This window comes from Mastigoproctus giganteus, chromosome 2 (assembly GCF_048544385.1).
Source record: "Mastigoproctus giganteus isolate SK-2022 chromosome 2, ASM4854438v1, whole genome shotgun sequence".
In the NCBI taxonomy this organism is placed as follows: Eukaryota; Metazoa; Arthropoda; class Arachnida; order Uropygi; family Thelyphonidae; genus Mastigoproctus; species Mastigoproctus giganteus.
The window spans coordinates 185,046,575-185,190,753 of NC_143576.1; the positions used below are offsets into that span (position 1 = coordinate 185,046,575).

At 36.4% G+C, this 144,179-nt stretch overlaps 2 protein-coding genes across 2 annotated transcripts; one reads left to right on the plus strand and one right to left on the minus strand.

Moving 5' to 3' along the window:
• Positions 1-803: 803 nt before the first annotated feature.
• Positions 804-72,392, plus strand: LOC150089834 (uncharacterized). Its single transcript, XM_090368845.1, has 7 exons — positions 804-1,019; positions 5,094-5,168; positions 34,008-34,119; positions 39,350-39,407; positions 55,056-55,127; positions 63,220-63,433; positions 72,284-72,392. Exons 1-7 carry the CDS (start codon positions 904-906, stop codon positions 72,333-72,335), a joined length of 699 nt encoding a protein of 232 aa, XP_090224971.1. The 5' UTR covers positions 804-903; the 3' UTR covers positions 72,336-72,392.
• A 39,967-nt stretch (positions 72,393-112,359) lies between these two features.
• Positions 112,360-125,796, minus strand: LOC150089835 (uncharacterized). Its single transcript, XM_090389671.1, has 4 exons — positions 125,676-125,796; positions 123,802-123,949; positions 119,495-119,907; positions 112,360-113,584 (listed from the first exon to the last, which is right to left on the minus strand). The coding sequence occupies exons 2-4, from the start codon at positions 123,866-123,868 to the stop codon at positions 113,114-113,116; spliced, it is 951 nt and encodes a 316-aa protein (XP_090245797.1). The 5' UTR covers positions 123,869-123,949; positions 125,676-125,796; the 3' UTR covers positions 112,360-113,113.
• Positions 125,797-144,179: the final 18,383 nt, after the last annotated feature.

The window sequence follows — 144,179 nt, forward strand, 5'->3', positions numbered from 1 at the left end:
GCTTACATCCAGAATCGCTGCTGAGACTCAATCTACTCTCATCAGTAAAGAGTACCTCAAGTAAAGAATTTGTGGTTGTAACCTTAGAAATAGTGTTGTTCCTTAAGTTTTGCACACCAGTGTAATACACGTGGACTTAACACTATATTACACTTACCAAGTGTATTACACTGGTGTGCAAAACTTAAGGACTTAAACTTACTTGGGCGGCCCTAATATGAATTTATTATTTTATTTTTTTTGTTAATGTGTTCTGAGGAAAGAAATATGAATTGGTGAATGCACCATGAGAAACCTTGCTCTAGACTCTAGACCAAAGTTTCTCAACCTTTGTGATACTCCGACCCTCTAAAATGCTGAATGAATTTGTGTCACCATTCCTGAACAGTGAATGCTGACAGCTGACTGATTGTAATATGATGAATAGTTTAAAGCTGCATATATTAAATATTTGAATATGAGACGGACAAATTTACCTATAGGCCAAAATCCTTTATTTATATTAACTACTGTACTTTAAACAAATTGTAGTTGAATTTAGCATGTTTTCTCTTACTCTATCAGAATTGTGGATTTTAAGAGGTTCCTTTTTCTGTCAACAGCTGGCATCACGAGACACATTGTCCATTGTTTTGATGGTCGGGAAATGTCAGCTGATTCACGCGTTCTATTACTCTTTCGCTTCTGGAAATTTAAAATGTTAATATGAATGTATAGTCAACGTTGTAATGAATATTTTATGTGTATAGACTCTAGTATTCCTAAAAAAAGTAGTTCATTTGCTGTGTATAATATCCCAGGAAGTCTGTATATGCTTTACGTAACGTTATTGGGATTGATGAAGTGGCCTATGGTTTGAATTATTAGGTGGACATTCTTAATACTCGTGTATCATTTTCAGGAATGGGAGATAGTATTACTTCAACTAGTAGTAAGGAGAATGATACTTTTGTAGTTAATCGAACATCTGAATTGAGGAGCTGCAATAGCCAGTCCGATGATCAGAAGTTTGATATAAGGTAAGTGTTTTGATGCCGGATTATTATTGTAGTGTTTCAATGTGATATGATAATATACAAGGCCAAATCGCGGGTGTGAGAGAAGTACCGCACTCGACCCCGGTTCTTGGGCCACCTAGCTCTCTTCTCCGTACCCAGGTGGGCAGGAGTAGCAGTGCGTAGCACACGCTTCTTGATTAGACCGGGGTTCGAGCCCGTGACCATCAAATACGGAGGATGCGGAAAGGTCAGGGAATGACCACGGCATATTCCCCGTTCTGACAGCCAATTACAAGGGGGCACCGTATATTGGAGTATGGCCAATATTTTATGTGTATAGACTCTAGCATTCCTAAAAAAGTAGTCCATTTGCTGTGTGTAATATCCCAGGAAGTCTGTATATGCTTGACGTATACAGACTTCCTGGGATATTATAACGAAAAATAACAACAACAACAACCTAGCTCTCTTAATTAAAACACAAATCGCGTGAGTTAAAGTTTTTTGGTTGGCACTTGAAAACATGAGAACCTTGTACTTGAAGTGTTTCGCATCGGATGTAATTGTACCAGGTATTCTTATTTCTAGAGTAATGCATGTTCCTGTGTATATACTGATATGTATTTTATGTTTTTAAATTTTGATATTGAAGTTTATAATCGTACTCAGCATTCTTGTTCCGTAATAGTATTAAATATTTTATTATTTAGGCATTTATTATATATTGCCTGGAAAGTTATGGCTTTACTTTTTTGCATGTTCTTAAATGAAAATCATTACACTGCAAAGATAAACAGAATGCCATTCCAAAGTATTACCCTTTCCATATATCAAGAATAAACTATTATTATAGTAGATTACCACAGTGTTATAAATAAATATAGTATTTTAATATGTTAAGATAACAGCATTGTTTTTAACTTAATCTGGTGAAATCAGTATTGTTCATGAGTTGGAAAATGAACTCTTTGCAATTAAAAAAAAGAATCAATATCATATTTTGAAGAAAGTTACCATAAGCTGTCACAGCAGTATTTAAAATAACTGAATTGCAAGATCAAGCCAGCACTGCTCGCTAAAGGGAAACATGTTGCTATTTACTTGTAATATATGCCATTATATTAGCATTAGCTTTAGTAGAGGCATATGATGCAAGAAAGCAAGCTTATGCAGCATCAGCCAAAAAAAAAAAAAAAAAAAACCACTCCCATTTCACCCCTCCGTTCGTTCCAAATACCTGTCCAGTTCAGCTTTAAATTTATTTAGGCTATCACTTTCACAACAAAAGATGGAAGTCTATTCCACCAACCAACTATCTGCTGCTGGCTAAAGGCAAACTTCCGCACATCTATCCTACAACTGTCTTTCCTCATTTTGAATTTATGCCCTCTCAGGTGATTATTCTGAGCAAGAGGAAGAATCCCATCAGCATTGAGCATTCTCAAACCATTCAAGGCTTTATACACCTCAATCAGATAACCTTGCAGGTGCCTAGTCTCCAGACACTGTAATCTGCAAAACTTAAGCCTTTCTTCGTCAGAGCAACTCTTCGTTCCATTCACTAATCTTGTTGCCCTTCTTTGTACTCGTTCCAACAGCTCTACATCCTTCTTAAAATGAGGCCTCCAGACCTGTATACAGTACTCAAGGTGTGACCTGACCATTGCCTTATACAAGGGGATAATCACCTCCTTATCCCTGCTAGAAAAATTCCTGTATATCATTGACAAGACACCATGAGCTACTCTTGCAGCCCGTCTGCACTGCTTAGAAAACTTCATATCTGCCTGCACAATTACCCCCAGGTCCTTTTCATTCTCTACCACTGTCAGTGTAGTACCACAGAGTTAGGGTGCCTCCGTAGCCAGGTGGGCAGGAGCAGCAGCAGAGGGCATAGCACACCCTTCTTGATTAGACCTCGTTTCGAGCCCGCACCCACCAAATACGGAGGAAGTGGAAAGGTTAGGGGATGATCACCGCATATCTCCGGAGCAATATGGCCTTAGTTGCTAATGCTCCTAAAAAACCAAACAACAAACAAACACAACAGGCCGACCGGGCTAGCCAGATGGGTAAAGTGCCTGCCTGGCAACCCAAAGGTTGCGGGTTCGAATCCCGCCTCGGGCTTGGATCAAAGTACTGCAAAAACGTTGGGAGGTGCATTATGGCCACAGAAGCCGATGCGCCAACAACTACCGAAAAAAACAAAAAAAAACAAACAAACACTACCACAGAGTTGATACATTACTCTGGGGGTTACTGCTTCCAATATGTAGTACTTTACGTTTATCAGTGTTAAATATACATATAAATATATAAATACAAATATACATATAAATAGCAACATTCTTCTTAGGGAGCAGTGTCATTTGACTGAGACGGCTTGTGGTGACTTGCTTTACAATATTAGATCACATTTTATAGCTTATATGTAGTTTACTATAAATATCATGGTTTTCTATAAATGTAATCTCTTACACTTTTTTTGTTATTTTTCATATGCTTTGTTTACATAAGGTTACCTCATTTGGCTGAAATTTAGAATATAGTACCCCTCATGCTATGCTACAAGATGAACAGAAGGTTGTGTGAAGGATGTGAACTGAGAAAAATAGTTGTAATTAGAAGGAAAAAAAAAAACAATTATAAGAGTGTTCATGTTTTTAATTGACTTTCATTTTTGTTTAGCAAAAAAAAAAGGTTAGTATGTTACGTGACTTCTGGAGGGATTGAAGCAAAAACCAGTCATTGGCCACGGGGTACCGTGTTCTTAATTTTTAATAATTATTTATATATTGTTTCTTATGGTAGATGGGTTGATTTAGATCATTGGATTTATAACACTATACCAAAGTTATTTGGATATCATTTTACAACAGTGTTATACATCAGCTTGATATTATCTGTGCCTACTTGCTATAATATCAGGATCTATCTTATGTTTGGGCAGTATCCTCCCAGTTAGTTCAAGTATAGTTGTTAAGTGATTCTCTTTAACTTGCTTTTAACTGTCTGATTCTTATCTGCATGGAATCTATTAGAGTACCTGAGGGGAAAAGCAGAAAAAGAATTGCAGTAGCAAGATACTATTACTATCTTTTTTTCTACCTTATTTAGCATTTGTTCTTTCCTACTTTTTCCATTTTGTTTAGTCCGTAGATGGCTCTTAAGGTTATGTATACAATGCTTTCCCAGTTATAGTGCTCTTTGGGACTAGCATATAAAGCGCTGTAACTGGGAAAGCATTTAAGCAGAATTACCTTTTGAGCAATTTCTGATATTTCTTCAGTATTTTGATAGTTAATGCTGATTTATCAGTTTTTTTATTAGATTATTCATGAAGCAATGATTAAATTTTAAATATGTAAGCTGAAACCTGAACAGAAGCAATTTAAAGTGGAGCACTATAGATACTAAAAATGTATGGTACTTTATAGATTTGACAATGGGACCAGAATGAGACCAGAAGAAGAAAAAGTGGGAGAGCCACTATAAGCAGGAGCATTATAATGGCAGTTGTCTGTTTGGCTAGGTGTTTGTTTTGTTTTTTTTTCTGATAAGCTGTTAAATTATATGGTAAAATATGCTTTTGTATGATGAGGTAGTATACACTTGTGGCTCCGTTGTGTTAATTTTATCAGTTTGATATTATAAGAATGTCAAGAGTGTTTAGAGGACCTCCTTTGGCTGGAGACCCAGTACACTGCACAGGTTTGCTACATATATTCTCTAGCTCTTCTTTCATATTTTATAATCTGTGGCTCCATATTTTCTGTATAATTTATATTTTATAATCAGTGTAGCCAATATCGTGGTCTGCAAAATACAATCAGAAATGGATGTCTTTGCCAATTCAATTTATTGAAAAGTGCACTAGTACTGTTCAATAAATGTATACAGTGAAATGCAACATGCTTTTCATTGCTATTAACAGTTCTTTTGGTGTTGTATTCAAGTGAGACTTTTGCCCCTCATGTGCATTAATATTTTATTACTTTGTATGCCTTTCCTCTATATTTACTTGATTTATGAAATCATTTAAGCTGTAAATTAAAATACACAGATATAAAGGTTATGTTTTAATATATTTTACAGGAATAGTGATGTTGGATGCTTTGCAGAGCTAGAAAAAAATAAAGAATGCAATGCTAATATATCATCCACAGAGAGGTATGCATATATTTTTGTATTTCAGTCTTAAGTTTCTTTGTTGAAATAGTTTATATATATTTATTTCCTTGAGAAGCAGTTATTAAGTAAGTATATATTTTTTTAATTAATAACAATTTAGAATTATTACCTTTGTATTTAAAGGACAGTTAATTGGCTTTCATTTAGTTTTAACCCAGAAGTGGTGGCATAGGGTGTAATAGACCAACCTGAAAAATATATATTGCACATTGTCTCTTCATATCTTTGCATTTAGACAGAAGAAAAGCCAAACAGAGTTTTACTTTAGTAGTTTTGGAAGTGATATGTGTTGTTTATATGGAGTTGTTATGTGAAACATCCTAATAGGTGTGGTGTCTCCGTTTGTGTTGCTCCTTTTTGCCTTTTGTTTCATGCTACTATTTTTGGTTTCAGTAAACCAGTATGTTTCTCTTTGGATGGTTGCTGCTACTGCTGCAAAAGTCAGGTACTCTTTGTTTTATGTTTAATTATTATATATAATGGTTTCTTGTATCGATTGTTATTTATTTTCATATAAAATTAGTTTCTTGTCTCGATTGTTATTATCATTTATCTGTTAAATTGATAAAACATTACTCCTAGTGCATGTATTAATTTGAATTTTTGCATCTGTGACAGTTTTTATAAAGTTGTAAATGGAAGTGACTAATAGTTTCATGTTTATATTTTATGTTTATAAGGGTTTTTTATTTCTAAATAAAGTTTTGTTATGTTGAAAATAACAAGTATAAAAAACACAACATTTTTAAAATTTGAATTTTCATAAAAAAATTAAAAAATGCATTTAACCCTTTTATAATTGAGTTGCCTTGAATGTGTGTTAAACCTTTAATCAGTTTCTGATGAGGGGATGAGCTTTGTGGAGTGAGTTTATTTATGAAAATTTATGAAAACTAAAAATTTGTAAATAAATACTTTTAAATATTTATGCTTTAAAATTATTTTCAATAATCAAATCAGAATTTAAAAAATAAATCAAAAATGTTGAAAAAAATAGTTATAATTATTATTATTTTTTTAAAGCAGTGATATCATCTACATCTATTTGAATCACTTAATTTGATTCCTTCAAAATATTTAGTACATGGGTTGAAAATGGAAGTGACTAATAGTTGAGAAGATGAAAGAAGGTATTTGTCGACATTAGATTTGAATTTCTGTAGATAGTAATTTTTAGGAAATACATATGAAGGGAGGTTGTTGCAGAAAATGGAAGTTGAAGGAATAAATAAGCAAGAAGATGAAGGAAAGTTGGTTCTGTGAGTTTGAAGTTGGACAGTAAAAGGATGCTGACTGGTTGCTGCATGTGTTCAGACCGTTTTGGAAGAGTGAGCAGGAATTATAGAAGCCAATTCAAAAGAACAGTGACCATGGTAGTATCTATAGAAAAGGCATGTAGCAGAAACAGAATGTCTACGAGGCAGAGAATAGAGAGACTTTATTATAGATTAGTCATTATTTAACCTAACTGCCCTCTTTTGAATGGAATCTAGAAGCTTAGAGAGGTTTTGTGGGCACCACCCCAGATGTGAGAACAGCTATTCCATGGTAGGGCGGGTTTGTGATTTGTACAAAGTGAAGAAAAGTAATGCCAAGAGTGAAAGAGAAAACTCAGTTTTACAGATGCAGAGGAAGCAGTATTTGTGATGTGCTCATGTCAAGAGAGATTACAAGTCAGGGTAATCCCCAATAGAGATATGTGATCTTGTCTCAAGAAATAACAATGGAATTACCTTTATTCTGGCTATAGGACTTCTTCTTATCCAACTCCTAAAATGCTGATAAATTATGAATGATAATTTAAAATAATTTAAAACTCAAAATGCGTTCCTCACCATCAGCCCACGAGTAATTCAACACCAAGTGCAACTGCAATCGAGGATTGCAGTTGCGGACCCCAGAAATATCAAACCTCATATAACCTTTAGTGATGGAAGACATTATGTCAGAAAAAATGCGGGTTAAAAATACGAGTTAGAATATGATTAAAGTATAATGAAAAATAAAATATTAAAATCCACTAAAATTTGATAAGATATAGTATTAAAAACTATGTTACTCTGTACACTTAATCCCATTACTTAATCCTACTTAATCCCATTATATCTTTAATCCCATTATATAAGGCTATTGCACTAAATGGCTAATAATAATCATCATCATCCAACTGCACCAGGGAAAATTAGTTGGCTGAAACTACCAGCTGCTGACTGGTAAAGAGATCGAAGCTATGACAGAAGGAGAGACCTACAAATACCTAGGGATGATGCAGGCAGAGCAGTTGGAACACAAGGAAATCAAGAAGTGCCTGACCGAAAAATATCATCAGAGACTCAGAAGCCTGCTGAAAGCAAAATTGAGTGGAAGGAACACAGTTAAAGCCATAAACACCTATGCAGCTCCAGTAATAACATACACATTCGGGGTTATAGATTGGACTACCACCGAGCTAGAATTATACCTCTTTCTGAGATATAATGCGAAAGATAAGGACAGTGATGACCAAGAGTCACCAACACCACCGAAACAGCAGTGGAGAGAATAACAGTACCTCGGAAAGAGGGAGGAAGGGGCCTGATAGACCTGATAGAACAACAGAAAACAGCGATAGTTAACCTGAAGGATTACTTTGAGAACAACACAGCTCCACTCCACCAGGCCATAAGGAAGATAGATAAGTGGTATACCCCACTCTACCTAAGCGAGGAAACCCCTCCCACCGAAAAGGTACAAGAAATGAAGATAGAAAGATGGCAAAGAAGACATTCCATGGCAGACACTACAATGACCTCCATCAAGATCACATCGATAACATTAGTACTAGTAATGGCCGCATGGTGCAAGAAAGCCTATGGCTTATGCTGCACCAGCCAAAAAAAAAAAAAAAAACAAAACCAAATAAAAACAATGATAAAAAAAATAAATAAAATAGAATAATTAATAAAAGAAAAGGAAATTGAACCTATCATCCTATATGCTTCCCTGACCCGAAGGTACTATCCAGATGACCTTTGAATTTCTCCAAATTGTCAGCCTCTACCACCCATGTAGGCAACTTATTCCAGTAATTTATAACTCACTGGCTAAAATAAAACTTCCTGCAGTCCAATCTAAACATTTCCCCCCATAACTTGAATTTATGTCCCCTAGTTCTAGCATCATATATAATCTTGAAAATTTCGTCCTCATTCATTTTACTGATGCCTCTCAGAGGCATAAACACCTCAATCAAATCTCCTCTAAGGCGTCTAGTTTCCAAACTCTGCAACCCACATATTCGAAGTCTTTCTTCATAAGGACACCCTTTTGCCGATCTCACCAGGTGAGTTACCAGTCTTTGCACCCTTTCAAGAAGCTCGATGTCTTTCTTTAGGTGCAGTCTCCATACTTGAACACAGTATTTCAAGTGTGGTCTAGCAAAAGCCTTATATAATGGGATTATCACGTCCCTATCTCTACTTGCAAAAGTTTGATAGATCATCGATAGGACACCACGCACCTTCCTTGCAACCTGTTTACAATGCTCAGCGAATTTCATGTCTGACCGTATCATAATACCCAAGTCCCTTTCCTCCAGTACTGGGTTTAGTTGAACTCCACCAAGTGAATAAGTTATTTTGGGATTACTGTTTCCCAGGTGTAATACCTTACACTTTGTTGGATTAAAGCATAGCTGCCATTTTTCTGACCATTCCTGAAGTCTATCTAGGTTTCTCTGAAGAAGCTCAGCTTGACAGTGATCATTAACTACTCTACCAATTTTAATATCATCTGCAAATTTAGACAGCACGCCCTCTATCCCTTTATCGATGTCGTATGAAAATTAAAAATAACAGTGGTCCTAATACTGATCCTTGGGGAACACCACTTCTTACATCAACCCAATCGGAGGAATAGCCATTTATCACAACCCTCTGCCTTCTGCCCCGAAGCCATCCTGCTATCCATCTAAGGAATTTCCCAGTGATTCCAACCTGTTCCAGCTTATAAAGCAACCGCTCATGTGGGACTGAGTCAAAAGCTTTGCTGAAATCTAAATAAACAATGTCGAAATTATTCCCTAAATCCAGCTCGTGAGTGACCCTTTCAAATTATCAAACCAGATTTGTTAAACATGATTTTCCCTTCACGAAACCATGCTGAGTATCCTTGAGAATTTCAATTCGATCCAAATGATCCTGAATTCCACCCTTGATCATTGCCTCCATGATTTTCCCTACCACTGAAGTCAAACTGACAAGTTGATAATTTCCCACTTCACTCTTAGAGCCACCCTTATGTATGGGAGATACATTGGCACTTTTCCAATCCAAGGGAATCTCCCCAGAGTCTAGTGATGCTCCATAATTAGCCTCAATGGTTCAATGCACTCACTTGCCACCTCCCTTAAGATTATAGGGTATATTCCATCAACTCCAGGAGCCTTATTGGCCTGTAGGCTCGAAAGTTTTTTCATAAATAATCTTGCGAAATTTCAATATCATTAATTACATATTTTTCAACTTCGCTCCCACAATTATCCATTGCCACAAAAGGTTTTTCATTTGTAAATATCGATGCAAAATAACTGTTGAGTTCATCTGCAATGGCCGCTGGTGTATTTACTGCTATCCCCTTTTCCTTACGTAAAAGTCCGATCTGGTTTGTCCTGCTCTTCTTGGCATTTATATATGTGAAGAATTCCTTATCCCCCCCCTCTTTTCTCTGTTTGCTAGCGATTTTTCATAAACTGCCTTTGCCTGTCGAACCTTTTCTGTGGCTCTATTACAGATCATCTTGTAGCTGTTATAGGCTTCAGTACTTTTTATTGCTCTTTAACTTTTCCATGCCACCTTTTTCTTCTCAATTAATGTGGCAATTTCACTATTCATCCAACTTGGAACCCTCCTCGTGGAGTATTTTTTTAATGGTAAATACGCATTCAAGGCATCTGTGATTAATGTTTTAAAAGCATACCACAGTTCAAACTTCTGTGTGCGATATATACCCAGTTAATAGAGGCCATGTAGTACCTTAAGGCATTGTAATTTCCTTTTCTGAAATTAAAACCCATTCCTTTGCCTTTTACTGCTGCTACCTCTCTCTCATCGTCATTCACCGTAGAACTCCGTGATCGCTTCCTACTACTGTTTTCTCTACTGTCAGCCCTGTTATGTCATCTGATTTATGGGTGATGATGAGGTCTAGGATATTCTTTTCTCTAGTACTTTCCCTGACATGTTGATACAAATAACAGTCATCTAGTTGATTTAAAAATTTTGTTCCCCATGTCGAGTTTCCTTCCCATTTACTCCAATCAGTTAGAGGCAAATTGAAATCACCCATAATAAGACATTGACACTTACTTGCCCATTCCATTTGCATGTAGAGGCTTTCGTCATAATCTTCACAATCACCTGGTCTGTAGATTACTCCTACTCGCATTATACCTTTGTTTCCAACTATCTCACACCATATAGATTGGTGTCTCCATAGCCAGGTGGGCAGGAGCAGCAGTGTGTAGCATACGCTTCTTGATTAGACTGCGGTTTGAGCCCGTGATCACCAAATACGGAGGATGCAGAAAGGTCAGGGAATGACCACTGCATATCCCCGGAGCAATATGGCCTTAGTTGCCAATGCTCCTAAAAATCAAATAACAACAACAACAACAACCATACAGATTCTATACTAGCACGTGAAACGTCTGAATCCGGGAAAGCTATCGTTGCACTCAGGCTGCTTCCTAAATACATTATACAAGCCGTACTGAAACTCATCATCCCCAATATTCGGGTGGCATCACGTTTCTGTAATCCCTATTATGTCCTCGTTACTTGTTTTAACCAGCAGTTCGAATTCGCTCATTTTATTGATGACACTTATAACATTACTATATAAACAATTAAGACTTACTGTTCTTGTATATTTAACAATCCTAACACAGCGCTTGAAGTTTTTTAGGGTCTCTTCCCTGGCATTAGCTATCCGCTCACTTGAAACGTTTCTGCCCCCAGAACATCTAGATAATATGTCCAGTTGGTGTAACAGATAAGAACTCTTGAGGTATGTGCAAGAGTTACTTTGACCAATATTATCAGATGAACGCGTGTCAGTATTACCCACATCCCCCTAACTAGCAGTTTCCCTGAACCTTTAAGGTATCCTCAATAATACTGGCAAAAACGTTTGCACCACCTTTGTTTAAGTGAATCCCATCTCTACAAAACAAATTCCTTCTACCTACAAGTGTGGGCTATTCTGATAGAAATTTCCCCCCTAAAGCCTTGCAGAGTCCTTCAAGTCTTGAGTTAATCCACAAGGCTTTTAACATATAATCCCTCCTATCGTGTCTGGGCAGAATTGCAGACACATAGACATTGTGGCCTAGCTCGCGGCATCTCTTCAGCATGGTCCTGTATTTTTCCAACAAATCGTCAGATCGTGTACATTTAATGTCATTAGTCCCCACATGAATAATAATATTCTCTTTACTCCCCTTAAAATCTGACAATCTCTTGGTGACATCATTAATAGTTGCTCCCGGCAGACATACCCTGGTTCTACTCCACCTATCCTTATTACAAAAAATATTCCCCGTTTCCCTGACAATGGAGTCTCCTAATAAAACAATGTCCTTTTTGACCAGAGTAGTTTGCACTTGGTTTTTCTGTTTTGAGGCCCGAATCGGGTGTGCATCACTTGGTAGATTGCTGGAGTCTTGAGTTCCTGATAAGCTCCCAGGTGCATTATTCTAGAGGGCAAGCACCCGTTTTTTCAAGGACTCAAATTGTACCATCAGTGCACCAAATTGTAATTTAAGATCGGTGCACTCCTTACATCGATCACAAAGAAAAGAATCCCCAGGTGAGTTATGATTAGTCACCAGGTCGACCTTGGAAAACATTCCACAGGTTCCACAACGGATTAAATCATGACTCACCCGTAAATCGCCATCGGCTAATTCCGTGTGAGTCACGATACCCTGTGACGTGTTTAAGGCAGATCTCGTAATTACCATTATAAAATTAGCTAAATATCAATGAAAATTAACTTTAAAAAATTATATCTATAATATTATTAAAATCAAACTGTTACAGGAAAACCTATAACAAAATAATCCAACAATATCTAAATAAATCAAATATTTAAAAGCACTAATCAACAGTAATCCAATCCACTTAACCGAGGAGCCCTGACGAAGCACATCCGCTGACCTCGAATGCCAACGCTCCACTATGCTTCCAATACATGGCTCGCAAGCAGGACGCTCTTCCCCAAGACTGAAGGATTCATGCTGGCCATTGAAGACCAGGTAATCAACATCAGAAACTATAGAAAATACATCGCAAAGGAGCCTGGAATGTCAGATGACACATGTCGACGATGCCACCTGGTCTCAGAAATGATCCAACACATCACCACGGGGTGCAAGGTTATCACCCAGAGTGAGTACACTCATAGACACGACCAGGTAGCCAGGATAATACATCAGAAGCTAGTGAGGAAATACCAGCTGACCATAGAAAGTGTACCATACTACAAGTACGAACTCCAGGCAGTACTAGAGACCCGAACCCACAAGCTGTACTGGGACCGCACCATAATAATGGATAAGACCATCCCACACAACATACCAGACATAACCCTTGTGGACAAGATGAAAAAGGCTACCTACCTGATTGACATAGCGGTGCCGAACACTAGCAATGTCCAGAATACCCATGAGAAAAAAAGTTAGGAAGTACACAAACCTGAGACATGAGATCAAGGCAATGTGGCATATGCAAGAAGTAACGACCATCCCGATCATCGTGTCAACAACTGGTATGGTACCAAAGACTCTACATAGCAGCCTAGCAGCAATAGGTCTCCCAGAGAACACCTACAAGGAACTCCAAAAAGTTGCAATCCTGAACACCTGTAGGATAGTCAGAGATTTCCTCAACCGACAGTAACACCAGACATTACAACCACCCTATGTACTTGGTAGCAGTACCCGTCACAGAGTTGGAATCCCCCAATCAGGGAGAAATAATATAAGAGCAACAATAATAATAATAATAAAACCACTGGACATAAGCCGAAGCTAAAGCAAGTCCACCTCCATAGATGGATGATGTCGCAGATAAATATTATTCATACTGCATCGAGTGTGGTGCAGGATAAAGTCACACGCATTCAGGCCTTAGGCAGAGGGGTCGGTTCGAAAAGTTGGAGACAGTCTCCCGAGGAAGGCAGTGGAGCAAGTGGCACTGTCCCCCGTAAGGCTACCACAAGAAAAGGGCAAGTCCATCCAGCCCACCAACTGTGCTTCTTGCGCAACTGCGCTAGTGACCACCCATGAAGGAAGAAAACAGCAACGCATGATGTGGAGCATTTAAATGAATACATACATCATGTGAGCATACTATGAAATAACCAGGCTAGAGACCGATATGACAATGTACAGATCGCGACTACATACCAAGTGGTTGGAAAGATACCCAAATATATTCAGGTCACCGAACAGCGATTAGCAGATCAAAGAAGGACCATCATCACGAAGAACCTAATAGTTCCTGCCATCTTGGAAGAAATCAAGCAGGATGTCAGCGATCTGCTACAAAGCACAGAGAATATGGTCAATATGGAACCAGAGGAGGAACAGCATACCATGGAACCAGAGGAGGAACAGCAGAAAGAAATACAACCCAGAGTAGCTGAAGTGGAAAGAGACGAATTCATGCTATCCAGAATAGAAGACGAGTGGAAGGCCCTAATAGAATTCGAAGGAATGGACCCCCACAAGAACCCACCTGGTACCGAAGCAGAGGCCAAATAAAATCCTGTGGAGAGTAACAGACCACCTCAATTGGCAAATAATGCCACATTACCTTGACAACAATGGTGCAATTCTGGAGGCTATCCACGCAGCCGTATACTGTGCTGCCATAGCATCCACTAGGATTAATGGAAAAGAAACGAGAGACCAGCAGCAGAAGAACCAAAAACCGAAGGAACCGCCAGCTTGGGAAAGAAGACTTCAGCAGAAGATAGAAGAATTAAGAGTCAAGATAGGTCAGTTGACCCAGTACCAACAGGGTAATAGAAGTAAGAAATTGATTGGAAAGGTGAAGAGCATCCTCAATAGAGACAGCGTCCAGTGCCTGACCGAAAAATATCATCAGAGGCTCAGAAGCCTGCAGAATGCAAAATTGAATGGAGGGAACACAGTTAAAGCCATAGACACCTATGCAGCTCCAGTACTAACATACACATTCGGGGTCATAGATTGGACTAACACCGAGCTAGAATTATACCTCTTTCTGAGATATAATGCGAAAGATAAGGACAGTGATGACCAAGAGTTACCAACACCACCGAAACAGCAGTGGAGAGAATAACAGTATCTCGGAAAGAGGGAGGATGGGGCCTGATAGACCTGATAGAACAACAGAAAATAGCGATAATTAACCTGAAGGATTACTTTGAGAACAACACAGCAGCACTCCACCAGGCCATAAGGAAGATAGATAAGTGGTATACCCCATTCAATCTGAGCGAGGAAACCCTCCCGCCCAGATGGTACAAGATACGAAGTTAGAAAGATGGGCAAAGAAGACACTCCATGGCAGACACTACAATGACCTCCATCAAGATCACATCGACACCATTGCTTCCAATGCACGGCTCACAAGCGGGACGCTCTTCCCCGAGACTGAAGGATTCATGCTGGCCATCCAAGACCAGGTAATCAACACCAGAAACTATAGAAAATACATGGCAAAGGAGCCCGGAATGTCAGATGATGCATGTCGACGATACCACCTGGCCTCAGAAACGATCCATCGAACACATCACTGCGGGGTGCAAGGTGATCACCCAGTCTGAGTACACTCATAAGGATAATACATCAGAAGCTAGCGAAGAAATACCAGTTGACCAAAGAAAGTGTACCATACTACAAGTATGAACTCCAGGCAGTACTAGAGACCCCAACCCACAAGCTGTACTGGGACTGCACCATAATAACGGATAAGACCATCCCGCACAACAGACCAGACATAACCCGTGTGGACAAGATGAAAAAGGCTACCTACCTGATTGACATAGCGGTGACGAACAGTAGCAATGTCCAGAAAAAACACGAGGAAAAAATTAGGAAGTATACGAACCTGAGACACGAGATCAAGGAAATGTGGCATATGCAAGAAGTAACGACCATCCCGATCATCGTGTCAACCACCGGTATGGTGTGAAAAACTACATAGCAGCCTAGCAGCAATAGGTCTCCCAAAGAACGCCTAGAAGAAACTCCAGAAAGCCACAATCCTGAATACCTGTAGGATAGTCAGAGAGTTTCTCGACCAGCAGTAACACCAGACATTACAACCACCCTGTGTACTTGGTAGCAGTACCCATCACGGAGTGGAATCCCCCAATGAGGGAGAAATAATATAAGAGCAACAATAATAATAATAAACACACAAAGTTAGAAAGATGAGCAGAGAAGACACTTCATGGCAGACACTACAATGATTTCTATCAAGATCACATAGATCAGAATGCAAGGAGCAACTAACCATAGATGCTGCAGTTATGGAGCAAGCCTACAAGAAGCGCTGCAATATGTAAACAGCCTACATTGATTACCACAAGGCCTTCGACTCTGTGCCTCATAGCTGGCTAATAGAGGCTTCAACGTATACAAAGTCAATCCGATAGTGACAAACTTCCTAGGAGAAACATTGTCAATATGGAGTACCACCATTAAGGTCGAAACCATCACAATAAGGACAATCCCCATCAGGAAAGGAATCTTTCAGGGAGATGCCCTGAGCCCATTGTGGTTCTGTCTAGCACTTAACCTGCTGTCTATCATGCATAACAGTAGCAAGTACAGATATAAACTCAAAGAAGAAAGGAAGAACCTGTACACCCTCACCCACCTGATGTACATGGATGACATCAAACTCTACGTGGGAACCGAGAAGCACCTCCAACAACTACTCCAGATCACCAAAGAATTCAGTAATGATATTAGGATGGAATTTGGTCTAGACAAATCCAAGACCTATGGATTGCACCAGGGAAAATTAATCAACCGAAACTACCAGCTGCAGACTGGTAAAGAGATAGAAGGCATGGCCAAGGGAGAGGCCTACAAATACTTGGGGAGTATGCGGGCTCAGCAGTTACAGCACAAGGAAGTTAAGGCCTGCCTCACCGAAAAATACCATCAGAGACTCAGAAACCAGCTGAAAGCAAAGCTGAATGGAGGGAACACAGTTAAAGCCATAAACACCTATGCAGTCCCAATGCTAACATACTCCTTCTGGGTCAGAGATTGGACTAACACCGAGCTGGAGGATATCATGAGAAAGACAAGGACAATGATGACCAAGAGCTGCCAACACCACCTGAAATCTGCCGTAGAGAGACTGACAATTGCCTGGAAAGAAGGAGGAAGGGGCCTGATAGACCTCATTGAGCAACAGAAGACAGTGATAGTTAACCTGAAGGATTACTTCCAGAAACACACAGAAGCACTACACCAGGCCATAAGGAAGATAGACAAGCGGTATACCTCAACCTAATCGAAGAGTCGCCCCCCCCAACCAGGAGGCACAAATGAAGCTAGAAAGATGGGCAGAGAAGACACTCCATGGCCGACACTACAATGATCGCCATCAAGATCACATAGATAAAATTGATTGCTTCCAATGTATGGCTCACAAGTGGGACGCTCTTCTCCAAGACTGAAGGATTCGTGCTTGCCATCCAAGACCAGGTAATCAACACCAGAAACTATAGAAAATACATCGCCAAGGAGCCCGGAGTATCTGATACCACCTGGCCTCAGAAACAATCCAACACATCACTGTGGTGTGCAAGATGATCACCCAGATTGAGTACACTCATAGACACGACCAGGTAGCCAGGATAGCACATCAGAAGCTAGCAAGGAAATACCAGTTGATCGAAAAAAGTGTACCATACTACAGTACGAACCCGAGATGGTACTACAGACCCCAACCCACAAGCTGTACTGAGACCGCACCATAATAACGGATAGGACAATCCCGCACAGCAGACCGGACATAACTCTTGTGGAGAAGAAGGAAAAGGCTACCTGTCTGATTGACATAGCCGTACTCAACACTGGCAACCTGTAGAAAACCAAAGGGGAAAAAATCAAGAAGTACACGAACCTAAGACAGGAGATCAAAGAGATGTGTCATATGCAACAAGTAATGACCATCCCGATCATCGTGTCAACCACAGGTATGGTGCCAAAGACCGTGCATAACAGCCTAGCAGCAATAGGTCTCTCAGCGAACACCTACAAAGAACTCCAGAAAGTCGCAATCCTGAACACCTGTAGGATAGAGTTCCTCGACCAACAGTAACACCAGACATAACAACAACCACCCTGTGTACTTGGTAACAATACTTGTCACGAGGTGGAACCCCCAATCAGGGAGAAATAATATAAGAGCAATAATAATATTGTTAGACCAAACTTGGAATACTGTGTTCAAGTATGGAGATTGCACCTGAAGAAAGACATTGTGCATCTTGAAAGGGTCCAAAGATGGGTAACTCGTCTGGTGAGATCGGCAAAAGGGTGTCCATATGAGGAAAGACTTTGAATATGTGGGTTTCAGAGCTTGGAAACTAGGCACCTTAGAGGAGACTTGATTGAGGTGTTTAAGGCTCTGAGAGGCATAAGAAAGATGAATAAGGACGAAATTTTCACGGTTATAAATGATTCTTGAACAATAGGTCATAATTTCAAGTTACTGTTTAGACTGGATTGCAGGAAGTTTTATTTTATCCAGTGAGTTATAAATTACTGGAATAAGTTGAGCGGGTACAGAGAAGGGCAACAAGATTGGTGAGGGGAATGAAGGGATCCTCTTACCAAGAGAGGCTTAAGTTCTGCAAATTGCAGTGGCTCGAGACTAGGCACCTGCGCGGTGATCTGATTGAGGTATATAAGGCCTTGAATGGATTGAGCACGCTGAATTCTGATGGGATCCTTCCACTTGTTCAGATTACGAACCTAAGGGGGCATAAATTCAAATTAAGAAAAGACAAATGTAGAATAGATGTGCGGAAATTTGCCTTTAGCCAGCGGGTGGTTAATTGCTGGAACAAACTTCCATCTGTTGTTGTGGAAGTTGATAGGTTGAATAAATTTAAGGAGGAACTGGACAGGCATTTGGAGGGAATGGTGTGATTTTTTTTTTTTTTTTTTGGCTGATGCTGCATAAGCTCATACATTTGCTTTCTTGCATCACATGCCACTACTACTACTACTACTACTACATGGGTGGTAGAGGCTGACAGTTTGTGGAAATTTAAAGGTCAGCTGGATAATTACCTGTGGGAGGAGGGAAACACATAGGTTGTCTATTTCCTTTTCTCTTATTATTATTTTATTTTTATTCTTATTGTTTTATTTTATTTGTTTTTTGTCATTTTATTTTATTTTGTTTTTTTTATTTTATTATTATTTTTTTTGGCTGGTACAGCATAAACCATAGGCTTCCTTGTACCATGTGGTCATTTCTAATGCTAATATACTAATTTAAAAGACCGGAGAATTGGGGAAGAAATAAAACTGTTTTCACTAGATGTAACCTCACTGTACACTAATTAATGTATTATATGTGCTTCCGTAGCCGAGTGGTCAGGAGCGGGAGTGCAGTAGCACATGCTCTTTGAGTAGACCGGGGTTCAAGCCCCTGACTGCTGAATACGGTCGATCTGCCAACCCACACTGGACCAGCATGGCAGATTATGGTCCATTTCCCTCAGCATGAATTGTTGAGGAGGCTTCCATCCTGCAGTGGGTTGATCATGGCTACACTTTACCTTTTTTTTATGTGCTGGATATAATCTGGGATTTATTGAACAACAATACTATCAGCATTAATAGTACCAGGTTGTTTTGTGCTTAAAAATGATATTTTTGAGTTAATTAAATTATTGATTGAAGCAAATTATATTTTATTTCAGGGTAAGATTTATAGACAGATTTTTGGTTAGCTTTATTTGTTTTTTGTCATTTTATTTATTTTGTTTTTTTATTTTATTTTATTTTATTATTATTTTTTTTGGCTGAACAATAGGCCTAACTAAGTGGCTTAATTGCGAAGATTTACTTAGATAGAATAGAAAACATATTTAACACTGATTTTACTGAAAATTACATTTTATGGTAGATACCTCTACAATATTCTCATTATTATGGATTGCAATACTACGAACGAGGTTTTGCAAAACTTTAATAATGTTCGCACTAGGTCAAAATTTACATTAGAGATCAAACAGGAAGAAACTAGGACCATTAATTTCTTAAAACTTCACACTTAAAAGGGAGGGCAAAAACATAAGTTGTAGTATTTATCGTAAACCCACAGTTACGGGGATGTTTCTTCACCACAGTAGTTATCACCTGTATTCATATAAAAGGTCCATCATGTTGAACCAGTTCTTAAATGCATATAAATATTCAACTAATTCAACTACACAACTTTCCATACAGACAGAAATAGATGAATTGACTAAAAGGTTTCTAAATAGAGAGACCTTCTTGCCTCTATTAATAGTATTGAATTGGGGTCTTAAGATAAAATAATTAACAATAGACATAATGACTGGATCAATAAAAAATATTTTATTACAATTCCATATGTTGAACACTGGTAAAGACAACTTAACAACGTTTTTAGAGGTACTGAAATGAAAATAGTAAACCGATGCATAAATTACATTTGATATTAAAGAATCACTCGGTATTATCTTCTTCTGAATACTCATATACCTCGTTTAAAACATTTCTTGTAAGGATTGTGACTCTGCTTACGTTGGATCAACCAGATGCGTTTTAAATCTTAGGGTTAAGCAGCATGAAGCATTTGTTCGTGCATTGCCTGCCAATGCTTCAGAACTAGCATTTCATGCGATAAATGAAAATCACTCGTTTCTTTGTAATGAAGCTAAATTTTTGAATATTCAGCATAATTTTACTAAGTTATTAATTGCCAAAATTTTAGAGATGAGACTGCAAAGTAATTCAATTAACATCCGTCGACCATTTCTCATATCTGATTTGTGGTTGTTCGAACTATTGCATGCTAAAATGAATTGCCCTATTTATAAGATAATACACATACACAATATTTGCTAGTTTTATTCCAACCTCTGAGCATGACACATGTCAAAGTTTTGGTCCACTTCAGAGAGGAAATTTTAGCGGAATTTAATATTTTAGTTTTCATTGTATTTTAATCGTATTCTAACTTATATTTTTAACCCGCGTTTTTTCTGACATAATGTCTTCCATTACTAAAGGTTACATGGGGTTTGATATTTCTGCAATCGCATTGGGGTCCACAACTGCGATCCTGGGGTATTGAATTACTCGTGGGCTAATGGTGAGGAACACATTTTGAGTTTTAAATTATCATTCGTAATTTATTGCCATTTTAGGAGAGTTGGATAAGAAGTCCTATAGACATAATAAAGGTAATTCCTTTGTTTATTCTTGTAATGTTAATATAACGTAGAATAAATTGAGCCTATGGAAGCTCTTACTTACTTAATGATCTTGTCTAGAAATCAGTGTCATCAAAGATAAGCATAGAAGCAGAAGAATCTTTTTTGCGAGATATAAGACAGGACTGAGTTTTATAAGGATTGAAATAAACTAAGTTATCTTTGCCACACTATAGATCAGTATTTAAGGAATTGGCAGTGGATATTCAAGAAATTGAAGCTATTTGTGCAGGGCAAATTGGAAGGTGGAATGGAATATGCTATAATCAGCAAAACAATGGATAGGATTTCTGTTTAATGGAAGAAAATCATTAATATACAAGAGATAAAGAATGGAAGAAAGAACTGAATCTTGGGGACCACCAGCATTAGTGGAGACGTTAGAAGACAGACAGCCATCTGCCATCACCTGCATTTTAGCAGTCAGAGAGAAAACTGGATACTCAATTACAGAAAACAGTACACAAACCATAAGATGGAAGCTAATTTAGAAGTCCTTTTTGCCAAACACAAACAAAATCCTTTGAAATGACAAGAGCAGCTGCTTTAGTTTCACCAAACTTTTCCATTGTATTTGTCCATTAATGGGTAACATAAGCAAGTATATCACCAGTGTATCAACACTGACAGAATCTGTAGTGGCAATCATTGATCAGATGGAAGGTTTCTAGATAGTCTAAGGGTTGGAGGTTAATAGATTTCCCCATTAGTTTAGAAAGAGTAGAAGTAAGTGCAATAGGATGATAATTGAATGGAGGGATTTGTCACCCTTCTTAGGAATTGGCTGAATATGAGCAATGGAATAAGCGGTAAGCTCAGGAGCACAGATTTTGAGAACAAGTGGAGAAATACTATCAGGATGTGACATCTTTACTTAAAGTGGCAATAGAACCATCATGTTTTGACAGAGGTGGGAATAGAGATGGGCAGAAGTTGCGATCAATAGCTTTGGCATGAGACTAGAATGCTCGACTACCATATGGATAAGATGCAAGTATTCTACTCTTAGCCTGTTCAAAATCTAGTTTGGACCTATTGATAACTGCTTTACAGTTGTGAGCTTTGTTGTAGGCATAAAATTAACCTGGAGATCTGGATGCAAGCCAATTTCAATATACAACTTTCTTATCTTGAACAGTCTTAGCACATTTATTGTACTACCAAAGTTTAGATGAAGGACGAGATTTTAAGGCGGAGTGTATAATAAAGGATTTCATCCCTGAAAGAATAATTTCACTGGTATGATCTGAGCAGATGTTGACGTGAGAAGAGTTAAAATAGCAATCCAACCAATTAAAAGAACAAAAGAAACCTTGTAGATCATCCCATTTTGCATTCTTATAATGCCAAACAACAAAGATTCAGAATGGCAATGAGAGAAATGCTACATTGGAGGAGGCCATCACCAAGTTGTGATCTGAGATGCCTAGAGGACCACTTACCATGACAATGTAATTGGAAGGGTTGTTTGTGAGAAAAAGATCATGTGTTGGCTTTATGGTTAGGATTGTATGATCTTCTGGTAAGGAAATGAACAATTTGTGCAAGGTCATTAAAATTGTAAAAACCTAAGCATCTCGACCAGCTGAGTCCATGTGACTAGAAAACGGAAGCCAGTTGGAATTGTGAACATCAAAATCACCAAGGAAAATTACCTCACTGTTAAGAAAATTGGACTGGAGAAAGTCAAGTTTCAAAGAGAGGAAGTTGGCTTCCAAGTGATTAGTGGCATTGGGAGAATGATAAGAGGTAACAGATGAATTTCACAGAATTGGGTAGAGAGATTTTAAGCTAGAATAGATCGAAAATAGGAGATTCCAAATTAATGAGTTACTGACAGAATATCAGAGCCGACATATGCACAAGTACCACTCTTTAAGTGAAAGGAATCATATAGCAAATAATTAAAACAACTAAGATGAGCAGTGGTTGAATCATGTGATAATTGGGATTCTGTCAGAAAAAGTATGTGGGGTTTGGCAGACTGTAAGTGGAAATGTGAATTGGAATATCATCGGTTTGGCTGAAACAAGAAGAAGAAATTAATCACTTATAAGTTTATCAAGTGGACATCTGCTGTACACCAATGGAAACAATGAAAGGAGTGAAGGTGGAGTTGGGTTTCTGGTCCATAAAGATTTTAAAAACAACATTTTGGAATTCAAAAGTACATCACCAAGGGTGTCAAGACTAATACTCAAGATTTCTAAGCGGTACAAGTTAAGATTATAATGATTTATGCATCAACATCAAGCCATGATGAAGAGGTTGAAGAAATGTACACCGAAATTGAGAGTCTTCTAGATGAGCAGAAAACCCACTACACTATTATTATGGGAGACTTCAATGCTAAGGTTGGAAAAAGACAAAACAGCGCAGAAAGGGGAACTATAGGAAATTTTGGAATTGGTGAAAGAAATGAAAGAGGTGAAAGACTTGTGGAATTTGCAGAATCTCAAGGACTGTCAGTAATGAACACTTTTTTCAAGAAAAGGGTGAACAGAAAGTGGACATGGAAGAGTCCAAATGGATTAACAACTGATGAAATCGACTTCATCCTCACTAACAGAAGATATATTGTGAATGATGTTACCGTCCTGAATAAAGTAAATGTTGGAAGTGATCACAGAATGGTAAGATGTACACTTGATATAGATGTAGGAAAGGAAAGGAAAAAACTGACTCGAGTAAATAATACAAAGGTCTTTGAGATAACAGAGGAGGAGAAAAAGCAGTATGTACTGGAAATTAAGAACAAGTTTGAGCTTCTGCAGACTGCTCAGGACCAAGATATCGAAGAGGAATATTACAACTTTCTGAAAGTGATAAAGCCCAAGAAACCTATAGGGAAAAAGAAATCCAAAGAAGAAAAAAATTAGTCAAGAAACACTTGTCATGATGAACCGAAGATGACAAATGAAGAGCAAGAAAAACACTGACAGGGAGAAAATTGAGCATACTGAGTTATGCAAAGCCATTAGAAAGAGACTCAGGGAGGACATAAGAAGATTTAACACAAGAAAAGTAGAACAAGCATTAAGGGAAAACAAACGATTTAAATCAGCAGCCATGAGCAGTAATACAGAAAGACAAATGATACTGAAACTGAAGAATAGCGATGGTGTACTTATAAACAGCAGAGAAGGCATAATTCAAATAGCAGAAGACTACTATAGAGAATTATACAAGGAGCGAGGGAATGATGCCAGCAGTGGGGAAGATGGATTGCAAAGTAGCAACACATATGACATACCCGATATTCTTCCTGATGAGGTAGAACAAGCATTGAAGAATCGGAAAGCCACGGGGGAAGATGAAGTTACCGTAGAGTTGTTAAAATTGGGAGGAAGAGACATAACACAAAAACTGGCAAGGCTCTTCACAAAGTGCATTAGAAAAGGTGTGATGCCTAAGCAGTGGAATAATGCAATCATAGTTTTGCTGCATAAGAAAGGAGATAAATCAGAAATTGGAAATTATAGACCAATTAGCTTGTTATCCCACATTTACAAGTTGTTCACAAGGGTCATTACTAACAGATTAGAAAGAATACTTGATGAGAATCAACCGAAAGAGCAAGCTGGCTTTAGGACAGGATTCTCAACTATGGATCACCTTCACGTAATATCACAGCTAATGGAGAAAGCAAATGAATATAAAACACCATTATGCCTGGCATTTGTGGATTATGAAAAGGCATTTGACTCCATACAGCATAAGGCAATGTTTCGGGCACTGGAAAGACAAGGCATAGATACCCCATATATTATGATTTTGAAGAAAATATATGAGAGTGCTACCTCCTTTATTAGACTAGACAAAGACAGTAGGAAATTTAAAATCGAGAAAGGAGTTCGACAAGGAGACACAATATCTCCAAAGCTGTTTACTGCTGCCCTTGAGGAAGCTTTCAGAAGATTAGACTGGTTGCAGAATGGAGTCAATGTGAACGGAGAGTACCTAAACCATTTACGATTTGGAGATGACATTGTGGTCATAAGCCACGATCCCAAAGAATTAGAGGAAAATCTTAATCAGTTATGCACAGTTAATAAGGATTTTGGACTAAAGATGAATATGGCTAAAACAAAAGTAATGATGAATAAGTATACCACGGAAAGGGAAATAATGATTGAAGGAGCAGTAATTGAAAAGGTGGAGTCATATACTTATCTGGAACAAGTTATTAGCTGTAATAATGATAAATGGTTGGAAGTCAAGAGAAGAATAAATTTTGGATGGATAGCATTCAGGAAATATAGTCATATACTGAAGAGCAATATTCAGGAAATATAGTCATATACTGAAGAGCAATATCCCAGTTTGTCTGAAACGTAAAATAATGAATCAATGTATACTCCCCACCATGACTTATGGAAGTGAAACTTGGGCACTCACCAAAAGAATGGAAGAGAAGCTGAGAACTACACAGCGAAGAATGGAACGAATTATACTTGGAATCAGACTGTTAGATAAGAAGAGAAACACATGGATTAGGCAGCAAACTCAAGTAAAGGACATTCTTATCAAAACTAAAGAACTAAAATGGTCTTGGGCAGGACACATAGCTCGAAGACATGATGACAGATGGACTAAGAAAATAACAGAATGGTACCCAAGGGGAGCTAGAAGAAAACCTGGAAGACAAAGGCGGAGATGGATAGATGAAATTCATGAGTTTTTGGGTAGTAAATGGATGGCCAGTGCTCAAAACAGAAGGAACTGGAAAGTTGCTGGAGAGGCTTTCATCCTGCAGTGAATTGAAAATGGCTGATGATGATGATGATGAAGTGGAAATGGACATCATTGAGATTAGAACTCAGACCACATATATTTGTGAATTGAACAAAGGAATGTTTGGGAGGGTTATATCTTTTTGCAGATAAGTTTGTTCTGTTAGTTTAACTATTCATGATGTATTCAGTAGTAAGAAAAAGTGGGGAGGACATGTTATATGAAGCAATGAAGAGTTTTGGATATGGCATACACAGCGAGAATATGCCCAGCTCCTTGACATAATGTGGCCTTGATGGTGCCCTCCGCATACACACTACTCGGACTCTCTCCATCACTATCTGGCAGACTAGAGGCAGTGAGATTATACACTATCTGATCTGAAAGTCTAGAAAGTTATTGTATTTTTTCAGGTGTTCGTGTAATTCTAAACTTGTGATATTCAAATTGACCATTTAGTGGGTTTATTTGCTTTATAATGCCATATCAGATAAATTAGGCAGCAGATAAATTTGCATTAGTCATGTTTTCAATGGTAAAAAATTTGTACCTTAATTTCCTATATAGAATTTCTTTTTTAGACTCTTCATTTGTTACTTGTTGATTTTGAGTGAAATTTTTTCATTTGAATTTTGGCACCTCCCTTTCCTAAACTTCTGCACCCTGGCCCAATGTAATATTGGTTTATCTTTAAGCCAAGCGTGGCTAACCGAAATCATTTTGCGGGCCACCTTGACAAACTACAATTTTCTGCGGGCCACCTCCTGAATAATCACCTCTTGCCTTGCTTCCAAAATTCCTGTATATCATTAATAAAACCCCATGACTTACTCTGGCAGCCTGTCTGCACTGCTCAGAAATCTTCATATCTGACTGCACAATTACCCCCAGGTCTCTTTCATTCTCCACCACCCTGAGTTTAACACCACCCAGTTGGTATGTTACTCTGTGGTTACTGCCACCCAGGCATCTCCATAGCCAGGTGGGCAGGAACTGTGGTTCGAGCCCGTGATCACCAAATACAGAGGATGTGGAAAGGTCGGGGAATGACCACCGCATATCCCTGGAGCAATATGGCCTTAGTTGCTAATGCTCCCAAAAACTAAAATAATAACAATAATAATAATAATAATACTGCTACCCATATGCAGTACTTTGCATTTGCCAATGTTAAATTTCAGTTGCCACTTCTCAGCCCATCTGCCCAACTTTTCCAGATCCTGTTGCTGCAGCATACTGTTATTACTGTTATTAACAACCCTGCCAACCTTTGCATCATCTGCAAACTTTGACATTAAGCTTGATATCCCTTCATCAATATCATTGATAAATATACAAAACAACAATGGGCCCAACACTGAACTCTGGGGGACACCACTAATAACATTAGTCCACAAAGAGCTGTGTTCATTGATTACCATTCTCTGTCTTCTCCTACTCTACCATCCTTTTATCCAATCTAGCAACTTTCTCTTAATGCCATACTACTCCAATTTGTACAGTAGTCTATCATGTGCAACAGTATCAAAACCTTTCCTGAAATCCAAGTATATGATACCAAAATTATTTTTTGCATCCAGTTCCTTTCTTGGGGGAAACCACATCATAATATCCAATCAAATTGGTCAGACAAGACTTCTCCTTAACAAACCCATGCTGTGTCTAAATTATTACTAGTCTTGCAGTAATAATTTCGACTCCATTATTTTTCCTGGAACTGAAGTCAAACTAACAAGTCTGTAATTACTCGTGTTACGCTTTGATTCACCTTTGTGAATTTGAGATACATTTGCACATCTCCAGTCTGTGGGGACTTCCCCTGAGTCCAAAGATGCTCTCATAATTATGGCTAAGGGTTTGCTTACTTCCTTTGCCACCTCCTTTAACATAACTGGATAGATCCCATCCACCCCAGTTGCCTTTCTTATGTTTAACTTCAACAACTTTTCTTCCACTTTGCTCTCAGTTATTACAAACCATTTAACTCCCTGTTAGAGTTTGATAAGCATCTAGCCTTCTTTTCATTGAATGTAGATGCAAAATGCTCATTTAATTTAGCAGCTATCTGAGAATGATCATCTACAGTCAAACCGTTGATATCAAGTGGACCAATCTGATTCATCCATTCCTTTTATAGTTTATTTAAGTAAAGAAATCTTTGCATCCTTTGCCAAAGATTTCTCATAATGTGCCTTCGCTTGCCTAACCTCCTTTGTGACTAGATTATAGACCAGCTTATATCTACCATAGGCTTCTGAGTCACCTGATAATTTATATGCATCCCATGCATTTTTCTTCTCTGCCACGAGTCTCATTACTTCATCTGACCTCCATTTGGGCCTAAACTTAGAACGGCATTTTTTAGTTGGAACAAAAAGCCTAGTAGCTTTTAAGATTACTTCCTTGAATGATTCCCATTTAGAATTTTCTGTTGGTAACGTCATCGGTTGATCCCACTATAGAATTGAAAAAATCTCTGAGACCATTGTAGTCACCTTTATGAAAGAAAAAACCCTTCCCTTTACCCCTGATGGTAGTTACATCTTTAAGTAAATCCCACATCTGTACACTGTGATCACTGCCATCTAGTGGTTCCTTTATCTGTAAATTCCTAATGTATGAATAATCACTGCTGATGATCAGATCAAGAGTATTACTCCCTCTGATTGCCTGTCTAACATGCTGCTGTAGAAAACAATCATCCAATAAATCCACAAAAGCCTTGCTAATGTGTGAGTGACCAACCCACAAGTTCCAGTCAATATCTGGGAAGTTAAAATCCCCCATTATAAGACACTGATTTACTGGCCCACTCTATTTCTCTGTATAATTGTACATTGTACTCATCAGAGTCATTAGGCCTATAACAAATTTCTACCCTCATTTTTGCTTTCCCAGTGCTTATGTCACTCCAAACTGACTGAACATTGCACTGTCCATTTATGTCAACTGGATGCACTTCCTTAGCTTTTGTGTTTCTTAACTAACAGCATAACCCTTCCTCCCTTCCTATCCTGTCTACCCTTTCTGTACACATTGTACTCCCCAAATTCCAATTCTGCATTCCTAATATCTGTGACACCATGTCTCTGATATACCAACAATATCTGCCTTTGATGTCTTGACCAGCACTTCAAATTTATTTACTATACAGGCGGGCCTCAATTAACGCGATTAATTTGTCCCGCGAGCGCATTGCGCAAAACAGAAACGCGTTAATCGAATATAATAACCAATAGGAAAAATTATAATTGGTCCTTGACCTTCTGGAATGTCCATAAAGAATTTTAAAAATACCCTTTAAATAACTTTTTAACTGTATATAATGTAAAAGATTATGAAAATAATTATGGAATTAAATGTTTATTGCATAAAACAGCGGTTCTTAAACTGTGCGCCACGGAATATTTTAAATTTTCGAGGGAAACACAGCGATACTCGACATCTGTTGGACACCGCGCAAACTACTAGCTCGAGGTAGTTCAGGTTCAGCATTTCTTATTAAGTTGTTTGGACCTAACTACTAAACGAAACTGTTAGGTATTTCTTTTGGTCTGGCCGCGCCTTGAAAAAATTATTGAGACATTAAAGGCACCGTGAACCGAGAAACTTTGGGAACCTCTGACATAAAATACACAATGAAGAAATTACTGTTGCGGAAATATTTGAACAGTGTTGACTTTCTCTTTTCATCAATCAATTTCCGATAGCTGACAACAATCTTCTCTGAGCCCTGGCAAAATAAATATCGCAGCAAACATCAAACCTTTTGTTTGAGGTTCTATGCGATACGAAAGATTTCATCTAATTCTTTTACTGTTATCTCCTTCGCGGTAACATTTGCATCTGGCTCATTTAAAAATTTGAATTTTTAAATGGAAGTCTGCATTGACTTTATTAGCAGGAGACAAACACATCTTCTTCCGATGGTTGATGGAACACACCGAGGCGGGCAGCAGGCAAACGTTTGTTTATTGACCGTACGACTCACAGTAAGCTTAACGTGCAATTCAAATCTTTTTCAACTATTGCATAAAAAAAAAAAAAAAATTGCATTAACTGGAAATTGGCATTGTGTAAAGTGAAAAGTGGTATCATTTTTCAAATAGCGTTAACTGAATATCGTGTTAATTGAACTCACATTATGCGAGGCCTAGCTGTACTCCTAGCATTGTCTTAAATGCAAGTATACATGCACCTGTTCTTATTCTTAGTTACCAGACCATTTATTTACTTGTTTCACGACCCCCAGCAGTTCTTGAAATCTCCAGTAACTTCCCACATTCTGGCTACTGCTCATTCCAATAGAAGCATTGCAAGAATCATTTTCACTAATCTATTAGTCTGTGAATCCCCCCAAGCTAGCAGTTTTCGAACCCACCTAACATTGCCTTGATAGCATCAGAAAATATTCTTGCACCCTTTCTATTTAAGTGTATCCCATCCCTGCAGCAATCCCTCTTGTTAACAAGCACAGACCATGCTGAAAAAAATTCTACCCCATGAGCTTTGTACAACCTCTCCAGGGCCGAATTGAATGACAAGGCTCTCATCATATACTCTCTCCTATCGTGTCTGGGCAGGATTGTAGACACTTTATGTCTGCAGTGCAGAACCACCTTGTTATGTTACAGTTGCAGCATTTGTTAAGGGGCAGTGTTTTCTAACCAGTCTGATAAATTACTATGATGCAGGGACCAAGGAACTGGATGCAAAAATAATTTTGATATCATATACTTGGATTTCAGGAAGGCTTTTTGATACTGTTGCACATAAAAACTGGATAAACTGGAGCAATGTGCCACTGTATAAACTGGAGCAATGTGCCATTAAGGCAAGTTACTGCTCTGGATGAAGGGATGGCTGAGTGGGAGAAGACAAAGAGTGATTATTAATGGACATTGCTCTTCATGGACTAATGTTATTGGTGGAGTCCCTCAGGATTCAGTGTTGGGCCTATTGTTGTTTTCTGCATTTATTATATTGATGAAGTTATATCAGGCTTATTGTCTCAGTTTTCAGATGATACAATGATGGGAAGGATGGTTAATGACATAATCAGCCTACGTCACTGCAACTAGATCTAAAAAAATTAGGCAAATGAGCTGAGAAATGGCAGTTGAAGTTTAACATTGAGAAATGCAAAGTACTGCATATGTGTAGTAGCAATCCCAGATTAACATGCCAACTGTGTGGTATTACATTTACAGTAGGGGAAAATGAAAAAGATCTGGTTGTGTGGGGGGGGGGGATAATTGTGCAGTCAGATATGAAGTGCCCTGAGCATTGCAGACAAGCTGCCAGGACAGCTCATGGGGTTTTGTCAATGATATACAGCAGTGGTTGATATAACATTGTTAGGGATCCATTCGAGCTCAGGGGTCGATTGGGGGTCGATAGAAAAATATAAGACATCATTGTACGGGTAATATTTAACAAACAAAATGAGGCCTATGTGTCTTCTTTATGAAAAAACTTTTAGTAACGATGCAATGAAACCAGCAAAAATGAAAGATCATCTTCAAAGACTCCATCCTGATAAGAAAGATAAAGATCTTGACTTTTTTAAAGAACTGAAAGAGAAATACACACATTGACCAACTATAAAATCATTTATGAAAGCACCTGCCGAAGCTGACAATGAACAAGGATTAACAGCCTCCTACAATATTTCTTTTAATATAGCAAAAAAAAAAAGGGAAACCATATACAATTGCAGAGGACATTGTTATACCCGCAATCAAAGAAGTAATTGAAACCATAATGAAAAAAGATTCTGGCACTGTTTTAAAATGCTTACCATTGAGTGTGAATACCGTGAAAAGGCGTATTGGTGAAATGGCTGAAGATGTAGAAAAAACTGTAGTATCAGAACTCAAAAATAGTAAGTTCTCCATCTAAGTTGATGAATCTACATTCAATAGTTCTTCTATTCTTATGGCTTATGTAAGATATTATAGTAAAATCAAACATTAAATTATTGACGAATTTTTATTTGCAAAATATCTTGAAAGTGATGGAAGGGTGACAATTTTTCAGCGATTGGAGGAATATTTAAATAAGCATGATATTCCATTTACTAATATAACAGCAGTGGCCACAGATGGTGCACCTGCAATGGTGGGCCATTATTGAGGTTTCGCTGCCTTTTTGAAAGAAAAAGTTCATAGTGTACGTACTATTCACTGTGTGTTGCACCGAAACCATTTGGTGGCAAAAACTCTCAGTGACGAACTGCATGATACTCTAAGAGTGTGTATTTAATCTATTAATCAAATTAGAGCTCATCCTCTTAAATCGCGATTGTTTGCCAAACTTTGTGAAAACAATGATGAAGTATCAAACCAATTATTCTTGCATACTGAAGTGAGGTTGTCTAGAGGTGCAAGTCTACAAAGATTTGTTGAGTTGTTCGACTCAACCGTAGAGTGTCTTACAGATGTTAATTTGTTTTTGAGTGATGAACTGAAGAGAAATAAGAATCATGTTTTCTACTTGGCGGACTTATTTTCAAAATTTAATGATGTACAGACCCATCTACAAGGTAAAGATGTCACGATCAGTCAAGCTCCGATGATTCTTTTAGGCTTCCAAGCTAAATTAGCCTTATTTAAATCATCATTGTTACGAAAAGATTTTCAGTACTTTTCGAATCTATGGCAATTAGAAGTAAAAGATGAAGACTTAAAGATATACACAAAACATCTTCAAAATTTGAGCAATGATTTTAAATTTCACTTTGCAGATTTTGAAAACATGCACATTCCAGATTGGATTATCACGCCATTTTTTGCAGATATTGAAAAATATCGAATGTAACTTACAAGATGAACTTATTGAATTGTCAGTTGATCTTGAAGCTAAGACGCTTTTTAAAAATAGGACTTTAAGTTACTTTTGAACGAATATAAATGTTGTAGAAAAATATCCAAAACTTTCTGAAGTGGTACTCCCTTTTTGCTTGCATTTCCAAGCTTGTACTTCAGCCATGTTAATTCCATTTTAACAAAACAAAGAAATAAACTAGATATAGAATTCTGTGGCGATTTAAGGCTGAAACTTACTAATTTTGAACTCAATATTGCTAATCTTGTCAAGAGTCACGAAGCACACCCTTCACATTGACAACGTTAGTCGATTGTATACTAAGTTAACAAAAATCTTATTTTCATATATATAAGGAAGATTATATTATTGTTATTTTTTTATCTAAATTAAATTTTATATTTTATATATTATTTATCCCTCCTATCAAATATGTAATGTTAAGGACTTCAAAAACAAAAACGTATCCCTTTGATGTTAAGCCAATATAATAATATATACTATATTATACATACAATAAACACTGTAACTATAAAATAAACAAACAATCTAAAAACTCACATAAGCGTCTTTTTTGCTTGTCCTATTATAATTACGTAATAGTAAAATAGAGGGGGTCGATAAAAAGTCAAGAAACTCTTGAATGGGTCGACGGTCAAAGAAGTTTGGCGACCCCCGATATACAGGAACTTTGTTAGCAGGGATAAGGAGGTGATTATCCCATTGTACAAGGCATTGGTTAGGTTGTATATTGAGTACTGTATACAAGTCTGGAATCCCGATTTTAGGACGAATGTAGATCTGCTGGAATGGGTGGAGAGAGAGAGAGAGAGAGGACAACGAGATTGGTGAAGAGAATGAAAGGATGGTCTTACCATAAAAGACTTCAGTTCTGTAATTTTCAGAACCGAAGACTCTGAACATCTGGAGACTAGGCACCTGCGAGGTGGTCTGATTAAGGTTTTTAACGCTTTGAATGGATTGAGCAAGGTCAGTGCTGATAGCGTTCTTCCTCTTGCTCAGACTACACACGAGGGTGCATAAATTCAAATTGAGGAAGGATGGTTTCAGAATAGATGTGAGGTACTTTGCTTTTAGCAAGTGGGTGGTTGATTGTTGGAACAAACTTCCAATTATTATTATTATTATTAGCCATATGATGCAAGGAAGTCTGAGGCTTATGCTGCACCAGTCAAAAAAAATTCCCGATTTACCCTGAGAGAGAGAGAGAGAGAGAGAGAGAGAGAGTCATAAGTAGAAAGGAATCACCAAGAAAGAGAAGAATGATAATATCCAGCTCAGGACCCTGGGTATGCCAAGCCCATACTCACCAGATGTGAGCCCTTGTTGTTGTGGATGTCAGTAGTTTGAATAAATTCAAGGAAGAACTAGACAAATTATTGGGAGGGCAGGGGGGGGGAGATGGAGAGGTGGTGTGGGAGTTTTTTTTTTTTTTTTGCTGATACTGTATCATCTTTATTGTTTTCTTACATCATATGCCAACACTAATAATAATAATAATAACTATATTTAATAGATGCTACTGTTTGGAAATCATATAAATAATATAAGCAGTTCCATTATAGAAATAACTATTAGACAGTTGATATCAAAGTCAGCAAGCATTAAACTTTCATTATAGATTTAAAAGGGCTTAATTAGTGTATGAAATTATCTTTTTTTGTTAAAAATAACATTTCACATTTTATGCTTCTTTTTTTCTCCCATCAGTTTGCTGCTCAAGTCGGATCAGAAAATAGATACTGAAAACAGACAAAAAGAATTGGAAAATATAGAAGATGAGGAAGACCCATTAAAAGCACCCATTGAAGTTTTGGCTGAAGTAAGCATATATATGTGTGCGATATATTTTGTTAATCATTTTTCATGAATATAGCTTCATAACCTGTTTACATTCTTTTAAGTACTTTGATAGGCATTTAGTAAAATGTCTTACTCCTGTCACATTTAGTTGCAACCTTTGATCGAACGGTAATGTTACTGCCAACATATTCTGTAGCACAGGGTCCTGGCAGGCCCACCCAACTCTTTATTTCTGAACAAAGTTTTAGGTTTTTAAAATTCTGTTTTCTATATTCAAATACTTGATCTTTTCTTAAAAAATTGCAATACTTATTAAATGTAATTTTTTTTTAATGAAAATTTAAAAATGTCTTTTTACCTTTTTTAATTTTCAACATAGGAAAATTTATTAATTCTGTTTTGTCAAAAAAAAAAAAAAAAAAAAACCACTATAAACAAAATTTAAAGATGAAACTGTTAAATATATGAAAATTCAAATTAATGCATGTGCACATATTACTGTATTTTGTCAGTTTCACTTATAACTTTACAACACATATATTACTTTTGAAATTACTGAAGACTCTGTGTGTATTTAGGAAGCGAGACAGAGGAAGAGCCATTAATCTTATACTGGCAGATGACACACAGCAGATATTGGTCCTATAAAGTTCTGTTCAACTGCTGCTAAGTTAAAGAAGCCATTAATATGAAAACATGTAAACCAGAGCATGATATTTATTTTGTGGAATGTAAATTAGTAGTAATTCTGTAGATAATTCTGTTTTTAATGAGTGAACATTTAATAAGCTTACTGATATTGTGGATATTTTGCTTCTAAAACTTCATTACTTTCCTCCATTCAGAGCCTTGTTAAGGTGGAAGCCTGGAACTGTATCAAGTACTGGCTCTCAGGGCTAGGAATCTTTTAATGCAGTAGGTAGGGGTGACATAGAAAGCTGTTAGCATTATTGATTATTATGTCACTCCCTATAAAAATTAATAGGGCATTACTGGGACCTTTTCATGTGGTCATCTGGTATATCTTTGAGGTTAGACTGGCATTAACTCTGACCCACCATGCAGAAAAAGATCTTTATTTAAACAAGGATAGTAAATTCAAAGAATACTTTTACTTCTTATGAAGTACTCGAGGCTGTCACAGACATTCTCTGGTATGACAAGCTGGGCTTGCTACCTAAAAGTGGGGTGGCTAAAATGCTGAAATTCATCAGTGGAGTTTACAATAAATTATCATTACAAATGTTAATTGTATTTAGCGGTCACAGGCCGCTCAAAGATCATGTGCTACTGCACTTTCACTCATGACCACTTGGCTGTGTCAGTTGACAAGTACTTGATTTAAGTGGACCAAATTGCAGTCCAGTTGTTCTGTGACAATCCTCTGCTTGCACCTTCACGATGGTGGGACTGTTTGTAACCCTGAATGTAATCATGGGGGTTACATTCAGAGTGCAGGTCCTGAAATATGGCACCTAGTATATTGGAGGTGACCACCCAGGTGTGAACCAATGTAAGCAGGGGTTGAGGTGTGGTGGTATCTACACTATATGGAGGAATTCTGTCCCCTCTCTGTTACTAGGCAATACTAGGTCATAGATGACTTCCATCAACTGGTGCAATACCACCACTTTGCTTATTGGAGGCTTGAAGTGGTGAAAGTTAGTCTCTAGAGTAAGGCTCCAGCAACACTCCCATCTCTTCCATCATGTAGTATGATTGGTGTCTTTTATGGTTATGATGGACATCATGACAAGATTTAATCTTCCTTACATTTTGAGGATACAGCTCAAAAATGGTGTTTGCAGGCTGATTGCTAGATAGTTTACTGGACCAAACTTGTCGGTAACTCTCTAGGAGGCTTCCAGATCAGCTAGTGTATAATCTTGCTGCCTCTACTCTTCCAGATGGTGACTGGAGAGAGTCCGAGTTGTGTGTATGAAAGGGCATTATCTAAGCTAGAGCTTCCCAGCCGGTGTGCTGCAAAAAGATTACTGGCGTGCTGCTAGAGATTAAATTTTATAAAATTTTCATAGTTATAAAAAATCAAATTAATTTGTACAACCATTCTAAATTTTATTATACTAAAAGATATATGAGTTTAATAAGAATGAATTGTGACATCGCTAACCGATTACAGCTGAATGCAATTTCCACCTGTCACTGATTTTAGTTTATAAGCACTTCAGTTTGACCTTTGTTGGAAGTATAAAAATCATGTTTTCTTTCTTTTTTTTCCATTTCCTCTGTTTTTTTTTAACTTAAATTTGAAAAATATCTTTAATGCAGGGTAAAAAACAATTTAAATAATTTCATATGTAAAAAATTTCTTTAATATAAAAATAATCAGAAAATCTTTAAGTAATATGGTAATATTTTTTCTCTTATCTCTAATAAAAATGCTTCTTTTTTATACGAAAATCAGGTTTGACATCTACTTAAATGCAAAAAAATTAGATTTTACTTACCTTAATCACGATTTGTTTTTCGAATTATTTTGCACCAGCTTTCACATTTTTGTACTGAAAAGATATACGTATAATAAGTTATTGCTTACTTTTCTTTTAGAAATAAAAATCAATGTTTATATCTAAAAACAAATAATTATTCAAAATATATTTATTAAATTACTTCATTAAGTACTTTATATTTAACCAAATTTAATTTTTGTAGATTTCATAATTCATTTATTTTCCACCCATAATGGAAAACATTTTTGAAGAGAGTTATAAAATCATCAGATTCAAGTGGCAGACCAAGTAGACCAAAAAAAAAAAAAAAAAAAAAAAGAAGATAAAGCTGGTATTTAGGCAAGATAATGAGGAATATATCAAATATGGGTTTGTATACTCCAATAATTCTTCTCTTCCTTGACCCATATGTCTTATTTGCCTAGAAGAGTTATCGGATGAAGCAATGGTACCAAGTAAATTACGTCAGCACCTTACCACAAAACATCCATCATGTGCAGAAAAAGATTTGAATTGTTTTAAGTGTCTTCAAATGCAAAATAGGAAGCAAAGTTCTTTTATGAATTCCATTACAACAGTATCAAATCGAGCTTAAGAGGTAGTTATAAGGTCGTCCAATTGGTAGCCAAATCCAAAATGCCTCGCACAATTGCAGAATCGCTTATTTTACGAGCCTGCACTGAAATTGTTAACACTATGCTTGGTGCAAAAGAAGAAAAGTGCCACTTTTGAATAACACTATTAGTAGAGACATTGAAGAGACATTAATAACATTACTAGTAGAGACATTATTTCTCATCTTATCAGATGAGACAAAAACAAAATTAATTCAGAGAATTATCGAATCTAAAAAATTTTCATTGCAAATTGATGAATCTACATGTTAGTAACTGTGCTCAATTAATATTACTAGTTAGAATCATTGAAGAGAAATGCTTGGTGGAACATTGTTTGTTCTGCAAAGAACTGTCAAATCACAGTACTGGGGATGAAATATTATTATTTCATTTTCATCCCCAGTAGTGTGATTATTATTAATATTATTTCATTCCCAGTAGTAAATGAAATATTATTATTTTATCCCCAAATAATTTATGGTATCAGTCCAAATCTGTTGGCTTTCTGTATACCTGTGCACTTTGCTTATCATTCTCCTTATTCACTGGGCGGTCCAAGAAAGGTAAGCTATTATCGGTCTTAATCTCAAGCATAAACATGAGAGTGATGAATTTTGTTTAGATATTCCTTGATTTTAAGTAATTCTTCCTGCCCATGTTCCTAAGTTCTGTACACATCACGCACAAGGTGAACCCATACAGGAAGGCCTTAAAGTGGCCTGTTCAGATGGTTGTCCCTTCAAAGCCCTTCAATTCTGTTTTTACTCTGACCATAAATCAGAGAAGTTTACACCTCTTTTTTAATTAACAAGAATATCATCATGAACCATATTTATTGGTTGCATAAGAAACATGCATACTACTGCCCCCCCCCCCCACTTTGGCCACTTGGCTACATCATGTCTACTTTGTAATTGTTTTAATTTACTAGCTGTTACAACACTTCTTTTAGCATTTCCTTTAGAGGTTTCCAGAAACTGCTGAGCTACCCATAGCATGTACATTATAATGTTTATTTGATCTGATTGAGGTGTATAAGGCTTTGAATGGTTGAGCAAGTCCAATGCTGACAAGATTCTTTCTCTTGCTCAGATTATGCACTTGAGTTGGGCATAAATTGAAATTGAGGAAAGAGTTTCAGAATAGATGAGCGGAAATTTACCTTTAGCCAGCAAGTGGTTGATTTGCTGGAACAAACTTCCATCTGTCTTGGTGGAAGTTGATAACTTAAATAAATTTAAGGAAGAACTGGGCAAACTTTTGGAGTGAATGGACAGGTGAAATGGGAAGGTTTTTTTTTTTTTTTTTTTTTTTGGCTGATGCTATATAAGTTTGCTTTCTTGCATCATATACCACTACTAATGCTAATAAGCCTTGCACAGTCTCTCCAGGGCCAAATTGAATGACAAGGCTCTCATCAAAAACTCTCTCCTGTTGTGTTTTGGAAGAATTCCAGACACTCAAATTGAATTCAGACTGAACTTGTTACTTTTTCTCTTATTTTACATAAGAGAAAAACAAAACAATGCTAAACTTCAGTTGCCATCTCTCAGCCCATCTGTCCAACTTTTCTAGATTCTGTTGTAGTAGCATAATGCCGCTTCAGAAACTACTGTAGTAAGAGTTTGACTATATTTTGAAAGGTAGAAAAAATATCAGAATTTTAATCGTTGATTAACAGTTAGCATTGGAAACTTTATTTTCACAGGGCACCTGTGAGGTGCTCCCACCACAACCACCATGGTTAAATTCCTCTGTTTCTGTTTGATCACAGACTGGGTGTGATTGTTCTATGTAAGGCAAGGCATAGCACAATCACACCAGCCTGCAGGAATGACCACCGCATATCCCGGAGCAATATGGCCTTAGTTGCTAATGCTCCAAATAACAAACAAACAACAAACAAACAACAACACCAGCCTGGAATAAAACTTAAGAATCACAATATTGTCACAAACTTTCTTACCAAATAAAGTTATTGTCACAAAATAAATGAAAGGTTATTATTGCTGTTATAATATATATCTAAGAAAATATATCACATGTAAAAGAAAAATATTTTGTATCAATCTTAATTGCTATTCCATATTTTAGTATCAATCTTAATTGCTATTCCATATTTTAGTATCAATCTTAATTAACGATAATCTTTAATTATCAGTTCTTATCAGCTGTCATGGGAAGAGATTATGCAAGTGCCTTGAATTACTGCAAAATTAGTAAGTGTTCCCTTCCTGTTTGTATTTACATTTAGTGATATTATTTTCTGTTTAAGTATTTAGGTGGAATATTTTGATTAGTTCAGGAATTTGTTTCTACAGGGTGTCGAATATAATTTTCACACACGGCTATTACTTTTTTTTAAATATAAGTAAAAGTTAATATGGTATTTTTGTGTTTAAAATTAGTAAAAATATGTTTGTGGCCAAAACATTGAGAGAACGAGTGTGTGGTATTCTAAAATGATACTATCTCTGTAATTTAGATACGAAGAGTAATTTTGAACAACTTTATTGTGAAGAAATTGTCCATCTAGGATACTGTTAATTTTAGAAATAGTGCTGACATTTAACCCAAATAAATAACAAAATGGTGGCCTAGAGGTGTACACTGTGCCAAAAATGGAAAATGTAGATTACTTAGTAATTTATTTGAGATGAAAATGCAACAGAATTAGAATTACTTTCCTTCTTTCTTTGGATGTGTAACAACAACTGAATGTAGAAGCTACCTGTAGCAGAAACCCGAGTCTCATAATAATGATCACATTTCACTAAATTGATGACCACTTATCCTATATGGCAGAAAGCATTGGTCCCACAGGAAGCAGCTGTTTTCCTTGACTCTGTTATTAGGGAAATGGGAAATATATTTTGTAAAAACGATAGGTATTTTATTAATAGTGGCAGATGATGCAAGGAAGGAAACTTATACATCTGCCAAAAAAAAAAAAAAAAACCTATTCACCTAATTTGTCCATCATCTCTAATAATTTGTCTAATCCTTTAAATTTGTTCAAACTACCCACCACCACAACAATTATTCTCTGACTGAAAGCAAATTTTCACACTATCCTGAAACCATCTTTTTTTCAATTTAAATTTAGGTCCCCTTACATGTTGTTGTTTGAGAAAGAGTAAGGATTCTATCAGTATTTATTTTACTCATTCCATTTGAAGCTTTAAATAGTACAGTTTGGTCTGCTTACATGTTCCTGATTTCCAAATTCTGAAATGCAGAACTGAAGAAAGGGCATTCCTATCATGAAGTCCTTTATGGTAGGAATGCCCTTTAGTGTTATTGACTAATCTTGTTGCTCTTTTCTGCACCCGCTCCAATAGTTGTACATCACTTTTTAAAGTGAGGCTTCTAGACTCGTGTGCAGTACTCAAAATGTGGCCTTACTGTGGCTTACAATGGGATAATCAGTCCATGGTTAGGGACACACCATGAATACTGCTTACAGGTCTGGAAATTAGCATTAGCATTAGTAGAGGCATATGATGCAAGAAAGCCAGCTTATTCAGCATCAGCCAAAAAAAAAAAAAAAACCCTCTCCCATTTCACCCCTCCGTTCGTTCGAAATACCTGTCCAGTTGAGCTTTAAATTTGTTTAGGCTATCAACTTCAACAACAAGTGATGGAAGTCGGTTCCACCAACCAACCACCCGCTGGCCAAAGGCAAATTTCCGCACATCTATCCGACATCCGTCCTTCCTCAATTTGAATTTATGCCCTCTGAGGTGATTATTCTGAGAAAGATGAAGAATCCCATTGGCATTGAGCATGCTCAAACCATTCAAAGCCTTATACACCTCTATCAGATCACCTCGCCGGTGCCTAGTCTCCAGACTCTGTAATTTGCAAAACTTAAGCCTTTTTTCGTAAGAGCAACCCTTTGTTCCATTTACTAATCTTGTTGCCCTTCTCTGTACCCGTTCCAGCAGCTCTACATCCTTCTTGAAATGAGGCCTCCAGACCTGTATACAGTACTCAAGATGTGGCCTAACCATTGCCTTATACAAGGGAATAATCACCTCCTTATCCCTGCTAGAAAAATTCCTGTATATCATTGACAAGACACCATGAGCTACTCTTGCAGCTCGTCTGCACTGCTCAGAGAACTTCATATCTGCCTGCACAATTACCCCCAGGTCCTTTTCATTCTCCACCACTGTCAGTGTAGTACCGCAGAGTTGATACATTGCTCTGGGGTTACTGTTACCCATATGTAGTACTTTACATTTGTCAATGTTAAACTTCATTTGCTACCTCTCAACCCATCTGTTCAACCTTTCCAGATCCTGTTGCAGCAGCATAGCGTCAGTAGTGTCCTTAACGACCCTGCCAACCTTTGTATCATCTGCAAACTTAGACATAAACTTGATATCCCATCATCAATATCATTCATAAACACCGAAAACAACAATGGACCCAACACTGAACCTTGAGGAACTCCACTAATAACATTAGTCCACGTTGAGCAGTGTCCATTGATTACCACTCTCTGTCTTCTGCCACTCAACCATCCCCTTATCCATAGCAGCAATTTGCCTCCAATGCCACACTGCTCCAATTTGTGCAGCAGTCTTCCATGTGCAACAGTATCAAAAGCCTTTCTAAGATCCAAATATATAATATCAAAGTTATTCCCTGCATCCAGTTCTTTTGTGACTACATCATAGTATCCAATCAAATTGGTCAGGCAAGACCTGCCCTTAACAAAACCATGCTGCGTCTGAGCTATAACTGAATTCTTGTCTAGATGATCCTGCAGTGCTTCTTTAACCAGTGCCTCCATTAATTTACCTGGAACAGAAGTTAAACTAACAGGTCTATAATTACTTGTGTCAGCCTTTGATCCTCCTTTGTGAATTGGGGTTATATTTGCACATCTCCAGTCTATGGGTACCTCCCCTGAGTCCAAAGAAGCTCTCATAATTATGGCTAGGGGTTTGCATACTTCCTTTGCTGCCTCCTTTAATATAACTGGATAGATCCCATCCACCCCAGGTGCCTTTTTTATGTTTATCCTCAACAATCTCTCCTCCACTTTCCTCTCAGTTATTACAAAATCATCCAGCTCACTGCCAATGTTTACTTTACCTACATCATTCTCCTTCCTGAATAACTCCTCATGCGTGAATGTAGATGCAAAATACTCGTTTAGATTGTTAGCCACCTGAGCAGGATCCTCAACTGTTGAACCATCAATATCCAGTGGACCAATCTGATTCATCCCTTTCCTTCTCGAGTTCAAGTATGTAAAGAACTCCTTTCTGTTTTTCTTTGCATCCTTTGCCAAGGATTTTTCGTAGTCTGCCTTTGCCTGCCTAATCTCCTTTGTGACTTGGTTACAGACCAACTTATATCTATCATAGGCTTCCATGTCACCCATTAATTTGTATGTATCCCATGCATTTTTCTTCTCTGCCACATGTCTCATTAGTCCATCTGACAACCATTTAGCCTAAACCTTGAACAATATTTCTTAGTTGGTATGTAAAGCCTGGTAGCCACCAAGATTAGTTCCTTGAATGCTTCCCATTTTGAGTTTGCTGTTGGTAACATCATCAGTTGGTCCCACTGTATAGAATTTAAATACTGTCTCAGACCATCATAGTCGCCTTTACGAAAACAAAAACCCTTCCCTTTACCTCTGATGGTAGTTACCTCCTTGAGTAAATCCCACTTCAACACACTGTGATCACTGCCACCTAGTGGTTCATTTATCTGCAGGTTCTTAATGCATGAAGAATCACTACTGATAATCAGATCAAGAGTATTGCTCCCTCTTGTTGCCTCACGAACATGCTGATGTAGAAAACAATCATCCAATAAATCCACAAAAGCCTTGCTAGTGTGCGAGTGACCAACCCACAAATTCCAGTCAGTATCTGGGAAATTAAAATCCCCCATTATAAGACTCTCTGATTTACTGGCCCACTCTATTTCCCTGTACAATATATTATTATACTCATCAGAGTCATTAGGCCTATAGCACACTCCTACTCTCAATTTTGATTTCCCTATGCTTATGTCACACCAAACTGACTCGACACTGCCCTGTCCATCGATGTCAACTGGCTTCACTTCCTTTGACTTTATGTGTTTCTTAATTAATAGCATAACCCCTCCTCCCCTCCTGTCCTGTCTATCCTTTCTATATACATTGTATTCCCCAAATTCCAGTTCCGCATTACTTATATCTGTGTGACACCATGTCTCTGATATCCCAACAATATCTGCCTTTGATGTTTTGAGCAATACCTCAAATTCATCAAATTTATTTACCAAACTCCTAGCATTGGTGTACACGCAGGTATACATGCACCTGTTTCTATTCTTAGCTACCCTAACACAACCCATGTGTTTACTTGTAACGCAATGACTACCAGCAGTCTCTGAAATATCCTGCATCTTGTTTTTCAGACTTCTGCTCATTTGAATAGAAGCAGTGCAGGAATCACTTCCACCTCTGCCAGTGGCTAGTGTTAATCTATTAGTCCTTGTATCCTCCCCAACTAGCAGTTTTCCGACCCACCTAACACTGCCTCGACAGCATCAGCAAAAATTCTTGCACCCTTTCTATTTAAGTGTATCCCATCCCTGTAGAAGCAATCTCTCCTGTTAACAAGTACAGTCCAGGCTGAAAAAAATTCTACCCCTTGAGCCTTGCACAATCCCTCCAGGGCCGAATTGATCGACAAGGCTCTCATCATATACTCCCTCCTATCGTGTCTGGGCAGAATTGCAGACACTTTCAAGTTCAACCCTAATTCACGGCAAGATGGGCGTAGAACCGTTGAGCAGATGTAGAGAAGTGTAGCAACATTAGTCAGGGACACAAAATAGTATTCCTCCATGAAATACTTTAGTTCTGCAAAAAGTGATTGGAAACAAGGAACCTGTGAATAGACCTGATTGAAGTGTTTAAATTTTTAAATGGATTGAGTAAATGAAATGCTGATAGCATCTTTACTCTTTCTCGAACAACACACATAAGGGTACCTGAAAATTGAAAAAGGATGGTCGCAGGATAGATGTGCAAAAATTTGTTTTCAGCTAGAGAGTAATTGATTGTTGGAACAGACTTCTGTTTGGTGTTGTGGAGGTGGGTAGTCTGAATAAGTTTTAAGGAAGGATCAGACAAATTATTTGTGATGCACAGATGAGGTGGGTAGGTTTTTTTTTTTTGGTTCATGCTATATAAGCTTGCTTCCTTGCATCATTTTATACTATACTAATACTAGAAGGCTCTGATGACTGTGTAAAGAGCATTTTGAATAGTGTTGAGATGTAAAACACTTTTTCTAGATGAAGCATATAGAGGGGATCCATAGGTTAGGCTCAATCTAATTAGGCTTTATACAGAGGTAGTAGCAAATATGTCTGCACCCCATGATATGGGGGTGCAAACAGATACCAAGTCCAAAAATAATCTGATGATACTTTTAACTGGAATGGAATTTAATTATTCTTTAATTGCAGTTCAAGGTCAGGTTATTTGCATAATTGAATAATGAATAATTGAATAATTGAATTTAAAGCTTATATGTTGAGGCAAATGAATCTCCATTATTCCTTATAAACAAATGTGTGCATCTAATTTGCCAATATCAGGTCTGATTTTGAAAGAAAAGGCAAATTATCTAGCTCAAAAACATGGAATTAGCAACTTCAAATGCAGCAGTAACTTTGCTCCAAAGATTTAAAAACAGGAGTAACTTGATTTCACAAAATGTTTGCGGCGAGTCTGGATTAGTTGACAAAGGAAAGGCTACAGACTGGTTGTGTAAATAAAGACTGACTGTTCTGTTATGCTACAATTCAGATGGCAGTACAAAACTATGCCCACTTGTGATTGGTAAGTTTTCCAAGCCAAGATGCTTTAAAGAAGTTAACCAACTTCCCTGTGGTTATGAGGCCAATAGAAGTGTTTGACTTACAGTCAAAATTTTTCAGTCTTGGTTATCAAAAGTGAACAGAAAAATGGCTTCAGAAAAAAGGAATGTGTTGATGATTCTAGATTGTTGTACAGCACATTCTGCTGAGACACTTATACAGCTGTATATGACAAATATACAGCTGTTGTTTTTACCTCCCAATACCTCCAGTTTTATGCAGACACTGGATCAAGGCATTATTTATAACCTCGAGAGCATATAGAGCACACCTGATAAGGTCCTTGATTCGCAACATAGAAAGAAGGAACAATTAAAAAACGAAATTTGCAGCCAAATTGGAATGTCTTGGATGCTATCCATAATCTTGTTATTGCTTGGGACAGTATTGCATCAAAAATGTAATAATCAACTGCTTCAGAAAGAGTGGTTTTGGAGACAATATCATCAAAAAACATTATCCAATAGACGAGTATGATAGCAACATTGAGGAATGGAAGAATTTGAAGAAGCATATGGATTTTATTGGTGAATTCAAAGAGTTTGAGAAGGTTGATGATGAAGTTGCTACCACAGCAATGCCAACACCAGAAGAGCTGCTGTGCAGCACTCAAAATGATGTTTTGTTACCAGTGACAGTGAAAGTGAAGCAGCACATGTGCTGCCATCTTAAAAAAGTGTCATAGAGAAAGTGTTGGTCTATAGTAATGTTGATAAAGAAACAACTATTGCATTTGATAATGTCTGTGCTATAGTTAAAAATGTACATAGGGCAAACAACGTTGGATTCTTTCTTTAAATTAGATTAATTTATTAAAAAGTTAATTGTTTGTATGTCTCCTTTTATGTTAAGATTGTAATTCTTTTTACTGTGATACTAAAATATTAGTAATCCATTTATTCCTCGTTGGAAGTCCTCCTCATTGCACTTCATATTAAATACAGCTAGCTAATAGTTAAACATATTTTAATTGAATATCCATGCTGCTCAAATGTCAAGTCTTGCACTTTTCAGACTTCCTCAAATTTACAGAATTCTCCAACATGGGAACATGTATTGTAACAGGTAACATAGCAAACCTTAATGAGCTATTTCTCTTCATTTGATGAATAAAATTATATGAAGGGTCTTTCACCATTTAACTCTAAGGATGCATATAAATATTCTAATGTAACACCCTGTTCAACAAGACTCTTCATCACCATATTTTTGATTGCTCAGGCTTTAATAGTTTTATGCTTTTTTTTTTTCATAATTTTAAAAGTAGTTTTTCAAAAATTAAGGTTAAATGTTACATTAATGTTCAAAGCTACTTTGAATGCCACTTTGGTAACTTGAAAATCAAAACTGTCTTTTTTCTATTTTGATAATGTTGTCATGGAATGATATCATAACTTCAAATTGACATAAACTGTGAATTTCTATCTGAGTTAATTCTATATGAGTTAATTTTGTGTCCAAAATTTCTTGGATATGTTATTTGTTACAGTTAGGCTCTTTTTCAATTAGCTAAGAGTCCTTTTCAAATTGATTATTATTTCTTAAAATGCATATTATCATTAAGTACAAATAAAACATGTAACTTCAAATTGGCTGTTAGAGTTATTGCAACTGGCCATACAGCCTAATGATTTTGGTTATACCAACTGTAAACTTCCAACAGGTGTGCTGTCACATTGTGTTTCACATTCAGTCTGTTTTGGAAAAGACAAGAAATAGTTTAAATAATGCTCTTTATAATTATGTTCTTTATTCTGAGACTATGTTGGATAATAAAAAAGATAAATACTTTTGGTAACAACAGTCACCAAAATTCTACAGGAAGCTACAAGAGTAGGCATATGTAACATATGTAACATTTTGTACACTAGCATAGAGGTATCTGTTTTTTTAGCTATACTTTTCCAATAAAAAAATAATTAGTGATGCATTTATTTTCAGCCATACCATATTTGCCACAGATCATTTCACATTGTACACATTTTCTTTTGGCATAGCATATGGGAAGCGGTCTCCCCTCATACCTGAAGTTTCTTAGAATAATATTTCCCAAATTGCTAGAAGGCATGCCATTAGATAATTAGGAATTCACTTGATTCATACACAATGGATCTGCAGTGCATATTATCCTCGATGATGGATAGGGCAAGGTGTTTCCTTTTTCATTGCCGCTTTTCTCACCAGACTCAACTGACTTTTATTTGTGTGCCAGTTTTTAAGGGTGATATTCTTATGACAAATGTAAATTGTTAACAGAACTTATGGGAGAAAGTAAAGGCACCTATGGAGTCCCCCAGGGTTCAGTGTTAGGTCCGTTGTTGTTTTCTGTATTTATTTATGATATAATTGCTAGAAGGCATGCCATTAGATAATTAGGAATTCACTTGATTCATACACAATGGATCTGCAGTGCATATTATCCTCGATGATGGATAGGGCAAGGTGTTTCCTTTTTCATTGCCGCTTTTCTCACCAGACTCAACTGACTTTTATTTGTGTGCCAGTTTTTAAGGGTGATATTCTTATGACAAATGTAAATTGTTAACAGAACTTATGGGAGAAAGTAAAGGCACCTATGGAGTCCCCCAGGGTTCAGTGTTAGGTCCGTTGTTGTTTTCTGTATTTATTTATGATATTGATGATGGTATATCAGTCTTAATGTATAAGTTTCCAGATGATACGAAGGTTGGCAATGTTGTTAATGACACTAATGACAGTACTCTGGCGCCTCCGTAGCCAGGTGGGAAGGAGCAACAGTGCGTAGCACATGCTTCTTGATTAGACCGGGGTTCGAGCCCGTGACCACCAAATACAGAGGATGCGGAAAGGTCAGGGAATGACCACCGCATATCCCGGAGCAATATGGCCTTAGTTGCTAATGCTCCTAAAAACCAAATAACAAACAAACAAGACAGTACTCTACTGCAACAGGATCTAGAAAAGTTGAGCGGATGGGCTGAGCGGTGGCAACTGAAGTTTAACATTGACAAATGTGAAGACTGCATATTGGAAGCAGTAACCCCAGAGTAACGTATAAACTGTGTGGTACTACACTGATGGTGGTAGAGAACGAAAAGGACCTGGGAGTAAATGTGCAGTCAGATATGAAGTTTTCTGAGCAGTGCAGACAGTCTGCAAGAGTAGTTCATGGTGTCTTGTCAGTGATATACAGGAATTTTTCTAGCAGGGATAAGGAGGTGATTATTCCCTTGCATAAGGCAATGGTCAGGCCACACCTTGAGTGCTGTATACAGGTCTTTAGGCCTCATTTTAAGAAGGATGTAGAGCTGCTGGAATGAGTACAGAGAAGGGCAACAAGATTAGTGAATGGAACAAAGGGTTGCTTTTACGAAGAAAGGCTTAAGTTTTGCAAATTACAGTGTCTGGAGACCAGGCACCTGTGAGGTAGTCTGATTGAGGTGTATAAGGCCTTGAATGGTTTGAGCATGCTCAATGCTGATGGGATTCTTCCTCTTGCTCAGAATAATCGCCTGAGAGGGCATAAATTCAAATTGAGGAAAGACAGTTGTAGGATAGATGTGTGGAAGTTTGCCTTTAGCTAGCAGGTAGTTGATTGCTGGAACAAACTTCCATCTGTTGTTGTAGAAGTTGATAGCTTAAATAGATTCAAGGCAGAACTAGACAAACATTTGGAGCAAATGGATGGGTGAAATGAGAATTTTTTTTTTTTTTTTTTTGGCTGGAGCTCTATAAGCTTGCTTTCTTGCATCATATGCCTTTACTAATGCTAATGCTGTCTCTGCAGTTTCTGGTATTTTCAAGTGAATTCAGCAACTGTACTGTTCTATGTATTTATTTAAGATGGGAGATGTTTTGAAACATGTAATATGAAAGATAGATAAATAAACATTCTACTGGTTCTTGGATAAATTCATCAAATCAATAAATTGAAGGTTATATTTAAGACCTTCAATTTATTGATTTGATGAAAACTGCATTCTAAGGCAGTTACTTTTGACTCTACTGACTGATAGTACAGATTAAATGTAAACATATTTAAGTCACAAAAGGTGTAAGGATTCATTGTTCATGTGACCATTTTTTTTAGTTTTTTACTATTTTTGATTGAAGCAAATAGACTCTTAATTGTGTCACAAAATTATGCAACACCTGTATACGAGGTGTCATCAAAAAGTTTAGGAAATGAAGCTTAACAGCTATTCAGATATTAACTGACATTGTGTGCACAAATTCCAATGATTTTCGCAACTTGATTCCTGGTAAGCTTATTTTGGAATTGCTGATAGTTTGTGTTGTGGTTTAGATAATTTCCTCAGTTGTTGAAAGTCTTAGTCTTTCAAGGGGAGTTTAAATTTGTGTGGAAAAAAAAAATCAGAGGTAGCTAAATTTGATGAGTATGGTGAATGGGAGAAGAGTGATGGAGTGCTTTGCAAGGAGTTCTTGAATGGAGAATGCTGAGTCTGTAGGTGCATTGCTATGATGCCATAGCAATGCACGTACACATTGGATGGGTTTTGGGGAATTGGTGAAGTCACCAATTCCCCAAAACCCATTTTTCCAGCTGTTGTCTCCAAAACAGCATTGCACAGTTACTGTGGAGCTGTTTATATATTATTCATAGTATTCCTGGTTCACTGTTTTACCATGCAGGACAAATTCAAACCAAAAAATGCCTTATGAGTAAAAAAAGCACGATCTTCACATTTGATTGTGAATTTCTTGCTTTTTAGGGCCTTGGAGAAAGCCAGATCTTCCACTGACTGAACCTCATTTCCAAGTCATAGTCATACACCCATGATTCATCACCAGTGATGATGGAAGAAACAGTGCGAGTCAGCAGTAGCAGCAGCATATTGACAAAGATCCAGACAAGAGGTATTTCTGCTGTCTGCATCATCAGTCAGGATGCTAGACACAAACTTGGCAGAAATGTGTTACATTTCAAAATCTTGTGTTAAAATTGATTGAAATGTCCCATAAGAAATATAAATTTTACCAGAAACTACATGAGTAGTTAAACATCACTATTGATCAGATCATGAACACAAGTAATTGAATCATTGATTTTTGAATTGAAGGGTGACCAGAGGGTCATCTTTGATGGACATGACCCTCTTTAAACTTTGCAAACTACTGAAAAGTGCTTTGTGTTTGAATGACACAGCATCTTCTCCGAAACATTTGATGAGTTTTTGTTTTCAGATCTAATAAAATTTGATGAAAATTCACTATTCAGTGAAATACTGATTTTAAAATGTGATGAAACATATACTGTCCAATGAGTGTTCATTCAAACTGGCTTCAGGTAAATAGGTGATATGTACATTATTATGTCTGGATGAGTTATGACTTGGTATTATTATTATTGCTCATAATATTTCTCCCTGATTGGGGGTTCCACCTCGTGACAGGTATTGCTACCAAGTACACAGGGTGATTGTTGTTATGTCTGGTGTTACTGTTGGTCGAGGAACTCTCTGACTATCCTACAGGTGTTCAGGATTGTGACTTTCTGAAGATCCTTGTAGGTGTTTGCTGGGAGACTTATTGCTGCTAGGCTGTTATGTAGGGTCTTTGGCGCCATACCTGTGGTTGACACGATGATCGGGATGATTGTTAATTGTTGCATGGTTCGTGTACTTCCCGATTTTTTCCCCAGAGGTTCTCTGCAGGTTGCCAGTGTTGGGTACGGCTATGTCAATCAGATAGGTAGTTTTTTCCTTCTTGTCCACAAGCATTATGTCCGGTCTGTTGTGCGGGATTGTCCTATCCGTTATTATGGCGCAGTCCAAGTACAGCTTGTGGGTTGGGGTGTATAGTACTGCCTGGGGTTCATACTTGTAGTACAGTACACTTTCTTCGATCAACTGGTATTTCCTTGCTAGCTTCTGATGTATTATCCTGGCTACCTGGTTGTGTCTATGAGTGTACTCAGTCTGGATGATCACCTTGCACCCTGTGGTGATGTGTTGGATTGTTTCTGAGGCCAGGTGGCATTGTCGACATGTGTCATCGGACACTCTGAGCTCCTTGGCAATGTATTTTCTATAGTTTCTGGTGTTGATTACCTGGTCTTGGATGGCGAGCATGAATCCTTCAGTCTCGAGGAAGAGCATCCTGCTCGTGAGCCATGCATTGGAAGCAATTTTATCTATGTGATCTTGATGAAGATCATTGTAGTGTCTGCCATGGAGTGTCTTCTCTGCCCATCTTTCTAGCTTAGTTTGTGCCTCCTGGTTGGGGGGGGCTCATCGCTTAGGTTGAGTGGGGTATACCGCTTGTCCATCTTCCGTATGGCCTTCTGGAGTGCTGCTGTGTGTTTCTGAAAGTAATCCTTCAGGTTAATTATCGCTGTCTTCTGTTGCTCAATGAGGTCTATCGGGCCCCTTCCTCCTCCTTTCCGGGCAATTGTCAATCTCCCCACGGCAGATTTCAGATGGTGTTGGCGGCTCTTGGTCATCATTGTCCTTGTCTTTCTCATGATATCCGCCAGCTCGGTGTTAGTCCAATCTCTGACCCAGAAGGAGTATGTTAGCACTGGGACTGCATAGGTGTTTATGGCTTTAACTGAGTTCCCTCCATTCAGCTTTGCTTTCAACAGGCTTCTGAGTCTCTGATGGTATTTTTTGGTGAAGCAGGCCTTAATTTCCTTGTGCTGTAACTGCTGAGCCTGCATACTCCCCAAGTATTTGTAGGCCTCTCCCTCTGCCATAGCTTCAATCTCTTTACCAGTCTGCAGTTGGTAGTTTCGGTTGACTAATTTTCCCTGGTGCAATCCGTGGGTCTTACATTTGTCTAGACCAAATTCCATCCTGATATCATTACTGAATTCTTTGGTGAACTAGAGTAGTTGCTGGAGGTGCTTCTCGGTTCCCGCATAGAGCTTGATGTCATTCATGTACATCAGGTGGGTGAGGGTGTACAGATTCTTCCTTCCTTCTTTGAGTTTATATCCGTACTTGCTACTGTTGAGCATGGTGGATAGCGGGTTAAGTGCTAGACAGAACCACAATGGGCTCAGGGCATCTCCCTGAAAGATTCCTTTCCTGATGGGGATTGGCCTGGTTGTGATGTTTTCGACCTGAATGGTGGTCCTCCATTTTGCCATTGTTTCTCCTAGGAAGTTTGTCACTATTGGATTGACTTTGTAGATGTTCAACGCCTCTATTAGCCAGCTATGAGGCACGGAGCCGAAGGCCTTGTGGTAATCAATGTAGGCTGTGTACATGTTGTGGCACTTCTTGTAGGCTTGCTCCATAACCGAGGCATCTATGGTTAATTGCTCCTTGCATCCTTTGCTCAGCCACTTGCATCCTTTCTGCTGTTCAGCCATTATGTTCTGGCTCTCCAAGTGGTCTGATATCTTCTTGGTTATGCAGCCGGTCAGGATCTTGTACATCATTGGGAGGCAGGTGATTGGCTTGTATTTCACCGGGTTTCTTGTATCTTCGTCTTTAGGCTTCAGATATGTGATTCCTTGAGTGAGAAACTTCAGGATTGTCTCTGGATGCCTTATCATTCGGGTGACTGCTCTGCCGGTTGCTTTGTGTGTGCAAGTGAGCTTCTTATACCAGTAGTTGTGGACGTTATCTATTCCTGGAGTTCACCAGTTGTGAGCGTTCTTGATCGTCTGTTTTACTTCTTCCCGAATCTCCCACCCTCTCATTTCTTGTACGTCCTTGATTTTCTTGCGTTCTAGTTCTATCCAGGGGACTTGGCTGTTATGCCTTACTTCCCTGCTCATTATGTTTCCCCCGAACTCCTCAATAATCTTCTTTTTGGGTGGTTCATTCTCTTCATTCCCGTCTTCTCCGAGACTCTTATAGAAGCCTCTTTGGTCCTCATTGAAGATTCGGTTGTTTATTTTCCTCTGGGAGCTCTCTTTGTATCGGCATAGTCTCTTGCTGAGTGCAAGGAGGTTCTGCTTCAATGTGTCCAAGTACTCTGCTATTCGCTGATTTTTTGTCCCATTGTCTGCTGTGGATGCTGTGTCTCTTGAGGATGCTCTTCACTTTTCCAATTAATTTCTTACTCCTATTGCCCCTTTGGTACTGGGTCAATTGGCCTATCTTGACTCTTAATTCTTCTACCTTCTGCTGAAGTCTTTCCCAAGCTGGCGGTTCCTTCTGTTTTTGGTTCTTCTGCTTGCTGGTCTCTTGTAATGAAGAGTCACAGACCACCACCAATTGTGGTGGTCTGTGACTCTTCACAAGGTCCTATTTGGCCTCTGCTTTGGTATCATGTGAGTCTTTGTGGGGTCCATCCCTTCAAATTCTGTTAGGGCCTTCTTCCACTCGTCCTCTATTCTGGATATCATGACCTTGTCTCTTTCCACTTCAGCTGCTGTGGGTTGTATTTCTTCTTGCTCTTCCTCCTCTTGTTCGGTGGTGGTATGTTCTTCCTCCTCTGGTTTCATATTCTTTATCCTTTCATGTCCTGCTTAATTTTATCCGCTCATGTCCTGCTTAATTTTATACAAGATTACAGGAGCTATCAGGTTATTCATGATGATGGTCCTTCTGGTCCGCTATTCGCTGTTCGGTGAACTGAATATCCGAGAATCATTCCAACCACTTGGTATGTAGTCTCTCCCTGTAAGTTTTCATATCAGTCTCCAGCTTCGGTATTTCGTAAAATGCTTGCATGATGTATGTATTCATTTCGATGCTCCACTTCATGTGTTGGCATTTTCTGCCTTCCTGGGTGGTTACTAGCGCAGTTGCGCAGGTAGCACTTCCAGTTGTTGGGGCTGGATGGTCTTGCCCTTCTCTTGTGGTTGCCATATGGGGGACAGTGCCACTTTCTCCACTATCTTTCTCAGGAGACCATCTCTGATTTTTCTTATTATTAATATTATTATTATCAATTTATTTCTCTGTTGAGGAAACACCCCTGGGACAGCCATTGGCTAGAAGAGTGTGTTACATTCAAAGGTGTGAAGCAGACACCCATGAGCACGAGGACATGCACAAAGTTGGTCACTGACTTTTTTATCATTTCTCATACATTGATATAAAGTACAAGGTTTGGTCCCTAATTAATGCCTCTAGTGACAAAATTTTTTATAACTGAGTTGGCATGATGAGGTTTTATATATTGCTAGTAGAGATATTAAGAGATAAACATGCTAAAATAAAAGTTTGTATCTATTACAGATCTGAAGTAATGAACAGTTACATTGATGTTTTTTTCTGCTAACAGAGATAGGTTCCTTTTTAAGTCTAGAGAAATCTCAGTTGTCTGGATTGAGAAAAAAAAATTGAGGAAAGTATTATACCTTCAAGACAGTATTGATATATTTTGAGACTTATGTTGATTTTTTTAGAGAAAGATCATACTATAAATAAGAAACGATATTGCCAAACACTTGATAAGCTTAATAGGGCTATAAAATAAAAAAGGAATGCTCTATCAGGACACCAAATTACATTACACCATGATAATGCCAAGCAACACGCTGTCCATATGACTCAAATGAAAATTGGTCAGATGAAAATGCTCTGTTTGGTATGGAGAGTTTTTCCTCATTCTTTGTACAGACTGGACTTAGCTCTGTCTTATTTGGACATATGAAGGGATGTTTTTGTGGAAAATACTTTTTGATTGGTAGGGGTTGAAAAAGACAGTGACAGGCTGGCTTCAAAATCCTTTTACAACAGTGTATTTGTGAGTTGGAAGGAATGATGGAAAAAATGTATTGACAGACAAGGTAGATATAAAGAATAATGTGTACATGCTTCCCAGTATTTGCTTAATAAATGGTGTAAATTTCAACTTTGTATCTCTTGTCTTTATACTTTTATGGCCAAAGAGGCATTACTTATGGGACCAACTCTTGTATACACAGTATTTTACTCCCACCATGTTACATGAACAATTGTGAAGAAGACCACCAGTATTTTCTCAGCAGCACAGCAAACTTATGTAGAGTTCATTTCACATGGTAATGTTTTTAATCAATATTGTGATGATTATTACAGTTCTTCAGTATGAGCCAGACAACAAGACAGCTCAGGAGTTTTATCCTCTCATTCAAGAAAAACTAAGACTAGGTAAGATTTTTAAGATTTAAATAAATAGGCTGTTGCAATATAATAGTAGCTAACTTTGTAATATGCAAGATGAAAGTATATTTAAATACATTTTGTGCTAAAATGTTTATCAGTTTTGCTGACTCTTTATGTTAAGATGATCTTAGTTTAATAAGGATGATAGTAATTGACAGATACATTAAAATACAATATTCTTGAATAATCAGAGAGGACCAGTTAAATAATTGTCAGGTCATTTAATTTACAAGGGATGATCATTTAATTTGTGGACTGGTGCAAGATTCTATGTTTACCATGCAAACTTTCCATAACTGCCGCTGTAGGCACTTTCCCTGATCACTACTGAGCAGACGCTGTGTACATGCCTGTACTTGTTGAGCTAGGTGTTGCATGAAGAGAGTTTTTTTTAGCTGCATGTCACTGACAATCGTTTTGAAGCAAGTATCATGCCAGACATACAGATTGAACAGTGATTCGTTATTGTGTCAGACAGGGCTTAAATGCATTGGAAACAATTAAAGAGATGAATGAAGCATATGGTAATGAGTGTCTTGATGGATGGCCATATTTAAATGGCACAAGTAATTCAGTGAAGGCCATGAGTGTGTTGCAGTTGACTCAAGGCCTGTTCAGCCTTCCTCCTCAACAACTCCTAAGTAAATTGCAAAAAGCTCAGGAAATCTTGGATGAAGGCAGGCAAATTACACTTTGTGAATTATCTGTTAGAATGTCCATTTTATACAGTAGTGTTCACAATATTGTGAAAGATCACCCACCTGAAAGTGTTGCAAATCTATGCCCACCAGATTCCACACAATTTGACTCCAGAACAAAAACAGCAAAGAGTAGATGTGCAATGAAATGAGTGATTGTTTTGAAACAAAGGTCAAAACGTCTTTAAATTGAAAAGTGACTTGGGATGTAACTTGGATTTTTCACTGTGATCCAGAGACAAAACAACAGTTGAGTGATTTAGAGATGACACGGCTAATATTGTGTGACCAGTGATCACTACTATAGGTGCTGAGGTTCTACCACATTCTACTTATTCACTGGACTTAGCTCTGTGTGATTTCTTCCTGTTTCCACGTCTGAAGAAAGTTCTGAAGGCAAGCGTTTTGTGTCCGACAACGATGCTCACAGAGCCACAATTGAATCATTGATTTTTGAATTGAAGGGTTGGTCACCTTTGATGGACATGGCCCATTTTAAACTTTGTGAATTACTGAAAAGTATTTGAATAACATAGCATCTTCTCTGAACCATTTCATGAGTTTCTGTTCTCAGATGTCCGAAATTTTGTGAAAATTCACTATTCAGTGAAATACTGTTTTAAAATGTGATGAAACACATAAAACATATACTGTTCAATAAGTCTTCATTCAAACTGGCTGCAGGTAAATGGGTATGGAACCACTTCACAGTCTTTTGAAAAAGGGCTTGTAAGAAGCATTTAATGTGTGGCTACAACGGTGGCAAAAGTGTGTAAATTTCAAGGGAGAGTATTTTGAGAAAGAGAAATCCACAGATGATTCAGGTGATGACAATTAAGATAAGATCTTGGACCAGTCTGCGAATTGAATGATCACCCCTCGTAGAGGATTTTAAACGGTAAGTAACCACCATTATGTACTGAGCAAACTAAAAAGGGGTAATTAGTGCAAAAAAAAAAAGAAAAAGTAAATAAACATATTAAAGGGAACAAAAACTGTAAAGTTTCCTTAGATATAGTAGTAGTAGTGGCATGTGATGCAAGAAAGCAAATGTATGAGCTTATGCAGCATCAGCCAAAAGAAAAAAAAAAAAAAAAAAATCACACCATTCCCTCCAAATGCCTGTCCAGTTCCTCCTTAAATTTATTCAACCTATCAACTTCCACAACGACAGATGGAAGTTTGTTCCAGCAATTAACCACCCGCTGGCTAAAGGCAAATTTCCGCACATCTATTCTACATCTGTCTTTTCTTAATTTGAATTTATGCCCCCTTAGATTCGTAATCTGAACAAGTGGAAGGATCCCATCAGAATTCAGCGTGCTCAACCCATTCAAGGCCTTATATACCTCAATCAGATCACCGTGCAGGTGCCTAGTCTCCAGCCACTGCAATTTGCAGAACTTAAGCCTCTCTTGGTAAGAGGATCCCTTCATTCCCCTCACCAATCTTGTTGCCCTTCTCTGTACACGCTCAAGTAAATCTACATCCTTCCTAAAATGAGGCCTCCAGATCTGTACGCAGTACTCAAGCCGTGGCCTGACCATTGCCTTATACAGAGGGATAATCACCTCCTTTTCCCTGCTAGCAAAATTCCTATATATCATTGACAAAACCCCATGACCTGCCCCTGGCAGCCTGTCTGCATTGCTCAGAAAACTTCATATCTGCCTGCACAATTACTCCTAGGTCTTTTTCATTTTCTACCACCTCAAGTGTAGTACCACACAGTTGGTACGTTTCTCTGGGGTTACTTCTACCCATATGTAGTACTTTGCATTTGTCAAGGTTAAACTTCAGTTGCCACTTCTTAGCCCATCTGCCCAAATTATCTAGATCCTGTTGCAGTAGCACACTGCCATTACTGTCATTAACAACCCTGCCAACCTTTGTATCATCTGCAAACTTCGACATTAAGCCTGATATACCTTCATCAATATCATTGATAAATATACAAAACAGCAGTGGACCTAACACCGAACCCTGTGGGACTCCACTAATAACATTAGTCCAAGAAGAGCAGCACCCATTGATTACCACCCTCTGTCTTCTAGCACTTAACCATCCTTTTATCCATTGTAGCAACTTACCCTTAATACCATTCTGCTCCAATTTGTACAATAGTCTTCCATGCGCAACAGTGTCAAAAGCTTTCCTGAAATCCAAATATATGATATCAAAATTATTTTTTGCATCCAGTTCCTTTGTAACCACATCATAATATCCTATCAAATTTGTCAGACAAGACTTTCCCTTAACAAACCCATGCTGTGTCTGAATTATTGCTGCAGTCTTGTCTAGATGATCCTGCAATGCATCCTTAACCAGCGACTCCATTATTTTACCCGGAACAGAAGTTAAACTAACTGGTCTGTAATTACTCGTGTCACCCTTCGATCCCCCTTTGAGAATTGGGGATACATTTGCACATCTCCAGTCCGTGGGAACCTCCCCTGAGTCCAAGGATGCTCTCATAATTATGGCTAAGGGTTTGCTTAGTTGCTTTGCCGTCTCCTTTAATATAACTGGATAGATCCCATCCACCCCAGGTGCTTTTCTTACGTTTAACTTCAACAATTTCTCTTCCACTTTGCTCTCGGTTATTACAAAATCATTAAGTATCTTGCTACAATTTGATAACCTTCTGCCATTTTCAAACCTTAATAATTCCTCACGTGTGAATGTAGATGCAAAATACTCATTCAGTTTGTTTGCTATCTGAGCAGGATCATCAACAGTTGAACCATCGATGTCAAGTGGACCAATCAGATTCATCCCCTTCCTTTTAGAGTTTATATAAGTAAAGAAATCCTTGCTGTTTTTCTTAGCATCTTTTGCCAAGGATTTCTCGTAATCTGCCTTCGCCTGCCGAACCTCCTTTGTGACCTGATTACAGATTAACTTATATCTGTCATAGGCTTCTATGTCGCCTGATAATTTATATGCATCCAATGCATTTTTCTTCTCTGTTACGAGTCTCATTAGTTCATTTGACAACCATTTAGGCCGCCTAAACCTTGAACAATATTTCTTAATAGGTATGAACCTTTTAGTAGCTTCCACGATTAATTCCTTGAATGCTTCCCACTTAGAATTTACTGTTGGTAACATCGTCAGTTGATCCCACTGTACAGAATTTAAAAACTGTCGGAGACCACTGTACTCGCCTTTACGGAAGCAAAAACCCTTTCCTTTACCCCTGATAGTAGTTAAATCTTTAAGTAAATCCCATGTCAGTACACTGTGATCACTGCCACCTAGTGGTTCTTTTATCTGCAAATTCCTAATACATAAATGATCACTGCTGATAACCAGATCAAGAGTATTACTTTCTCTGGTTGCCTCTCGAACATGCTGCTGCAGAAAACAATCATCCAATAAATCCACAAAAGTCTGACTAGTGTGTGAGTGCCCAACCCACAAGTTCCAGTCAATATCTGGGAAGTTAAAATCCCCCATTATAAGACATTCCGATTTACTAGCCCACTCTATTTCTCTGTACAATTGTTCATTGTACTCATTCAAGTCATTAGGCCTATAACATACTCCTACTCTTATTTTTGCTTTCGCAGTGCTTATGTCACACCAAACTAACTCAACAGTGCACTGTTCATCTATATCAACTGGATGCACTTCTTTTGATTTTATGTTTTTCTTTATTAACAGCATAACACCTCCTCCCTTCCTATCCTGTCTATCCTTTCTGTACACATTGTACTACCCAAATTCCAGTTCGGCATTCCTTATATCTGTGTGACACCACGTCTCTGATATCCCAATAATATCCGCCTTTGATGTCTTGACCAACACTTCAAATTCATCAAATTTATTTACTATACTTCTAGCATTGGTATACATGCAAGTATACATGCACCTATTCTTATTCTTAATTACTCTAACACATCCCATATACCCACCTATTTCACGATGACTGCCATCCGTCCCTGAAACCCCCAACACCCCTCGCTCCAGGTCGCTACTTATTCTAATAGAAGTTGTGCAAGAATCACCTTCACCTCTGCCTACGGCTACTGTTAAACTATTAGTCCTTGTATCCCCTCAAGCTATCAGTTTTCCGACCCACCTAACACTGCCTCGATAGCATCAGCAAATATTCTTGCACCCTTTCTATTTAAGTGTATCCCATCCCTGTAGAAGCAGTTTCTCCTGTTCAGTAAGAATGACAAAAATTTAAGATCACTTTAGTGAAAGTTGCAAAAGAGGCACATAGGTCTTTAAGATGGGAAATTCAGAATATCATGATAGCCTAAGAAGTTAAAGGGGCAGTTAGAGAAAAGCAAAAATACTATAACAAGGTTTTAGCAAATAAAACTAATAAATCCTTATTGAAAATATAAAGACCAGTACAAGAGGACCTGTTGTGTGAAGGAAGCTAAAGAAAAATCTTGGAAAGATTTTGGGAAAGTTATGGAAAACAACAGATATCAGGAAGGTGGAATTTTTTGGTTTTTAATTAAAAATCTGAGGACTAGGGAAGGGGGGGCTACAACTAAGATAAAAAAAATAATAAGGGCAAGCAGAAGAGAAGGATGTATTTTTTAGAGGTATAGATTGAATACTTTGATTGAATTGTGAAATGAAGGAATTGAAAGAACGTTGAAGACTGTGAAAATTGATGCTTACGACCTATCCCACCATTGAGGGAACAGTACCAAAACGGTGCCATCTGGGTTGGTGGCACTCAAATGAGAATAAATAACAATATCTCTCTCTCTCTCTCTCTCTCTCTCTCTCTCTCTCTCTCTCTCTCTCTCTCTCTCTCTCTCTCTCTCTGAAGTGTTATCTCTTCAAGGTAGTAGTAAGATGATTCACAGAAGAGTTTAGAGTTGGAAATGTATTGAAATGATGTCCTTATGCTAACTTAAGTTTGCTGCACACTTTTTAGCAATATATAGAAATTACGCTAATGCATTAACTTGTATGTTTCAGAAGACATTTTGTATATATAAAGTTGGATGTGGAAAATACAGAAAAATGCCACTTTTTTTAGTTTACCAGGTCAAATCTGTGCAAATATTTTAGAGAAGAGGGGTTAGAAATACCATTGGATGGGACTTTGGAGAAGGACAGTTATGTGTTAGAGAAAACAGGGAATACCAAGATCAAATATTTGTGCTAAGACAAATAATATAAGAGTGTTGGAAACATAACAAGAACCTATAGTTAGAATGTGTTGATATTGAAAAAAAGCATATTACAAACTGACTGCCATTCTGTTTTTCAGTTTAGAAAAGTATGATATCAAGAATAATACTTTAAGGGGAATAAAAAGTTTGTATAAAAATGGCACAATGTAGAGAAAGGTAAATGTAACAATGCAGTGAGGATTGAGGAAGCATTGAAATGTGGTTCAAGATTAAACTTGAAGTGCGGCAGGGCTTCACCTTATTCAGAACAATAGTATAAGATGTAGAATTCATGGTTCCACACACTGTGATCAGTGGACCTAGTCCATACCATAAGAAACACCCTCAGAGTGACATTCCTCTGTGTGTTTATTTTCTTCTCTTAATTTCACAAATGGGACAACACACTTGGTAGTTAGTGTTCTCCAAGCATTCTCCGTAACCCTCTCTAATCCAAGCACAGTACTAAGTACTATAGGTTCTAATACCTCTTGTGTTTGGGGTTTTCATAAAAAAAATAAATAAATCAAAAAATAAACATGGCCATTACACTGAAAGAGTATGTGATTTTCATTAATCCACAGTCCAGATTTGGTGTGCCATACACCATGCTAATCGATATACGCATTTGTTTTTATTTTCATAGACTTGTGAATTGCTACTCTTCCGTGGCATGCAGCTCACTACCTATCAGGAAACACTTACAGGTTTGCCCATGGATGTTTGTAGCTACAGGCTCAGATTAATATCAGAATTGACAAAATTATGTAAGGAACTAAGGAAGATTGCTTATATAGCAACCACAAAAAAAAAAAAAAAAAAGAAAAAAAGTGGCCAATAGTACTCTTCAGTTATGGGGTTACCTTTACTCTTTTAGGTTTGAAATATCAAATATTTTATAATCGTGAGAAACACTGTCTTTGAATATTTATATTCTTTTAATGCATTTTCTGTTTTATTTTTTCATGACTTTGAGTACTTTTCTGGTCAGACTATGTTGGCTTTGGTTTTGTAGTGTCAGGGAACAAACACTACAGCTGCTCAACTCAGACTTTTGTGGGTTGAGAGGTTATCGAAACACTATGATTTTCCTTTGCCTGTTGGAGTGCTTTGTAGTTTTCCTTGAAAAGGTGCGGCATTGGTGGCCAAATTCCCTTCTGTTTTTTTTCAGGTATTTTCATTTATTTTTCCTTAGGTTATCATTTTATTCAGTTTACTCTCTCAAAATTTTATTTTATTTTTGATAAAGCTTTTGTCAGTCAAGGAGACATATTGTCTCACTGGTATGCTGTCTCACTGGAATTACAAATAAATATGTAATTCTAAGCTTTTTAGTGTTAATGTAATGGTCTTTATGTTCATGGCAGAAAGTATTTTGCCTTCATAGTGAGTTGCTTTGGTATTGCACTATTTTTATGTGGCACCAGAGTGGTTCTGGTGCACAATAACTTTGGGAAAACAGTAAAAATAAACCATTTTAAAAATCTTCTCCAAATCAACAAGATTTGAGGAAGAAGCAATCTTAATATGCAATTTTAGGTTTTCTGGAAGGAATATTTCTCCTTACTGAAAAAGAAATAATAGCAATAAACAACATTATGATTAGATAAAGCAGCAGAATTTATATACATTATAATGTAAATGATTTTAGATTTTCATTTTTAATTATAATAAGTGGCTGATAACAATAAACAGTGATAACATTAACCAGCGTTCACTGTATAATGGTTCCATCTGTACTGGCTTAGTGTGCCTGAATGTCCACAGATAGGCAGGCATTTGTGCAACTATCTCATGAGACAGGTTACTGATTTGGTAAGTAATAACACAAAGACATGCATTACTTCAAACTGAATACAAGCGGTATTCAGTTTGCTACTGGTATAAGAATGTCTTATCACATGGTCTAGTATTGTCTCTCCGATGTTCATTTTCAAGTAGCTTAACTGAAGATTGTGAGCCTCATCTGCTCACTCATGACTCTCAGGCTACAAGAGTCTAAGTGAACTGCACAATAAATGTAATCTATGCATCTTTTCACTGCTACCATTTATCCAATTCTTAGATGTTATGTTGATGTTACATAACATTTTTGTGTATAAAATAATAACAAAATATATTCAACAGAGTTTAATACTCTTAATAAATATAGCAGATTAAGTAAGATGACTTAATAGTTTGCATACTTGTGCTGTATTTATTCTGTACTTATTTGCAATTCTATTATCGAAGAAGAATTACAGGAGGAGGAGGAGGAAGAAGTAGAAGAAGAAGAAGAAGAAGAAGAAGAAGATTATTTATGTGAAGAGGAGGAGGAAGCTGATGAAGAAGAAGAAAGTGTGGGAGGAGGTGACAGTTATGGAGAAGAGACAGAAAGCTCAAGTGATCATTTTTCAAGTGCAGATGAAGGCAAAAGCGATACATCTGTCTGTTATTATTCCAGCAGGTATGGACAGTAATGGTTCCATTTATTAATATCTAGCATATGAAAAATTTTGTAGAAGATTTTATCCCTCTAAACGTAATTTTCAGTTAAATTATTTTCAGCCAGCAAACTTTACTATGTATATACAGTGAGTCATGATTTTTATTAATTACCACTTACCTAATACCATGTTGGGCCACTGTTCACATAGATAACATCTGCTATTTGCCTAGGCATCGACTCCACTAAATGTGTGAAGACATCTTTAGGGATCTGTCTGCAATGCTTTCCAGTATCGAAATAGATGACAGTTTTGTGTCCATACGCCTCACTTCCTGTTCCAAAACATCCCATAGGTGTTCAATTGGTATGAGGTCAGGTGAATTTGGAGGCCAATCAAGATGGGTTATATCTTCACTTTGTTTCTCAAACCACTTGTGCACAGTGTGGGCCCAATGACACAGTGCATTATTGTCTTGGAAGATCCTGTTTCTGTACAAGAAATATATGCAACATGGCAGGGTGCATATGGTTTCCTAAGAGCTGCCAGTAGACCTTACCAGTGAAATGTTGGTCCACACCCACCAAGGGTCCTAGTTATTGCCATCAAAACATGCTGCATATTAAGCAAACACTGCCACCTGCCTGGATATTGGGCACTATGTATGTTGGGTCCATGGACTCATCGTTGCTTGAGTGCCACACATGAAGGCATCTGCTGGCATATTGCACTAGGTATTTGGACTCATCTGACCAGCATACTTATTTCCAGTTCTCCAGTGTCCAACTAGTGTGCTGCACCCTTGTTGACACCAAAGCATTTGCCATCGATGATGATTGGCAGTGAGGACAGGGTGTCTCTTGGGTTGTCTGCTGTGGAATCCTATACATCATTATTTGAGATATTGTTTTTGCATTCCCCATATTATATTTGATCCCATACAATGCACTGCACCCTTTGCTCACCACGAACATCCACCTAATCCTTTACAGTTCTGTCAGCCAGAGGTGGCTTGACCTGTTTGACACCATTCTTTGTACACTTTAAACACAGTGGGCAGTGGCCAACCAACAAAATGTGCTGTTTCCAATACGGAAGCATTCGACGCATGAGTTCCCACAGTCATGCTCTTTTGAAACTCTGTGATATCTTCACTATGTCCTATAACTGCAACTTTATCACTTTGACTTGCATGACCAGATGCAAGCTATATATAGTCCATTACGGATAGGGTGGTCATAATTCTGTGATCACTGAGTATATATATTCAATATATAATATCGGAGTAAAAACACCATAGAAAACTCTTAAAAGAAAACTACGATAGTAGTGTAAAAGGCAACATTTCAACTGTATCTCATATTGTGCTCCTCCTTCACAACAAGTTACCATGTATTGCACTACTACCTTGAATAAGTAACGTTTCACTAATAGCGAAGACTATTGTTACTTATTCTTAATGGGCAATACCACCCAGATGGCACTGTTTCAAGGCTTGTTGGTCTTTTATCCGTGGGTGGGCAGACACCCTGGTATTGCAAACATGACAACCCAGTTGTGAAGGAGGAGCGCAATGCGAGCTACAGTTGAAATTATGCCATTTACTCTACTACCGTAGCTTTTCTTTTAAGAGTTTTCTATGGTGTTTTTACTGCCGATATTATATAGATAATTATAACTCTTAAAAATATTATGCCCAGTTGCATTTAATCTTATGTAAATATCATCACGTACACCTTTTGGCATCTCTCATATTATGGGATTATCTTCACAACTGGGTTGTCATGTTTGCAATACCAGGGTGCCTGCCCACCCACCGATGAAAGGCCAACAAGCCTTGAAATGGTGGTGTATTGGTGGTGGTGCCCACTGAGAATAAGTAACAATAGTCTTCTCCTTCTCTATTAGTGAAGCATTACTTATTGAATAAGTAATTACCTTGAATAAGTAACGCTTCACTAATAGAGAAGATTATTGTTACTTATTCTCAGTGGGCACCACCACCCAGACGGCACTGTTTCAAGGCTTTGTTGGCTTTTCATCAGAGGGTGGGCAGGCAGGCACCCTGGTATTGCAATACATGGTAACTTGTTGTGAAGGAGGAGCACAATATGAGATACAGTTGAATTGTTGCCTTTTACACAACTATCGTAGTTTTTCTTTTAAGAGTTTTCTATGGTGTATTTACACTGATATTATATAGATAATTATAACTCTTAAAAATATTATTCCCAGTTGCATTTAATCTTACTTAAATATATTCAGTATATATACTCCACCCAATATTAAAAATAGTTTTGTAATTTTTCCCCTTATAATTTCTGTGATATGAAAGCATGAAACACTACAGGATGACAAAATAACAAGAATAGTATATTAATTGATTTCGGTTAATTACCAGATCCAGGCCAAAGATAGCTACTGGACTGGTGGGATGAAGCTTACATAAATATCAGACATTTTGAAGGATTTCCATTAGTCTGATTTTAGTAAAGACACTTTACCATGTGAGGTGTTTAATTAGCTTATTGGAATAAGAGGACAATTATTACAGTAGATTTAAACAGTTCAAACAACCAAATAAATTGGGTATGTTTTGGATTTTAACAAAATCCACAACATAGTCAGTTTATTTTTAAAGAATCTTTATTAAATCTACTTAGTGGTAATTCGACGTAATGCCCTTCTCAAGTTTAAGCATACTTACTGTGTTGTTTTTCTACCTTACAATCTTAGGTATAGAGTTAGTCTTAGAGTGAGAATTTCTTATTACAAGCTAATATATTGCTTATTGCAATTAAGTTAAACAAGTTAGTTAACATATGCGGTGCATTACATTGCAGGCATGTTAGCAAATAGTAATAATTCATGATTTGTAACAAAAAAAAAAAAAAAAAAGCAAAAATCTTGCAAACCAAGAAAATATCATTTCTGTGGATTCACCACATTTCCCATTAACCAATCCATGGCAACAGACATAATTTCCAGTGCTTCAGCTTCAATTCATGGTATCTGGATAGCCTATGAGATATGTATGAAAAAAATTAAATAATAATTGCTAGCTTTCTTATTGGTCTTGAGTTTATTGAAATTTAGGAAAGTTTGACAAATTGTTCTAAAAGGCCCAAATATAAAATTTTATGAAAATTCATCAAGTGAGAGTCAAATTATTACATGCAGGTAGATAGATAGACAAAGAAATAATAATTTCTGAATTTCCATTAGTCTAATTTTAGTAAAATTTGGGAATGGTCGACAGAACTTTCTAAAAGACCCAAATATAAAATTTCATGAGGACAAAACAAAAAAAAAAAAAAAAAAAAAGAAATAGCAATTGTTAGATTTCTTTTATTCCAATTTTAATGAAATGTGGAACGGTTTGACAAATCTTTTTAAAAAATCTAAATATAAAATTTCTCTGGTACATTACTCTGGTTACTGCTACCAAAATGCTGTACTTTGCATTTGTCAATATTAAACTTCAGCATTTCTCAGCCTATTTGCTTAACTTTTCTAGATCCTGTTGTCATTAGCCACCTTGCCAATCTTTGTGTAACCTGTAAACTTGGGCATTAAGCCTGATATTCCTTCATCAATATCGTTTATAAATATAGAAAACAATGATGGGCCCAACACCGAACCCTAGGGGACTCCACTAATGACATTGGTCCATGAAGAGCAGTGTTAATTAATTACCCCTCTGTGTCTTTTCCCACTCAATCATCTCTTTATCCATAGCAGTAACCTGCTCTTAATGCCACACTGCTTCGATTTATACAGCAGTCTTTTATATGCAACACTATCAAAAGCTTTCTTGAAATCCAAGTATATGATATCAGAATTATTTTTTTGCATTCAGTTCTTTGTGACCACATTGTAGTATCCACTCGAATTGGTCAGAAAAGATTTCCCCTTAAGAAACCTATGCTGTGTCCGAAGTATAATTGCAGCCTTGTCTGGATGATCCTTCATTACTTTAACCAGTGACAACATTATTTTCCTTGGAATGGAAGTTGAACTAACAGGTCTGTAATTACTCATGTCACCCTTTGTGAATTGGGAATACAATCTCACATCTCCAGTCTATAGGGACCTACCCTGAATCCAAGGATGCTCTCATAATTATGGCTAAGGGTTTGCTTGCTTCCATTGCTGTCTCTCAAAATATAATTGGATAGATCCCAATGCCTTTCTTATTGTTAACTTCAACAATTTCTCTTCCACTTTTCTCTCAGTTATTATAAAATCATTTAGCTCTCTGTTAGAGTTTGATAAACTTGTTCTATTCCCTTTTCTAAAGTGTTCATGTGTGAATATAGATGCAAAATACTTATTCAGTTTGTCAGTAACTTGAGCAAGATCATCAATAGTCATACTATTGATATCAAGTGAACCAATTTGATTCCTTCTAGAATTTAGTAAGTAAAGAAGTCTTTGCATCTTTTGCCAAAGATTTCTCGTAATCAGCCTTTGCTTGCTAACCTCCTTTGTGACTTGATTACAGACTAGCTTATCTATCATTTGCTTCTGTGTCTCCTTGTAATTTATATGCATTCCATGCGTATTTCTTCTCTGCAACAAGTCTCATTTCATTAGTTCATCTGACATTCATAGAAGAACAAGACATAACAACAAGACAAAACAAGACAACTAGGCCTAAATCTTGAACAGTATTTCTTAGTTGGTATGAAAAGCCTAGTAGCTTCCTTGCATGCTTCACATTTAGAATATGCTGTTGGTAACATCATTAGTTGATTCCACAGTATAGAATATAAAAACTGTCTGAGACCACCATAGTCACCTTTACGAAAGCAAAAACTCTTCCATTTACCCCTGATGGTAGTTACATCTTTATGTAAATCCTACATCAGTACACTGTGATTACTGCCACCTAGCTCTTTTATCTGCAGATTTCTTAATGCATGAATAATCACTGTTGATAATTGGATCAAGAGTATTACTCCCTCTTGTTGCCTCTCTAATATGCTGCTGTATAAAACAGTCATTCAATAAATCCACATGTCATGCTAGTGTTTGAGTGACCAATCCACACAGTTCCAGTCATTATCTGGAAAAATTGAAATCTCCCATTATAAGTCATTCTAATTTATTGGCCCACTTTATTTCTCTGTACAGTTGTTTGTTGTACTCATCACAGTCGTGTGAGGCCTATGCAGCACCTAGACTTCTGTCGGCCCCGGGCGGAATATTCATCTTGGGCCCCCTAGCAAAAATTAAAGGTGGAATTCATAAAATTTTAAAATAAAGGAAACACCCAAAAATTATTCAAATCATAATTATTTATTTAAACTTTAATGACTAATACATTATTTATATAAATTTAAAAGTTTTCACATCATTACCTTACGATATTTACTTGATATAAATTTGTCTATAACGTCTGATATTTTTTTATATATTTTCGTACATCTTGTTCTAGTGACATGATGGCCAATCCATTAATTCTTTCTTGGTCAATTGTTGCTCTTGAATATGTTTTAATCATTTTGAGTCTTGAAAAACTCCTCTCTCCTGGTGCAACTGTAATTGGCAATGTTAATAATATCCGAAGAGAAATGGTGATGTTGGGATATAATTCAGCTAAGTTTTTTTCTTGGATAAATGTCAATAATTCTGAGCAACCAAAATTGTTTCCTTTTAAAATATGCTGCAAAGATTGGATTTCTTGACATGAAATCTTTCTTGTAATCTAATGATAGCTACATCGATTGTTATATTAAAAAATTCTGTTTCAAACCATTTGGTTGGATCAATAGAGCGTTCATCTGATGAAGTTTCATAGATAAATTCACACTTCTGGTAATACTAATGGTACTTCCTACTCAGTTGCAATGTCTATAGCTTTATCCATATACTGTACAATTTAAATCTTGATATTCTAAATTTGTGTAGTTGACTCAGAGCACCTTCTATCAATATAATTGCAGTGTTCATATCAATTGTGCACTTTTCATGGCTTTGCTTACTTTATATATAATACTCAATATTTCATACCACACAACTAGACGATATGACATTCAAACCAAAGCGAACAGTTTTAAATGTGAATCTGCATTATTGTGGGGTTTTTTTCCGTTAAAACTAGGTTTAAATATTAAAAATAGGCAAAAATTAATTTCTGTTAACTTCTGATTATAAAACAAATAAATTTATTGTACTACAAATAAGCCAAGATTGATTTTTTATATGAATAAAGTATTATGTATTAAGATACAACCTTTTTTTTATATATATAAAAATTAAAATATCATGGGAATGCGGGCCCCCTATATTCCAGGGCCCCAGGTGGCCGCCCAGTCCACCCATATCTGGGTACGGCACTGGGCCTATGACACACTCCTGCTCTCATTTTTGCTTTCCCAGTGCTTATGTCGCACCAACTGACTCATCATTGCACTGGTCACCCATGTCAACTGGATGCGCTGTCTTAGATTTTGTGCTTCTTAACTAAGAGGATAACTCCCCCCCTCCCCTCCCCCCAGCTATCCTATCTACCCTCTCTGTACACATTGTACTCCCCATATTCAATTCTTTTGTCCTTTGTATAACCCCGGGGGCTAACATGTGGTGAGTATGGGCTTGGCACACCCAAGGTCCTGCGCTGGATGTCATCATTCTTCTCTTTTTTGGTGATTCCTTTCTACTTCTGATTCTCTCTCTCTCTCTCTCAGGGTAACTCGGGAATTATAGTGCAAGGAAGCCTGAGGCTTCCTTGCACTATATGGCTAATAATAATAATAATAATAATATGTGAGTGACACCATGTCTCTGATAACCCAACAATGTTCACATTTGATGTCTTGACTAGCACTTTAGATTTATCAAATTTATTTACTGTGCTTCTAGCATTGGTGCACATGCAGATATACATGCACCTGTTCTTACTCTCAGTATGTTTACACATGTTTAATTCAAGTCATAACCATTCTTGAGTTGTGTGCATCTGATAAGTGGTTTGTTCTTCTTGTTTCTGGCAGAGAAACAAAGTGTTTTACCATATATTCTGTATTCACCATACCTGTTCTCACCAGACTTTTTCATTCCCACATCTGAAATGACTGATGAAATGGCAAGAATAGACTGTTGCATTGGTACGATAGAGCTCAGTATTTTCTAGAAAACAGAGACCTTCAGCAATGCTGGCAATGGTGCATAAATGGAGAGGATTACCTTGAAAGGAACAAATGGCAATACAGTCTAACTTGGTTATAACGATCATGGAAATAACGAGATTATGGCTGTAATGAGCAAAAGCCATAATGATTTTAATTTTCAGGTATTCCCATACAATTGCTCACTGTTATTACAAGTGTACTACACAGATATACCGCAGAAATTTTGGTAACTATGCAAACATTCTTAATTGCCCTGGTAGTCGAAAAAACCCAATTCTTGGAATAAGACAAAAATGAAAGGGGCAACTTAGCTTTTATGACCACCTGCATTGGATTAGGGGCCGGTTTATGACCTAACCTTGTCCTTTCGGGGATGGGGCTATACAATAGGCATTGTGTTTGTAATTTCTATGGTAGCATTACCCTATTTACAGATTGTCTTGTATTCACTGAACCATAAATTTATTTCGGGACTTCTAAGAATTTTGGAAACAATAATTATTTGTATGCACATCACTTTACTGTCATTTTAAAGTAAAATCAGTTAGAAACTAACCCTTCCTTTGGAAACATGTCTACTAACAAAAAGAAAGTGTCTCTCGATCGCGAAAAAGTCAAAATTATTTGTGAGTTAGAACGTGGTGCAAAAAATGTTGAAGTGTGTAAAAAGTTTTCTTTGTCCTCTTCAACAGTATCGACATTGTGGAAAAATAAACATGGTGACATATTGGCACTGGAAAAGAACGTAACTGAACAAAAAAAAAATTTAAAAAGTAGTAGTAGTGGCATGTTATGCAAGAAAGCAAGTGCGAAGTTACAAATGTCGATGAAGCATTGCTTCAATGGTTCACTACACAAGTGCTGGATTTACAATAGACAGTCCAATCTTGAAGGCTCAAGTGGAAAAATTTGCTAAACAATTTGGATGTGACGATTTTGTATGTAACAACAGTTGCTGGAGCAATTTAAAAACCGACATAACATCATTTATGCAAAAATTAGTGAATAATCTCGATCTGCAGATACAGTAATGGCAAATGAATGGATTGACTGTGTTTTTGCAGAAATCAGGAAAGATTTCAATGATGAAGACATTTACAACACCGACGAAACAGGAAATCTTGTTTATTATTAATTAGTATTCTTAATTACAGAGAAATAAATTGTTTAGTATTAAGTGTATAGTTTTAAAATTACAGAGAAATAAATTGTTTAGTATTAAGTGTATGGTTTTAAAATTACAGACAAATTGTGTTTAATATTAAGTGTATTGTAGCTTATACAAGCATATTAATAATATGTAATAATTATATTAATAATAAAAATAATATGTAGGCATATACTAATATTATTTTTCTCTCTCTAATAATTCTTTTGTTTTTGAATTATCTTTTTATCAAGTTATTGAGAATTTAAAAAAAACAGGAGGTTGATTTAACTCATCACTGATACAGTGAGTAATAGTTATAATGAGCAAATTTTGTCGGTCCCTTGATGCTCATTATAACCAAGTTCGATTGTAGTTTATAACATAGCTTTTATTTCTTATTTTTTTATGTAATCAGTTCTGGAACTTTTTATGCAGTTTATTTACTTTTTCATACTGGTTGCCTTAATATAAGAGACCTCATTATGGTTTCTTATATCAAGGCAACTGTTTATAACATTTGCACATTTTATTATTCCATTATTATGCTATTGCAAATTTAAATAATTCTATTTATGTATTTTTAGCGATGAAGAGGATGGATCACAGTCACAGCAGCACACTCTGGCTTCACATTAAATGGTTTTGCTTAAAAAGCAACTAACGTGCCAAATATTATTGCTTGCAAAAGTGGTGTGCTTATTTCAGTTTTCATTTGAAGCAAACAGTTTTCGTATGTGTAATGTGATAAAATTTTTATTCAGATAATTCTTTTATCTTTTTTCTATGTTATTTGTATAGTTATTTATGAATTGTATAATCATATTGCACATTTCTGTGTTTTTCTTACTGTTGTTATTTATGTATGTTGTCAACCACTACGTATACTTTTCCTCCTTGTAATATAATTTCTATGTAATTATCTGTAAAAATATTAAATCTATTAGAGTGACAAATTTTACTGTGCTAATAACAGGAGCTACATTTTCTGTGCCACTTAAAAATGAAAAAACATAATATCAATTTATATTTTGAATTAGAAAAAGATCTTTATTGTTGGTGTTCAGTGATGTTGCATCCTTTAGCATGAAATTACTCATGCTTGTGATATTTTAACTTGCTTCATAAGAACTATACTTTTATTTTTTCTGTAATTGGCTTTGTATATGGCACTGTAATATGATGAAATTTTTATTCCAGTAATGTCATTATCTACTAAAAAAAAGCCATTTCTTTTATTGTGAATAGATGTAAAACCCATGCTATATTTAGACATTTCACTGCAGAATATCATATTTATAATACAGTACATATCAAGAAATATTTTATTAAGCTTTATTAAATTTATTTATTATACAGTATTAAAATATACAAGTTAAAATATACATATTCATTTACTTTACATTCATTAAAAAAATTATCATTATGCTAGTCATTTTCGTATAACTGAATATATTCTAACTTAAATTTATCTATATATTGATTTTTATATGCAAGATAAAACATTTGCATTTTTTGTAATTTAATTAGCTAAATTTAAGCTGTTGAACACTTATAATTATGTGGATTTGTTTTCTCCCTGTGGGCTCCTTAATTTAGAAAGGATCTAGTCATTACCTGTTTCTCTATGCTTAATTTTATTAACTTTTTGTTATTTTTATTTTATATTAATTATTTTATTGTGAACATTTTTGAGTGTCAGGTATATCTTTTGTGGTATATTTTTTGTATGGAATAGCACATAGTATTAATGTTTCTTTGAATGAGATTTTCTTTTTTTCTGAATATTTTTAGCAAAAAGAAAATCATTCACCAAATATTTAAATTAAAAAAGAAGTAAATTATCACTGTGTTATTATAGAACTAGATATTCAACATAACGTGATCTCCTTACACTCACATATTCTTATTCCTCACATTTTTAAATATAATTTCCAATTAATACGTGTGATCATGTTTAGATTTATCAGTGCATGAACGAGTCAAACTGTGTAAATTGAAAGTTAAAATTTCTGACTCTTATTATAACAATTACAATTCTGTCGCGAATTCATTTTTATCCTGAGCTTAATGTATTCACTTTCATTTGAAAAATGCAAAGTATTTAAACACGTGACATATTTAAATATATAAACATATGATATATTTAATTTATATTATAATTTCCTTTGTATGTTTTTTTTTTTGTTTGATGTAGTATTATTTCAGTATATGCTTATTTCAGTTTTCATTTGAAGCAAACAGTTTTCGTATGTGTAATGTGATAAAATTTTTATTCAGATAATTCAACAAGTGATTGATTTGAATTCATCTTTGCTATTAAATGTTTAGGAAGTAAAGTTGAATTTGATAAGTTTGAATTAGGTATTATTTTCATCACTTGAGTTTTATTGTGGGCTATTTTTCAAGGTAGATGAAAAAGTTCTCAATCAGTATTACTAGTCTTACACTCATGTTTTATCAGAGAAATATTATTGCACAGAATCCTTGAGATTTCATATATTACCTGGATTCTACTTACTCTAAATTTTCGTGCTCTTAATTTATGTAATAAATCAGGCTGCTTGTAGTCCTGGGATAATGTATGTGGATACAGATATCTAACATTATGCAAAATATACAGTTTATATGATCAAGCTTGTATGCTGCTACAAAAAATGCATGACTAATTGTTAACTGTTGCACTGGTATACATTGGCACCAAGACTATTGTGTAGAAAATAATATTAATTATACCCTGAAACTAATGTAGAAAATTAATACAACAATTGGGGATATATATGTCAAGGTACAATTCTGCTATCTAAGTACCAAGCTACTCTAACAATCAAATTAAAATAAAAGAGGAACTAAAGTGACATTCATCCTCAGCAGTGTAAATGTATAATGCCCCATAGGGCATTATGCATTTACTGTGCTACCTGAATACAGAATGAGTAGTAATGAACAAACTAAACTGAAAAAAAAAGTAAAATAATTATTTATTTAGCATTATTAGTCATGGCTATTATTTACTTACGTTAATTCTGTATATTATGATTTGATTTTTAAGGTTAAGACCTGTTCAGGTTTTAAGATTAAGAAAAGTCAATCTCTGTTGATTGGCAGAGGCAATGTGTAACTTTGCATTTTGTTTAATGACTGTTTAGTTTGTTAGTTTAATTTTGTTTAGTGATTTTACAAGGGTTATAAGTAATGCCTCTTAAGTGAAAAAAAATTTTGTTGATATATATATATATTGCTAGTATAAATGTTAAGACAAATATGCTAAAATAAAAGTTTCTGTCTATTACAGATCTGAAATCACGAATAGACAATGAGATGTATATTTCTACCAATGGTCAGAGATAGATTTTCTTTTCATTTTAGGGGAAAACTTGGCTGTTCAGATTCATGAAAAATTGAGGAAATACACCATCAAGACACTATTGATATAAGCAGTGTTCACAGATGACTTGTGCATTTTAAAGGAGGAGGTGGAGGAGGAATCATGGGCATTTGTGACCAGCCAAAGTCTGTGTACATTGAAGAAAACACTAAGATTATGGATGAAGTTATTCAAAAAGGTAGGTCAGTAACCACATGTGCAGTGGTGAAGACTAAGGTGTTCAAGGAGAAGTGTGTTACCCATTTTAGACACATAAAAATATAGGAAGATAAATGGGTACCCAAGCTGTTAAGAAGAGAAATGAAATTGTCCAGAGAGAAGATCTGTCAAGGCCTGTTGCAGGAGTGCAATAACTTTCAAGGAGGTTGCAAAAGTGATTTTCAACCTCCTTGAAAGGCCTGATAACAGATGATGAGACTTGAATCTTCCATCATGACCCTTATTCTAAACTCTATGGAATAAACACAATCATCATCTCCAGTGAAGAAAACACCTTGAATCATCAGATCATCACAAAAAATTATGGTGATAGTGTTTTGGGACAAAGAAGGCCCAGTTTTGTTCGAATTAATAGGGCTATGAAAAAAAAAAGAATGAAAACTCTTAACAGGACATCAAATCACATTACACCATGATAATTGCCAGATTGCACATTGTCCATGTGACTCAAATGAAAACTGCAGAACTAAGTTGGAGAGTTTTGGCTTGCATATAGTTGAACTTGGCTCCATCTGATTTTTGTTTATTTGAACATATGAAGAGATATCTTTGTGGAAACACTTTTTTAGTGATGAGGAGCTAAAAAAGACAGTGATGGACAGGTTTCAACAGCAGGGTCTATCAATTTACCAGTGTATGTGAGTTGGGAAGAATGATAACAGAAATATGTTATTATTTATTATTTTTGTTTCCCATAAGGTGGATACATTGAATAATGTATACATATTTCCAAAACCTTGAGATGCATAAGATAACGGATATGGCCAAAGGAGTATATGTATGAACTGACCTTTGTATTTTAATTTAATTGTTAAGGTGTCACACCTTGCCAAATATAACTCTAATGTTGCATTCATTTTCAGCATTAGTTTTGTGGTATAATTAGTGTTAATTTTTCCACAGTAGTCTCATGGTTACAGCAAAGTTGTAAACTCCTCTGGCCACACTGTACCAAGTGTAAATTGAATTTATAAATGTAAAACGATACAAGTTTTTTTTTTTTTTTGACATAGAACATAAATGTAAGGATCACATTCACTATGTTCATTTTACATTAATATGATTTCTAAAAACAAATGAAGATATGCAAAATAAACTTTCCAAACTTGATGAAAGACTGTAGTTACTCTGCAGTTCTGCATACGTGTATTGATGTTGTGCAAAATTTTTAGGTAAATGTGTGGATAAAATCCTTAGCTAAATTTGAGAATATGTGCTTTCTTTTAACGTTGCTTGAAAATGCAATGAAAATGTGAAGAATGGGCTATAGTTTAGTAAAATTTGTATTTTGCATACATTATTGTTTTTTAGAAGCTATAGTTTAACAAATTTGTATTTTGCATACATTATTGTTTTTTAGAAGTTAATACATTGGTCATCGTTTATACATGTTCTAAGGTTAATGCAATGTAGTGTTGCATTAACCTTAGGTTAGTGTATGATGGGATAGGAAAATGTAGAATATGCAGCAACCTCAGAATTTTCCATATATATATATTATATGAAACCTAGAGAGGCAAAACTAGTAATCACAGATTTGAGATTTTTCATCAGTGCTGCAAAAATAAAAAATATATTCTCTTTATATATGAAATAGTGATAACATATGTTGAGTAAATGAAATAAAAATTTTGTGATATTAGAGAGAGAGAGAGAGAGAGAGAGAGAGAGAGAGAGAGAGATATTGCGGATGCAAAATAATAGTTGAAACAATTCAAATTTGAATCCATTTTCATATACCACTTTACTGGTAATTGCATTATCAATATACTTAGGATTCAGATAAGCCTTGTGTCTAAAAAGTAGTTTTTTATTGCACTTTTTATATACTGGTTTCTTCAGAGGATCTTCTCTTTATATGCTACTACATACAAAGATTTGCAGGTGGCAACCAAGTTTTTCAAATAGGAAATATTAACAAAAAAATGAATGAATAATATTTCATAACTTCCACAAATGACGTTTATGGCTAGCCTGTGGTTTCTTTGATTATTTCAGATTTTCAGAACTAATTTTAAGACTAGCATTTATTATTATAAAAATATTCTTTGTTCAGTGTGAAAGGAATGCAAGAAATTTTGGTAAGAAAAGTTTTCCTATTTTATGTTTACTAATGATGTGGAGCTTATATATATATAAATATGAGTAGCATACAATAGATAACAGAAATAAGATTTAAACTATTAATGTTCATAATCTTTTCATTTTACATGCTTGATTGATAAATGAAAATTAAAGAGCAAAGCTTGTCATTTTGTACAACACAAATGTTACCATCCACGTATTTTGTCTTTTATATGCTCTACCATAGTTTCTATGCCATTCATCATTGTATATCCCAAAGCTTATATACAATATTATAATGCATTTTAAAAGAATAATTTCTTTGCTGATGTCGATTGCTATCACTTAAAATAAGTGATTTATTCACATTGCAGTGCCTCATATAAATTACTTATTGCATCTTGTGAAGTGAATTAATTCTGTATTAAATTTCAATCTACTGATTTAAATTATAATGTATTATCATATCTAGAAATAATTATTCTTTTAATGTTGTTTTTGCCATCTGTTTTTCTTTCTTACTATATACTACCCATAATTTGGCTTACAGATTACATGTATGCTTCTTACACATTGAAAATATGCATTTTATGAAAATCATCTTAATGTTATTAAAAACAAATCACAATTTGTAGGTGTATTTGGTAATGCAGAACTTACAAAAACACTCCTCATTCTTATGCATCTCTCTATATCTATATATATATATATATATATATATATATATAATAAAAACATAAGAGCAAAAAAGTTAAAATGATCCTCTCTAGTTCAAGATGTAAAGAAAAGACAAGTGACAATATCTAAAGTATAATAATAAAATTGTGTAACGTGGATTTAAGGTATAATGTATTGAATGGTGGTAGTCCTTGATAATGTACAATTCAGTGTATCCTTATACTGATAATCGGCAATAATTTTAATTTTATTAACTTTTCTCTCTCTAGGTTTCCTCTTCGGTTTTAGCTTATGGTACCTTTACTATTTCTTTCTTTCCTTTTAGAGCTTTAATATTTGGTAGACTCAAGCATCTACAATACACATTGCCTTACATAATCATAAAATATGATTCTCTGTACATTATTATATATATATAACTATTCTGATTTTTAATGTTAATTCTGACATATTGTATAACCAGTTTAAATCTGTATCAACAATATCTGCCTTTAAACAATTAAACATTGCTTTATCGCCATATATAATTAATATTATATATATAAAAAAAAAATTAAAAATGTTCTTGTCTATACTCCAGCATGACCACCAGGTCAGTTGAGTTTACAATAAATCATCAATAGAAACATTAATCATGTTTAGCAGTCACGGTCAAAGAGCGTGTGTTACTGTACTCTCACTCCTGACCACTCGGCTATGTCAGGCATACTGTTATGAACCAATATATACCTGTATTTCAGCACCACCACAGCCAAATACCATAACATTTGTTAGCATATACATATTAAATCCAAATAGGAAAAATGCTAAAATAAAAACAAAATTGTGAAATATGGAAGAAGTAAGAATATTAGCATTAGCATTAGTTGAGGTATATGATGCAAGAAAGCAAGCTTATAGAGCATCAGCCAAAAAAAAAAAAAAAAAAACACCCTTCCCATTTCACCCATCTGGTCACTCCAAATGTTAGTCTAGTTCAGCCTTAAATTTCTTTAAGCTATCAACTTCCACAACAACAGATGATGGAAGTCTGTTCCAGTAATCAGCTACCCGCTGGCTAAAGGAAACCTTCCACACATCCATTCTACAACTGTCTTTCCTCAATTTGAATCTATGCCCTCTCAGGTTCTTAATCTGAGCAAGTGGAAGTAACCTGTTAGCATTCAGCCTGCTCAAACCATTCAAGGCCTTATACAATTCAGTCAGATCACCTTTCAGGTGCCTAATCTCTAGCTTACAGAATTTAAGCCTCTCCTGGTAAGAGAACCCCTTTGTTCCTCTCACCAGTCTTGTTGTCCTTCTCTGTACTCATTCTAGCAACTCTACATCCTTCCTAAAATGAGGCTTCCAGACCTTACAGAAAACTTAATATCTGACTGCACAATTACCCCCAGGTCTCTTTCATTCTCCATTACCCTGAGTTTAACACCACCCAGTTGGTATGTTACTCTGGGGTTACTGCTACCCATACGCAGTACTTTGAATTTGTCAATGTTAAACTTCAGTTGCCACTTCTCAGCCCATCTACCCAATATGAAGTATAACAGGAGTTTGTATCTGTCTCAAGTGTTTCTGTTTCAGAGTTTGTATCTGTCTGCTTAATGGGGAGGTGTATGTATGTATATAATTGTATAGTTGGCTGTGTCATTAGCCTCTACATATGTCTTACAATTAATAAGAATCTGTACCTATATTACTAATGGCATATTCCCCCCCAATTTTTTTAATAAATCCTTACATTCCATAGTGTATAATTGTAAGTGGTGTTTTGCTATGTTATTTTATTTATTTTTTATTTTTATTTCAGCTCTCATTCTTAACATCTACTAATTAATATATTCTTAAATGTCTACTAATTAATATATTACTAACTCCAGTGTGTGCATATTTTCACTTCAAGTAGGGGACGCTTTAAGATTTCATAGCGGCAACTTTGTAAGTTAAGCCTTGTTTTTTTTGATTTTTTTTATGCTGTTGTACCATAAGAATCATGCCACTTATGTTGTCTAATTATTTCTCTTTGTTACTCTGTATTGTAACTGTGTCGCTGTCAGACCACGGTCCCTTTATACCAGCGAACAGCTAAATTTAATACCTATATTTAAATTAAAATAAAATATTATATATTTATATGTAATTAACTTATTTTTTATATAATACCCATTGTATTTTGATATATTGTTCTACTGGTATAAGGTCACAGAAATGGATAGCACATTGCTAATTACTTTTACTGGTGCATCAGTGGGTGTTGGTCCCTGATTCAATCAGTCTTTCTCTGGTGGAAAGCAAATTTTCATACATCTATTCTGCAAGTATCCTTTATTTTATGTCCCCATATGGGCGTGTTGCCCGAGAAAGGAGAAAGGATGCCATCAGCATTTAGTTTACTCAATCCATTTAAAGCCTTAAACACTTCAGTTTAGGTCTCCTTACAGGTTCCTAGTTTTAAAGTGCTGCAATTTACAGTTACAGGATTAGTGTATAGTATTTCGTATCTAGGATTATGCAAGGCATGATCAAAAAAGTTCCAGGACTTTTAAAATATCGGAACACAAAATAAGTATTTTTATGTTCAGATATATTTTTTTGTTTTTAACTAGAATGTCTAGAATTTTTCACGATAGGTGGTGCTTTGTCTACAAATGTGCATGAGTTCATTTTTATCTGTTAGGTTAGGTTGCAATTTTTTTATTGCAGTTTTTTATTTTTTTTATAATTTTACTTTTTGAACAAATATCTATAAATTTCTGCATTTTATTTAAAATATCAGCCCCTCAGAGGATGTAGAAATGATTTTTGAAGTAAATGATGAAAAACCTTTATTGAGAGGTAAAATATTTAATGGTACAAGTGCTTCTGAGATGGATGTGATATTATTGAGGATAATGTAAGGCATTGGCAATTCTGCATGTTAATAAATTGACATGCAGAATTAGATAAAAAAAAAAACTTGTCTCTTGTGTTAGAAGCATTATTTGGCTGATTGTCAAATAAAAATTGAAGACACATCCTCTCAAGTTAGAATATTTTATGGTAGTGCCTTCATATCTGATGTATTAAACTTGAAAAGATTATGCAACTTCTTTGTTTCCAAGTTTTTAACAAAACCAGATTGAAAAAAAAAAAAAGAGTAATAATTTCTGAGTATCTAAACATTCTGCAGCTGGCTTACAAATGCTCTTCTTATTTACTTGACCTTGCCCCATGAGATTCTTATAAAAATACTTACTTAAACTTATTAAAGCAAAAAGTATTTCCCAGTGAAGTAGAAGCCAGAAGCTATGACAGATAAAATTAATTAATAATTAATAAAAAATAATCACATTTTTTACAAAATATGACAGGTATTTCACATAGTCCTTTTCAGTAATTTTTGGTCATCATCATCAGCCATTTTCAATCCACTGTAGGATGAAGGCCTCTCCAGCAACTTTCCAGTTGCTTCTGTTTTGAGCACTGGACATCCATTTACTACCCACAAACTCATGAATTTCATCTATCCATCTCCGCCTTTGTCTTCCAGGTTTTCTTCTAGCTCCTCTTGGATACCATTCTGTTATTTTCTTAGTCCATCTGTCATCATGTCTTCGAGCTATGTGTCCTGCCCAAGACCATTTTAGTTCTTTAGTTTTGATAAGAATGTCCTTTACTTGAGTTTGTTGCCTAATCCATGTGTTTCTCTTCTTATCTAACAGTCTTATTCCCAATATGATTCGTTCCATTCTTCGCTGTGTGGTTCTCAGCTTCTCTTCCATTCTTTTGGTGAGTGCCCAAGTTTCACTTCCATAAGTCATGGTGGGGAGTATACATTGGTCCATTATTTTACGTTTCAGACAAACTGGGATATTGCTCTTCAGTATGTGACTATATTTCCTGAATGCTATCCATCCAAAATTTATTCTTCTCTTGACTTCCAGCCATTTATCATTATTACAGCTAATAACTTGTCCCAGATAAGTATATGACTCCACCTTTTCAATTACTGCTCCTTCAATCATTATTTCCCTTTCTGTGGCATACTTGTTCATCATTACTTTTGTTTTAGCCATATTCATCTTTAGTCCAAAATCCTTACTAGCTGTGCATAACTGATTAAGATTTTACTCTAATTCTTTGGGATCATGGCTTATGACCACAATGTCATCTGCAAATCGCAAATGGTTTAGGTACTCTCCGTTCACATTGACTCCTTTCTGCGACCAGTCTAATCTTCTGAAAGCTTCCTCAAGGGCAGCAGTAAACAGCTTCGGAGATATTGTGTCTCCTTGTCGAACTCCTTTCTCAATTTTAAATTTCCTACTGTCTTTGTCTAGTCTAATAAAGGAGGTAGCACTCTCGTATATTTTCTTCAAAATCATAATATATGGGGTATCAATGCCTTGTCTTTCCAGTGCCCGAAACATTGCCTTATGCTGTATGGAGTCAAATGCCTTTTCATAATCCACAAATGCCAGGCATAATGGTGTTTTATATTCATTTGCTTTCTCCATTAGCTGTGATATTACATGAAGGTGATCCATAGTTGAGAATCGTGTCCTAAAGCCAGCTTGCTCTTTCGGTTGATTCTCATCCAGTATTCTTTCTAATCTGTTAGTAATGACCCTTGTGAACAACTTGTAGATGTGGGATAACAAGCTAATTGGTCTATAATTTCCAATTTCTGATTTATCTCCTTTCTTATGCAGCAAAACTATGATTGCATTATTCCACTGCTTAGGCGTCACACCTTTTTTAATGCACTTTGTGAAGAGCCTTGCCAGTTTTTGTGTTATGTCTCTTCCTCCCAATTTTAACAACTCTACAGTAACTTCATCTTCCCCCGGGGCTTTCTGATTCTTCATTTTCTTCAATGCATGTTCTACCTCATCAGGAAGAATATTGGGTATGTCGTATGTGTTGCTACTTTGCAATCCATCTTCCCCACTGCTGGCATCATTCCCCTGCTCCTTGTATAATTCTCTATAGTAGTCTTCTGCTATTTGAATTATGCCTTCTCTGCTGTTTATAAGTACACCATCGCTATTCTTCAGTTTCAGTATCATTTTTTAGGCGCCTCCGTAGCCAGGTGGGAAGGAGCAGCAGTGCGTAGCACACGCTTCTTGATTAGACCGGGGTTCGAGCCCGTCACCACCAAATACGGAGGATGCGGAAAGGTCAAGGAATGACCACCGCATATCCCGGAGCAATATGGCCTTAGTTGCTAATGCTCCTAAAAACCAAATAACAACAACAACAACAGTATCATTTGTCTTTCTGTATTACTGCTCATGGCTGCTGATTTAAATCCTTTGTTTTCCCTTAATGCTTGTTCTACTTTTCTTGTGTTAAATCTTCTTATGTCCTCTCTGAGTCTCTTTCTAATGGCTTTGCATAACTCAGTATACTCAATTTTCTCCCTGTCAGTGTTTTTCTTGCTTTTCATTTGTCGTCTTCGGTTCATCATGACAAGAGTTTCTTGACTAATTTTTTCTTCTTTGGATTTCTTTTTCCCTATAGGTTTCTTGGGCTTTATCACTTTCAAAAAGTTGTAATATTCCTCGTCGATATCTTGGTCCTCAGCAGTCTGCAGAAGCTCAAACTTGTTCTTAAGTTCCAGTACATACTGCTTTTTCTCCTCTTCTGTTATCTCAAAGACCTTTGTATTATTTACTCGAGTCAGTTTTTTCCTTTCCTTTCCTACATCTATATCAAGTGTACATCTTACCATTCTGTGATCACTTCCAACATTTACTTTATTCAGGACGGTGACATCATTCACAATATATCTTCTATTAGTGAGGATGAAGTCGATTTCATTAGTAGTTAATCCATTTGGACTCTTCCATGTCCACTTTCTGTTCACCCTTTTCTTGAAAAAAGTGTTCATTACTGACAGTCCTTGAGATTCTGCAAATTCCACAAGTCTTTCACCTCTTTCATTTCTTTCACCAATTCCAAAATTTCCTATAGTTCCCCTTTCTGTGCTGTTTTGTCTTTTTCCAACCTTAGCATTGAAGTCTCCCATAATAATAGTGTAGTGGGTTTTCTGCTCATCTAGAAGACTCTCATTTTTGGTACTGGATTTAAAATAACACATTTTCTTTGTTGAACATTTCCTTAATTGTCTCCCTCTCTCACAATTATTTTGATTTTTCATTTATTTTTACCTTTTAGCTTTACAAGCTCTCAACAAATTTAGGACAATGGCCTTGTGCTACCAGAGTTATAAAATATTGTACACATAGGAGTATAGCCTCAGGTTTTATGTATCATTAGGCAAACAGAGTTTTCTGCTAAATGCATCTAGTTGCATATTGCTCTAAAGGAAGGAAAATTGTTTTGCAGTTTTTTCGTTAAATTATTTTAATTAATTTTCTTATTTTTAATTGATTTTTAATTATTTGTTACTCTAATGTAAGTTTTTCGTTTTAATTTCTGGAGAGTATCATATGGAAGTGTTAAATGTACTATGTTGAGGTAAACTTCTCTTATTATTTTACAAATATTGATATCAACATAGAATGTATTGAGCATTATAGCTCTGGTTCATACTATGTAAAATTTAATGTACAAAATTAAGGTTGCAAATTTTTAAGTGAGTCATATCATGTGATTTGTGGACAGGAAATAATAATAATTCATGTTCATTTTCTGGAATACATGAAAAGGTTTATTTCAGCCTTTTAACTGTAAATAATGCAATAAATTATATAAAGAATAAAGTTTGTTCCTTTATGCTCGGTTGGTGCAACCAAACTTGGTATTATTTCCTCTTTTGCCTTTGTGGCCTAGCACAGTAGTTGCAATTGCTATTCTTCTACACCATTTAGAAGACACTAAATGTGATCACTGAGTTCGAATCCCATTGAGATAAGCGGAATTTTTTATTCTATTTTTTTTTTTTTTTTTGATACCATAGCTGAGTTAGTTGGTCTTTGGTGAGGAGTGAATCATATTTTCTCCTAGAAATTCAGGTTTTTCATCGAACAAAACAGGCAGACAGGCCATAGAATACATGCAATTTACAAACATTATAAACAGATGCATTGTGGCCTTAGCTGCCTTGTTGCTGTATCTAATGTAAATAACCTCCTTTTTCAATAAGGATGATGTTGAGGACTATATTTGTAATGCAACCCCCCCCCCCATCTTAAGTGCTGGATCACTTGGCAAGTAGTGATTCAGTATTTTTTTTTGATTATGTCTCCTCTTTCATCCAGATCATTCAGAGGAAGGTAAAAGAGCTACCAAGGTATCATATTAAATAATGAATTTTTCCTATACAAGTGCTAGTTACTTTGGCCAGTAACTAAACTTTTTAGGCAATTTGAATGGTACTAACAATCACAACTGTCTCATTATGGGCAACTTCAGCCTACTTATATGACTGGAATACGTGGATCAGAAGTACTAGCATGGGGCAAGTTTTAAGGTAACAGGTTTTTAAACAAATGGGATGATTGCTGCTTTTTCGAGCATTTCCAAGAGAGTACAAAGCATTCTAATATCCTAGATGTAGTTCTCACTAAAAGCCCAACTGTATCAAAAACTTGACAGTGGAGGAACCAATAGTAGGCAGTGACCACAATACCATAAAATGGATTGTATATAAAGGAATCTGTGTGGTCAAAGGTAAAGGCAAGAAATTCAATTTCAAGAGAGAGGACCATAATTCTTCTGATATGTGTTGGATACAAATATGCTATGGGAAACATTCAAGGGATTTATCCTTGAAGCCACAATGTGTTCATACCAGTGGTCAAATTCCATAAACATGAGATGCAATAATGGATGATAGATGAGGTTAAGAGTTCGATTGACCAAAAGAATAAGTATTGGATGCTACAGACAATCACATTATTCCAATTTGCACGAGCACATTATAAGATAATATATATCAAATTTGATGGGATAAGACAGCTGATTGTGAGAAAGCACTAGTGATGAGAGTCAGAGGTTAATGGTATATATTCAGTTGTTATAATTAAAAATGCTACATATGAATGTATTAAACTGTTGAAAATGTTAGAGCATCACTGAATTCCAAGAAGATTCCCTTGGACTGGAGAAGGGCTAATGTTTCTCCAATCCATATAGCTGTGTTAAATACGAGTTAGGTAACTATAGGTCATTGAGCTTGACTTCTCTGGTATGGACAGTTATGGATGTGAGTCAGGACCATCTAGACAAGATTGGTATTATGAATAGATCCCAACATGTGTTCATTAACCATCTAGACAAGATTGGTATTATGAATAGATCCCAACATGAGTTAATTAACCTGGAACTGGTACTCCACAAGAATTGCTACTACTCTAGGTGTTTGAATAATTGCTACTCCTCTAGGTGCAAGATAACTTCATAAGCATGATTTCGAAAAATGCCAAGAAACAGTTCAAAGTTGTTTACTTTTTTTTTAATGCCTCTTTATTTTCAAAATTTTCTGAATACAACTGTGAAAAGTTCATTTTTTTATATTAAAACAAATATTTTAAATTATTTTTTAAAATAAAACACCTTTGCAGTGCATTAGGCATGTTTATTATTCTCCCTCTTATTTGAGTATTACTGAAATGAGCAAAATATCATTCAAAAAGCCTGTGTGTTTCAACATTTGGACATGAACCAAACTCTTTTGTGACACAAAGCCAGAAAGAGTATAATGACTGGATCCACTGCCTTAAAGCAATAGAGCATGTGCTTCAGTGATTGCACGTGAGAGATGAGTGATAATTTTAAATTCATGTTTTTCATCATGTGCATATAATTATCAGTCTAGGCTTAAATTGATCCTGAATTTTTACTTTTTATATGATGACTAACAAACTTTTTGACAGATATAGGGAGTTTTAGCTGTGGACCAAGTAGACAAAGAGCAAAATGTTGCTGAAATTTGTGTGGGATTTAAAAGGCCCCATGCAACCGGTTACAGGTTAAGGGGAAGTCATGTCTGACAAATTTGGTAAATTGCTATAATGTATCCATTAAACAGTTGCATGCAGTTAACAATTTTTACATTATAATTAGATTTTATTAAATTTTTGATACTGTTCCGGACCTGTTTTAGACACATCTGGGGTCTGATAAGATCCTATGTTTGATTGTAGTGTAGTAGCCTGGCTAAAAGATAGGAGACAGAGAGTTATCTTAAATGGTCAGTTTTGAGGATGGACCAGCATAACAGGTGAAGGCCCTCAGGGCTTGATTTGGGTCCCCTCCCATTCTAATTTTTATAAATGATATTGATGAGAGTATCCAAGTTAATCTGTCAAATTTTGTTGATAATTTGAAGGTGGGAGGGTGGTTAACAATTCAAGCCAGGCCATGTTACTTCAAACAGACTTGGATCAGTTGCATATATAGTTCGAAAAATGGCAGCTGAAGTTTAATGCTTCTAAATGTAAGGTTATGCTTTTGGAACCAAAAATTCTGGATTCACATGTAAGCTAGGGGGAGAGCTAGGGGGTTTGAGCTAAAAGTGGCTCAAGATGAAAAAGACTTAAGCTTATAATTCAGTCTTACATTAAATTTTCCATACATCATAAACAGGTGACTAGGAAAGCACATGGTGTCCTGTCTGTGATTTATAGGTCTTTTGCTAGTAGGAAGAAGGATGTAAGGATGTTATTATTCCTATTTTCAAGGTGGGTTAGAACAATTTTGGAATATTGTGTTCAGTTTCTGAAGATTCCCCCCCCCCAAAAAAAAAAAAAAAAACATGGAACTTCTGGAGAGGGTTCAGGGAAGGACAGCTAGTTTGGTGACCAGTGCAAAGTGATGCAAATATGAAGAATGGCTTAGAAGGTGGACTGCAAAGTTTTACAGCTAGACATCTAAGGGCAGATGTGATTTAGGTATATAAGGCATGGAAGTGATTAATAAAATGAATGAGGAAGATCTGTTCCCTCTCATAGGTGAGACATGAACCAAGGGACACAAATACAAAATCTCAGGGAATAACAGAATATTGGATCTCGTGAAGTTCTGCAGGCAGCAGGTTGTCAAACAGTAAAATAAATTGCTTCTCAACATGGTGGAGGTAAAAAGTCTGGCTAAGTTTGAAGTAGAATTGGGTGATTATCTTGTGGGAATAAGAATCGTATGAATATTCTGTTTTATTTTAATTTTTATTATAAATATTATTTTATTTATTTATTTTTGGTTGATGCCAAAAAATTTCACTGACTTGTATCATTTGGTCTTATTACTACTAATAATTAATCATTGCGATTTTAAAAGGCTACATATTTTATTTTATACAGATACAACCTAATTAATTCCCAATTTTGAATGAGTTTTTCAAAATTTATTTTGTACATTGTTCTGAATCTAGACAAAACAAAAGTTTTTGCCAGCTCAATCAGAATTTATATCCAAATCAATTATGAATGGTATTCAATATCAATTATGAATACCACCAGTTATGAATAATATTCATAAAAAAATTTAGAATATCGGTTACATTCTAAAATTAAGTTATTTTAGAATATAGCCAATTGTTAATGGAATTTTTGTAGATTTTTTTTAAACAGTTTGAACATTTTTTTGTGGTTGTTGTTGTAATGGGGTTTTTTGGTGCAAGGGATACTGTGGCCATATTGTGCTTGAACAGTTTTAAAAGGAAGAACTAGACAAACTGTTGGAGGGGATGGATCAGGTGATATGGGAAGGTGTTTTTTTTTTTTTTTTTTTTTTTTTTTTTGGCTAATGCTGTATAAGCTTGCTTTCTTGCATCATTTTCCACTACTAATACTAAAAGTGTTTTAAATTTTTTAAAATGCACATTCTACAGATATACAAACACTTACAGATGATACTAATTTAAGAAATTGAATATTGCCATAATTTAATATCATATGCTCTATTACTAAAATTGCCCAAAGTCAGTTAGTCCTAGGCTATGGTCATTAGGTTTTTCTTCCTAGACTGCTTCAGATTTTTTCTTTACAAACAGAAAACTTACTGTTGCACACTCACATGAGATAGCATTAGGGTTATATGTATAGATTGTATATAGGAGATAACATACCCATACAATTAATGAAGGTTTTTTTATCAAAGAATAACTGCCTTTTATTTTTGAGGCAGTTAATCTTTTCCTAAAGATTAACTGCCTCAAAAATATGATCACGTCATAGCTAAGTGGGGTCAGTATGGAAGTGCAGTAGTACACGCATTTTCAGTTCAACCATAGTTCAAGTTCATAGGACATAAATATGGTTAATGATAATATTCTTATCAAAATGGCATAACTTTAAACTCCTTTGACTTATGGTCATACTGAAGTATAAACAAAACATTTTTTAAATTTAATTTCCCATTTTAGTTCAAGTAAAATTGTAAAAAGTTGGCAGATAAAAAGCTCTTTTTTGCATAGATTTTCCCTTAAAACTATAAAGAATAAATATACATTATTCTCTAGGATTGAAAGTCCTCTATTCTAGGAGAAATTGTATTCTGATAAAAATATCATGTGCCAAAAAATTAAGGTTAGTATTTTATTTAATGAGATGGTCACAGCTACTTCCATGGCTTTGGAAGTAACTGTGACTGTAAAATGTTGGCAATGTTATTTGATTGTATTAAAGAAACAGAAGTTTCTGTGAAGCCAGATGGTGTAGAGGATGTATTTTTGTGTTGGGGAAAACTTGAAAAAAAGTAAATTTTCAAGAGAGAGAGAGATCATTTCCAACAACTGGTGGATAGCTGCCTTTTTCAAGGTATTCTGAAACTGGCTTGTAAAATAAAAACAGAAAAGGGGGGGGGGAAGAAATATGACTTTTTTTTTACATTCATACAATTAAATCAATAGTCTATACTTATTTTACAGTATACAAATTTGATTTGTTCTGGGTCAAAGTACTTTTCAACATTGTACTATTTTCTGTTTAAAAGGGGAGCCAGGATTCTTTTCTGATCTGAATCTCTCTCTGACAACTTTTTGCATATGATTGGTGAGGTGTGGCCAATTGATATGGCAGTCTCTCTCTCTCGAATTAATGGCTTGATTTGTAACTGTCATAACAACAAAAGGTAGCTACACTGAATATTAAATAATATCTATTTTTTATGGTTTGATTTTCAACTTTTATAGTAGTGAAAGGTAGCTACACCAAATATTAATGTCTGTTTTTTTATTATAAAAGAAATAATATGTTATTATTAGTGTCTGTATTTTGCAAAATGTCTGTTCAATTTTAATATCACATGTTACTTTTATTTATTTATATTTTTTCTGTAAGCCCAGATGGAGATCAACAACTACATCAGATAAGTGAAAATAATTTAGAATATATATATATATATATATATATATATATATATATATATGTGTGTGTATGTGTTTCTTTCAGTACCTATTCTAGTTCATTATTGTTTTTGCATATTGTATTAGAATATAATATGATACTACTGCTATTGTAAAGACTTAAGCCAGGAATCCTCAATCTTTTAAGAGTGAAGTGTACTATTCAAATACATTATATCTGTAAACCAGCACTTTTCTTTTTATTTGTTAATAGAGAATGGTGATTGGTGTGAAATGCCACTTCAAGCAAATTCATAATGTGCTGTATATTTTACAGAAACACAACACATAATTTCACAGATACATATAAAAAAAAAAAAAAGAGTTATATGTTTCACAAATTAGATGAGACTATTAAACAAAACCTGAACAGTATTAATGTGTTGCAATAATATGAGAATCATTTTAACTCTCCCTTTTTTGATTGCTGAAAATTCTTCAAAAAATTAATATTTTTGTGTGGCTAAAATTAGTAAGACAAATTGAACTAATAACTTGTAAACAATCACAAATATTATAGATCCATTTGACTGTGTTGATAATTCACTAAAATACTAGGGTGAAGAAATCTTGATCGCTTTTCCCCCCCTCTAACTATTCCTAGCCCTGTTAATTTCTCTCTCTCTCTCTCTCTCTCTCCCTTATTTGGTACTCAGGAGCAAAAAATGAAATGAAAAGTTACAATTTTTAAAATGAACTAAAATTTATGGTTTAATTAAATTAAAAAAAATAGAATAAAACTTCTGTACTTTTGAACAATTTAGATTTTTGGACATCACATTTCATTACAGTAATCAAATTTAAAAATATAAAAATTATAGCTGTAATTGAATTTATTTTAATATTGTTAAAAAAATATATTACAGTAAAAATAACATTTTACACTGCAATAATATAAATTTATCTAAATAAAAAATAAAAATAAAATTATCATATAGTATTAATATTAGTTAGTTTTGGCAAATGATGCAAGGAAGCATGCTTATACAACACCAGCCAAAAAAAAAAAAAAACCCTGCCCACCTTATCTCTCCACCCCACTAATAAATTTTCTAATTCTTCTTAAATTTATTCAGAGTAGTCAACCACTCTGACTGAAAGAAGGTTTTCAATTTTTATACATCTATCTGGCAGCCATCATTTTTCATTTATGTCCACTTGTGTGTGTGTGTGTGTGTGTGTGTGTGTGTGTGTGTGTGTGTGTGTGTGTGTGTGTGTGTGTGTGTGTGTGTGTGTGTGTGTGTTCACCAAGAAAGAGTAAGGATGACATCAGCATATAGTTTCTCAGTCCATTTATAGGTTTAAACTCTTCAGTCAGGTCTCCTTGCAGTACCTAATTCCAGGCAGGCACTGGAATTTACAGAACTCAAGTTTTGTTCGGTAGGCATACCCTCTTGTGTCCCTGACTAATCTTGTTACTCTTCTTTGCACTCATTCCAACAGATCCAGAACCTTCCTAAAGTGAGGCTTCCAGACTTCTGTGCAGAACTGAAGATGAGCCTAACTGTTATGTTATATTATGGGATAATCAGCTCCTTGTTGTTGCTGGCAAAATTCTTGTATATCATTGACAGAACCCCATGAGATGTCCTATCAGCCTGTCAGTACTGCTCAGAGAACTTCATGTTGGACTGTACAATTTACCCCTAAGTCTTTTTTGTTCTCACTTGTCTTGAGTGTAGTACCACCCAATCAGAGGGACTCCTAGGATTTTCTAAAAGGAGTGGCTAAATCAGTGTTCTGAGGAACTGTTAACTTTAATCATCATGTAGCAATAAAAAATCCAAGTTATTTTGATCATGGGGGGGTGCTATAGCTCCTTCAGTCTCCTATCTGGGACCATGCTGCACCCAGTTGGTATGTTATTCTAGGATTACTGCTGCTCATATGCAGTATCTTACATTTATCAATATCAAATTTCAATTGCCATTTCTCAGTCTATCTGCCAAATTTTTCTACATCTTGTTGCAGTAGCATATTCTGATTCCTGTCATTAACCACCAGTCTTTGTATCATCAAAAAAATTAAACATTAAACTTGATATGCTTTCATCATTATCATTAATTATTATTTTATTATTAGTAGTGGCATATAATGCAAGGAAACAAAGCTTATAAAGCATCGGCCAAAAAAAAAAAACCACCCTGTTTATCCCTTCTAACAGTTTGTCCAGTTCTTCTCTGAATTTATTCAAACTACCCACTTCCACAACAACAGATGGAAGCTTGTTCCAACAATCAACTACCTACTAGCTGAAGGCAAATGTCTAGCCTGCAATCTCATGTCTCCACATATCTAGTCTGCAATCTCATGTCTCCACATATCTAGTCTGCAACCATCCTTCCTCTGTTGGAATTTATGCCAACCCTCGTGTGTGTGTAGTCTAAGTGACAGGAAGGATGCTATCAGCATTGAGCTTGCTCAATCCATTCAAAGCCTTAAAAATGTCAATCAGATTACCATGCACATGCCTGGTATCCAGATGCTGTAATTTGCAGAACTGAAGCTTGTTTTTAGGAAGACCAAGAAAGGCGTCAGTTCTACAATTTTCTTCTCTTCACTAATCTTGTTGTCCTCCTTTGCATCTATTCCGGCAGATCTACATTCTTTCTAGAATGAAGTATCCAGACCTGTATGCAGTACTAAGATGCAAATTAACCATTGCTTTGTACAATGGGATAATCACCTCTTATCCCTACTAGCAAAGTTTCTGTATATCATTGACAAAATCACATGAACTGTCCTGGCAGCCTGTCTGCATTGCTTAGAGAACTTCATATCTGACTGTACAATTACTTCCAGGTCTTTTTCATTTGTCACCACCCTGAATGTAGTATGACACAGTACATTAATCTGGGATTGCTGCTACTCTTATGCAGTACCTTGCATTTATTATTATTATTATTAGCCATATGGTACAAGGAAGCCTGAGGCTTTTGCTGCACCAGCCAAAAAAAAAAAAAAATCTGAGTTACCCTGAAAGAGAGAATCAGACATAGAAGGGAATCACCAAGAAAGAAGAATGATTATATCCAGCTCAGGACCCTGGGTGTGCCAAGCCCATACTCACCAGATGTGAGCCCCTTCAATGTTAAACTTGAACTGCCATTTCTCAGCCCATTTGCTTAATGTTTTTTAGATATTTTGCAGTAGCTTACCCTGATTACTGTTGTTAACCACCCTGCCAACCTTTGTAAAACCTGCAAACTTAGACATTAAGCTTGGTATACAGTCATCAGTATCATTAAGTATTAAAAAAAAAAAAAAAAAAAAAAAAAAAAAACAGTGGGCACAGTGCTGAAGCCTGGGGAAATCCACTAGTAACATTAGTCCATGAAGAGCAGTGTCCATTAATAATTTCTGTTTTCTCTCACTTAACATCCCTTTATCCAGAGCAGCAACTTGCCCTTAATACTACATTGCTCCAATTTGTAAAGCAGTCTTTTATATGCATCAATATCAAAAGCTTTCCTGAAAGCCAATGGTTGTATTTCTGTCTAGATGGTCCTGCATTTCTTCTTTAGCCAGGGATTCTATTGTTTTTCTTAGAAGAGACGTTAAGCTAACGTGTGTAATTACTCATGTCACCTTTTTTTTTATCTCCCTTTGTCAATTGGGGATACATTTGCACATCTCCAATCCATAGGAACCTCCCATGAATCCAAAGAAGCTCTCACAATTATGGCTAAGAGTTTGCTTATCTCCTTTGCTATATAATTGGATAGATCCCATCCACCCATTTTATGTTAAGCTTAATTTCTCTTCTGCTTTCTTCTCAGTTATCACAAAATCATTTAGCTCTCTGTTAGATTTTGTACTTCTGGCATTCCCCTCTCTAAAGCACTCCTCATGTATGAATGTAGATATAAAATATCTATTTAGTTTGTTAGCAACCTGAGGAGGATCATCAATGGTTAAACCATCTTGGTCAAGTGGACCAGTATGATTCAGCCCCTTTCTTCTACTGTTAATATAAGTAAAGAAGTCTTTATAAAGCTATCTTTGCCAGTTACTGATTGTAATCTGCCTAGGGTGACCTTTGTTACTTAATTACAGACTAGTTCATATCTACCACAAGCTTCTGTGTTACCTGATAATTTATATGCATTCCATGCATTTTCCTTTTCTGCCAGAAGTCTCATCAGTTCTTCTGACATCCATTTAGGTGTAACCCTGGAACAGTAATTCTTAGTTGGTATGAAAAGTCTAGTTGCTTCTATGATTACTTCCTTGAATGATTTCCATTTAGAATTTGATGTTGGTAACATCATCAGATCCCCAGATGGTAACATCACCAAAATTGTCTGAGACCACTGTAGTCATCCTTACCAAAGTAAAAGCACCTTCCTTTACCCTATACAGTAGTTATGTCTTTAAGTAAATCCCACATCAGAACACTGTAATCACTGGCAGCTGAAGATTTTTTACTTACAGATATTTAATGCATGAAGAATCGCTGCTGATAATTAGATCAAAAGTACTGTAGAAAACAGTCAACCAATAAATCCACAAAAGTCTTGCTAGTATGTGCGTGACCAATGCACAAGTTCTAGTTCCAATATCTGGGAAGTTAAAATCCTCCTTTATAAAACATTCTGATTTACTGGCTTACTCTATTTCTGTGTATAGCTCTTTGTTATACTCATCACAGTCATTAGGTTTATAACACACTCCTACTCTCATTTTTGTTTCCCAGTGCTTATGTCACACCAAACTGACTCAACATTGCACTTGGTCACCCATGTCAACTGGAGGCACTGTATTAAATTAAATATGCTTCTTAACTACGAGCACAATCCTACTCCTCCCATTCTGTCTGCCCTTCATGCCAGGCCACAACACAGCAACAGAACATGAAACTTCACTTCACCACCAAGACTTTCATTGACACCTCACATGACTGGCTTGCCTTAAGGCTGCAGCACAGAGAATACAGTGGCTATGGGGAGAACACTGGGTCCTACATACAATTTACACATACATATATGTCCTTTCTGTATGCATTTTACTCTCCATATTCAAATTTTGCATCTCTTATGTCTGAGTAACACTATATCTCCAATATCCACAGAATGTCTGCATTTGATGACTTAATCAGTACTTCAAATTCATCAGATTTATTTACTATGCTCCTAGAATTAGTGCATATACAAGTGTATTAATGCATAATTGATAACGGTAGGGTGGGGCCAATGCTGAACTGTGAGGTCCGCCACTAGTAATATTAGTCCACGAAGAGCAGTGGTCATTCATAGCCAATCTCTCTCCTGCAACTCATTTCTCCCCTTTATCCATAGAAGTAATCTGCCCCTAATGCAATACTGCTCAAATTTCTACAGCAGTTAATTTATGTTTGTGTGGAACAGTATTAGTATTAGTAACGGCCGCATGGTGCAAGAAACCCTATGGCTTATGCTGCACCAGCCAAAAAAAAAAAAAAAAAAATCCGAACAAAACAATGATAAAAACAACAAAAAAAAAATAAATAAATAAATAACTAAATAATAATAACTAATAAAAAAAAAAAAAAAAAAAAAGGAAATTAAACCTATCATCCTATGCACTTCCCTTACCCGAAAGATGACCTTTGAATTTCCCCAAACTGTCGGCCTCTGCCACCCATGAAGGCAACTTATTCCAGTAATTTATAACTTGCTGGCTAAAATAAAACTTTCTGCAGTCCAATCTAAACATTTCCCCCCGTAACTTGAATTTATGTCCCCTAGTTCTAGCATCATTTATAATCTTGAAAATTTTGTCCTCATTCATTTTACTGATGCCTCTCAGAGCCTTAAACACCTCAATCAAATCTCCTCTAAGGTGTCTAGTTTCCAAACTCTGCAACCCACATAATCGAAGTCTTTCTTCATAAGGACGCCCTTTTGCTGATCTCACCAGACGAGTTACTCTTCTTTGCACCCTTTCAAGAAGCTCGATGTCTTTCTTTAGGTGCGGTCTCCATACTTGAACACAGTATTCCAAGTGTGGTCTAACATAAGCCTTATATAATGGGATTATCACGTCCCTATCTCTACTTGCAAAAGTTTGATAGATCATCGATAGGACACCATGGGCCTTCCTTGCAACCTGTTTACAATGCTCAGAGAATTTCATGTCTGACCGTATCGTAACACCCAAGTCCCTTTCCTCCAGTACTGGGTTTGGTTGAACTCCACCAAGTGAATAAGTTTTTTTGGGATTACTGTTTCCCAGGTGTAATACCTTACACTTTGTTGGATTAAAGCACAGTTGCCATTTTTCTGACCATTCCTGAAGTCTATCTAGGTCTCTCTGAAGAAGCTCAGCTTGACAGTGATCATTAACTACTCTACCAATTTTAACATCATCTGCAAATTTAGACATCACGCCCTCTATCCCTTCATCAATGTCGTTTATGAAAATTAAAAACAACAGTGGTCCTAATACTGATCCTTGGGGAACCCCACTTCTTACATCAACCCAATCTGAGGAATAGCCATTTATCACAACCCTCTGCTTCCTGCCCTGAAGCCATCCTTCTATCCATCTAAGGATTTTCCCAGTGATTCCAACCTGTTCCAGCTTATAAAGCAACCGCTCATGTGGGACTGAGTCAAAAGCTTTGCTGAAATCTAAATAAACAATGTATCTGAAACAATGTGTAAACAATGCTTTGCTGAAATCTAAATAAACAATGTATCTGAAACAATGTATAAACAATGCTTTGCTGAAATCTAAATAAACAATGTATCTGAAACAATGTATAAACAATGCTTTGCTGAAATCTAAATAAACAAAGTATTAGTAGTGGCACTGTTGAAAGAAAGCAAGCCTATCAAGCAAGCAGTATCAGCAAAATGCAAAAAAAAAAAAAGCAATTTCCCATATCACCTGTTCATTCTCTCTCACAATTTCTCTAATTATTTTTTGAATTTATTCAAACTACCCACTTTTACAACAGCAGATGGAAGTATTCTGTGATTGCTGCATAACTATATTCTTTTAAAAATGACCCAGTGTTGTTTCTATAACCACTGATACCCTTATTTTCCCTGGAACAGAAAGCTTACTGGTCTAATTAATCATTTCACCTAGTTTGATCTCCATTGTGAATAGGAGGGATATTTTTTACATATCTATAATCTGTATAAACCTACCCCTGAATCCAAGAATGTGCTCTCATAAAAATGGCAGACTGTTAGGTAAGAAAACCTCTATTCTCTTATAAAGGTTTTCTTACCTCCCCAGTCTACTTCGACAAATTCCAATAGATTCTGTTAGACCCATTTATTTACTTTTAACTTCAACAGTTTTGACTTCCTCTTACCTCCCAGTTGTGCATTATTTAAGTTATCACAAAATAATTTTGTTCCCAGTTAGAATTCTTCATGCATTAAGGATTTACAGATAAAAGAGCCACTAGGTGGCAGTGATCACAATGTATTGATGTGTGGTTCACTTAAAGATGTAACTACCATCAAGAGTAAAGGGAAGGATTTTTGCTTTCATAAAGGAGACTACAGTGGTCTCAGACAGTTTTTAAATTCTATATAGTGGGCCAACTAATGTTACTAACAACTAAAAACTAGATTATTAAAAACAAATGTTACTAACAACAAATTCTAAATGGGAAATGTTCTGAGAAATAATCATAGAAGCTACTAGGCTTTTCATACCAACTAAGAAATACTCTTCAAGGCTTAGGCTTAAATTGATGTCAGATGAACTATTGAGATATGTGATAGAGAAGAAAATGCATGGAATGCATATAAATTATCAGGTGATGCAGAAGCCTCTGATAGCATTAACTAGTCTGCAGTCAAGTCACAAAGGAGGTTAGGCAAGCCAAGGCAGATTATGAGAAGTCTCTGGCAAAGAATGCCAAGAAAAGCAGCAAACACTTCTTTACTTATATTAAGGAAGGGATTGAATCAAATTGGTCAATTTGATGTTGATGGTTTAACTGTTGCTGACAGGCTGAATAGGTATTTTGCATCTACATTCATATATGAGGAATTCTTTAGGGAGGGGAATGCCAGAGAAAACTTGAAACTAAACATAAAAAAAAAGGCACCTGAGGTGATGGGATCTATCCAATTATATTAAAGGAGCAGCAAAGGAGGTAAGCAAATCCTTAGCCATAATTATGACAGCATCTTTAGATTTACTGCCTGTCAGCTGGAGATGTGTGAATATCAGGGGCTCACATCTGGTGAGTATGGGCTTGGCACACCCAGGGTCCTCAGCTGGATATCATCATTCTTCTCTTTCTTGGTGATTCCCTTCTACCTCTCTCTCTCTCTCTCTCTCAGGGTAACTCGGGATTTTTTTTTTTTTGGCTGGTGCAGCATAAGTCTCAGGCTTCCTTGCACCATGTAGCTAATACTACTACTATATCCCAATTCACAAAGGGTGACATGAGTAATTACATACCTGTTAGCTTAACTTCTGTTTCAGAGAAAATAATGGAGTTACAAGTTAAAGAAGGATAATACAGTTAAAGGCTCATGCAGGACCATCTAGATAGGAGGGCAGTTATACTTCAGTCACAGCATGGGTTTGTTATGGGGAGATCTTATCAGACTAATTTGATTGGATACTATGCAGTGACAAAGGAACAGGATGCAAAAAATAATTTCGATATCATATAGCTTTTGATACTGTTGCACATAAAAGACTGCTTTACAAATTGGAGAAGTGTGGCATTAAAGGAAAGTTACTGCTTTTCATGGACTAGTGTTATTGGAGTCCCACAGGCTTCACTGCTGGGCCAAATATTGTTTTCTGTATTAATGATATTGATGAGGGTATATCAGACTTAATGCCTAAGTTTGCAGATGATACGAAGGTTGGTAGGGTGGTTAATGACAGTAATGAATGTATGATGCCACAACAAGATCTAGAAAAATTAGGCAGACGGACTGAGAAATGGCAGTTGAAATTTAAGATTGACAAATGCAACATGTGGTAGCAGTAATCCCAGAGTAACATATCAACTGTGTGGTGCTACACTTGGGGTAGTGGAAAATGAAAAGGACCTGTAGGTAATTTTGCAGTCTGTAATGATGAAGTTCTCTGAGTATTGCAGACACTGCCAGGAGAGCTCTTGGGGTTTTGTCACTGATATACAGTAGTTTTGGTAGCATGGATATAGGAGGTGATTATCCCATTGTATAAGGCAATGGTCAGGCCACGTTTTGAATACTGCATACAGGTCTGGAGGCCCCATGGATGCAGATAAGGAAGAAGAAAGGATGTAGAGCTGCTGGAATGGGTACAGAGAAGGGCTACAAGATTGGTATGGGGAACAAAGGGTGGCTTTACCAAGAAATGCTTCAGTTCTGTAGTGTCTGGAGACTAGCCACCTACGAGGTGATCTGACTGAGATGTTTAAAGTATTTGAATGACTTGAGCAAACTCAATGCTGATGGAATTCTTCCTCTTGCTCAGACTATGCACATCAGGGGTGTAAGTTCAAATTGAGGTACGATGGTTGCAGAATAGATGTAGAAGTTTGCCTTCAGCTAACTGGTGGTTGATTGCTGAAACAAGCTAGCATCTGTTGTTGTGGAAGTGGATAGTTTTAATAAATTCAAGGAAAATGCTTGGATTATGCCCAAAGCTTCATATATATATATATATATATATATATATATTTTTTTTTTTTTTTTTTTACATAGAAAACATTAGGTCCTGATTTATATAAAAGAAACTGCTCTCCATTTTTAAATTTTAGCATAAAATTATGAAAAATAATCTGTACAGAGTAAAAAAAAAGCTTCACTGGAGTTTTGCTTTGTTTTTAAATTTGTAATTTTTTTTATTACTATTTGTAAAAGAAAATGCATATGTGTGTAGTAGCTTGAGTGAGATCGATAAGTGCATTACACAATATACACATCAGTGTAATGCACCTTCCAAGTCATCAGCATGAATATGTTTACTCAATTAACAGTCATCTACTGTAATTATTCAAGTTTTATATTTTGTTTTTTCCAAACTAATCATTCTTCTAATATATGGTGTCTGATATTCTTTATCTTATATCTGTTTTTTTGAAAAAGAGATAACTACCTGGTTTATTAACTTTGCTATTAGCTTAACTTTGGTTTATTATATAAAATATATGCTTAAGAAGGGCTATTTGAGTGATATATGCTGGAATTCTAATTGTGTGTATTTGCTGTAGTGCATTGAATTAAAAAGAAATTTTGTGAATCGCCTGCCATCTTGCATCCTTTACAGCTGGCAGTTTCAAATTTAGAAAAATAAAATATAACAGAATTTTATGATTTGATTTAAATTTTTGAATTCTGTTATTGATATTTTTATTTTCATTATTATAATGACAAATGTTGCAAGGAAGAATTTTTTCTACATTTGACAAAAAAACCCCAAAAATAATTCTTATCACACTCACGCATGCCCTCCTTGCTGCCAAAAAGTGGCTATCCAATTTCACTTTGAATTTTATCAAAGTCTGTGCTTTGACCATCATGGCATGCACTTTATTTTAATGATCTGCAACACATTGGCTGATGATAAACTTCATTAAATACAGCTTTCTGTTACTCCCAAAAATTTTATATTTGTGACCTCTAGTTCTTGCCTCTCCTACCAGTGAAAATATACCTACCTGATTCATTTTTACTCATTCCCTTCAATGTCTTGTATACCTCAATCAGTTCCTCCCCCAAGACTTCCTAGTACCCAAGTTTTGCAGTCTGGCCCTTCTAAGCATTCTTCATATGGATGTCAGTTGGCACCTCTTTCATCAATCTGGTTGCCTTCTTTGAACCCATTTTAGAATCTCTGTGTGTTTCTTCAAGCGTGACTTCCACACCTGAACATAATATTTTAAATGTGATCTTACCATCTTATATAAAGAGACAATTATATCCTTTTTCCCTACTTTACAAAGACCGTATATTTCATAGATAGGACATATGCCTTCCAATCTATTTGTTTACACTGCATGGTAAATTTCATATCTCATTATGCATAACTTGGCGAGTCTTTTTTTTGTCATTGACCAGTTTTAACTCTTCTCCCCTGGCTTATAAGTAACTTCTAGATTTCTGTTCCGCAGGTGTAAAACCTTACAGTTCGAAGCATTAAATGTTAGTGTGGCCATTTTTCAGACCAATTTGCAACTGATCTAAGTACGTTTGAAATGAAATGGCACGTTTCTAATCTCTTCCTACCTTTATGTCATTAGCAAACTTTGACAGTCTCCTGCACTCCCTCGTGAATATCATTAAGGAATATTACAAACAGGAGTACTGATTCTTAAAGGACTCCACTTGCTACATCAATCTTAAGCTGAAATGTCCATTTATGACTACTCTGTCCCTCTCTCTTTTTGCCAGCCTCCGATCGATTGAACAATCTTGCCTGTACTGTTTATCCCACTTTTTTTTTCCAACCAGACAGTTGTGTGCACCCAAAATTGTAGCAAACAAACAGACACAACTGCTGTACTTGACAGGCGTACAAATTTCTTTTTTTTCTAGAAGACTTTTGGGTTTTTTTCAATTCTGCTGGGAGATTATCAATATTTCATCTTTTCTGAATGGATTGCAATAATTGTTGTATGTAGCTTTGTTTTTAATAAAAATAATTGAAAAAATTTGAAAGGACTGTTAAGCATCTAAAATTTCAAATGCATGTATGTGCATATTTTCTGCTTTATTATGTGTACAAATACTTATATAAACATTTCAAAAAAAAAAAATATATATATATATATTTTGCAGATAATTACAACCAAAATTAAAACTGAATTAATTTAAAATTAATCAACCATTAAATTTTATTTGTCTTATTACATTAGGACATCCAAAACTAAACGTGAGTACATAGTAAACAAAACTGTTATTGAGACTACAGAAATGGGTATGCATGAGACATTCATTTAGTATGGCTGTCTGCTCAAAGCCCATGAGGAAGTAGCAGAGAGAGATGGCCATGTGAAGGAATGTTACCTTCCTTCCTAATTCTTCCTAGTTATTTTCCTAATCTTTCTAGACTTATTCTTTAATAATTCCCTATTCTACACTATTCTTTATTCCCTTTCTCCTCTAACTTTAAACCTCTACTCTTTTCAGTTTCATCATAAATTTTACATTTATATATCTCTTAACTTGATTTCATGTTATTGACATAGAATAATAGGCAAACCAACAACTGATAGAACAACTATGGCTAGCCAGTTAGGCCTTAATTACCAGTAATGCCTCCCACCCAAATTTTACACTACCACTCACAAAAGTCAATTGGAACTTTGAACTTTGACCTTATATATATATATAAGATATCATTTTTCACTTGCATTTTCAAAATTTGATACACTTCACAGCATTCTAAATTTGAAAGTTACATACATTGTACCTGCAGAATCTACCTCAAGATGTCTACTTCCTGTAGTCTTGAATGTCACATTTCATATTCCCATTTTTATTTATGGAAGCAATACATATCTTTCAAAAACAGCTGGCATGAGACTAGATGTTTATAACTAGTGGGAATGCAAAAGCAAGTAACCTTGAACTATAAAAAAACACATAATTTGAAACTTTATAGCAATGCCGGTGCTTTGCCACTCTTCACACAAATAGTTGTAAAGTAGCACTGCACCAGACAGGTGCGTGCATTCAGTTAATCTGCTAAAGCCATAAATACTGTTCCTCTCCAGATGGTCCTGTATTGTATCCTTAACTACAGACTTGTGATCTCTCTCTCTGACCACTGAAGTTAAACTCACTGGTCTGTAGTTGACCATTACGGCTTTCCCACCTCCTTTGACTGAGAACATTAATAGAGCCTGAGAAATACTTCAATGCACTGTAGTTTCCTCACTTGAAACCAAGGTCCTCAACTTTTTCTTTGACCACAGAAATTACTTTGGATACTACCCATTTTATGTCATTGTGGTTACTATTTGCTAGTAGTGCCTGCACTGTGAAATTTTGGATACAGTTTGAATCCTTGATAAGAACAGTCAAGAATATTCTAATATCCTTGATATTAATGATAATTTCTGATAAACTCTTTTGTGCACTTTGTATTCAGTGAACTGTAAATGTGAAGGGCCTTTCAAGAAAAGGTTTTCTTTGATTTTTGTATTAAAAGTTGAAGAGCTTACACTCTTGTATAGATTTCAAATTACCCTGTACACATGTGAATGTGTGTAGTTTCCAAAGGGAAATTTGAATTTTTTTGAAATTTGCCAGTTTAACTATTAGGCTTAATATGCACCATGGCAACTCAAATTTACTCTTCAGATTTCTGAATTTTGTATACCTCATTTTGGAGAATATTTAACTTTACCAATACTGTGAAGTATTGAATGACCTGAATGTAAGAGATACCCAAATGCAGCTGGTCCAACAAATAACTCATCTGTTTTTTTGTTATATTGCAGAACTTACTTGGGGACAATGCTCAAGTTGTAAGATATTAACAACCATTGTTTCTATGATATCTGGATACTACATTGTAGTTGACAGTGATCATCTTAACATTTCAGAAAACTTTTTTCTGTTTTTTTGGGAAATCAACAGGAACAGCATTTTGGTGCGGGTTCTGCTCAATATTTGCTTAGTTTTGTGACATTCCAGTAGAGGATTCTACAAGATTAACTTTGCAGGCTGCATAATGACTTAGAAAACTGAATGCTTTCAGTTTTTTTTTTTTTGATCATGTGTATATATGTTGTAGTATATTCAGTATTTCTTGATTGCTATATTTAAATTATATAAATATGCATTTTTTAGGATTTTTCTGCCACTTAATAATTCACAACTTATAGTTTAGAACACTATATCACATGGCTTCAAAGGTTATGATCTGTTAGTTTATTCTTTGCTATTAAAGTGCATCAGGGACACATTGATGATTATCTCATTTTATAAGTCAATGAGTAAGGCCTCATGTTAGTACTACATACAGATATTGGAAGCCTCATTTTAGGAAGGACGTAGGTCAATTGGAATGGGTGCAGAAAACAGGGATAGAATCCGTCAGGGACACAAAAAGATACTTTTATTAAGAAAGACTTAACTGATGGCATCTTTACTCTTTCTCATGACATCCACACAAGGGGTTATAAATTGGAAAAAGGGTGATCACAAGATTGATGTATCAAAATTTACTTTCAGCCAGTGAATAATGGACTGTTGGAACACTCTTCCATCTGGTGTTATGGAAGTGGATAGTTTGAACTAAAGAGGAATTTTTTTAAATTATTATTTTGGTCAATGCTGTATAAACATGATAAAGTATTAGTTACATTTTGCTAATATTTTAACACGAAAACCTGTTAAAGTATTAGTAGAATATTAACTTGTTTAACATGCATATTTTGTATAGGTATGAAAGAGAGATATTACTAAACTGGAATTGTACCTTGTTTATGTCCTCAGGCCCATTATCTCCACTAAAAATGTTTGCATTTTTCATTTACAAATTTAAAAGAATGGTTGCTTCAGTAAATATATAAAAATTTGATTATATGTACAGAATTTCGGGATTTCTTATTAAGGTTGCAAGATGTAATTCATCTTTGATAAAGTTATATCTATTATTTTTTAATATTTGACAGTAAAGATATTGTCTTTATTGTAACAGAACGCTAAATAATTGCAAGACATTTTTCTTTGACTTTTAAAAAATGCACATCAATGTATACAGTGATCTTCAGAAGATTAAGAATTTGTGAGTGAATGAAATAAATATTTGTTATTAATATTTATAAACTTATCTAATAAAATTCATAATTTATATTATTAGATAAGTTTTATTCAGGATAAAGACACAATTCTAGGTCATTACAAATAGAAATATGTATATTTGAAGCTTCAGTTTAATGAATAGTAAAATGCTAAATAAATGTTAAATACATTTAACATTTTATTCACATTTTTCCGTTATTCTTAAGCAGAAATTTATCACTTGCAACATAAACTAAAGGAAAAATAGTTAGGTATCTGTTTTTAATAACAACTTGTGCATAAAATAGGAATTTAAATGTCTACTTAAACTACCTCAGGCATACATACCTGAACATATGGCCTCTGTTCATCACTGAATTTACATTGACAATGTGCTGCTTTTTTGGCAGCATAATTACAAGATAATTTAATGGGAATAGCTACTTAATGAGACTAGCTATAGCTAAAAGACAAGAACGTTTTATAAATGTACATTGAATATTTTTTATAAATTAGTAAGCATTGTAGAAATTAGCTTCTGTTCAGCATTTATTTTTTATGGCAATGTATTTATACTCTACTTGTAATGCATGTTTTTTTCGCCCTTTATTGTATTTTGTATAACTGCAATAAAAAGCTTGCACCTTTATAGTGAGTTGTTTCGTTAATCTTACAACAAAATACAGTGTGAATTGTATGATGCTTATGTTGTCGATGGGACAGAAAGAATTAAAAAATAATTAAACGTGAAAGTGAGCATAAGAAGCAATTTTCAAAGGAACAACTTAGTTTTTAAGATTTAGAGATAACAGATTTTTGATAAAGAATAGCATTTGATTCATAAATAGAGAACAATGTTCCAACAGTGTGCTCTTAATGCCACAATGTTGGAACTGTATGGCATTAAGGGTGAATTAACACTGTTGATAAAGGGTTAGTTAAGTATTATGAGACAGATGAGTTATAAATAGTTACTGTTCTTTTACAGGCTAATGGTATGAGTTGGCTACCATAGGATTCATTGTTCAAATACATTAATGAGATATTTTGACTTAATGTCTGCACTTGCTTATAATGAAAAGGCAGTAATTGAGTAATTACATCAAGCTACTTCAAGATCTGGATTAACTATGCAGCTGATTGATAATAGTTTATTTGAGTATCAGTAATCCTGGAATAACATGTCATTTGGGTAGAACCAAACTCTAAATACAAGGGGCATTTGAAAAGTCTGTGGTATGAATATGAACGGTTTATTTGAGGAATCAATAGACTTTTGCCACCAATGCTGCAGTGTGTTGATTCCAGCTGCAAAGAAAGTTTTCTTTAGGGTTGAATTTGAAAGTGTCTGCAATTCTGCCCAGACACGATAGGAAGGAGTATATGATGAGAGCCTTGTCGATCAATTCGGCCCTGGAAAGATTGTGCAAGGCTCAAGGGGTAGAATTTTTTTCAGTCTGGACTGTACTTGTTAACAGGAGAGATTGCTTCTACAGGGATGGGATACACTTAAATAGAAAGGGTGCAAGAATATTTGCTGATGCTATCGAGGCAGTGTTAGGTGGGTCGGAAAACTGCTAGCTTGGGGGGGAGACAAAGACCAATAGATTGACAGTAGCCACTGGCAGAGGTGAAAGAGATTCTTGCACTGCTTCTATTAGAATGAGCAGAAGCCTGAAAAACAAGATGCATGATAATTCAGAGACTGCTGGGAGCCATTGCGGTACAAGTAAACACATGGGTTGTGTTAGGGTAGCTAAGAATAGGAACAGGTGCAGGTATACTTGTGTGTACACCAACTAGGAGTTTAGTAAATAAATTTGAGGTATTGCTCAAAACATCAAAGGCAGATATTGTTGGGATATCAGAGACGTGGTGTCACACAGATATAAGGGATGCAGAACTGGAATTTGGGGAGTACAACGTCTACAGAAAGGATAGACAGGATAGGAAGGGGGGAGGGGTTATGCTATTAGTTAAGAAACACATAAAAACCAAGGAAGTGAAGCCAGTCGGCATCGCTGGACAGTGCAGTGTTGAGTCAGTTTGGTGTGACATAAGCATTGGGAGATCAAAATTGAGAGTAGGAGTGTGCTATAGGCCTAATGACTCTGATGAGTATAATAAGAAATTGTACAGGGAAATAGAGTGAGCCAGTAAATCAGAGAGTCTTATAATGGGAGATTTTAATATCTCAGATATTGACTGGAATTTGGGGGCTGGTCACTCACACACTAGCAGGGCTTTTGTGGATTTATTGGATGATTGTTTTCTACATCAGCATGTTCAGGAGGCAACTAGAGGGAGTAATACTCTTGATTTGATTATCAGCAGTGATTCTTCATGCATTAAGAATCTGCAGATAAATGAACCACTAGGTGGCAGTGATCACAGTGTGCTGAAGTGGGATTTACTCAAAGACGTAACTACCATTAGGGGTAAAGGGAAGGGTTATTGCTTCCGTAAAGGCGACTACGATGGACTGAGACAGTATTTAAATTCTATACAGTGGGACCAACTGATGATGTTACCAACAGCAAATTCAAAATGGGAAGCATTCAAAGAACTTATCTTGGAAGCTACTAGGCTTTACATACCAACTAAGAAATATTGTTCAAGGTTTAGGCCTAAGTGGATGTCAGATGAACTAATGAGACATATGGCAGAGAAGAAAAATGCATGGGATACATACAAATTAACACATGAGACAGAAGCCTATGATAGATACAAGTTGATATGCAACCAAGTTACAAAGGAAGTTAGCCAGGCGAAGGCAGATTACGAGAAATCCTTGGCAAGGGATGCAAAGAAAAACAGCAAAGAGTTCTTTACTTATGTAAACTCTAGAAGGAAGGGGATGAATCAGATTGGTCCACTTGATATTGATGGGTCAACTGTTGATGATCCTGCTCAGGTAGCTAACAAACTAAATGAATATTTTGCATCGACATTCACACATGAGGAGTTATTCAGCGAGGGGAATGCCAGAGGTGTATTCAACTCTAGCAGTAAGCTACAGAATCTTGAAATAACTGGGAGTAAAGTGGAGGAGAAACTGTTGAAGATAAACACAAGAAAGGCACCCGGGGTGGATGGGATCTATCCAGTTATATTAAAGGAGGCAGCAAAGGAAGTAAGCAAACCCTTAGCCATAATTATGAGAGCTTCCTTGGACTCAGGGGAGGTACCTATAGACTGGAAATGTGCAAATGTGACCCCAATTCACAAAGGAGGATCAAAGGCTGACACAAGTAATTATAGACCTGTGAGTTTAACTTCTGTTCCAGGAAATTTAATGGAGGCACTGGTTAAAGAAGCACTGCAGGATCATTTAGACAAGACTTCAGTTATAGCTCGGACACAGCATGGTTTTGTTAAGGGGAAGTCTTGCCTGACCAATTTGATTGGATACTATGATGCAGTCACAAAAGAACTGGATGCAGGGAATAGTTTTGATATTATATACTTGGATCTTAGAAAGGCTTTTGATACTGTTGCACATGGAAGACTGCTACACAAATTGGAGCAGTGTGACATTGGAGGCAAATTGCTGCTATGGATAAAGGGGTGGTTGAGGGGGAGAAGACAGAGAGTGGTAATCAATGGACACTGCTCATCGTGGACTAATGTTATTAGTGGAGTCCCTCAGGGCTCAGTGTTGGGTCCATTATTGTTTTCTGTTATTTATAAATGATATTGATGATGGTATATCAAGCTTAATGTCCAAGTTTGCAGACGATACAAAGGTTGGCAGGGTTGTCAAGGACACTACTGACACTATGCTGCTGCAACAGGATCTGGAAAGGTTGAGCAGATGAGCTGAGAGGTGGCAAATGAAGTTTAACATTGACAAATGTAAAGTACTACACATGGGAAACAGCAACCCCAGAGCAACGTATCAACTCTGTGGTACTACACTGACAGTGGTAGAGAATGAAAGGGACTTGGGGGTGGTTGTGCAGGCAGATATGAAGTTCTCTGAGCAGTGCAGACGGGCTGCAAGAGTAGCTCATGGAGTATTGTCAATGATATACAGGAATTTTTCCAGCAGGGATAAGGAGGTGATTATTCCCTTGTATAAGGCAATGGTCAGGCCACACCTAGAGTACTGTATACAGGTCTGGAGGCCTCATTTAAAGAAGGATGTAGAGCTGCTGGAACGAGTACAGAGAAGGGCAACAAGATTAGTGAATGGAACAAAGGGGTGCTCTTACGAAGAAAGGCTTAAGTTTTGCAAATTACTGTGTCTGGAGACTAGGCACCAGCGAGGTGATCTGATAGAGGTGTATAAAAACCTTGAATGGTTTGAGCATGCTCAATGCTGATGGGATTCTACCTCTAGCTCAGAATAATCACCTGAGAGGGCATAAATTCAAATTGAGGAAAGACAGATGTAGGATAGATGTGCGGAAATTTGCCTTTAGCCAGAGGGTGGTTGGTTGGTGGAACAGACTTCCATCCCTTGTAGTGGAGGTTGATAGCCTAAATAAGTTTAAGGCTCAGCTGGACAGGTATTTTGAACGAATAGAGGGGTGAAGTGGAAGTGGTTTTTTTTTTTTTTTGGCTGATGCTGCATAAGCTTGCATCAAATGCCTCTACTAATGTTAATGCTTCCAGGAATCATCCACAGCAGCAAATGATATCACCATTATTAGAAAAATGGATGCCAGCCAGGTATTTTTTCAAATTAAGAAATAGGTGAAAGTCTGATGGTGCTAAATCTGGTGAATATGGAATGTTATTTTTTTTTTATGAAAACCCCAAACATGAGGTATTACAACTTAAGGTTGAGAAGATACTTGTTGTTGACATTAGACTTGAATTTCTGTAGATTGTAATTTTCAGGAAATATGCATGAAGAAAGGGTTGTTCCAGAAAACGCAAGTCAAATTAAAAAAAAGTTGGACAGTAAAACGATGTTGATGCCACATGTGTTTGGACTGCTTTTAGAGTCCAATTCGTAAGAAAAATGACCATGGAAGTATCTATAGAAAAGACATGCAGCAGAAACAGAATGTCAATGAGACAGAGTGGAGAGACTGTTAGAGATGAGTCGTTAACCCAACTGCCCTCTTTTGGATGGAATATAGATGCCTGAGTGAGGTTTTGGGGGCACAGCCCCAGATGTGAGAACAATATTTCATGGTAGGGTGGATTTGTGATTTGTACAGAATGAACAGCCATTTGGAAGAAAGTAATGCCAAGAGTGAAAGAGAAAACCCAGTTTTTTTTATGCAGAGGAAGCAATATTTGTAATGTGCTTGTGCCAAGAGAGATTAGAAGTCAGGGTATTCTCAATAAAGATATATGACCTTGCCTAGAAATCGGAGTGTTATCAAAGATAAGCATTTGAGCAGAAGAATTCTTTTTGCGAGATATAAGACAGGAGTTTTAAAAGGATTGAAATCAACTAAGTTATCTTTAGCTCACTGAAGAATTACCTGGAGATCAGCATTTAAGGTGGCAATGGATATTCGAGAAGTTGAAGCTATTTGTGCAGGGCAAGGTTTCTCAAATGGGAAGGTGGAATGCAATCTGCTATCATCAGCAAAACTATGGATAGTATTTCTGGTCAATGGAAGAAGATCATTAATATAAAAGAGGAAAAGAGTGGAAGAAAGAAATGAACTTTGGGGAACATCAGCATTAGTGGAGAAGTTAGAAGACAAGAGAGCCTGTCTTCTAACTTCTACCATCACCTGCCGGGAGAAATCAGAGAGAAAACTGGATATCCAATTACAAAACACAATTGGAAAACAATAAGATAGAAGCTTATTTAGAAGTCCTTTATTCCAAACACGACGAGAAGCCTTTGAAATGTCTAGAGCAACTGTTTGCATTTCTCCAAATGTTTTCAGTGAATTTGTCTATAGGTGGGTAACATAAGCCAGAATATTACCAGTGGATTGATACTGACAGAATACATACTGGCAATTGTTGATCAGATGGAAGGTTTCTAGATAGATGGTTAATTGATTTCCATTACTTTAGAAAGAGTAGAATTAAGTGCAATGAGACAATAATTGGGTGGGAGATGTTTTGCTAGTTATTTGATTTACCTATTTTTTGGTCTTGAAGTTAGCTATGATCATCGATCCAATTTTCCCGATTTTTCTTTGAATTACTATTGTTTGCAGTTAGAAGGGCAGAAATATCTCCCAATTTTCAAATAGGCCTCTGGGGTTGGGAATATTCATATTCATAACTGCACAATCCTACACCAACCGTTATTAAAAATATATATAGTGTTATGTTATATTAAAATAATGAAATAAATAGAATGATATAATTCCACTGGATAAAACTGATAAAAAGGTAACTGTCTGTACAATAAAATATGAAATTTTAAACTGCAAAGAATAATTAAAACAATGTAGATAAAACACAGGATGATAAAAGCGCTAAAACACCGTAGCTTTCAGAGGCATCCACCTCCTTTTTCAACAGAGAGGTTTATCATAAGGCACATCCTTAAATATCAGCAGGCTCACGGTTCTCAGCAAGTGTTTCTACAAGAGCATGGGCAGTATTCATAACACTACATAACATAACACTATATTTTTAATAACAGTTGGTGTAGGATTGTGCAGTTATTATGAATAGAAATATCTTCCATCAAATTATTGTCTCATTGCATCTGATTCAAGTGTTCTCTGCTAATTTATTCAAAAATGTAACCAAAAATGTAACCAATAAATAAGTTGACTGATAATGCAAGGAATTACTTTCCTCAGTTCAGCAAAATTATGGCAGGGTGCATCATCACAAATTCCAACCACCAACCAACAGTAGCCATGCAATATTACGGAGCATAATGAGCAACTAAATTTGTTACCCATTACTTTTGCACAAAAATAGATAATGCATTATTTGGGTTAAAACAACATATTTGGCAAATGATTAATACTAAACAAACAAATGCTGTAGGAATTGTGTGTGGAATCATAATGATTCCACAATGACAAGAATACAATGGGGCACATTTGTGTAAAAGAAAATGAATGGTTAAATAAACAAATATTGCTCCAGAGCCAAAGCTTGTGATGCTATGCAACTGGTTGGGCACATATATTCCAACTTATTAAATGACTGACCTTATGTTTTGTTAATTGTTCAGCTTTGTAGCAGATAGCACAGCTGCTCTCACACATCATTTGGGTTTAATTCTCATTGACTAAAGTTGAAAGAACTTCCCACTAGGGATGGAGTAGTCTTTATGAGCAATTTTCACTCTTAAATTAAGTGTTAGTTTGGTGCAAGGAGTCTTGCAAGATTCATTTGTTATAAAATTAAAATTGTCAGGCTGAATAATTCACAGTGGAAAAAAATTAGGTGTACAATGTAAAAACAATTTATATACAAACTATTTACAAAAATTCATTTCACAAGTTCTTTACAAGTTATACTACAAGAAAACAGTGGCATTTCTTTAATTCTTCAACACTCAACAATGAAAATAAAAAAAAATTGCATGTTTAAAAATTAGAAAAATTCACAACTTTTTTGAGCATACAGGCACAGTGCTTCACTTGGTGTCACTTAAAAAAACCTTTTCATTAAATCCAAATGAAGTCACTGGATGGTTGGTGAAACTTGAACAGACATGCTGATGCAGAATACAGTCTGCACAGGAAAATATAAGTTTTATAGTTTGTCCTTATTCCATTTCACAATCCTTTGATTAGAATAACATAATTACTACTAAATATTTGCATTTTTAGTCTATGAGCAAGATATGATTGTGTAATAGTTGCCAAACAGTTCATCCAAAAACAAAAATCTACAGTGAAAAAGGAGAAATCTTGACTAAAAACTTTCAATTAAAAAAACAAGTATTGTTTAGCACTTCTTGTTGTTTTGCACTAGCTTGTTACTGATAGAAGTTTGTACTGATCAATTTGTGCATGTACAGATATAGCATTTCTTCTTTTCCAAATACACTTTTGTAAACAGAAGCTATGGCAAAGCATTCTAGCCTTTCTAGATTCATGTACGTGTTATCATTCCTTACTGCAGAACATTTTTTTAGAAGTAGAATTAATGTACAAATTAGCAAAGATGTTATAACTTATATCACAACATGAGATGCCTACTTTTTCTTCAGTACAACTTTATAGAGATGGTGCTTTAGTTCTTCTCTGAGTTCTGTTAATTGCTGGACCTTTACCCGTAAAGTCTCATTTTCTTGTTCTAAAACTATTGCCTTTTTTTCCATTTCATTTTGTCGCTCTTTTCTTGTTTTTCTAGATGCTCGAGATGCAGCATTATTTTTTCGCCTCAGTTCTACATATTTGTTTGTGTCATCAAATACTTCTACACTAGTTGTCGATGTTTTAGCACATTTAGAAATGATTTCATTTTTGTCATCTTCGGTTGTGATGTCAACACTTCGTTTTAGTGCGCAATAAATTTCTTGTGTCAGATGCTTTTCGTGAGATGAAGATGATGATGCTTCAGATGAACTTGAGAAAAAGGTATCACTTGAAGAAATGGATGCTGGTGAGAGTACAGAATTGGCATCAACAACTGTTCCAAGCTTTTGAACTAACACAGGAGAAGCCTGTAAATAATAATAATAAAACTTAATAAATTTTAAAATTAATTGAGAAATTAACTCTAATGAGTAATTTAAGACCAAATATTAATACATTTCATCTGGTCCAAAAGATAAAAAGCTAAAACATGACAGAATAATTGTTTTATGCTAAAAATTCATCCAGCAAAGATTTTCTCTGCAATTTACTTTCATTTTATCTTATATCACTGCCAAACAGCAACATATGCTGTAATACAAGAGTAAATTACCAATCTGAATGTGTATGTAAATGACAGGTTTGCATGGCATAAGCCATCATATATGAAGAACACTAATTTATAAATAATGTAAAGGTGTAGCTGCAATGACAGTTGTAACCTGAAGCTGAATTTGAAGATGCAATTAAGTTAAATGCCAATTCACAGTGATGGCACAGCACATTATATCACTGTACCAGAACTTGCAGGGATAAAAGGAGAAATTTGACAAAGAGAAGTTTACATGATAGAGAGAATATCACGTATTTAGTAGTCATGTGGTCTCAAATCACAGTCAACTTAAATGCCTGTACTATTAATGTACACTTATGTTTGATCACTTGACTAGGTTCGCTGCCATATCTGAGCTGAGCAAAACATTCATTTAGATTTTCACTGATTCCTATAATGTGGGTAAGTGACAAGGGCTGTAGGACAGAAAGTAGTTTTTATTATATAGGAATAATATGCATATTCTGAAAGGATATGGTGTTGCAATAAACAATGGAGCATAGAGGAGGACTGATGCCTGTGAGTAGAAACAAGTTAGGTTAGGTGTGTGCATGCCTCATGCATACCCTTGCTAGTACTACTTATTCCTGTCTGCTTTTGCCTGTTCCTTTTTTGGACTTCAAAATATAGAACATATCAGTATGTTCATCCCAAAACTCTTGAAGCTAATTCTTCCTGCCTTTATCACCTAGCATTATCAAGTAAATAACACAAAAGGAAACTTCATATGAAAGAAATTATAGAATACACACTTTTTGCACTTGAACTATCCATTCGTGGAACAGGCATCCAGACTGCAAATAATATTCATAGCAAAACAAATAAATTCTAAGTTCACAGGTTAACTACATTTATCCCCCCCTTTTTTCCCCTCAACAGCAGAGTTCTGAAATAAACTTATAACTAACATACGAACAAACACCAGAGAAAGTGTCATTTCTTCAAATGTAGTTGCATTTGACGATAAGATAGAAGAGCATACCTCAAACACAGATAATCGGCCACTGGCAAAAAGACACTTCAATTTTAGTTAAACTGGAATTGTAATGTTTTTCAATTTTTGGGAAATTTAGCTGGACATTAAAAGAGAGTAAAATTGCACATTTCAGCATGAGTCTACATACCATCATTGACTGGAAATTAGAATTAAATTATTTAACAAACAAAGGAGTATATGAACAAAAGAATTCTTAAGTGCAGGGTGAAAACTTAAGCGTTTAAGTATTTTTAAATGCTATAGAGCAAAAAGTAGTTTTCCTGATATCAGAACGATACATATAAACCAAAGTTCAGCGAATGATTTTTACTCTTGAATGCATGGCAGCAGTTAGATTGTGAGCAGGGCTTACAGTTGCATCTTCAGAGAATGTTTTCTCCACATAAATTTTAAATTGTTACACATCAGTCTAACAGAAAGCTGCTTTAAGTGACCACCTGTTTTTCTCATTTATCACATATACTGAAAATTAAATCTGAAATATGCAAACATGAAATTTTGTGCCAAACTTGGAAAGTCAGTATCAGTCAGAAATCCATGAAATGTTTGTTACAGTTTATGGATGACACTATTATGGGAGTTGGGAAAAGAGTTCAAGTGGTTTCAAAGGTTTTGTTAGTGGAATTTTTTTGTTTGAAGATAAATACAGAAGCAATTGCCCATCAACATCCAAAACATCAGTGAAGTCTGCATCATCATTCAACCAGATAGAAGGTTGACCACTCAATAAATTTCCAAGGAGATTACTTTTTTCATCTGGTTTCATTCGGGCAATTTTGGCTGTGGAGTTAGGTATGAGGTGGGTGAGCACCAACTTCGTTCCATATATTCTTACTTGAGATTAAAGATGGCATCGAGTCATCACTTCATGTGAGTTGCTCAACCAAGCTGTGTTGCATCCTGCATTTTTAACAAATATAACTGGAAATGAATCTTGGGTGTATGGATATAGTTCAGAGATCAAGGTTCAAGCTCCCAATGGAAAACATCACTGCCAGCAAAGTTAAGTGAAAGCCATATCGATAGCATTTTTTTGATAATGAGGGATGATGTTATCAGAATTCATTCTACAAGATGTCACTGTTAATTCAGCCTACTACCAAGAAGTAAACCTGCTGTAAATAACCTGAAAAATATTTAGATGGTAGCTCCTTCACCATGATATTAGGAGTGTGAATTTCTGCACGCACCCCTAATATCAAAGTAGGAACACCTCTAATACTCCTATCTGCAATTTTTGACTGGCAAAAAATTCCTGTCATTCCACATACACCTTATTCATCTGATTTGACACCATATAAATTAAGCTATTCCAAAAATTAAAACAGGACATGAAAAGAAAAACAATATGGGCTGATTCAAGCAATCCTATCAAACACAAAGCTACCTATAAAAGCATTTGTAAAAGATAAATTCCAAAAATGTTTATTTCAGTGACAAGCATGATGGAACAAGTGTGTAGTTGCAGAAGGAGGTTATATTAAAGAATATTAATATAAACATTTATCAGCGAGTAAAATTTATTTTTTTTTACTTACTGGGTGTGCTGTAAAAAATTTATTTTTACAGCACACCCAGACTTTGATTAAACCAGGTACATTATACAGGATGTCTCAAAAATATTGGTACAAATGTTTAGGGGAGGTAGGTAACATCTAAAGGAACGTGAATCGCATAGGAACCCATAACCGGAAACGTCACGGGAAAGTAGTAGCAGAGGCACAAGAAGCAGAAATGACACAAGACAGTAATTAGTGGCAAACATTTATTTGACATAATATTAACAATGGAGTACGAGATGGATGCATTTCATGATGTTACAACAGATGCTCAAAGGTTCCAGCATGAGACGCAATGCATGCATGACACCGACACAGCATGGATTGACGGACACGGTCGAACACACCTGGAGTTTCTTTGACAGTAGCAGCAGCGCAGATGAGTCTCACCACGAGATCCATTTCCGTCTCCACAGGCGATTCATACATGACAGATTTGAGGGCTCCCCACAGAAAGAAATCAAGGCTCGATAAATTCAGGTGAGCGTGGGGGCCAGGCAACGGGTCCACCACGGCCAATCCATTGACGCCCAAAACGCCTGTTCAAATGGTCACGAAGACACCTTCCATAATGGGCAGGCGGCCCGTCATGTTGAAACCAAATGTTGCGTCTCACATTTGCTGGAACATCGTCAGGTAACCCTGGTAGAACTTGTTCAAGAAAGATCCGATATTTAGCGGAGTTCATGCGGGATGGTAACAGGTATGGTCCGAATAAGCAGTCACCGACCATACCTGCCCACACATTTATTGTGAAGTGATGTTGTGCCACATGGAGGCGCACACCGTGTGGGTTGTCATGAGCCCACACATGAGTATTGTGCTAATTGAATAAGCCTTCCCGAGTGAAATAAGCCTCATCTGTGAACAAAACATAGGCTGGAAAATTCAAGTCTTGAACACTTTCTTGGAGAAACCACTGCGCAAAAGCCACACGTGCAGGATGATCTTGGGGGAGCAGTAACTGAACCCTTTGGAAATGAAATGGGTGTAAGGAATCGTGGTGCCAGACACACTGTCCACTGCAACGAGACATTCCTAAGGCAGGGGCAATGGCACGCGTGCTGGTAGTAGGATTATTCTGGACGGCATTCAACACACTTTCTTCCGTGGCAGGAGTTCGCGTCGAACGTGGTCTGCCCGCACTACTCCTGTTACCTCTAAATGACCCATAATCGCACAAATTTTGATGCACACGTGCAAACAAACAGTGGTCCGGTACATGTCTGTCTGGGAAGCATTCTCCATAAATTCGTTGAGCGGCTCGTCCATTGTCCTCTGCTAATCCATACACTAGGTGCATGTCTGCCAGCTCACTGTTCGTATATCGATGCATGCTCTTCGTGTGGCTACTGCTTGAATGAGTAAACCAGAAATTTTCCCTCTCGCGAACTGATGAACAGCGCCGTGTACCGACAGGGTACAGTTTCCGGTTATGGGTTCCTACGCAATTCACATTCCTTTAGATGTTACCTACCTCCTCTAACCGTTTGTACCAATATTTTTGAGACACTCTGTATAAGGATAAAACTGCCTTGCTATGCATAGAATTCACCAATGCATCATATCTCTATGACTAAAAAAAAAATAAAAAATTTACAACCATCAGGCTAGATACAGAATATTTCATGTTAACTCAGAAGTACAAGGGGAATTCAATAATTTATCTACCATGACTATAAATGTGCTTTACATCCAAAAAAAAAAAAAGTTTTATTATTTCTCACAAATGTCTTGTTTTCAGTAGGTCCAGTTCAATATGATGAAGTATGGAAAAACAAGAGATTTAAAGTAGCCAACCCTTAGTAAAACAATGTTAAAAAACTGAACAGAGCCATCTGTATATTGTGATGTTGCCTCTTCTGAATACCAGATAAAATTTTGGTCTAAGCAGTAAGGGAGGAGTTCTATAATTTAAGCTACCTTGACTATAAATATGCTTAATGTACAAAAAAAAAAAAAAAAAAAAAACCGGATTTATCATCTCATTCTTATGTACTTTAAATGGGGTTGAGAATCCAGAAGATTACCTCTACTCAGAACAATCAACAGAGGTGAAAACTCCACAAATATGCCAAAAAAATTGAAGACTAGTTATGCAGGATATACATATTGAAGTGTCTGTGATTTCTGATGGGTTTTTGGTACTGACTATCTTCTACAAACACTTGGCCATGTCGTAGGGCAGTTCTTGCTGGGTGCAAAGAATGCTCACCTCTTCAGACAGTGCAAGGCACAAATGTGAGGGAAAACTTATTTGTGTGTTGCTGAGCCACAAAAGTTTCTTACATAATTTGTAAATGATGATAAAACATGGATTCACCAATGGGATTCAGAATAAAACAGGCACCCAAAAATTTTGGGACTCAACCCTCCACTAGGGAAATCTTGGACACAGGGGGAATTCTTCTACATAAGGAAACAGTCACTGGAAACTGCCTATGCTACTGTTCTCAAAAATTTAAAAGAAATAAACAGAAAAAGAGGGAGACTTATTGAGGTGTCTGGCTTCTTCATGACAATGGTGTTGTATTTAAGTCCCATAAAACAATTGCTGCGCCGACCGGGCTAGCCAGGTGGGTAAAGTGCCTGCCTAGCAACCCAAAGGTCGCGGGTTCGAATCCCGCCTCGGGCTTGGATCAAAGTACTGCAAAAACCTTGGGAGGTGCATTATGGCCACAGAAGCCGATGCGCCAACAACTACAAAAAAAAAAAAAAAAAAAACAATTGCTGCCCTGAGAGACTGCAGATTCCAAAAGTTAAACTACATGTCCTACAGTCTGGAACTGGCCCTCAATTATTATTTCCTGTTCAGAAATCTGAAGAAACACCTGTGTAGACATCAATTTAAGTGTGATAACCTCAAGGAAGTTGTAAATGGCTTTTTCAGATCAGAAAAAGGAATCCTGCCTCCAGAGGAATTTCTTATTTGTTCTCAAAATGGAGGACATGAACTGAACCCAAGGGGGTATATATAGATAAAAAAAAAAAAAATGGGCTATGTTACTACTTAATTATAGAGGCAGATAACTCTGAGTGACCCTTGTATCTATCTTTCTAAGTAATCTGTGTTCTAAATAAAACTACTGCAATTCACTTTAATTTATACCTGATTCAACAAGACATCAAGATCCTGAAATGTCTCCCCGCCATCTAGGATATCTTGTACATCTGAAGCTGGCAACTGTGGCAAATACTTTTCGGATGTAATACAGGTAGATCCAGAATCAATTCGAACAGTACTTATTTGAGTTTTTACAGTAATTTCTCCAACTCCAGGATACAAATCTTCTAAACTGGATACATCACTGCCATCACCTGAAGCAAGGGAATCTAACCTGTCTCGCTTTGTATTTTCAGGAACTATACAGTCTTCTGGAAAGTCTTTTAACCCATCCAATGCACTGAAATCAAAATTTAAATAGGGACCAAAATTATCTATATTCCAATGTGCAAGTCCAATGGAAGAAGAGGCTGCATCATTTTTTTTATCACTAGCTTGTTTTATGGTGTGCAAATGACCTAAAAATATAAATAATTAAGATAAATTTCAGAAAGACCTCTCAAACAAACATTATATAATATTTTTTTATATTAAAGCTTCTTTTCTAATTATACATAAATTATATTGATGGCATATACAAGATGTTGCAATAAAGTTCCCAGGCTGGTGCTGTTGCAGTCATGTTTGACAAGTTTGAAAATAATTCGGAAAGGTTGTTAGGGGCAGGCCACCCTGAGGATGCACTGCACCCGGGTCCCAATATTCAAGGGACACCTGAAAACCTGAAACTTATGTACACATATGAAGAAAATTTTAAAGGGGGCACAAAATTTGTGTTGGCACCCAGGTGCCACATATCCTAGGAATGCCCCTGGTGGTTGTAGTTGAAACTTTCTCCAATAGATAGTGGCACAGAGATTGCCCAGCAGGCTGATAGGTTACAAGTAACAACCAGTTTCATTAGTAGCGTTAACATTCCGTGTCACAATTTTGCAATAGAGCAATGAACAACTATCAAAATTTCCATTTAACTGGAAAAATCTGCAACAGAAATATTTGAAATGTTGAAACTCTTTAAGGTGATGAAATATTAAGTTGTACCAGTGTGTTTGAATGGTAAGTGGTTCAAAGATGGACACAAAGATGTTCACGACGACCTGAGAAGTGGGCATCCATCTTTTCTCGAAATTAGGACAAAGTTGCAAAATTTCAGGAAATTGTGGCAAGAGATCATCGTTTGACTCTCAGAATGATGCTGATTAGTTGGATATGAATAGGAAGAAGATTCATCAAATTCTGCATGGAGATTTAGGGAAAAGGAACTGTGCAAAATTTATGTCACACAGCCTCATGGATGAGCAGAGCAATGAAGGTAGTAATCATGCAGACTTCATCCATACAATCCTAATTTCTAACTGTATTGTCACTGGAGATGAGCGTTGGGTATTTCAGCATGATCCAGAGACCAAGCATCAGAGAATGAAGTGGGCTTCAAAATTATCACCAAAACAAAACGTTACAGAAGTCCAGGATCAAGATGATCCTGATCATGTTTTTTTGACAAACATTGTTTGATTTACAAGGAATTTTGTACCAGAAAGGGAGAGAGTCAGTGTTGCATTGTACGTATAGGTGCTTTAAAGACTATTGAAGTACATTTCCCAAATGAGGCTGCAATTTTTGAGAGAAAGGCAGTTGGCTCTTGTTGCACAACAGTGCCTCTGCCTGTTCTGCACTTGTTGTGAAAACATTTCAGACAAAACATGGCATTGTACAGAACAACCATCTGCCCTACTCTTCTGACCTAGCAGACTTCTTCCTCATTCTTGTCCTCAAAGAAAAGAAATTTCAGGATGTTGAAGACAAATAAAAATGCAACTACTGAACTGAACACCTCTTTGGATGCCTTTGCTGACTCCTTTCAGAAACTTTTAGAATAGCGTAATAAGTGCATTCAAGTGGTAATTATTTTGAATAAAAATAAAAACAATTTTGAACTCTAACTTTGTGTTCTCCCTTTAATAAACCAGTCTGGGAACTTTATTGCTACACCTCATAATTATTTTATACCATCAGAATATAAAAATAAAAGCTGTAACTTTAAGTGAATAATTGCCACACTCAGTTCAATATAACACCATCATACAGAAGTGCAACTAGTTGAAATCTAGTATGCCAAATACTAAATGAAGAATATGCTTTGAATATCCACTTTCATCCATACTCTGATATAAATACTTATATGATATATATTTCTGTATTCCTGTAGTCTAGTATAGAGTTATAGAGCCTTGTCTGCCAGTAAAAAGACTCTCTGTGCACTGGTTTGATGGACCCACATTGAACTATTTGGGAATATACAGATAATAACAGAATGTTATCCTGTATAGCTTCCCAAATACACACACACACCTTGAGTAGTTTTTGAAGTGTTGTACATAACTGTTTACACAGTAATTATGTGAAATATGGTAATAAAAACTGCTAGAAGAAACACTACAGTTTGTGTTACTATTTTTTCCTTCTGCAATGACTTGCTATTCAATGCTAGTCTTCATGTTACTATTTTTTCCTTCTGCAATGACTTGCTATTCAATGCTAGTCTTCATGTAATGTAAACATACATTTCTTGTTGCATGGCTACTACTATTGCAAGAGAAGTTACATATTCTTTATCTACAAAATCAAAATTACATATGCTCATTTTCATATGCTTAACAGTTTTATAAAATTTACAGTGGGATTGACTAATGGTTTCATGTTTATGTGTTTTTTATATATACTTTCAGCAAAAGGAATAAAAATTTTGTTTCATTGCTGTTTATTTAAAAAATTCATTTAATAAGTAGAGTAATCCATTAGTTAAAAGTATAGCACTCGTATACAACAAGCAGGGAAAAAAAATCACTCACAAACACACACACACACACACACACACACACCACCTAATTCTGAGGAGGTTAAATAAATTTAAAGGATTTGTCAAAAAGATAAGGAATATTTCTTAATATTAATTAATTATTGGCATTATCAAGTTATCATGCAGTACTGCAACAAGACCTAGAAAAATTAGGTAGATGTGCTGAGAAGTTTAACATTGTTACTGCATATGGGCAGCAGTAATGCCAGAATAAGTGTGGCTTTGCTGCCTCCGTAGCCAGGTGGGAAGGAGCAGCAGTGCGTAGCACACGCTTCTTGATTAGACCGGGGTTCGAGCCCGTCACCACCAAATACGGAGGATGCGGAAAGGTCAGGGAATGACCACCGCACCGGAGCAATATGGCCTTAGTTGCTAATTCTCCTAAAAACCAAATAACAATAACAACAACAAGTGTGGCTTTAGGACAAATTACTGCTATGGATAAAGGGGCAGTTGAGTGGCAGAAGACAGTGGTTATTAATGGGATTTATAAGCCTGCTTTCTTACATCGGCACTACTAATGCTAATATCTGATAAAATATAAACCTTTTCAAGGTTTATATTTTATCAGATCTTAGCATATAATATAAACCTTGATCTTAAAAGACTCATCCTATATTTGCATATTCTGTGTATATAAAAGTAAAATCTTATTATAGTGAACTTCTTAAGATGCATGAATCATTTTGCTGATTCAAACTTTTGTTCTAATGAAAAATCTCTGAAAATTATTTCAAGAATCATTATTTGTATAATAAATTCTCCTACACTTTTCTCACATGTATAAGTTGTAATTTCTGTTTCATTTTACTGAAATATCAATTTAAAATCAATAATATATAAATAAAATGTCAGCATATGTGTACTGCAAAAGTACACATATGCCAACATTTATTATTTTTCAGGGAGTGTTGCTTTGAAAGTATATTTTATTCACTGTATAAGACATACCACACAATCAGAAATATGGTACGATAGGCATCACATAGTTTTACCTTTCATGTATTAGTACATTAATTTTGTTTTAATGCTTAAGAAAATGTGGGTACCAAGAAGGGAGACAGAAAAAAGAAAAAGAAGAAAAACAAAAAGCATAATTATTCAAAAATAGTAGAAAACAATAAAGGATTATCATAAATTCTTTTACTGCATCTTTTTAAATTTCGATTTGTTTTCTTCAGGCAAATTCTCCTAATCCTTTTAGGCATAAGTGGACTTTGAAAATAATTCTTTGCATCGAATTTTTCAAACTGTTCTGTTCAAACAAGACTGACAGAGCACTAATAATAAGGGAAGTCTGCCACAAAGTAGAAATATTTTCATTATAATGGTAATCATTGTTATTGAATTTTACTGTTTATTAAATTTAAAACATAAATGTATTCATTCAGATATAACTGTCAATAACTAAACCAAATAGTTCTCTGTAAAACTAAACCATTTAATCAAAGAATACTTCAAAACAGTCACAATTTTGGATTTGTAAACATACCCAATTTTAAATCTTCTGGAAAGGTTTCACCAGCATAGAGAATCGGCAACACAGATAAGACATCCATAATTATTTCACTTAAGCAACAGTTGCATTCATGGAAGAATAAAAATGCATACAGATAAATCTTCAAATTCTCTTGGAGAGCCTGGAAAAATAAAAAGTAATAAGATCTCAATTACCATACAACATAGTTAAATTTAACATTTTATTATAAAAAAATCATAAATAATCAGTATTGTGCTGCTTCTAGGAATTGTAATGAATTAAAAACATAAAAAGCTGGTATATGGCATCAACTCAGTATTATAAAACTATAATTGCAAGGGATTCAGTAGGAAACAAAGCTTTTTCTCATTTGAGAGATGGAAATTATTTCAAAATTATCTATTATCAAGACTTTCAAAATTTATACTCCCTTTTACATAATTTTACACCAGCAGTTAACCAACTGAGTTAAACTGAAGAAAAAAAAAAAAAAAAAATAGCCATCAAGTGCAGCTTAACCAACATGATACATCACTATCTGCTACTCATTTCAAAAGGTTCAAGTTTAATTGTTATCGGTGACTGGAGGAATTTCTAACCCTCTTCAATCAAGACTGTAATTAGCCAATCAGCAGAAGGTGTATAGGTGTTTTTAAAACTTATTTCAGGCTTTCCAACTTGCATGCAGATTGGCTCATGAATACATACGTCTACAGACATAAAAATACCTATGGATATGAGCAAAAGGCTCTGGTGCCATTAACCAATAATTCGATTTATAATAATAATAAAAAAGAAAAAACACCATAACACAGAATTTCATGTGTTATTCCTTTATATTTAGTACCACTGTAACTAACAATTTTTTTTCTCAAATCAAAGCAAACTGTTAAATCATATTGTTTGGCATTTGGCTTTGCATTATGTTTAATGATCTTTTGTACTTGGGCAGGGGGAGGTTGATGAAGTGTCTTTTGGATGATTAAAAGTAAAAAAAAAATTTGCCGCTCAAAAAGCAAAGCATTTACTTGATCAGGGGTGGCCACAGGATTTTCTAAATGGGAGGGCTAAAGCAGTGTTACTGGGAAGCATTAATTATCAATCATCATGTAGCAGTAAAATTATTCCATGTTATTTTGATGAATAAGGGCTATAGTCCCTTTAACCCCTACCTGAGACTGCTTATATACCTGATTACCACTATATGTTGAATATTTTTGGAAGCAAGTGCATATTAACCAATAAGTACTAGTTGTCTCTGTCCTTATTTAACAAGAATATAAAATCTATTTTCATACTCTAGACCTGCTATCCAGGCAACTGGAGTTACAACTTCATAGTAACTTTTTTTTTAGTCAATGTATACCAGTATCCATTTAATTTTTACTTCAAGTGAATCCAATTATACCTAAATAGGCAATCCTCCCTAATTTTTTACTTTTATTTTTAAGGGGGGGGGGGAGCGCTGTTGCCTAAAGAACCGCTTGCTATTACATAACTTGTATTTTCACTGTTTAAAGCTTCAAGTAGATCGTTAGTCTAAATTTTAATGGGAGAAAATCAACCATATCATAAATTTTTTCTAACTGCCTTTTGTTTTCCCTAAAGTCAAAATCATCCCTCGTCATCACCCTAGTAACTTGCCAAATGACAGCGATAGCTAAGTTTCTTGTTACTTTAAAAATGAGCTTCTTGTTCATTCTTCTATCTACAGGAATGCATATTGAGCCGGTCATTTAAACACTAGATCAATAGCGGTTCTCTCAATAGTAAGCAACCAGCAACGTCCGCTAACTTGGGGCAGAAGATGTTCGTTCATTCTAGCCACTACCATATTAATTAACATTTTACTTTTAAACAAAAATCCAACTATAAGAAGCACTTACCTCCTTCTAGTAACTCCTTCATCGATTCTGAATACTCACTTTGGCAGTATAAATTTTGAAAACCCTCCCGCAGTTTACGTTGACTAACGTAAACTACAGGTAGGCTTTTTGGATAGAATCAAGGAGTGAACAAATATTACGACACTCAAAATTCTGCTTTTATATTAGCTCAGCTAAAAATAGGCATTACCTCATGTTAAGAATCCAATGAGAAACGCTTGAAGTACATGATGTCATTGAAAACCAATGAGAAACAAGCTTCATTACCTCATTGCGCCGCGCGATTCAGCAGCGCTACGTTTCCTTGGAAATTGTCCGAGGCGATGCCGTTATCAAGGAAGTACTGGATTGATAGAAGAATAGTACCTTTGACACAAGTTTTGAGTTTTAATCGGGTAGCTTTATAATTGATGAATAAATATGATAAAACACATATTTCCATATTACGTTTTTGATGACACCACCTATTTTTATATATATATATATATATATTTTTTTTTTTTTTTTTCATTTTTTAAAACATAATGTCAAAATCAGATTGTTACATTACCTCAGCTATTCAAAATTGTCAAACTGAAGTAAGATAGTTTTTATATTTATTTATTTGTAAAGGATTTTTTTATACATACACATACAGTACTCTGAAGTATCAAAAATATAAATAAAAATAATAATAACACTGGAATTGCACATCATCTTGTGTGTAAAGACACCTTAAATAATCCTGGATAAAATAATCTTTTATAATGTAAGTTAACTGTATGAAACTAGCACACATATCACCAGAACTTTATCGTTTGTGTGGGAAGATGGATGGAAGCAGGAGTGGTCCTAGAATTTGTTTGCGGAGGATTAAAGCAGTGTTCCGAGGCATCACTAAGCTTCAATCATCAGGTAACAGTAATAAAAAAAAAAAAAAATACGTTAATCTGATCACTGGCGTGGGGAGCTATAGCCCCTTTAACTCCTAGGGATTATCCCAAGTAGGGTGGAGGAAATTGCGCCATGAAGGCCAATGTCCTAGCTAATAAAGGGTAAGAGTAACTGCAATATAAAAAAAATTGAAGGAAGTTGTTCTCTTCCCATCTTTCCCCGTCCTTCATCTCAACTTAGTTGGCACAATACATCGCCGTCTCCCACTCGTTTGGTGAGGTCTGGGTTCGTCGACGGAGAAATTTCTAATTTGCCCGTCATTTGAGACTGTAGTCAGGCGCAAGGAAAACGCTTTTGAGTTACACCGGGTTTTTCAGCCCGCATAACGGCAAATCTGCTCGTGAAACACTTCTACAAACAAAAACATATACATACGGATATAAGTGTACGATTGGGTGCTTTAAATTATAATTTATTATTATATTCTCCCCACCCAATGACATTGAAATATGTACTTCACTTGTCTGTTTATTTTGGCAACACTAGAGTGTAGTATCCTCGTTTTGTTATTAATATAACTTTTTTTAGTCACAAAGGATCATTTCACAAAACCCAGGGTAGCGAATGGGGGGGGGGGGGGAGAATTATGCCCACCGAAGGTTATGTGACTTTTTTTTTTTGTGTATCAGTTCATCGTAGTATTAGGAGTCGAAATGGAACATATTTTGAAACGAAGCGCTTGTTGATATCTAATTTTTAATAATTAAATATGCATTACTGATGTGGGTGACGAACTGAAACGGGTTCGGGTACGCTTCGGTCCATTTTGAGTCCAGCGTAGTATAAAATAAAATCTTTGGCTTCTCACAATGTTCCAATTGGAACTATTAACACCAGAACGCTAATATTTGGCAAACGAAAACAAAATTAAATATATTTTTTGTCAAACATTTATACAAACACAAAAGTTATAGCGCTACTTTTCATTGATTCTGAATTCGGACGGCCAAACTCGTTCTTAATGCTATACATTTTGTGTAGAAAATGTATAAAATTTGTATAAATGTAAAAATGAACTTTTTGAAATAATAAATGAAAAAAAAAAAAAAAAACTTACATTTTTTTATAATTTCAAAATAACTTGAAATATACAATAAAATGCTAAAAATACAACTTACAATAAGCATGCAATTTTACATAAAAATATTAAAAAGTACAAAATATAGCAATTACTTGTAACAATTTTAGATTCTAATTTTTCGTGCTTTAGTTACTGGATGTTCTTTAATGAGGCCATCCACAAATTCAGAAATTTAAAAGCCGGCACGATAACCAAGTCAGTAGTTTACAATAAATCGTCAATACAAATACAATATTTATCGTATTTAGAGGTTTGAACCCCGATCGACTCAAGGAACGCGTGCTACGCACTCTCGCTCCTGCCCACTGGGCTACGTCATTTCTTTTTCTAATACTGATATTGTAATATCACGCAGTATTTTCTGAAGAATTGTAGATCTTAAATAATTCTTAATTTTAATTTTGAAAAAGACCTTTCTCTAGTTGCAGAAAAACAGGAATAATAAAAGAAATTCATTTACAATATTTGGTGTAGCAGTTATTACAATATGTTCTCACGGTTTTAGCTCTTTTAGACCAGAATGGCAAATCTGTAATGTTTTTAACGATTTCTACTCTTATTAATCATGAATTCTGCCCTGCAGATTTCATGATTAATTATTAATTTGCCGGTATTTGTAATCAGAAATGACTATCATAAAATTTCGGATAACTCTTTTGGAAATTTAACAACTGGAACGATTTGATGTTAATATGCTTTCCCTTCTCATAAAAAAAAAAAGTAGTTATATATATGCAGTATGGATAAAAATGGGATGAAAAGTTAATTAAGTGATAGTTGAGAGAAAAAGATTTTAAATTTTGCAATTTTCTCCCCTCTTAGACCTTTAACCAAATTATCCCATCCTTATCTGATGCTTGCTATTACTTCATATATTTAACTAATCATTTTTGCTTTACAGTTCCCTTCTTTCTAATTGCCTTTCCAATTCTGCCTCTAATTTTATTTAATGCATTATATCATATAGAATATTCACATTCTTTCCCCTTCCTTCATTATTTTCGATTTCTGCCATTAGTTTTGGAATTTTGTGTAGTTTACGCCTCGATCTTCTCGCCTTTCAATAGATTTATTACTTCTACCTCATATATATATATATATATATTTTTTTTTACAGGGCGATCAAGGCAGGGCTAAAAGGGCTGTAGCTGCCCCGCACTTTATTGTAAAAATAATGCGGATTTTTTTTTGTTTACTGAAACTTGATGATTAAAGCTTAATATTAAGCCTAGAACATGGCTTTTAGCCCCCATGCCTTTAGAAAATCCTGGGACCACCTCTGCATATATACTGAATATAAAAGAACATTCTTGTAAAAACGGGCACTTGGGAAGGGGAAGGTATTTCCTCACAAAATGAGACTCGAACACTTTCTGTCTCCATGATATAGATTAAAAATGCTTTCAAAACGGATTGAACTGTTTTAATCTATTATCTATTTTCTATGCACTACTTCTTCCTTATACTGTCGAGCATCCTCACCAGATTTTCTCCAAAATACAGTTCCACATAAATAAAAACCCTCTTTTAAATCTCCTCTGTTATTAAGAAATACTATAGGGCTTTTATTCCTACACTTTATTTGTCATTAATGCAGCCATCGGAGAAAACAGCTTACATATTCCGAGGAGATATCAGACTGTTTACATTGCACTTCTGACGTGATAACATGTCACGGAAAGAACACGCATGCGCTTTTCTTGCGTTTTAGTTACACGTTCTATGGGCATTGTGTATTTTTAGAAACGATTTCCATGCAAGATTTAAGTGCATGCCGAAAAGCTTATTGTCCCAGTGTCAGTTAAAATGAGTTTTGCTTAATGATAGACTATTTAATATTGCTGGAATCACGTCTCGAATTGGAAAATTTTACAAAACGGAACGCTCCAAGATAAAACGCACAGAAGGCAGTACAGTATACATTACATACCGATAAGTATGAACAATGTGGAATGGCGTTCCGTCGTTCCACACTTAACCCTAAATGTAACTGTGAAAAATTCGACGATTAAGGTTAAAAATTATAGTGAATATGAATTAAAAGTGGTCTATAAAATGGGTAGGAAATTGAAGCGGTTGGTCGACAAAATTTTGTTCTCTTTCATTACTTTTTCAAGTCACGAAATTCTGAATCGGGGCTCGGGAATGGATAACGAAACGCTATTTTGCTTCTTCAAGAGCATTCGTAATTGCTATCATTATTATTATTATTATTAATAGCCATATAGTGCAAGAAAGCCTGAGGCTTATGCTGCACCAGCTAAAAAAAAAAAAATTTTCCAAGTTACCCAGAGAGAGAAAGAGAGAAGTAGAAGGGAATCACCAAGAAGAGAAAAATGATGATATCCAGCTCAGGACCTTGGGTGTGCCAAGCCCATACTCACCAGATGCGAGCTCCTGGGGCATGAATATTAAATTGGAATAATTATACAAGGAAGGGAACTTATTCTGCATTTCTCTCACTCCCAACGGGGATGGGCAGAAAAAAAAAAAAAAAAAAATCGAATATTATTTCTATCATCAAATAGTCAATCCAATTCCTCCTTGAAGTTTCCCATAATCTCCGGCTCGACTAACTTAGCAGGAAACAAGCTATCCGAAGGAAAACTTCATAAAATCTAGTCTACTGTTCTGTGGGGAACGTGTTTTTTATTTATATACTGTATATATTTTTTCAACTGGCTCTATTTTTCCACGGCATCGCTTGTCAATAATGGGAGTGTGATTGTAGGAATGCAGTTCCAGAAATACAGTATATATATATATATATCCGATATTTCAAAATAAAACAAAATAAAAACATAAGCCAGTAGTATGGGCAAAAAATGTAGAACGAAAAATTAACATAAAAATAAAGAAAAATAAAATAAACCAAACAGGAAAGGGAAGTAAAGGCAATAAGACAAACCGTAGCCGATTGTCCCCTATATAATTTAGCACTTTAAATCCAATTAATAAAACCAATGTTAAATTTAAAATAATGCCAATTATAATATAATTTAGCGGTACCCCCCCTCGAAGGTACCAGTTCCGAAAAACGTGAAATATCACCAAAAAAGGGGTTAAAAGAACTACTAAAAGCAAAACAAAATATCAAAATAATAGACTGACCATTATGCCCCATATCGACAGAGGACCCACGAGGCCAATAATGGTCATGGAATCGCTGCATTTCAATCGCCATACAAATCGTCGCAAAGGCGAAAAGATCGAAGAACCCAACCATCCATTCCTCCCCTGATTGAAATGCAGCGATTCCATGACCATTATTGGCCTCGTGGGTCCTCTGTCGATATGGGGCATAATGGTCAGTCTATTATTTTGATATTTTGTTTTGCTTTTAGTAGTTCTTTTAACCCCTTTTTTTGGTGATATTTCACGTTTTTCGGAACTGGTACCTTCGAGGGGGGGTACCGCTAAATTATATTATAATTGGCATTATTTTAAATTTGAAATTGATTTTATTAATTGGATTTAAAGTGCTAAATTATATAGGGGACAATCGGCTACGATTTATGTCTTATTACCTTTACTTCCCTTTCCTGTTTGGTTTATTTTATTTTTCGTTATTTTTATGTTAATTTTTCGCTCTACATTTTTTGGCATGCTACTGGCTTATGTTTTTATTTTGTTTTATTTTGAAATATCGGATATATCTGGGCTTCATGTGGAGGATGCGCATTTTGCTGCCTCTAATGACAGGTTAATATTTATTTATTTTCTTATTTTATGTTAAACTTTACGCCATTATTTAAATATATATATACAGGGTGTTTCAGTTAAACGTTTCAGAACTTCTAAGAGGGGTAGGGTACATCCTGACAACTCGAAATCATATAGCAATGTGGGGTCGGAAATGCTTTCCTGAAGCGGTGTTGTACACAGAAGCACCATAAAGAAAAGAGACCGTAAGTGAGAAATCGTTTTAATAATACATGAAAAGAAGCAAAAGGTACATGGATTAAAGTAAGTGTTCGAAGTTTCTTCCACGGGCTACAATGCACGCCTCACATCTCCGACGCATGGACATCCGAACATTCTGGAATACTCCAGGCGAATTTCGAATTTCTTCGGCAGCTACTGCGATTCTTGCAACCAGCTCCTCAGCATTGTCAACAGGGGTGTCATAAACTAGCGATTTCATATGACCCCAGAAATAAAAATCAAGACATGATAGGTCGGGTGACCGAGCAGGCCAACGCACGGGACCACCACGTCCGATCCACTGTTGACCAAATGTGACATCCAGGTAGTTACGAACATCTCCGCTATAATGGGCAGGGGCTCCATCGTGTTAGAACCACATTGTCTGTTGCGTCGATGCAGAAATCTGTTCATCTCTCAAAAGTTGTGGCAATACTTGCTGCAGAAAGATCAAGTAGATAGGTCCGGTTAGACGACACGGTAACAGGTAAGGTCCGATGAGGTGATTAGCATTAGTAGAGGCATTTGATGCAAGAAAGAAAGCTTATGCAGCATCAGCCAAAAAAAACCAAAAAAAAAAAAAAAAAACCACTTCCACTTCACCCCTCTGTTTGTTCGAAATACCTGTCCAGCTGAGCCCTAAATTTATTTAGGCCATCAACTTCCACGACAAGGGATGGAAGTCTGTTCCACCAACCAACTACCCGCCGGCCAAAGGCAAACCTCCGCACGTCCATCCCACATCCGTTCCCTCCCAACCCGAATCCATCTTCCATAATACTGGCCCATACATTGACCGAAAATCGAATCTGTGCTGCACGACGTCGTATTGCATGCGGGTTCTCGACCGCCCAGATATGGTCGTTATGCGTGTCGAAAATTCCTTCCCTTGTGAAGGAATTTTCACGGTCATATGAAATCGCTAGTTTATGACACCCTGTTGACAATGCTGAGGAGCTGGTTGCAAGAATCGCAGTAGCTGCCGAAGAAATTCGAAATTCGCCTGGAGTATTCCAGAATGTTCGGATGTCCATGCGTCGGAGATGTGAGGCGTGCATTGTAGCCCGTGGAAGAAACTTCGAACACTTACTTTAATCCATGTACCTTTTGCTTCTTTTCATGTATTATTAAAACGATTTCTCACTTACGGTCTCTTTTCTTTATGGTGCTTCTGTGTACAACACCGCTTCAGGAAAGCATTTCCGACCCCACATTGCTATATGATTTCGAGTTGTCAGGATGTACCCTACCCCTCTTAGAAGTTCTGAAACGTTTAACTGAAACACCCTGTATATATATATATATATATATATTGTTTTCTTCCCCCCCCGGGACCTACCAAGTTCTCTAAAATAGGCAGTGTTTGTGCTTCTGAATAAGGACACTATCATTAATTTTAAACAGGGCATTTATTACACGAACGATGTGCAATGTAGAGTGGTGGAACAACTTGGACAGGACCAGATGAAAGTCATGCTCTTCGCAGATGACCTCTGCATATGAGGAGAGGAGGGAACGAGTGCAACGGCAAATTGATATATGGGCTAGTATGGCCAATGAATTTGGACAGGTTTTCAGTCAGGAGAAGAGTGAAGTAATGATTCTAAAGAGGAGTGGCGAGCTTGACGGATACATTACAATGGAAAGGAAAGAGCTAAAAACGATTAACAACTTCAAGTATCTAGGAAGTACCGTTACAAAGACTGGAGTGATAGACGAAGAAATAAGTAGAAGGATACAAGCGGGCGGGAATTTCTATAGGCAGACGAGAGATCTGATCTGCTTATAGAACAGGAACATACCACTGAAGTGCAAGAAGGCTATATATCAGGCCTATTACGTAACGAATACAGAGAGGTACGAAACGCCTACAATGCAATGATCAGACAGCGCAAAACACTGTCCTGGGAGCATCTGGTCTCCACCACTGGTAACAAGGATCCTTGGGGCACGGTTTTCAGGATAATTACCAATAAACTCCCCAGAGGAGAGGTCGTCTGCTCCACCACAAGGATACAAAACCACAAACTGGAACCACTCAATGATGAATGTGCTAGACCATATCTACAAACCATTGCCGGACCAAATCTCCACTGAGCAACAACAACTGGGCTGAGATAACGACAACTACGACTGTCAGCAACTGGAGGAGCATTTCACTAAAACGGAACTTTCCAAGGTTATTGCTAGAGTCGGGAACAACAAATCCCCTGGCCTGGACATGCTCGAACCGGAAATAATAAATAAATTAGCGGAATACAACCCACAAATTCTGTTAAATCTATACAACCACTGCCTTGAGGAGGGAACATTTTCCAACTGACTGGCGAACTGCTGTTATTAAGCTCATCCTCAAGAACCCAACCAAGCCTCAGGATTGCCCTGCATCCTATCGACCTTCTTCTCATTGTTCTTCTCACTGTGCTGAGTATAGTGCTGAAGCAGCTGCTCAGGCAGAGACTAGATGATCATTATAGAACAGCAAACCTATCAGCACCAAATCAGTTTGGTTTCCGGTCGGGTATGTCCATGGTTGACGCACTGGAAGTAATTACAAATGCTGCTAACAACTGCACGAGCAAATATCTCCTTGTCATCTCAATCGACTTTGCCGGGGCGTTCAACACTCTTTGGTGGCCGAGAGTTCTTGGCCGGATGTGGACGGCAAGGCTGAGAGGAAACTTGCACAGATGTATAGCCAGTTACCTTACAAATCGAAAGGTGGTGATTCAGGCATCTTTCTCCAAAGTCGAACGACAAGTCTATAGGGGCTGCCCACAGGGCTCCATCCTCGGACCCATACTCTGGAATTGTGTCTTAGATGAATTCCTCAACACAGATCTAGCTGGAGTTCAGACCTTAGCCTATGCGGATGACCTTTCCCTTATCTTTGCTGCTGACTCCCGAGCAGAGCTGGAGCGATTAAGCAACAGGGCATTCACTACCCTGCAGAGCTGGGTACAGAAACATCATCTCAAAATCTCAGCCACAAAGACACAGTCCATCCTGCTCATGGGACACCTGGATCCCCAGAGGCCACCACAAATCAAAATTAATGGCACAACAATCAAATTGGTATCTGAACTGAAGTTCCTTGGGGTTGTCATAGACCCAAAGCTCTCCTTCATCCCACATCTGAATTATCTCCAGAAAAAGATAAAAACTACACGGCTATGGTTGCTAGGGTAACTCGTCGAAAGTGGGGATTAAAGAAGCATACCCTGGCTTTGTACTATAAAGCAGTGTTTGTACCTGCGATCACGTATGGCTCCAGTCTCTGGTTTCACAGAGCTGCCACAGTGGTGAGCAGCAGGAAACTGAATATCATTCAGCGACCGATCTTTCTAATGGTCTCCAGGGGTTAGCTGCACCACCAGTACCCATGCCCTGCAGGTACTTACTGGCTTCCTGCCCTGGACCTTGAGGTCGCTCGAGCTGGAATTCTATATCTGCTTGGAAGAGGTCGTTCCACCACCTTCCACCTTCCATGGCTTTACCTCGGACCCAACCAAGACACGATACCTGGAAAAAGCCAGGCTCAATAACTATCCAACAAATATGGCAGACAACGTGGTCTGAATCCACAAAGGGAGCCATCGCTCGGAATTTTCTCCCAAACATTGCTAAGACATACTCCACATCGCCCCCTTGATTCTCCCCAGGCCTTTTAATGACCTACCTCCTCACGGGCCATGGCCCTTTCCGCAGCAAGCTGAATCTGCTTGGGATCTCTGACAACCCACTATGTGCTTGTGGTGCCCAGGAGACCTGGGACCACCTGATACATGACTATTATTATTATTATTATTATTATTATTATTATTATTATTATTATTATTATTATTATTTTAGGGTTGCCCGTAATTAAATACATTAACCCGTATTTGTGTCTGTAAATTGCGTATGTTCTATGGTTGATTTGCCTGTTTTGTTGGACGAAAAAACCCCAGTTACTGGGGAGAAAAACAACCTTGCTATCTACGCCTGAGACCAACTAACTCAGTCACGGAGTGAAAAAGCCCATTAAAGTTCCTCGCGTCATCGACGGGATTCGAACCCAGGCCTTTTCCACCCGGTGTGGGGAGGACGGTGACGATACCACTGTGCTACCCGCGCAGACTGGACATGCATGATAGAGACAACGCTGTCTCTGCCATGGTATTGGGTTCAATGCTCACTTTACAGGTTTAGCACCCATCGTAACACAGTTGCAAGAATCGCCGTCCTCCCCCACACTGGGTGGAAAAGACTTCAGTTCGAGACCCGCCGATGATGTGAGGAACTTTTATGGGCCGTTTTCATAACATGTCAGACCGAAAATACTCTATACGTACCAATTCTGATGTATGCATCTGAAACTTGGACTATGAGGAAAAAGGATGAAAGCAAAATTCAGGGGGCAGAAATGAGATTTGTGAGGAGCATAGCCGGAAAGACAAGACGCGACAAAATCAGGAATGATGGGATGAGGGAGAGAATTCTGGTTGAAAAACTCCAGAATAGGATTGAAAGGTCCCGTTTGAAATGGTTTGGACATGTCAAGAGGATGAACGAACGAGAGGCGTTTGCCAAGAAGAATGTTTGATTTACAATTAAAGGACAAAAGACCAAGTGGGAGACCAAGAATAAGATGGCAAGACATGATAAAGACCGATGTCACTAAGAGAGGAGAAAACTGAAGTGAAATCAACGACGGAGAGTACACGGACAGTCCATGGTGGCGAGGCTTCATACGTCAACCCGTGGACTAGCGGAACGATGACAGATGATGATGATGATTTATTACATGTGCACTATTTACATAAATATTACAAAGACTTCGAGGGGGCCTTCGATAATGTATGGTGGGAAAGTGCACTGGAACGTCTTCGCACAGCAGAATGTCCAAACAATCTTTACTGGCTGTTCAGAAGCTACTTCTCACAACGTACAATAGTAGTTAAGTCAAAATATTGCCAAGTCCTTAAACCCATCCACCGTGGGTGTCCCCAGGGCTCTGTCCTGGGGCCCTTGGTGTGGAATATGGTGCTCCAGAGCTGGCTCAGTAACAATTTTTAAAAAACGAAAATCATAACATTCGCGGACGACCTCACCATCGTGGTCGCTGGTCATTCCAGAGCAGCCCTCGAATCCACAGCACAGCGAGTACTCAACCATCTCTCTACCTGAACAACAATCAACAAATTGCAAATTAACCCTGCCAAAACTAAGATGATGGTGTTTAAAAACCGACTCGATTTACGAAGGCCTCCCCAAGTCAAAATCAATGGAACCAAGCTAACCTTCATAGAACAGACAAAAGTCCTGGGAGCAGTAATAGACAACCGCCTGTCTTTCTTCCCCCATCTACAGCATCTGAGTTCCAAGACCAAAAAGTTCTCCGCCGCAATTATACGGATCTCAAGAAGTGAGTGGGGACTATCAAAACGAACCCTTCTTCTTTATTATAAAGCTGTCTTTCTCCCAATAGTAACCTATGCTGCCGGGGTCTGGTTTCACAGAGTTCCCATCATTAAGATGAAAGAAAAGCTAAACTCTATACAAAGAGCTATGTTACTGGCGACCCATCGAATCGGCCGTACAGTCTCTACAGCAGCTCTCCAAGTTATAGCAGGCACCCTCCCTCTCGACCTTTACACAATCTACAAGGGGCTCTGCTATCGAATTAAAAAAGGTGTTCCGGCATCGATCCTGGATATAGAACTCTCACTAACTACGGATATAAAGCAGGAGAAATCTCGATGTCTCAATAAACTCTTCAATGTATGGCAGACCAGATGGGATTCTTCTACTGTAGGGGTTGTAACTCGGAGTTTTCTTCCGGAGGTAACCTTCGCAACCACTAAAAATAACGCCCGATGGTTCTCCCTCAGCCTCGAATCTTTCTTTCTCATTACCGGACACGGTTCTCTAAATGAGAAACTGCATACTGGGACTCATCGACACTCCCTACTGCTTTTGCGGACAAAGTGAAAGTTGGAAACACTTGCTTCTGGAGTGTGCACATTACAACGACATCAGAAACCGTCTCTGTAGAATAAGATCCAGGACTTCCCACCAGCAGATCTGCATCAACTGATATGTACCCAGAACAACCTCGAAGCCTTCCAGACCTTTGCAGCTGAGGTATTTGTCTGGAGGAGGACAGTGATCGCCAATCACCGACGTGGAAATGCCGATCATTAACAATTCCACTGCCAACTGAAAGTCACTCCTTCTACTGACTGTTCTTTTTTTTTTTTTTTTTTTTCCTAACCTCCGTTCTGCACTGTTTCCGGGTTTTACCCTAGAACTAGGAGCAGCCTTGGCTCACCTTTTCTTCTTTCTCACTCTGTGCAAGATAGATAACCACTCTCCCATTTTTTTTTTCCATTCTCTCTCTGCTGGCACCCGACTTACATCTTCCTCTTCACTGTAGCCAGGGTGTGGGATTAAAATTATTTATTTATTCTTTAATTACTTTTATTTATTATTATTATTTATTTATTTTTTTTTTCATTTACTTAGCTTCATTTTTTTTTTTTTTTTTTTGTTCTTCCCCTCTAACCTGCGTTCCGCACTGTTTCCGGGTTCTGCCCTGGAGCTAGGAGCAGCCTTGGCTCACCTTTTCTTCTTTCTTACTCTGTGCAGGATAGATAATCACTCTCCCATTTTTTTTTTTTTTTTCTCTTACTTTCTCTCTCTGCTGGCATCCAGACTTACATCTTCCTCTTCACTGTGGGATTAAAATTATTTATTTATTCTGTGATTATTATTTATTTTTATTTATTTATTTTTTTTCATTTACTTAGCGTCATTTTTTTTTTTTTTTTTTACTCGCGCTCTGTTCTGACACCTGGGATTTGGGCTGTCAGACATTGGTGCCAGACAGCTCTCTCTTTCTTTTTTTTTTTTTTATCACAGATAATTTATTTATTTATTTTATTTATTATTATTATTATTATTATTTATTTATTATTTTTATTTTTTATTTTTATTTATTTAATATATTTTCTTTTTCACCACGGGGAATTATCATAATTAATTATTTTATTTTATTTATTATTTTTTTTCTTTTTCTTGCACCACGGGAAATATATTTTGTTTTTAGTTTATTTACTTTTTATTTATTATTTTTTATTATTATTTTTTTATTTTTTATTTATTTTTATTTTTTTTTCCCCTCTCTGGCCCCCAGAGAAATCTGGCCCACCTTTTGGCAACATCAGGTGGTTCAGAGTCTCGTATCGAGACAGTACGTGCTCCATTGGGACTGGCCCACCTTCCCGTGGTGTGGATGAGTACCCAGAATCATCTGTCCAGGTGACTGATGCTTCTGGGTAGCCAAGAGGCCAGAACAGAACAACAGAACACACACAATACACACAAACCTACGTCACACACATCTGGCCCGTTTGTAGTGATACTGTCTTCACAGAGATACGAGGCGGAGATGAACTCACGTTCTAGGAGCCGCCCTTTACAAAAACACATGTCCACACATGTTCACATTACAAAGATAATGAAAAATGAATACACTTTCTTTTAAAATATCCACATAATCTTATTGCAAATGCATAATCTTGATTATTTCCAACTATCCTGACTATGAATGATTATATTTACCGCTTACTTATTTCGCCCTATCCTATATACACTGCCCTACCATTAATATGCCTTTAGACAAAAAAAAGAGCTTTTATTGTGTCATTTAATATTTTGTGCTGAAACCTTTTGCTTTTATGACGGCCTTCAATCTTCGCGGCATACTCTCAATCAGCTTTTTACAAATGCCAGGTGATACTCGCATGTTCCTCCACTCGGCCTTTAACGCAGCCACCAGTTCGGCCTTGTTCTTTGGGCGATCTCGACGTGCACGTACCCGACGATTCAATACATCCCAAAGATGCTCGACAGGGTTCAGATCATGACTCTGGGCTGGCAAATCCAACTTTTCCACACCCATGTCCTCAAGCCACTCTGTTACGACCCGAGCAGTATGGCATGGCGCGTTGTCTTGCTGGTACAGGTATGGCCTTCCCCGAAGTAATGCCATAATGTTGGAAGTGCATAATTGTCCAGGCTGTCAGCATTCATGAATTTGTCGATAACGACTAATGGGTCCAAGCCAAACTATGAAAGGAACCCCACATACCATGACACTGCCTCCACCAAACTTCATTGTTGGGAGGATACAATCAGGGAGGAACTGTTACCCTACCATTCGCCACACCCAGGAACGGCTATCAGTCTGGTAGAGTGCGAACCTCGACTCGTTTGTCCATAGGACTGTTTTCCATGATCTACAGTACAGGATTCGCGCTCCTTACACCATGTTAATCGGCGTCTAGCATTTTTTAAGGTGATCAGTTCTGTTGAACTGCTGAGGTAATTTTGTTGAACGTGTCATATTGCATGCCCACTTTTGCAATTATCTGTTCGAAGCCCAGTGTGCATATTTATAGCAGATTCTATGACGTGTTGAATGCATAGGAACCTGTTTCCTCATCCATGGAGCTGTGTTCGGATATTAATGGTAGAGCAGTATATATACATTGAAAACTTAGACTAATTATAATAAAAAGAAAAACTAGTATCGCAAACGTCAGTAGCTGCATTAATGCATAATCCACCGCATGCTGATTATAATAAACTATTTTTTCTTTTTATTATAGTTAGTCTAAGTTTTCAATCTATCTATTTTACATGGTAGTAGTCAGTCGACATGCTACGGTAGTGCTCGTACTGCCCTCTATAGCCTAATTTTTCATATAAATTCTGGTTTACCATAACCAACACCATACCAGTGACTTTGTCAGTGGTATGGTGTTGCCATGAGAATGCTGGCTTCTGTTCTTTTATAATTTTTCACTGCATAAGTGCCACTATTATTCAAATCCATTGCATTTGTGGATCGATCAGAGTATCGATTAGTCTATGGATGGATTTGTCTACTGTTCGAAATGCAGTGATTCCCTGACCATTATTGGCCTTGTGATCCTCTGTCAAGATGGGCATAATTGTAGTTAGTTTTCTTGTCCGCTTTTATTGATATTTCACATAATTCAGACCTGGTGCTATCAAGGGGGGCGCCGCTAAATTTTAATTGGCACATTCTAAAATATTTTTGTCAGTTGGTATTATATACAGGGTGGTCACTGAAAGACTGAAGGGTTTGAAAAAGTCATAACTTGTTCATTTTTAATCGTTTTTATTTTATTTTTTTACAGGTTATAGAGCATCCCTTGGAGATTAAAATGGCTACGTATGATGTTCAGCAACGAGTAAAACTCGTTGGGTTTTTCTATTCCAGTGAAAGAGCAATTATTGAAACTCAGAGAAAATACCGGCAACATTTTAAAGTCCTCCTAGCGATAACATGATTCGGAACCTAATCGCCCGGTTTGAAAGAACTGGATCAGTCGGCGATCTTCCGGGAAGAGGTCCTAAGCGCACTTTGCGCACTGACGCAGCGGTGGAAGCTGTACGGCAGAGTATCCTTGAGGATCCATCTGCCTCTACCCGTCGTCGCTCTGCTCAACTAGGCATCGCCAGAACATCGCTTCAGAAGATTCTGAAAGGGTGGTCAGTCTTTCAGTGGCCACATTTTAATCTCCAAGGGATGCTCTATAACCTGTAAAAAAAGAAAATAAAAAAGATTAAAAATGAACAAGTTATGACTTTTTCAAACCCTTCAGTCTTTCAGTGGCCACCCTATATTTTGGCTTTCCTAAGTTATCTTAGGAGTGTTCTTGCTGCAATACCCTTTACCTTGATCACCCCCCCCCCTCTTTTTGTTGTGTTTTATTAGGTATGCTTTTTTTTTTCACCCTACTGGTTTGCCATGCTACTGACATCAGTTTCTTTTATTTTTATCTTAATTATATATATATATATAACTGTTATATATAATATAATATAATATAATATATATACAGTATAACTATATATATATACCTACACAATGTATGTGTTAAATACAGATTCTTTCTCCATGAACCATTTTAATCGCAGTTTCTCACAAGTTAACAATACTTTCAATCCTCAGATGAATTAATCACAATATCATACAGACTCTTAACCTAACTTAAACATTATTTTCTCTCTTCTTTCCGGAGAAAATTTACAAATCATCACATTTTATATTTATATATGCTCCCGGCTCTTGTTTTGGTTCTGGCGCTATACTTCAATGATATCTTCCGTAATAGTATATTGTAATGAATTTATAATTTATCTTTTGGAGAGGCCCATGATCACATCCATTGGAGGCTGGAACATTTATTTGTGACAACTTCATAGTAGCCAACTTTATAAAAGAAACGTTGCCTCTATTTGAATCTGACACAACGTGAGGTGATTTAAAGGTCTAACGGATAAACACGTATAACTGTGTTTCTGTGAAGATTATCCAAGGTAATCTTCTTTGACCACTGGCTTCGTTATTATCTATGGCACCGAAGTCATGCTTATAGGTCTATAATTACTTCTTTCTATGAACTCCGTGGTCCCCTTTGTAAACAGGAGAGACATTTGTGAATAGGAGAGACTGAAGATGCTCAAATGTCCCTCTTTTTCACAAGGGGGAGGTGTTCAAAGGCTGAAGTGAGGTATTACAAACCTGTAAGCTTGACTTCTCTGCTTGGAAAAATAATGAAGCTAGTGGTAAAAAAAAATAATCAGGATTACCTTGCTAGAATGCAGTTATACGGAAAACTCAGCATGAATTTGTTAAGGGGAGATCTTATCTGACCAATCGGAGTAGCTACTATGACGTACAAAAAACTAGGTGTAAAAAATAATTTTTGCATCATATCTTACATTTCAGCAATGTATTTGATGCTGTTCTACATAAACGACTGTTGTGTAAACTGGAGTAGTAGAGCATTATGGGCATGGAAAATAAATTTTCTGTTTATAGTCCGGACCATCACACGATCAGAGAAGTTCAGAAGACAGGAAACAGCACCGTATTTAGCAGTAACCAGCTTGAACCACGGTCACTTGAAGTGTATACACCCTCGCTCTGCCATTCGGCTAAGGTACAGCTATGGATAAAGCGATAGCTCAGTGTAGAAGACAGGGACGAGTATTTACGGCTACTGCTCTTCGTGTACTAATTCTACGAGTGTGGTCTTCTCAAGACTCAATGTTGGGTCCATTTTCCCTTTTTAATATTTCTTAATGATGCAAGGTCGTTATTTATTCGAACATGCCATATAAGGGGCTTTAATATCCTTGTGTGGTTTACGAGAGATCCAAACTGTATTAAAATTTATCAGTGCGGAAACCAATAGCAATTATGACCACAGTGTCATAAAATCGGTAGCGTCCGAGATTTCTGAGAGTCAAAGAATAAAGTGATGATCAATTTTAAGAGAGAGAGAGAACTATAGTGGATTGAGGCATTTCTTGGGTACTATTAACTAGAGAGACAACTAATATATACACTGTTGGATGATAGGAGCAGAGTTCATTATGGAAACTAATCAATGGCAGGGGGATATTCTGGAGGCTATAAATGCATTTGTTCCAGTAGAGTTCTTCAAAAAAAAAAAAAAAAAAGGTAACAACTGGATGACGATAGAGATTAGTTGGATGGTAACCCAACTGTCCTTAGCTAACTGCTATTGTTTGTAATTATCGTAGGACACTGATTTATATGGGTATTATAAGATTATATGTAACAAAAAACTACTGGCGTAAGATAACAGAAATCATTAGCAAAAATAGCTAAGAATGGAGATAAAGCGTGTTTTTTTCGTATGTGAATACAAAAGAAAAACAAAAGAAGAAGCAGAAGAGGATGAATAAATAGGCTGCTTACTCCGAACTGGAAAGAGTCACAAAAAGTGGCAGACTAGCTGAATAGGTACTTTGCAAGAGGGCCGTGCAAATGGGGTGCATTGGCTGCGCCGCACCAGGGTCCCCGATCTAGGAGGGGGGGGGGATTCAATCGAGGGAGCCATCAAAGTCTCAACATAAATAAACGAGACCCCTTAACCCGTTTTGCATCCGGGACCCCCCCCCCAAGTACCTTTGCAAGTCCCCGCTTTGCAACGATATTTACAGTTGAAAGACCATTCAAACTCACGAGGAAACGAGAAAAAAAAGAGTCAGACAGTTGTAAATTGGAAGACCGCACTTGGGATACTGTGTTCAAGTATGGGGACCGCACGTAAAGAAAGATATCGAGCTTCTTGAAAGAGTTCAAAGGCAAGCAACGCACCTGGTGAGATTGGCAAAGGGATGTCCATGTAGGAGTTTGATAACTAGGAACGTTAGAGGAGACCTGATTGAGGTGTACAAGGCTCTGAGGGGAAAAAGTAAAATGAATAAGGGTGAAATTTTCAGTAATAAATGATTCTAGAACTAGGGGCCATAAATTCAAATTTCAAGGGAAGAAGTTTAGACTGGATTGCGGGAAGTTTTCTTTTAGCCAAGCGAACTGCTTATTACTGGAACAAGTTGCCTCCATTTGAATCTGACACAACGTGGAGTGATTTAAAGGACTAACGGATATACACGTAAGCGAGAAGGGAGTCGAATAGGCTGTTTGTTTTATTTTATTACTCTTATTATTTATT

Bases quoted from the DNA above. Each gene is read 5' to 3' on its own strand.
- LOC150089834 (XM_090368845.1), top strand. From the start codon at position 904: ATGGGAGATAGTATTACTTCAACTAGTAGTAAGGAGAATGATACTTTT. The intron at 39,408-55,055 runs GTAAGTGTTCCC...TGATTATTACAG, and splicing joins CTTGAATTACTGCAAAATTA to TTCTTCAGTATGAGCCAGAC. The intron at 63,434-72,283 runs GTATGGACAGTA...ATGTATTTTTAG, and splicing joins GTCTGTTATTATTCCAGCAG to CGATGAAGAGGATGGATCAC.
- LOC150089835 (XM_090389671.1), bottom strand. From the start codon at position 123,868: ATGGATGTCTTATCTGTGTTGCCGATTCTCTATGCTGGTGAAACCTTT. The intron at 119,908-123,801 runs GTATGTTTACAA...TTATATTTTTAG, and splicing joins TCCAGAAGATTTAAAATTGG to GTCATTTGCACACCATAAAA. The intron at 113,585-119,494 runs GTATAAATTAAA...TATTATTTACAG, and splicing joins TTGATGTCTTGTTGAATCAG to GCTTCTCCTGTGTTAGTTCA.